Source organism: Apteryx mantelli, chromosome Z (genome assembly GCF_036417845.1).
Source record: "Apteryx mantelli isolate bAptMan1 chromosome Z, bAptMan1.hap1, whole genome shotgun sequence".
NCBI lineage: Eukaryota > Metazoa > Chordata > Aves > Apterygiformes > Apterygidae > Apteryx > Apteryx mantelli.
Window position 1 is genome coordinate 43,673,649 of NC_090020.1, and position 144,179 is coordinate 43,817,827.

General features: G+C 41.2%; 3 protein-coding genes across 5 annotated transcripts; all 3 read left to right on the forward strand.

The window, feature by feature from the left end:
* Nucleotides 1–19,068: 19,068 nt before the first annotated feature.
* On the forward strand, nt 19,069–28,700 carry CCDC112 (coiled-coil domain containing 112). Its single transcript, XM_067315199.1, has 10 exons — nt 19,069–19,141; nt 20,310–20,425; nt 21,283–21,404; nt 23,178–23,267; nt 24,658–24,733; nt 25,282–25,672; nt 26,508–26,924; nt 27,670–27,765; nt 28,256–28,374; nt 28,463–28,700. The coding sequence occupies exons 1-10, from the start codon at nt 19,085–19,087 to the stop codon at nt 28,491–28,493; spliced, it is 1,515 nt and encodes a 504-aa protein (XP_067171300.1). The 5' UTR covers nt 19,069–19,084; the 3' UTR covers nt 28,494–28,700.
* A 374-nt stretch (nt 28,701–29,074) lies between these two features.
* On the forward strand, nt 29,075–67,547 carry PGGT1B (protein geranylgeranyltransferase type I subunit beta). Its single transcript, XM_067315200.1, is given in 10 exon segments — nt 29,075–29,227; nt 34,995–35,113; nt 42,107–42,174; nt 49,067–49,218; nt 52,002–52,134; nt 58,971–59,016; nt 61,345–61,529; nt 61,804–61,912; nt 66,848–66,979; nt 66,982–67,547. Coding segments are annotated over 10 exon segments (1,125 nt in total). The 5' UTR covers nt 29,075–29,093; the 3' UTR covers nt 67,029–67,547.
* Nucleotides 67,548–82,516: 14,969 nt separating this feature from the next.
* TRIM36 (tripartite motif containing 36) lies at nt 82,517–115,067 on the forward strand. Of its 3 annotated transcripts, none has more exons than XM_067315844.1 (10): nt 82,517–82,544; nt 92,561–92,795; nt 100,852–101,177; nt 105,438–105,584; nt 106,683–106,778; nt 107,744–107,997; nt 108,600–108,724; nt 109,293–109,586; nt 109,888–110,185; nt 111,205–115,067. In XM_067315844.1, the coding sequence occupies exons 1-10, from the start codon at nt 82,521–82,523 to the stop codon at nt 111,557–111,559; spliced, it is 2,154 nt and encodes a 717-aa protein (XP_067171945.1). In that variant the 5' UTR covers nt 82,517–82,520; the 3' UTR covers nt 111,560–115,067. The 3 variants fall into 3 exon arrangements, with proteins under 3 accessions (XP_067171945.1, XP_067171944.1, XP_067171946.1); XM_067315843.1 differs by lacking the exon at nt 82,517–82,544 and adding an exon at nt 91,227–91,287; XM_067315845.1 differs by lacking the exons at nt 82,517–82,544; nt 106,683–106,778 and adding an exon at nt 91,227–91,287.
* The last annotated feature ends 29,112 nt before the right edge of the window (nt 115,068–144,179 follow it).

The following is a 144,179-nucleotide window of genomic DNA, read 5'->3' on the forward strand; positions in this document are numbered from 1 at the left end:
AAAACTTATTTATTTTTATGTTGTCTTCTCTCATCCTAAGAAATGGGATATCTGCCGACCTCTTGTGAAGAAGAAAGTGAAATCCTGTCATGTGAACAGTAAAATGCAAAATCAGGAAAGAAATTACCATAACAATATGCACTTGCATTTGCAAATATCTTTCATTTCTAAATGGCTTTACAAATCCTAGCTTTGCTCAGGCTTAGTCTTTGCATGAGCGTACCTAAAGCTCATGCACATAATTCCAATATGGACAATGGAATAGTCACATGAACTTATCTACACAAACCACACAGGACATGCAAAATCGCAGGTATCTTCACTCACCACTGAAATCACATCAGTATAAGGGGAAGCTTGCTGTGAAAAGGAAGGGATTATTATTATTTGTCAAAATAGTGTTTCTCAAACACTTTCCAGCTACTGCTTGTGTTTAAAGACCCATTCTGCTTGCAGTGAAGCCATGAAATGACCATTGCTGAGTCCAGAGGGTGTTGGATCAGGCCCTCCTGATATGTTCTCCTGCGCCACAACATTTGAGGCAGCAACTGAATAGCCTTTGCCTTTTTTTTTTTGGTCTCACTGATACTGTGTCTGTCCATATGAACTTCGGCCTGCTTTGTGGCTGCTGTCTAGCCATTCCCCAGCTAACATTAAACTAGCTCTAAACTAACCAGAGGGAAATCAGTAGTGTAGCACCTCAGGCTGCAGCAGCAGAGTCCTTACGGGGGATTTCTGCCAGCCTTGTGCTTGACCGAGCACCATCCCGCTGCAGCTGCACCATGGAGGGTACCCTTGGGCTTAGTGCTAGGGCACGTAGGGGTGCACAGCCCTTCCTCACTCTTTTAATTGTGTGGTTGCTAGCTGGGGATGTCTGGACCAACTGTGTGTAAGCCACTAAGAGCACACTAGCCAAGGAAAGGTGTTGATAAAATTAGAATTAGCCCACTGTGCGCAGGAAATTTACTCTGGGAGTCTAGAGAAATGGAATACGTACCCAAAAGTTAAAACTGAGATATCAGCTCTTCGGTCAACCTAGAGGAAGATACTCGACACGTTTACAGCTTCCTATGTCAGCTGCGAAATTGAGCTGAAGTAAATCACAATACAACTGCCACAAACTGTGCTCAATTCTGAGTAAATGGAAATAATCCATATTAAGCAAGTGCCCTCTTTTATTTGCCCTAAATAATTTTTATTTTACTTAAGAAAGTTAGGTTTTGCCTTAAGCTGTCTTGCTCTGCTGGCACTAGGGCTCTGAGCTTGGAGAGACAGCTCAAGCTGTTCCCTGTATCAGTGGGCAGACTCTGTGTGTAGAAGTTCCCCTTGATACAGAAATCCACATTGTCCTGTCATTTCTTTTCAGAAACACAATTGTTTTCTTGATTGAACTTCTTTTCTTGTTCTTCCAGAAAAACGAAGCAGGAAACCTGCCCTGTCTTTTCCTTTTCTTCCAGCTGTTTGAAAAAACATAGAAGTTGTTATAGCTTCAGGCTTTCATAGTTCCTTTGGAAATGCTGAAAATTGTGTAGGAACAAGAGAAACAAGACTTCTTCTTGCTTCCATTCCAGTTGTTTGAAATGCAGCAGGTCTTTTGTTCCTGTGGCAGTGCAACAAGACATTTGTTAGCAAGTTAGTTAAGTCCTCAAAGCAGCAAGAGTGAAAAATCCTGTGCCATTTGGAATGGAATCAAAGAGAAATTTTTTTTTTACAATCTTTTCCCACAGAAGCACTGGTGAAAGAAACATTCTTCAAAGTGCAAAGGGTTTCTTCTAGGAAGAGTTGCTCTCTAAATGTCAGAGCTCCAGTTTCCCTTGGGAAAATTGTCATTTTTGCAGATTAATTGATCCTTTGGTAAAGGACTTGCATTCTTTATCTAAAGATAAAGCGACAAGAAGAACATGGAGCTGAAACTCCTGACATTAGTCTTTCTCCTCATTTGTCCAGCCCAAGAGATCTGAGGACACCTAAGAAGCAAAAGTCTGAACAATTAAGGGTGATTTGAATAGGGTCCATTTTAAAGCATTCCTATTGTAACTATACATTTGACTATTTTTATTATTTTGTGCCTACAAAGTGAAGTATTGGAAGTATGCTGAGGCCGCTGACAAGTTTAAGCATATGGAGAAAAATACTTTCTAGAAGAACAGAACTTACAGGGCTCCAGATGGTAAAACAAAAGCTAAATCTTTTTCTGTTAAAGAGATCAATGAGTTAGACTAATAGATGTCATTCATAACACAAGCTACACGACAGAGAGGACAACAACGGAGTCCTTTTCTATGAACATCTGTTAGATATATAGGCCTCTAAGGAGATTTCTCTCAAGCTTGTGTGCTGAGCATGTTTGCAGTGTATTCATCAGTTTTGACAACGATTTCGGGCCCTGTATCGGTGGGAGCCAAGTGTCTCCAGGCCGTCACTGCCCCAGACATGACGCCTTAGCCCTGAGCAGCCGCCAGGGAGAATTTCTGATTTTGTGCCTGTGCAAGCTTCCGGGCAAGAGCAGATGCTCCTGTGCATGCTGGTCATTTCCCTGTGAGCTTTGACAGTGTTTTATCGATAGCATTTTCCCTTTTTTATTTCCCTCTCTGCCAGCCCTTCGGAAGCACATTCGTGCCCTCTAAAGGATTTGCCCCTTGTCTCCTCCTCACGTGACTTATCTTGTCTCCATACCTCACGTGACTCCAACATTATTGTCCTGCTGGGACAATAACTTCTGTCATTGACTAGTGTCATGTATTTAATGTTTTAATGCATATTTAGATTTATTTTAGTGTATTTTTAAACTGCAACAGTAAAAACAAACAAAAACAATACAGCAGGCAGAGGTTAGTGCATTTATTTAGATAATTTGAGATGCTGTTCAAACATTGTAGTGTTTGATGTATTTTAGAGCAGATAATATAGCATCACATCAATAGTGTTTAGATACCAGACGAGAGCAATTAAGTGTGCTAATATTTTTCTTCACCGAAAGTTTCTGGAAGATATTTAATATATTGACTTAAGAAAATGACAGTGCTGTGAAGACTAATGAAACAGCCACTTTGGACGGCGGAATTTAATCTTCCTCTTCCTGATTCACATCAATACTAATCCAAGCATAATATACTTATTTGTATACAGCCAGATTTTAAAAAGTATTTAGGAGCCAACCTCTTGCTGATTTCAGTGAGATTTAGGGATCTGTTCATTTTTGCAATGTGTATAATATTTTCATAAGGTGAGAATGCAAGCCAGGTATCCAATTAACATTAAATCATTTGATCAACTTATGTATCAATATGAGATAATTTCTTACTTTTATTTACCGAAAGAGAGCTCAGATTTTTTCACAGCTTTAATCTTTTATATTAGTCTTTATGTTGGCTTGTATTTTATTCAAAGCATAAATACTATTATGCTGTAGTCTGTTAACAGTCTAGGCAATTATGAAAACAACAGCAGTTAAGCCCCCTAATTCCACATGCACCCAACGTGTTTACTGTCTGGTTTATTTAGAATAGCAGGGATATGGCTATGTCATTAATATTTTGGGAGTGCACAGTGTTCTCGAGCAGTTCTGCAAGCAATCCATAAAATCTGTAATACTGTAAATGATCCATCCCTGGCTTTTAGACAGCTAGCTTCTGCTCAGACATTTCAAATGAAAATTGTTTGGACCAGCTGCTTTAGACCAACTTTTCAACTATATCCACTACTAGTGTGGGTGTAAGTGCAGGGAAATATATTGGTAACGCTATTACTAGTCTTGATAATCAGGAGAAAATCTATTTTAGCACAAATGGGGAACATTTGGTTTCGGAACAGAAGAGTCTGAGTTGGTTGTACCCTCCAGGGTGCAGGGTTGGGCAGTAATGACAGATATGATTCAGCACCAGATTAACATAGCTTTTCAGGAGCTTTGGGCATGATAATATCCCCAAACCTGTTAAAAAAACTATATTGCTGAACCTTATAAGGATCTAAATTATTATTTTAAGAAAAAGAAAGAAGCAGGATCCCCACACTCTCTTAGCATGACATACCTGAGACTCAGTGGGTGATGTCTCTATTTTGCAAGTAAACAGTGAATGCTTCTCTTTAAAGGAAAGTCCAAAATTTTATTTCCCCGTAGCTCTTAATCACGATAATAAAAAGTATTTGAATTTAATTATTTGTCTTACTTTCAGTACCAGGCCAGTTCTATAAAATAATCTGTCTTTATCTTTTCAGCACCATTCCTTTTTCTTGTGTTCTCCTTGTGCTCCTGTGACCCACGGAAATGCATTGGGTATAAAGCACATAGATTTGTAAAGAAAGATGTTACTTCCACTCCACAGGTGCATGCATAGATACTGTGGGGAACAGCACACTCAAAAACTCCAGAAAAATAGTGAGAGTTTGGTGCAAACGCTATCCAAAAAAGGGCAGTTTAACAGTATGTCCGGCGCTCCAGGGTTCGCTACGAGTGTGGCGAGCTCAGGGCAGGTGGGTGCCCTGACTCTGGCATGAGGGTGGGCCTGGGTCTCGCTCGCCCAGGAGCACCCCGTGCTGCGAATCCCTGTCAGCAGGGGAAATACGTGCAGACAGTTGGAATGAAAATATCCTCAGGACTGGAGCATGAGAGAAAAAAGCATTTGCTGACAGAAAACGGGTAGGTTCGATGTGTTTTTGTGAGCTCTGATAGGAGCTGCTGTCTCAGGCGCTTCCTGCAGAAAGCTTTCACCGCACGAGGGCGAAGGCTTAGGCCACCTCGTGCTGTGAGCGTCATGTAAAGCAGCTACAACATAGGTCTCGGGTCAGGCCACTCCGTACAATTTTATATCACGTTTATTTGGAGACACTATCTTTTATGCAACCCATTTCTTGTCAGTTGAAGGCTAACTCAGAAGAAATGTTTATTGAGAAATATGGTCTGATTCACTAACAAACGCACTATGACCAAAGCTTGCATAATGTTTGCAATATGAATGAAAAGCATTTGGAAGAGCTTGACGTTTGTGTTTTGGATTAATAATAGCTCCTGTGTAGTATGTCTCAGGAGTTGCATGGGGAGACCTGCAAGCATCTGTACTGCTGTTCTTTCCTCTATTTGCCCATCATGACCCAAGCAGATGGCTTTGTTTTTCTCCCATTGCTCCTATGGGATCTCTATAGAGAAGATTTCAATCTTTCCTTCCTGGGGAAAGTAAAACTCAACCTGAAGGAAGACAAACTCCATATTTGAACTTCTAATTCATATTCCTGATCTAGAAAAATATAAATGTTTAAAAAAAGACTTACAAATAAAAGTGGGCTTGCAAAGTTCAGTAGCAGACTAGATGCATAAGAAAAAAGGAAGGGCAGACCGTGGGTTACTCGCATTTACTCCACCATATTAGAGACAGCAATATAAGGAAAATACCTGGATGCTGTACAATGAAGTGAGATAAGATAGAGCTGATAGATAAGGAGTGATAGCTAAGCTTATTTTCAAGACTGTTAAAAACCAGAACATACAGATGTATCTAGTAGGATCCCACAAGAATATGCCCTGAGGCTAGAAATCAGTCTTGGGATGGGGATTGTGTAACACGTTCCTCAGTCCCTTGGAATCAGAGCTGGCAAATATTCACTTCATGAGGAAACTACTCAGCCGTGTCAGGTTGTCTGTGCATGTTCATGGCTATGGGAGTTGGCTCTCGGACTGGGATTTAATTCTGAGAGAGCCTGCATGTGACACGATATGGCAGGCAGGATAGCATCAGTCTGAACAGAGGTCTCCACGGCCATTAAGCAGCTCTTATTTCACACAGGTGGCCCCACAGTAGCAGTAGGCCATTGGCAGCGTCCACTGCCTCACTCACCCAAGTAAATACTCATCTGATAAAAGCAAAGCTGTGTGAAAACTGTATGAAATGAAAAGGTTAAAATACGTTTTGGTGGTCACCTCTCACTTGGCTATTCCTGAGACTCATTTGTGAGAAGAGACTTAGGTTTGAAAAGCCCAGCCTTCCTTTTTGGCTTCACAGCTGTGGACACTGCACTGTGCCTGCCCCATTACTCTTCCAGAAATATGTACTCATGCAAACGTGATAGGAGCAACGTGATAGGATGTGAGCAATAACCAGGCAGTTAGACACTCACATCACATTTGTTGACCACCAAAAGAGACTGAGGCCAGGACGGAAAGGAGAACCCTAGATGCAGAGCTACAGGTAAAGCTTGCTCCCCATGGGGGCTACTCATCAAGCGAGATCCCTAAGAAACTCAGCTGTTTTCAGGTTTGTGGGTCTCTTAGACTTTCAGACAAGCTTCTCTCCCAGCCTGGTGCCCTGAGCTGGCAGCTGGAGAATGCAGAGACCTGATGTCAGCTCTCTGCCCCCTGGGGCATCTGGGCACAGAGAGTATCCTTCCTTACCCTTTTAGCTGGCTTTGGGGGAAGGCACCAAGTGACCTTAATGCATAGCAAGATCTAATGCCACAGCCACAAATGCAAAGTGTTAGAAGACCTATTTTTATATTGAAGGAGGTACTGAAATGCTAGTGCATATGTGCAGATGTTTAAATAGGTTTGTGCTTCCAGCACAGATCTGCTGTAAGGATAAAATGATGGGACTTTCTGCCCCTCTCTGTGCCTTTTGAACCACTTGGGCCATGCAAAAATCATGGAAAAAAACATGCATCTCTCTGCAGTAGATTTCTACAAGTGGGCCAACTTTTTAAATCATCTTACACCGGTGTTGTCAGAGATTCAGCGTGCCTAATCACATGTTCATTTGTCACTTTAGTAATCCTTGGGTCCTAGGAAACGACACGCTCATCTGAGTGCTTGATGTATCACTGTCACAGAAAAACAACAGCAAACAAACAAACAGAAAAAGAGTTAATAGAAAAACTGGCAGAAAAAGAGGACAATTCCTTTTATGCATAGCAGTGATCAGACAACTCCTAGTACCTGTCATAAATATTAATTATCCTCAGCACTGCAGGATACAACCAAGATACAACAGGTTCTGAGCAGAGTGGCATCCCCTAATAAATGGTTGCATGATTCTGGCTTGCAGAAATGTTCAGGATACAGACTTGCTCTTCCTAGGAAAACCATAGTTAGTGGGACTAGTTCTTAACAGATGTCAGAAAGGAAATGATGGAGAAGAGGGAACATGTCAGTCCTACCAGAGTGCTCCAACAAAACAAAAAAATCATACTGAAAAAAAGATGAACTTAGCTTGGATATGGAGAAATTGCCTGAGAAGCTCTGTCAAAGCATATAACAGCTTGTTTAATGGTGTGGTTGCACAGCACAACAGTTTCCAAGGAGAGCGTTGAGCTGGAGGGATGTTTTTCAGCCAATGTAGAATACGTTACCAAATGGACTATTGTGTACTCACTCAGTGCTTTCATACCACTCTCAGCATAGACTCAGCCAAATACCTGTAAAGGGTGCCAATCCATATTCTGTTTTGTTTGAGTAATAATCATCTTTTATTTATTTACAGGGCACTGACAGTGTGTTGTCAGTGCTTTACCAGCATGTGCCTTTTGGCAAGCGAAAAGCCTTGGAGTCCCCAGCCCGCTATGGATGGCCTCTCCTGTGGGTACTGAAGTCATCGGAGAGCCAGGAGGAGAGGGGCAGGGGCAAAGGTGGCTTTTAGGTAATCTTTTATGCTCCCTCATCTCTGGGAATTACCGATCTGGATGGAGTTTGGAAGTGTCCTGTAAGTATGTATGTGCAAAGTGGAGGCTGCCTGTGATTACAACCTATGGGAAATACACAAAGAAAGCAGAAGCCTGTGGGTGTTATTAGGGGTGGTGCTACAGAACAGCCTGCAGTGTCACCCCTCAGTTTGGCAGCTGGCTTTGTGAGCATATTGCTCTCACCAGCATTTAAACCATTTGTAATCTGGTCTTGACCTTTAACTTTTGGTTCATACCTCTACATGGCTAAAAATATCTAATTATCCTGTGCTGTCTGCTGATGCATTATCCTTGCAATTCAGCTACTAGCAGTTCCACCTGCTTGCATTATTCTGAAACTATACAGTATATTGCTCTATGCATTTTTCCCTCAACCTGCAAGAGAGCTCTGTAACATATGGTCAAGCCTCCCATCTTTCTCACCTCCCTTATTTTCCGTAAGCATGTATGGCAGACTACTTCCTCTCACAGGTGTAATCAACAGCATTACCCTGCCTTACTCACTTCACATGTTATGGCTTCCTGCATTTCCTTATCAATGGGCAGAAAGTATGGCTCAGCCTGGTACAAGAGCTTTTTTGTGAGGGGAACGTAACAATACCTCACTTTCTCTGTTGTGCCCCACAATGTTGCTTTCAGCCAAACTTGTTTCTGCAAGTTATCTAACTGGTGGCTGCTGTGGTCTACAGGCTTGCGGTCCATGTTAGCTACCAAGGATAGGATATGATGCACAGAATGTACATATGTTTGCACCACGGTCTTTGCTAAACCATGCATTTTATAGGTGTGGTTAATAGTAACACAAATGCAGATGTGACTGTATTTATTTGATCTTCTGTGCTGCAAAGTGAATGGTTAACCGAATGTTGATATGAAATCATCAATATTGTCATTCCTACAGTGCTTAGTGATGACACAGCACTATCCACCCGGCCTCTCCAAGCGCCGCATGCAGAAGTGCCTGTTCCCTATGCAGGGAAGGGCAGCATGTTTGTGGCTTCCCTCAGGCCCCCCAGCAAACCAGTGACTGTGCTGGAGGCAGGAGCGATGTGCCCCAAATCCCCGTCACTGTTCCAAGTCTACTGCATCGGCGTGTCTCCACAGCGAGCTGTTCCGCTCCAGCTGCCTCCAGTGCCTCACGTATCCGATATCACATTATGCATGTCGAAAAATATGCACTTATATGCAAGTGACTGTTTCATACGTCTTGATATGCCATTCATTTCCACTGAAAATAACAGCTTGATATTTTGCTGTTCTGCCAGCATGCAGGGACTAATCAAAAGTGCTCTGTTGGCCTGCATTCATTTTCCACTTTGAAAGGGACACATCTCTGATATCCCAAGAAAAACAAAAACAGAAACAGAAAATAACAAAAAAGTATAAGAACATAATCTAATTACCGATCTCAGTTTGCACCTGGAATACTGATTACAGCCTTTTCAACCCCTGTTAGCACAACTTTTGCCTGGCATTGAAGTTTTCCAATACAAGAGTACTGCTAATGTTTCTTGGATTTATTTTCACTTCTGCCTCACTCCAAACCTTTTCTACATTCTTTCTACTGCAGATAGAAATCGATACTGACCCTGCTGGTCCTCCTAAGGTAGGTAGTTATTCAGTAGTAACAATCCAAGAAAAAATCCTTATCACTTTATGCCCTTTTTTGCCAAATATAGAAGCAAAATTAGTGATTCAACCAGGTCGGCAAACCATGTGTGCACAAAATTTTTCAGGTTCCCATCAGAGCCTTTGTTTCATGGACCTGTCCTGGGAACCACAAGACCGGTGTCCTGGAGGGCCAAAATGTATTGCTACAGGCATGGTTTTGTAGGAATGCTATGCAGGCTACCAAATGAGTCCCTGCCTACGTAACTGGGAAGTCTGACCTGGTCTTGCTGTCTCATCTGTTTCTGCTTGCAAAGTTTTCTCAATGGGGCTCTTCTGGCTCTAAGTGTTGTTTTAAAATCCAGGAAAATGAAAAATCAAGACAGCACTGTAAATGAAGAGCTTTACAGCCTCCTGAGCTCTGTTTCCTCTCTCACTGCTTGTGAAGGCGGCTTTGGTAGTACTTGCAATTGAGGCCTGACCACAAAAAGTCCTAAAGTCTGGAGGCAGTGTTACAAGCTTGAAAAACCTGTCCAAAACCTAAGCAAAAGGCATGAAGTTATACGGAAATTATATGTGTCAACTTGTTCACACAGCAACATTTCTACTGACTTAGTAGGGTAAAAGTTCAGTCAGTACAGAAACCAGGAGAGCTTATCCCAGCGTCCTTTAACCTTGTGACTGTGTATCCATGCTCCACATGAGAGATACCATGAAAGATCAAGGGAAACATGATTATGTGTTGATGGTCTCAACAATATCCTTTCCTCTAAAACTGCATCAGGATCCTATCTTGCACCCACAAAAATCTACCGCATCTTTTGGCTAAACACTTATTTAACCTAATATTGGTACAGACAGGTATATTCTTGCATAGATACTGTGTGTTTTACAGTAAACTGTTCCTGAGGCCAGGTGTAAGATTAGAGGTAATGTTTAATATGCCCTGGAAGGTGTTTCTCTTTGATAAATGAGTGCTGATCAAAGAATACTTACTGAATGTGAATAAAACCTGCTAGCCAACTGCTTGTTTTCATTGGGATAGTAGCCATGAAACCTCCAGTGTTTAAGCTGGTGTTACTGAAATCTGGAATAATCTGTGAAACTGGAGTAGTTTTATACTGGCCCTGAAAATAGTAAATGCTGTAATTGCATTTCAAGTTTATTTTTTGAATCTAAATTTGGACAATGTGGCTCCTTCTTTATTTTTTGCTGTAAATGGACTTTTTGTTTATACTTCATCTTTTTAAGTTGCAAAGACTGGTTTCCATTTTAACTGGCAGTGAGCGTGTCTTGCCTTTCAGTTGCATATCCAGAACCATGGAGGCAAAAATGGCGACTGATTGGCGTATGTGTGCTGCTGTACTGGTTTGTGCAGTTACTGTCCCAGGTCACACACATGCTCGGTTAGCTGCCTAAGCATGAGGATTCACTTTAACTGCCAATAAAAATTGTCAACATAGAGCATTTGAAAATGCAGCTTTTTAATTCTGGTCTCTAATAATTTGATCACTTAACTGTTATAGCGACCACAGCAAGCTGTAGGGAATACAGCTGAGAAAAACAAAAGACATTATAAAAATTCAGAGCTTTATTCTGCCCATTATGAAATCAGTACAGAAATCAGTTCAGATCAAATCTTGAACACTTTCAGTTGTGGCAATGTCAGGCCATATGTTTCTGACAGACCAAGTGAATCTCTTTATTTGCAGAGGGTGATTTTGCTTTTCTGCACAAATATCCTTGCACTCTCTCCTGGTATAGGTCAGCTTTTGCCAGCCAGACATTTTTCTTCTGACCCTCTCTCTGCAGGGCATACTTCCCTAGAAAACCTTCATTAGGTTTCTAATGCATTCTCATTTATCTGCCTCTAACTTATTTGGGGTTTTTTGGAGTGCTGCTGACAACGGCTTGAGCTGGTAGTGTCTTGCCCTTTATGTGACAGAAGGAGGAAAAACCCAAGCAGCCAGCTTTTCACCGAAGCTACAGAAAAGACTATCAAAAGGGAAGCGATGCATAAGAAAACACATCGCATTTGACTGCATTAATAACTAGTTACAGATGAGTAGCATAGGAGCTGATAAATTAAGAAGTCATGATAAAAACAAAGTGGCAGAGACAGCTGCTGAGTAAGGTCCTGAAGGCCCAGCATGACTGACGCTGTCAGTAGTGTGACCTATGCAGTGTGCCAGTTTCAAATACAAGCAGCTGCTAAGGTTGTTGATTGAATATACAAATGTGTACCAGGGAGAGCATCCAATTTATTGCTGTGTTGAAGTTTGGCCAAGCTTAAAACTGCCTGTAATTTTGCCTAAGCACATTTCTGCCCTCTGCTTGCCAGATCTAAGATGGAAGATTTCTATAATGTAACATTTTTGTGCACAGGATTTGGAACTATCGCCTTCATCACTCTCAGAAGGATTTTCAGAAAACCTTTGAGGCTTAAGTAACACCTTAGGAAATGTCTGTGTTTTATTGGCATGCCTGCTATCCCTTTCTGTTTATTTCAAGTGCAGTTGCTAGCAAACGTTTTCTTCTTCCTTTTATAACAGGAAAGGGAGAGGAACAAGGGGAGAATTACAGAAGAGCCGGGAATTGGGAGATGATGTTAAAATACATGAGGAAATTCTAGAGAATGGGAAAAGGAAGGAAAGAATCAGAGTGAAAAAGGAGGGAACAGGATGAAATATTAAGGGGTGAGATTCTGTTGTCATTTACATGGTTATAAATCAGGAGAGAGTGAAAGACACTAAAATGAAAAGTTCTTATTCATTTGGGACCCCTGGATCTGTCAAGCGCATTTGTTCAGTTTTTCATTTCCCTTTTGACCTTCCCCTTCACTTTTAGTGTGAAATCTAGATTACAGACTGAATCCATATAAAGGTTTATTTTCTTGAAAGATATAGTCTGTTCTTCACGGAAGGGAAAAGAAATGGTAGTTTAGATATTTCTGAGGACAACAGGAAGACAGATTTATTTCCAGTACCATCTACATTTTCCTAGAAACACTTACTCAAACTAACCTGCTATCTTCAGCCCTCTTTCTATATTCTGTGGTTTTAGTTTCTTTGGAGAGGCCTTCTACACAGAATGAAACATGAAAAGCCAAGCTACTGTTGCTTGCCATCACATGAACCACCGAGCAAAGTCCCTTCTACCTAAAGCATAGCTAGTGACAGTCTGGAGCTCATTGGCTTCTGGGACAAGTTAGGTACTGGACAAGATACTGAGGGACAGTAAAATTAAGCTGAAGCTACAGAGCAACAAACCTTGGTGTGTCTTGGCTGCCAGGCTGCTGGTGCTCTGAGACAGGTCTGGCAGGGAGAAGTGGTGAGTGTTCCTGCCCCCATCGGATGAAGAGGAGCTGACAGTGCCGGGATGGGGCCAGGTCACATCTTCCTGCAAAGAGTGATACGGAGAGCTGAAGGGCTGAGTACAGGCTGCTCTGCGGTGGATATTGGAGTGAGATAGTATCCTTATTCAGCTCTTTGAGGGAGAGACTAACAGCTTTAATTTGTGCAAAATGTCCTTTGGGATAGGATCTGTCATATGGAACTGGTACATTTAAATTCCATGTAAGAAACATGCTCCCTGAGCTTCAGAAATCCTAAGTAACAAATACCTCTTTTTGTTCTCAGACTCATGGGCCTTATTAAAGTCTCCTGCTGAGTACTCAGGGGCCACCAGGGTCAGCAAGACAAGCAAACTGAAAGAGTAAGGCAAAATCCACTTCGCCTTTCTCTTTCAACTGCTGACCACAGTCCTTCCTCATTTTCAGTTTGCTAGACATATTACGTCATTATTCTAGAAGCCCTTTGGGTTTTTTTTCTCAGTATCATACAGTGGGAAAGTCTGCAGTTTTCTATACAAAAAGCAGCATGCAAATGGTTCTTCTGCCAAAAGCACACTGCAGTTATTGCTCCAATGTTTATGCGACCCTGGCAATGTGATGAGGAGCCTCCAGAACTGGTTAAAAGCTTTGGGGGTGTCATGCAGCGGTTAAGACTGGTACTGCATACCAAGGCAGCAGTTGCTTTGTAAATACATTCAGCTGACTAATAAATGTCTGAATGTGAGTGTGCATGTTTTGACAGTGGTGGTGAGAGGAAGGGAGCTACAGGCAGGGCATAGCAGCTATGTGCATTTTATACCAGAAAATCTTTACATTGCCTCCTGCCAAATTTCCTTACAGTCAGAATTTTTCAATCATCTCCTCTATCAGTGTCTTTAATTATGTTACATGTACACAGTAAAAGCTTGTTGCTGGTTTCTAGAAAGAAAAAATATAAGGAAAGGCCATGCTGTTAGTAGCTATCAGGTGCTTCTCAGATGACATCTGGTGGACGAAAGCTAGAGAGATGAAATGCAAGACTTCTTCCCTCCACTCAACCTGATAGCAGCTTCCTCTTTCAACACAGAACTGAGCCATCCCCAGCCACAGCTGCATTACCGCACCTACTACTGTTGTACTCATCAGGCGCCCACGCTACTCTGCTTATCCTCTCCTGGAGTGCATTATCAGAGCACCTCCAGGTAAGCACATATCATCTATGTAATAGCTTTTTTGCACCTGTTTACATTTTTTTCATAGTCTGGCTGATGCCTTGAGTAGGTTTATTCTGACCTGTGGGTCAGAGGCTGTGCTACTACACTATACTGGAATGAAGACCTTGTTTTTGGAAAGAAAAATACAACAAAAGCTCATCTTAGCAGCAACCAGGATGCCTAGACAATTTTATGAATACTTTCACTTGTGGATAGTTGTTCCCATAGAGCTAAAGACTTTGATTCCTCCTGGTCACTATTGTTCTCTCTTTTAAATTACTTCCAGTTTGCTTCTCTAATACTGGCTCTCTTTTCTGCTTGCTGCTTTACAACTGCCCTAAGGGATTCTTGTCTAGGACCCAGAGATGATGCACCAACAAAAAAATGCACTCTGAGTTTACCTGGAGAGAAACATCTGCTCAGGGAAGTCCACATCCAGTGAGAGGATGCTGATGCTGCCTGATAAAATAGGTGGTTTCCTTAGGGCTCTCATGGATAGGAATATAATGTTACTGTGCAATCCTTTTTATTTTGCTTGCAGGATTTCAGGAAAATGGGTGGTATTGCTGAACAAATACTGTAAGAGATGAGGCTTCTTCCATAAAGAAAGGTGGCCGTGATCAATGCTTTGATTGCTAACACTGCATCTTCCAGGTTAACAATTTTTGTTTGGTTGCTTGAGATTTTTTGTTGTATGTATACCCAATTTTTTTCAGTTTTAACAGCATTGTTTTTTTCTTGGCGTACTTCCGTGTCATTCCTCACCACCGTGGTACTCAAGCAGCCATTCTTGTGCTGCAACAAGCAAAGCTAAAAGTCATCTCATATACTCATAGGCCTCAGGACACTGTTAGCTAAACAGCCTGATATAATTGGTGATACCAAAACTGTCACCAGGAGAAGAGGTAACTGAAGGTGAAATGGTGCCTGTGTGTGATAGAATGGATTCCAGCCTTTCTCAGATCAAATCCAGACCAAGATACCTCTGTCTTTTAAAGTGGTTATTCTTTCAACCCTCTCCTGGCAAAGTAGCCAGGGCTATGATTGCCTTTTTCCTCAGAACTAAATCGTCTGCTCAAGCTCACACAGGAAAAGTGCGTCAAAGCAAGGAACTGAACCCAGTTTCCTGAAATCCTAAGCTAATGCCAAATGTCTTCCCCTTACAATTGCAGGACTGACAGTGTGCTCATTCTCATTGCAGACATTTTTGTATGCAGGCGTAGATGTGTCATTGCCATCCACAGCAGTCAGAGCAATGTAAACACTTTCTGTAAACAGGATGTTGTATGGCCAAATTCTGAACTACTTACCATGTTTCAATAGGATTTTGCCCCAAGAGGAACTGTGCAAAAAATTGCAGGATGTGGTCTTTTCTGCTGAGATGGGCAGTACTGTAAGACTGCTTATACTAAGGGAAGGGAGCTCTTTTTCCATTCCTGTGTATACAGAAGATCCAAATATCAGCAATAAAACACTGGCAGCTGTGGAAGCCCTGTTTACACTTGTGCTTCAATCTCTACTGCAATTGCATCTGCGACACAAACTCTAGACTGGACAGACTAACCAAACAGGCTCGTAATGTCATGAGTCTTGTTCTAGGCCAAACATAATACATTACCTGCTGATAGAAAGCTATGGTTTTCAATACTGTTTAACACTGCTGTGTGTTTATTAGAAAGATTGTCCACCTTTGAAGTAATTTTATATTCTACTCCTTTTTGACTAGATTTTTACCTCATTTTACCTGTTCCACCTGACCAGTTCCTGGTTTTTCTTAACACCCCTTGACCAGATCTTGCTATCCAGTTGAACCGGGCACTGCCAAGATTTGGAGGAGACAGAGAGGCACAGCTTGTTTTGGACTCCTTGAACCCTGAAGTTGCCATGGCCAGAGCTGATCCCTCTAGCATGTTTAAGGCCAGCCGAAAGTTCTTTTTAAGTGCTGAGCACATGCAGCTTTTCCAAATTTAAGCAGGAGAAGCAAATACTTAACCACTCTTGAAATAGCAGGCAAGACAGGCAAGATATCTCATGCTAGGAGCAACAAAATGGAAGCACCCGACATCTGAACATTTTGGCCTAAATATCTTCCACCAGGCAAATCCTCTTCTCCATCTCAGGTCCAGCAATCCACTCAGAGTTAAGAAAGATAGTGAAATTGTAGCATTCCTTCCATGTATTATTGCTGCTAAATGAAATGAAGGGCAGTAAATGAAACTAGTTTTTGCCTTCTCAGAAAATACAGCTTTATATTTATGCCACTGAAGGCAAAATCTTGAAATGTTTGCTCAGGCAAAACTATCACAGAACTCAGGGACTTGCGAGAGCACTTTCATCCCCAAACTGAGCTGAGAAATAAGGAATGAGGAAGAGGCTCATGTAATTAGCTAGCTGGTTTCCTCTGGATCTAGATTATCAGTTTACAAACAGCACACAGAGGCCACCAAGCGCTGTGAGATATTCTGGCTTAGATGAGTCCTGCCTCGCTGAGGAATGAAGTGATATCCCAGCTCAGTTGAAAGCCAGGGTTCACCTTTATGCCAGCTTTACAGCTTGATGCCTGGCCCCTCCAGTGCTCAGAGCCTGGGCTAGCCAAGCTCAGACACCTGAAATCCCTCTGAACATGATTTCTAGGGCATCTCCAACAAAGTCCTCGGGATTCTGAGGAACTCATGAGTAATATGCGTGGCAAACAATAATGTAAGAATTCACCAGCCAGAAACTGGTGAATTACTGAACAAACAGTATCTGAATTAGGTTATGAGTGGAGCCATCTTGACAAAACCGCTCGCTGAAAACTAACGCTTAATGTAGCACAGTCTCTGAGCAATTACGAGTTTGCTTATCATAGTAACAGAAACCTTGCAAGGGTTGATAGTCACCAAAGAAAAGCAAATACAAAAAAGTTCTAGAGGATACACTTCTTCTCTTACATCTGAGTACTGCGGGACAAAGATAAAGAAGATTAGGAAACACTGCTGCGGAAAGAATACTTTTTCAAGCCATTGCAGGTAGCAATCTGTGAGAACAATCCTCCTTAATTTATGCTGATGACTATTTTCAGGTTTTGAAATGTTCTCCTTTACTTGTTAATTTCTATTCAGCAAATACAAAAAAATCAAATGTAAGCACAGTCATAAAAAATAAAAAGGAAAAATATAGCAGGAAAGTGCTCTTAAAAACATCAATTAGGCAATAAAATGTCTTCAGCATAGGCCATTTGGTTAGCATCTGTGAATGTTTTTGTGTTTTGCAGCTGGGAAAACACCAGTTCATGAAATCTCTTTAGCTAGCAAAGCCACTAAATGAATAGATTATTTCTATTCTGCAGAAATGTTAATTGGCAACTCATTAAAAGTTTGATTGGTATATATGAGTGAAAAACAAGATCTTGAGAGTTCCAAAAATGTACTGAAAAATGTGAAACTTTATTCTTCTGTCAGGATAATAAGGACATGCTCTGGTCTTTCTGAAGGAAGTAATCAGTACAAAACCTCAAATCCAGACATAAACAGAACCTTAACCAATAGCAAACATGCCCCATGAGTTGAGAGAGAGAGGAAAAAAAAAGTTTAGTCATATACCCATGATGGCCAATCACTCATAGTCAAATTACAACAGTATGTGGTTCCTCCCAGTTAAAACCAGCCCCTTAGGGAGAAGTGGGATATAGCACTACCCTACAACAAGCATCACTTGCTGTTATACATTTTATGGTTCTTCATATACAAAATTTCTAAATAACCTATAGCTCAAACCAGCTGTATCCACTGGATGTTCATCAAGTTCCTATGATGGGACACCAGCATGTGGCTTGTGACGCTCTGTCTATGGCTTTGGGTATTTACGCAAACTCAGGGAGACTTAAATAGCACCTCTCAGAGAAGAGCTTTGGGGCTGCCTAGGCTGCTCTCTTCTTCTGAAGTTCATCACCCTGAGTAAACGTCTCCAAGACTTTCAACATTATGGGCACCCTGAAATACACCTTTTCTATCCAGGAACACAGGGTGGTTAAATGACTAATATAGCCACCATCTGCTTTAGACAACACAGTGAGGATCCTGTGCACATAAACCCCCTTTCTTTCTTTTGAAATTCCAGAATTACAGGACCCTGTTCCAGGACTCTTTTCTCAGCTTAGATTCCTCTTCAAATCATGAAAGGCTTTGAGCTAAGAAGGTGTCCTACCACTCAAGATCTCTTGAAATGTTTCAGCGGAGTGCCGTTCCCTAACAAGCTAGCAGAGTTGTTGCTGAACCAGTTAATCCACCATAATGTCACATTTCTTTCCACAAAGCGTGAGAAACATTGGCCATACTCGCACTGAGAAGACGACTGGTTCTGGAGCTGTACAGAACAGATGGCTTCTGAACCAAATTTTGTTCGAGTTAAGTGGGGTCTTTTCATTGATGTCATTGGGCATTGGATCCAGCCTATAAATTAATGACTCTCATGGAGCTGCAGACAGGCATGTAATGGTTCGTTGTTTCTGACTGTAAATGAGACCTCCAAGAGGAAGCTTAAAACACCTGTGTGTCACCCAGTGGAGGCACCAAAAGGAGACTGCCTAGAGCTGCTCCTGGTGCCCTCACAAGCATAAGTGAACACAAAACACCTCTTTCTCGCGTGCCCCGGGGACGATTCGTGACAGCAGCGCGGGAGGCCTCGAGCAGCTGAACCGGGCGCAAACAGAGCAAGGGAAGATGTTACCAACAGCATTTGGATTAGAGGTGGGAAGGATGGAGCTCCGCAAGGGGGGTATGGCTCGCCTCCCGTGCTGCGAGCACTCAGGGAAAGCCAGCAGTTATTCCAGGGAAGCATTTCCTTGGGACAAGCCACCGCCGAGGCCAGGCTGCGGGGCGGTGAAAGGACCCGCTTCCGCCGCAGCCCCCCGCGCCGCCCGGCAGAGCCTGGGACCCCGCACCGGGCATCTGCACGAATAAGCCTCTTTCTGCAGAAGCGGGTGGGTGTGAAGGGCAGCTCCGCTGCGAGGCGCCGGCGTGGTGGCTGTTCGCCTGAGGACGGATCTCTTGCGCTCCTTAGGGGCAACATTCCCGGATATATTAGTGCAGACAGAACTGAGCTCTGATATAAATAATAATGTAGGGCACCCCCAGGGCCACAAGACCGATCCAGAAAAACTTAGTATCACCAAAGGAAAGAAAAGAAGAAAGCAAGCAATCCCGCAGTGAGGCGCTGACCGCCGCGGGCGGGCCGGCAGCGCGGCGCTGCCGCGGCGGGGCGGGGACCGTTGGCGGCGGCCAACATGGCCGCCCTGGCAACCGCCGTTGCTGCGGCGGCGGCGGCCGCCGGGCAGCAACAGGTAAAGGCTCGGCCGCGGCCTACCGTGGCGGGTGGCTTCGGGGGCGTGATGTCTCCGGGGGGCCCCTCTCTGTGGGCCCGGCCCGGCCCGGCGAGGTGGCGGCGGGCCCGGCGCCGGCCCGCAGCGAGGCGGCGCGGCGGGCGGCGGCGCGGGCTGCTCGGCGGCGGCGGGCTCTGAGCAGCCTCGTGCGGGAAGACGCTTCTTCCTCCCAGAGCTGCCGGCCCGAGTAACGCACAGACCGCTGGCGGGAGGGGGCACTTGCGGGTGAAGGCGAGCGAGGATCGTAATGAATCCTCGCCGCCTGTGCGTGTGCTCAGGGCTTCCGAGCCCGTGTGGATTATCCCCCCTGCCTCATTGGGGTTGTCCCCCTTTCCCTCTCGGCGTTACTCGCTGCAATAACGTTGGTGTTGGAGCGGTGACCGAGTACCAACTCGGGCCGGTCTGGGAGGTGCTGGGCGAGCGCGGGCTAATACAGCGTCGCTTACTGCCAAGTTTCAGCCTTGTGCAAAATAAAGGGATAAACGTGCAAAGGAATCTGTAGGAAGAGTGAAGCAGTACTGATTTACCAATGTGGTCTCACGATACTGGCTTTATAATTCAACATGCGCTTCTCCTGTCCTTACTCATTAGTAATCCTAGGATTAATTACGTTATGAATGTCCAGAGTTGCTATGCATAACAATAGCAAATAACATGGAAGGGATTTTAAGCTTCAGGTTTCAGGATTTTGGGAGATAAGCAGGTCCTTTCCTTGAACAAGATGAAATAGGGGGTAATCTGCCTAGTGTAGATTACATCCTTATAGTCAGGAACTTGGTTTCCTTTTAATCTTTAGGTACTAATTACCATAAGAGGCAAGACATTTGGGCTTGATTTAGTATTCTACTGTGATGAGCAACCTCTGTTAAAGCAACCTGATGCGGCATTTTTCCATTTCTTTGTTGAAAAATATGTTTTATATACAGTCATCAGGTCACCGTCTCATCAGTCAAGTTTTATACCTATGTGACTTAAAAATATTTGAATTATGCCACTATACACCTGAAGTAATGCTGTTACTAGTTATCTCTGCACTGTATTGTTGACTACTTAAAAATAACCAATGAATATTTAAAAAGACAAGACTGATTTTTTTTTTTTGAATGATATTTTACTTTGTTATGTACAGAATGACAGCTGTTTCAGTACTGCAGGTGCTGGTCGACAATTTCAGAATTGGAAGGTGAAAGCTGAACAAGCTAAGAAGGTTGAATTTATAAGAACAGCAGAAAAGCTAAAAACCCAGTAAGTTGGAACACTTCCTTTATAAGTATATTTTTCATGCTGTTCTAGAGATAACTCAAGGTTAAAGGTAAGAATTCATAGTAATAAAACTTTTAGACTATGTTAAGATTTCATTTTCTGGAGTCCAGATGGATTATTGTGGTCCTGGTACTAGTTCAGAATAGGTTTACGAGTTCTAAAATGACCTGTTGTTCAAACTACCAACATCTGGAGTTGGTCAGTCTTGTTATATACTATGCTATTGCTCAAGTAGATGCACAAAAGTGAAGGTGCTTGTGGCATAATTGAGTTTTCAGTTTTCCTGCTCATCTGTGCTTATACTTCTAAGGACCTTAAACCCTTAAGATTTAGAACAACAAAAGAGAAATTGCAGTAGTATTACAACAACTTTCCCGGAGAAGACTTACTTAGAGCATTTCACCTAGAACATCTAGGCTGTTGCCTTGGTTGATGTGGGTTCAAGTCAGCTCAGGCACAGAAATGATTTGAATGTGTTTCCCCACATCTTGAACAAGTACTATAATAACTAAGCTATTGTAAGAAATTCTTATAAGGTTCTCTGATGGTAAGCATACAGGTAAGATTTCAGGCTGTTTTAGTGTGTGAACCACTGCCTGTCAGGAAGATAATTTACCTGTTAATGCCTTTTCCTTGTTCAAGGTGCTTGGGATACGTTGGTGTTTGGTCTTCTAACTGCACACAGGTTTTCATTGGAAACAACTATAGGAACAAACCAATGACTTGTATAGAATCTAAGAGAGTCCTGTTGACACAGCATCAACTGAATGTTAACCTGGAGAAATTTGGGGGCTTTGCTAAGTGTTTGTGCTTTCTCAGTGTTGCAACTTTTTTTCCAGGCTTGCAACTATAGAAAAAGACAAAAATGGTCATCTTTACAACAGGAGGAGTGATTTCAGGGTAGAATACAGCATACTAGAAGAACTGGAACATAAAATGAGTGTCAACAGGAAAACTGAAAGTAAGTGTTTTTTATTCTTTTTGTGTTTTTTTTTTCCCCCTCTACAGTTGTTTGCTTAACTGCTTTATAAATGTGTAGTATAGAGAGGGATTAGTACAGCTGGGAGGTAAATTCTGATAAAAATTTGGAATTTCAAAGTAGATACTGCTTATAAAGGAAATTTCCACAATTCACTTGCAAAATTAAGACACACAAATATCTTGGGTCTTCTGTGTTATTAACTGTTTTCTTTTAATCTTGAATGTAGCAGATACTACCCTTATAAAAACTTTAGTGGAAAGTTACTATTTTGGAAACTTAGAAGCAATTTCATATGTGTGTAGCAAAATCTAATGTAGTCTAGCCAAGGTACAATAAATATATCCTTCTCACAGAATAAGTTTTTCCTTCACTAATTGCTGAATGTAGATAGGCTTTTAAACGCTGAAGTTTTGTAGTTACGTTTTCCCAGCTTCTTGGATAATGGACATTCATAGTCTAAATGGTACTTTGTGCTGGTATGCATAATTTCCTATAGTATCTGTTCCACTTCAGGGCTAATTAAATCCTTCAGGGAAAAAAAGTGACTCCCTAGTCATAGTCCCTTAATTCTTTCAAGAGCATTCAAATAAATCATGCCATGCCTTCTGATACAGAAGATAAAACAAAATAAATTGAAGAAGGGAAAGACCTGGAGAAACAACTAAAAATACACTTACCTTTACAAATTTGTATGTGTTTTAATGTGTGCGTTTTGTTTTTTTTTTTAATTGAGGATACCTGTCATATCCTCTACATCTTACAAGCCTTATGATGTGTAAATATTTCCAAGGGATGACTGAGCTAAGAAGTTCAGAAAACTTTCCAGGCATAAGGAGGGAGCATGGAGATAGGGATGGAGACGCTGTTACGAAGTGACAGAGAGGACAAAGATGAGAGGTATAAGTCACTAGATGTAAGATATGAAAGAGTGTTAGAGTAGGATCTTTGAGGGTGTGTACTAGAACCTCCAAGCTTGTTATTTACTGTGCTGCTATGTTCAGGTCTCTGAGCGTGATTTATGTACTCTTAATGTTTCTGTGGTCTCAGCAGGAACAAGTAGGGTCAGGTCTTAGCTGCACTCTGTTACATTTAGCTCTAGGCTCTCCATTATCCACTGCTTGAAAACAATCCTTTTAGGAAAGGAGATGCAGTCCCCAGACTCCTCAGTAGCTTAGGTGTATCCAGGACTTCATCACTTTTGTATTTATAGACTCTTGAGAAGGCAAGTGGTGACAAAGCAAACAAGTGCATGCAGTTCTTTGGAGCTCCAGAAGACATGGATGATTCTGCTTTAATGAACACAACAAATATGTAAATATAGTTGAAACAGTAAATTCACATGTGCTTACCAAGTTTTTCCTCTCCACTGTTGAGTGTTTTGAAGCCTAAGTCAGAGTCCCCTCAAAATTCTGGAGAAGCTGACTGCTGCGTAGGCAATACTGTTCTCCAAACTCCAGTTACCTGGTAAAAAGTTTTGAGAAAACTAAATTAACCAAGATATGACTCTCCTGTTGACCTCTTTAGAAATATGATCAATTACAGTTTAAAACTCTGACCCTGTGCTGGGAGATACATGTCGCATTAAAGTATTTAGTATTGCAGCAGCTTTATAAGATCAAACAGAACTTGTAATCCTGTTTAGATGAAATCCTCAATTTATTTTGGACACTTGATTGCTCTTGTTCTTTTATTGAATTTAATGCACAAAGAAATGTTTAGAACTATCAGCTAGCATCTTATTTTCTTTAACAGAAACTAAAATCCTACAGAAGCTGTCAAAAATACATAATAATGTGAAGAGACTTCAGCGACAATTAAAAGATGTGAAGCCTACACCAGAATGTAAGTCTTGTTGGCAGATTTAAGAACATTTTCCTTTAAAGACAATTTTCTTGGATAACTGCTTCTGCTTCTCCTGCACACTCAGGATTCTCCTTCTCCAGTCTGCCTGCTTTTCTAGGAATCTGGGAAGGGGGATGTAAGAAGGGAGGAGTGAAAGAAAGGATGAAGGCTCTTGCACTTCTCTGTGGAAGCAGAGCAGCTTATTCTGTCTTGGAGCCAGTGTGGGTTTGTCTCTTCAGGCTGTTGAGAGTCAAGTATTTTTCTAAATGCCAATTTTTCTCCTATGTAAAATAAAACTAGTATTTTAATGCAGTGTAGATGTAGCTCCCTTGTCATCTGATAAGAGGTCACAGAGCAGGGTCTACAGGGAATTAATTTCTAGCCATTAGATGACTTGAAGTGCAAGTTGAAATATTCTGTGGAAAATGCTTAAACAGCTTGTTCAGTTAGATGTCTTGAAACTCTTGGGAAATGAGCATTGAAAGAACCATTCTGCTGCAGTGCTCCACTGCTGTGTATGGAGCTCACACTGAAGTTCTACTAGCTGAGGGCTTTACCATGTTGCATACAACACATCTAATTTCATTTATTCAGTTCCTATATTACAAAAAAACCACACTGTCTTCTTTCTTAAAATGTCAGCAAGATACCAAGAACTAACAAGATATGAAAACAGAACTAAGAGTTTTAGATGATATGGTGGTATCAATTTAGCTTTTTTGGTTTGTTTGCTTTTTGTTTTAAAGCTAAGTTAGTTAAACTTACGTGTTCAATTTGTGTCCATGGGGAAGTTGTGCTGGTTTAAACCATTCAGATTCTAAACCAGTTTTGTACAGTTGCAAAATAGGCCTTCTCTAGGTAGCTGTTTTACTGGACTTTCCCAAATTGGAACTGAAGCATGCTGACAGGACTGTATACAGAATCTAACTTTGATGTTTTGTTGCAGGCCCAGCTTCACTGAAAGTAGGGAGCCGTAGGTTAAATTGGTTTGGTACAACCTGGTGTAAACCAAAGATTTGAATGGGCTTCTTAAGTCACTGTAATTGCATTGTTGCAAAAAACAAAGGTGGTAACCCTTTACTTTAGGGTAAGGCTCCCTTAGTCTGTGAATCAGTTGAAACTTACCCAGAATGAGTCACTTGTTTAATTGAAGTAAACATTTATGGGGGGGAGGGGGGAATTTGCATCCCTCTTAGCTAAATCACTGTGAAATTGCACCTTCTGAGTAGCAGAGAGTTTTCCTTTGAGGAATCCATTTGAGATGGAAATGCAGGCTTTTTTGTACGCTCTTCCCAGAATTCTCTGTAAGTGTCTGTTTCTGGATAGTGCTGAATTACTGGTAAAGGCTTTAAACTTATTAAGTATTATGCTCTTTTTTCTTCTTTTTTAGTTGTTGGCAAGCTCAGGGAAATGATGGAAGAAATTGAAAATGCAATCAATGCTTTTAAAGAGGAGCAGAGACAAATGTATGTTTATACATGCTTCAGCTGAAAAAGTGCTTTAATATGACTTAAAGTAGTTACACAATGAAAACTTTGTATTAATGTTGTATCATGTAAACTCTTCTCTTGTTTTTCTCTTTTGCTAGTGGTTCCTGTGGTATGTAAATGAAAATTTAAACTATCAAGATTCTAATCTTGATAAACAGCCTTTGTGAGAGGTTGTTTGCATAGCTGCTACAGTGATCCAATCTAACAATAATTTGCCTATGAAAAGGCTGTTCAGAGAATGATCCTTTTGGGAAGGGGTGGATTTTTTCCCCTTCCTCCTCCTGCTGTCGGGAGGGGATTGAATTAGTAAATGTGTGTTTCCATTAAAAGGGTAACTTAATTCTGATTGTGTAGTGCTTTATTATGGGATCACTACAACTACTCTGTCATCTGTTACACCATTTCTGTTCATAATCTTTTAAGAATAGCTTTTGTGTGGAATTGAACAATTCCAAAATTTATTTTCAGTGAACAATGAATGCTGGATTTCTTTTGTTACATTCCAGTGTTTGTTCTCTTTTTAGGTATGAACAGCTTTTGAAGGAGGAAAAAACTACCATTAATGAACTCAGTATCTTTGAGAAAAAGGTGGAACTGTGGACGTTGGGTAACTCAACAACAGAAAAGGGTTTGAGATTACCATCAGCTAGGGTCTCAGTTGATAAAGCACTGCAAAATCATCTGCCTGAAGAAGTAGTAGAGTTTGAAAGATTTCTTCAGCGAACAGGAGGGCGGCAAGGAGGCTGGGATGATTATGATCATCAATATTTTCTGAAAGCATGGACAAAACACAAAGGAAGGGCATCCTACATGGATGAAGCCCTTCAGTATCTCTCTGGAAGAACAAAGGAAGATGTTGAACAGCATGATAAATGGTATAGAGAATTTCTACTTTTACAAGAAAGAAAAAAAGAGGTAAGATAACCTTCTAGGGCTTTTGTAACTTTAAGAAAATACTTATTTTAAAAATACATGGACTTCTTATTTTTGTATTTGCCTCTCTGGTGGTAGTCCTAGGTAGACTTCTCTAGTAGTTGATGATACAGCTGAAGTCTTTAGCATCTTTACCTTTTCAGTAAATATTTATCTTAAAGGGAGATCAATAAACGTGGATCTAACAACATGCTGAAGTGGCCTGTGTATTGCTGGAGTGTATTATACATGCTTTTGATAGCAGTTTTCCAACAAGTTAGGTGCCAACCTTAAAGCAGTAAGCGGTCCCACCTCATGTTGCAGTTCTTGTTACGTCCTCTTTCTCCAACTATGGGTGTCCTGCTATACTTGTAAGCAATATACCTGTCCCAAACTGGCTTAGAGAATTGATTTCTTGAAGAACTATGAACTCATGAGAGAGCTTTGAGCTCTTGCGTAACAAAAGATATGCTGACATAAACACTGAATTATTAAGAAAATAATATATGAAATTGTTAATTTGAAGGAAAAAAACAACCTGAAATATGTTTGCATTGAGAAAATCATTTCACACCAACATTCACAACTGTTCTAAGGTAATATGAATGCTATAACTTAAATGATTTTAGATAGTAAGCCTTAAACCTGCCTTACAAGAAAGCAGACATAGGTGCTATTTTGCCTTAAGTTGTCTAACTAGACCTTGAATTCCTATCTTCAGCTTGTATTCTTGGAGCATATGTTTTCATCTACTATCTGCTACTTGTGACAGACTGAATCAACATGAATGTGTAGGATTTTTATGAAGACTTTATTTTTTTTTGGTGTTTTCATGCAGTCAATTAAGAAGTGGAAAAAAAAACAGCATGAAGAAAAAGAAGGAATCTTGAAGGAAAAAGAGAAATCAGAAAAAATATTTAGGAAAGAGTGTTTTCAGCGTGAAGAAGCTCAGAAGCAAAAAGCAGAAGAAGAAAGGAAAAAACAACAAGCAGCAATTGAAGCATGGAAAAAACAGAAAGCAATAGCTTTTGCAATGGAACAAACATCGCAACTAAAGCTAGAAGAAGAGAAGGAGAAAAAGCAACAAAAAGAACGCCAGCGTCAATGCCATGTTAAGTTACTGTTGGAAAGGTATACCTTGTTGAAGAAAGAAAAGGAAGAACTTGAAAAGCTTGAGAAGGAGAAAAGGGAGGAAGCTGAAAGGGAGGAAAGGAAGAAAATTGCTGCAGAAGAAATTACGAAGTTTCAAGAGCGGGTCAGTAATTGCCTTTCCATTATGTATTTGTGCTTAAATTTACCTGCTTCCTCCTATAATATAATCTGATAACAGTTTTAAAATCCTTAATACCCTAGTTTTACTCATTTAAATCTATTCTAGATTCACTATGAATAATTTTGTCTATGTCCAAGAAAAAGTGTGAAATTTTATTCTACTTAAGGATGTTACTTTCCCTCAAGGTTTAAGTTCTAAAGGTTTATTCCAACCCATGTTTCATTCTAAATGTAGAGATGGTTTTGTCTGCTTGAGTGTGACCACGGTTTGGGAAAAACACCTTAGGATGTGCCATTCAAAGAGTACAAATTACTCTCCCTGCTAAAGAAAACATTAACAGACCTGATTGCTGTATGCAGATGTGTAAGTAATAAAAAGAATAGATTGAAGGTATTGCAGGTTCTTGTATTTGGAAGTTCAGGTTAGATCCCAGCTCACTGTAAATTTCATTACAGGAGAACCAGTATTATTGTCAGCATTCCTGGTAACTTTCATTTTTACAAAGGGTGGTTAAACTACTGGAATCTGTTTTTTGTCTTTACTATGTAATTGAGGGGAACAAAATATAGCAAGTAGCCATCTAGTGTAACTTAATTCTGCACTATCACAAAATAATTACAAAACAGAGTAGATTCTAATTCTGTGAAAAAGCTGTGTACCTATTTTGATACAATTTGTTTTATTTTTCCAAAATAAGTTTGCATTTCATTTTAATATATTTTTTCAGGATCTACGTAAACTTGAACTAAAGATTCATGAAAAGCAAGCTAAAGAAGAGGAAAAACGAGAAAAAGAAAAGAGATTGGCAAAGTTAAGAGAGAAGGTAGCATTGTAATAACATTATTTTAGAACTTCTTTCTGTTACTGACTATCTAGATAAGTAAAAATAATTAGTTTTTAGAGCAAAGCAAGAAGAAGAATTGTTTAAACTATTGAGCTGCATACACCTCAGACTTAGAGAATTTCCCTGTCTCTGAGCAATAATTATTACAGGTAAGCTGCAACTTGTTTTTTAAAAATGGTTTGCTAACATTAGTGGACTAAGTAGGCTAGTGTCCAGAAATGTTTTAGGGACATTGTCTGGGTTCTCAGAGTTTAACTTTTTAATTTACTAAAATAACTTAATATTTCATAGAATAAATGCTTCTAACTTGTTTCCTGTGGCAGCGTGGGCAAAAGTCTCCTTCTCATTAGATGGGTTTATCTTATGTTTTCTTTGCATCTAGCTACATGATAAAGACATAATTAGTTTATATAATTCATTCTGTGATTGATGAAGAAGACCAGATATTTTTTCTTTGTTTCACTGTAAGGTTGAAATTCATGCAGCCAGAAACCCATCCAGGTTGTACAGGCCTACCAAGGGCTGGGAGGAACACACAAAAGAGATCGGACCAACAGGTTCAGAACTGCTTTTGCATATTCCTCATAGGTAAGGAGAACAACAGTGAATGCATATCACTTTTTTTTTTTGGGGGGGGGGGGGGGGGTTGAGCTGTTTATTTGTTTGTTTATTTCAGAGCTGTCCCAACCTGGAGACAAGGGTTATAGATGAGCACCTGCGTATCATCTTTACAGGATGATGGTTTCCTTGTATATGAAGTGGCCAACTGTCTTCAGGATTTTTCCACAAAAGTTGCTCGATGCAACGAAATACTACGTTTGTATTTTGTGAGTGTTGAACTTGAGCTGGTTTTAGCCCGTAGTGTTTTCATCATGGCCTGTATTTCACTTTGCATTAAAAGCGCTTCATTGTGATCAGCTGTTTTCATATTCCTTCTCCAGTTTCGGAACGGTGCGCGAGCGCACGAGAAACGGAGACTAGCACCCTGCTTTCACTTGCCCCCGTTGATCTCGGTTACAGGCGTGCCTGAAGTCCCGCGTGTGTTGCGCTGCCCAGGGAGGAGTTTTCAGGGAGCGGGGCGCTAGGCCGGGTCGGCGGCTTCGCCCGCGCCGCGGCGCTCGGACCGGTACCGCGGGCAGGTGGAGCAGGCACCGGGCGATGCCGGGCGCCGGCGGTTCCCGCCCCGCCGCGGGAGCGGGCCGCGCCTGCAGCTGGGCGGGGCCGCCGCTCCCCTCCCCGCGCAGCCGCGCTACGTCACCGCCCGGCAGTGACGCGCTTCGTGCGCGCCGGGCGCGGGCGCCGGCAAGATGGCGGCGGAGCCGTCGGCGCTGGGCTCTGCGGAGGCGGAGCGGCTGGACTTCCTGCGGGAGCGGCATGTGCGCTTCTTCCAGCGCTGCCTCCAGATCCTGCCCGAGCGCTACTCCTCCCTGGAAACCAGCAGGTAGCGGGCTGGGTTCCCGCGGCGCGCCCCGGCGGGAGGGGGCTGCTGGGCGGGCGGGCGGGCCGCGGCGCCCCTGGGCCCCCGGCCGCACGGCGGGGCCGGGCCCGGCCCCCTTCGCTTTCGCCCGCCGCCGGCCTCGGAGAGCCTGCTGGGTCTCTCCTGCCCGCGGGGATCCCCCTGCCGGGAAATTCCTCTGGAGAGCGGCCAGCCCGGCCGGCTTCCCCGGGGGCGAAACTAGTGAAGCCGCCGCGGGCAGCGGCTCGCCGCGCCGGCAGCCTGGACAGCCAGCGCTGCGGTGGTCGCGGTGCGCGCTCCCTCCAGAGGCGTTTCTGCCCGCAGGCAGCTCTCAACAAATGCAAATTCATGTAAGGGTTTCATCTGTGTTCAGTTAAACTCCCCGATATCTGTGAGAGAACACTTGTTGATCCTTCTATTCTATTTTCAGTCCCATACTTCACCCTTTTAATCCATCTGGAAAGCCGATTTTAAAATAAGTGACTTAAGCGTTCTGTATTTCAAAGCCAGCATGCAGAAGACTCGGTCATATAACCAAAATCACTTACATCTTCATTAGCTAGCATAAGCATTAAAACCTACTAATTACGATAGTGAAATATGTACCTTCCTTTAAAGTAGGGAGACATTTGTCCATATAATGGCTTCAGAATGCATTTATTTCAGATTCTTAATATCTTCCAGTAAGGTAATAAATTATTTCTAATGCACAAGATGATCAATACTTTGATTGTTTGCAAAGTTGCATTTGAGGAAAAACTTGAAGACATGTAAAGGATTCAGTATTTTATTCAAGTAAAAAAATCATCAACTTTTAAAAAAAACTTTTTGTAGTCTTTTGGCAGTCATGTTGTGGAAAAAGTGCAATGACTTTGATCAGTTTTTGGGGGTTTTTTTTAAGTGTACTTTCGTTATTTTTCAATATTTTGGGAAGTTTCGGTAAAATTTTTCCAATCCTGTTATTTCACTGCATTTATGCTTGTTTAGATGGTGAGTAACAGAGATCCTCTCTGATCTCCAGACCAAAATACTAGGCCTGATTACAAGTAAAAATTAATTTGGTTGTCCAAGCTTAATATTTACAGGACTTACATCAATGAAGACAAAACATGTCCTGGGCTGCATCAGCAAAACTATAGTCAGCAGATCAAGGGATGTGATTATCCCACTCTATTTAAGCATTTGTTATGCCACACCTGGAATACTGTGTTCAGTTTTGGTCCTCCTGTTCAACAGAGACACTGAAAAATTGGAGGGTCCAGTGAAGAAGAGCCACCAGCATGATAAAAAGGGTTGGAAAAATGAATATCTGAAGAAAGACTAAAGAGAACAGAAGGCTCAGAGAGGATCTAATCAGTCTTCCAGTACCTTAAAAAATGGTTAGAGAAAAAGGTGGAGGAGCTCCCTTCACAAAGGAGCATGGTGATGGTGCAAGAGGCAACAGGCCTGAGTTGCTTAAGGGGAGATTCAGTCGGGATATAAGAACAATGTTCTTCACTGTAAGAGCAGTTAAACACTGGAATAAGTTGCCCAGAGAAGTGATGGAGCATCCTTCTCTTGAAAAAGAATTAGAGACTGCTTAACAGGGCCCTGGCTAATCATATCTATGGCCCTGCTTTCAACAAAAGGTGGGACCAGGCGATCTCCAAAGGCCCCTGCCAGCCTAGACATTTCTGTTCTGTGGCTTATGTTGTCAAGCTGTCCCAGTTTGCCACTGAGCTAAAAAAGAGGCTGTAGTTTACATGGCATCATCTCCAATCTTATCATTGTTACACTTACTTAATAATGTAATGCTAATTGTTTTCAGATCTCTTCTAGAAACTAATGGCCTGATGAGCCTTGAATTTGATGTGCAGTCAAAGTAGCCATGATATATTAAATAGCCAGTGCCTGGTATGTGTTTGTAGAAGGGTTGTGCAATGCTGAAAAACCTCTAAGTTTTCTGAAAATTGGAACTGTCTGAAACTATTTCAGGACTCTAACTTCTGGCTAATCAGCACATTCAAGTTTAAACCTTCAACTAGAATAAAAATCATGGTCATCTAAATTCAACATGTATTTTTTTTGTAAGTCATGAAATTTTTACTAATATAGGTATTCTTCAATTTAAATGAACTGATTTATTTTAAAACAGTGTTCTGCAGGCATATATACCCCTCTGTCAACAAATTCTCAGCAGGTGATTGCATTACAAAAGTGTTTGACTGTGAGTGTACTAAGCAGCCCTTTTGACAAGTTCAAGGTCACCATGTTCAGCAAACTTCCAGAGTCGGCATTACTGCAGAAAGAAATGCTGTCACCCTTTTATTCTTACCTCCCTTGTTCCTGTGTTTGTGTGGTGAACCGGAGTAGGGAACTCAACTAAATTAAAGAGCAATTTATTTAGAGAGGAAAAACAAAAGTCAGTAAGGTTGATTTTGGTTCACCACACTGTAGCAGGAACAACTGCATTTGTTTTCATGGGACAAGGTGGTAGAGGATAGAATTTTCTTTTGGTACAGTGCTGATCTGCTCTAACTTAGACTGTGATTTGTCAAACACTAAGGGATTGGTAGAAGACTGAAAATTTTTGATTTCATGTTCTTTACTGAAATTATTGATCCAAGGACCTCATAGTTATTTTAATTTGTAACTACTGTATGCAACATCAGTAGTTTTTCAGTGATATGGTCACACTTAGTACCATGAGGTTTGGTGGGAGAATGCACCTCTCCTGGTCTCTGAAGTCTTTCAGATTGAGGAATTTCATGATGCTCTTTGTATCATGCTTGTTCAGATCCTCAAATCAGTCACTTCAAAAGGTTTTGGAATTCTCCTGAGAAACTGCAGTCTGTGTCCTTGCCTGAAGACCAAGGGCTAAGAATCTGTCATCAGAAATGTCTTTATTTACTTATCTTTGCGAGGAACTTAAAACACACATCAGTTTTCAGTAGGTTAAGTAACAACTTAAAACAAATTTCATCTTCAATCTTTGATGTGCAACTTCTTAAATTAATACACATATAGTAACTAAAGTGGTGGTAGAGGGCATGAAGAAAAAATACAGCAATAGTGATGCTAGACTTGGGGACTGTGTCAAAAGGGGTGCTCTGGAGGTAAATTGTTCTATATAAAGCTTTTTAATTTCATGCAGTGTGTCAGCTAAGATACTGATAACAGTTGTCTTTATTCTGTTAATGCTCTGTGAGACAGGATAGCATGTGAAGTAAAATATAGTATGTAGGTGGCTGTATCAGGAGAACACTGTGTTCAGTGATGCAGGGTATTCTTGCCCATCATACGTGAATTCCAGCAGTCTATGTACAGTCAGTTCCTAAACGCTCCTATTAACACAGTGAATCAGTTCTGATTAGGTAAACTGAAGCCTAGCTATGCATAAAAACACTTTTTGCATTCATTTATTTGATATACGTGAGTATTTTTGAGTGTGGGTCAGGTATGTTGTTTTGTCTTTTATGTGTACAGTCTTGTGTTTTGGGGCCTGGTGCGCAGCAGTTCCTAGTGCTGAGATTGGCATAGCATTTGTGCCTCTTTGGAAGTAGCTTAACTGGGTCACATAGTGTGAAAATGCCTTCAAATATTTGTAGTCACAGATTATCAAACTTTATGTTTTTGAAAATTGGAAATATGTGCAGCCTTTCAAAAAAAAAATTCTGTAATTGAACTATCTTTTAACCTTTGTTTCTTATGAAGTTTAAAAATAGTGGTTTTGCTCGAAGTAGTGAGTTATTATCCACAGTCTGATTTTGGGTTACATAAATCTGATCAGTGGCAAAAGTTGATATAACCCTTGAAGTACTAAGCTTGCACTTAAAGATGATTTTGCAGCAGATGGTTTGCTTAAATGATATTTTTGTTCTATGTAGAAATAACTTTTGTGTGCAATGTACTTTTTCTGACTCTCTGTAATAAAAAATTTTATTTGTAATCGTAGTAGAGAGGCATATCTTAGAATTCAGTGATTACAAAATAAGTTTACCCTTTTTTTGGCCAGGAATACTTGCACTAATGGAGACGTATGCTATTCTGTGTTTGATATTTTTGGCAAGGACCTTAGAGTTGCATACAGTGTTTTGTTTTTGTTTTTTTTTTTTTAAGAGGGATTGATAGTGCTCAATATCCAAGAAGATTATAAGCTAAAATCTTTAGTTTGTGAGAACAGTCAAAAAGAAAAATGCAGAACCCCAGGATCTAGGTAAAAGATAGCATAAAATCAAATAATTTAGTTTAACAAGTTATCATTCTTCAAATGAAAGGTGGTCACTGCTTGTGGTATGTAGTTCTACGTGATATCAGTTGTGAAGCAGAAGTTGTTGGCTTAAAAAATGGCTTGTGAATGTCAGGCCAAATGATTACTGTAGCAACAGGTCAGCACACTTATAGGAATGTCATGCTTTGTGGGGTGTGACATTGTATTTGAGAGGAGTGTTTGCTGCACCATCATTTGCTGCTGAATACTTTAAAGGCATGTTGTGGGCTGACTTAAATCACCATTTTCTATGGCCCTGGTGTTTGCAGCTCTGACACAGAACCACAGGCAGAAATTAGATGGTCTCAGAGTTTCTGTCCTGATCTTCTTCAGAGTTTCCTACTCCTGATGCTTAGGGTGGCTCAGCAGCCTGTGAGGTAACTGCAGATTATAATTTAGTCTCATAGGAAAGCTGGCATTGACTTTTGGGTTTCCTTAGCATGCTAAGCTGTAGTTTCTGTCTATTCAGCAGCTGCTTCACGATCAGCTTATCAGTTAGTGAAACAAGAGCAAGAATTTTCAAAAGGGCAGGCAGATACAACTGTGGGTGCCAAAACGTACATCCAGCTAATTTTAATCTGACTCGGACCTTCCAATTTACCACTGCACAAACATTTTCCCTAATAGCACTCTATCTCAAGTTCCTGTCCTAGTGCTGTGGCTTTGGTGCTTTCTCAGTGCAACTGTTGCAACTATTTGAGGGGCTGTACTATAAACCAGATCATTGAAATAATTTGAGTTAAAAACAAAACCTCCCAACTAAGAGGGCTGGTTTGCTGTGTAGCTTTATAACAGTTACAGTAGCACAAGTTTAGGGAGGGAGAGGAGCTTTGGGCAGGAAGGAGCTTCAGCATGCTAGCTACTCCTGACTTCACTTCCTGTGTTGGATACTTGGATTCGACTTGCTTAATTTTAGATGTTTAATTAAGGTAGTCACCCAGGCTCCTTTGTACTCAAGGACAAGAAACAAGTATCTCTGTGCAGTAATTCATCCTGTGTGTTTATTTCTCCATTCATTGGTTATAAAGGAAGCCTTGCTATTTGACACCTAACTTTTAAGCATCTGAAATTGCGTTTAGAACGCATTGAGAAGCAGCTACTTCAGTTCAGTGTTACCTTGCACTTACTGCATGGTTATAAGATTGTTCATGTAAGAATTCATCACAGAGAACTGGTTTATAAGTTAGTAAGTTAATAACATAGTTTACCTTGTAGTGTCTTTTTCAGATAAACAGACCCTTAGGCTAATGTCTGAATTGGCATCTCATTACCATATAAAAAAAGACATGGCTTATATGAAGAGTCTTGTTGAGACAGAGAAATGTTTAAAATATAAAGAACATAATTTTGTCCAGTAGATAAATTTAATGTTTTTTGAGCTAAACTTAATGTATTGCTCCGCTCTACAGGCTGAGAATTCAGATATTTCTGTTTCTGCAACCGTTTGTTAATCTCCCCATGATATTTATGGTGGGAAGTGTAAGTCTTATCTTTTTCTTTTAGGTTGACAATTGCATTTTTCGCACTCTCTGGTCTGGATATGTTGGATTCCTTAGATGTGGTGAACAAAGATGATATAATAGAATGGATTTATTCCCTGCAGGTCCTTCCCACAGAAGACAGTGAGTGAGTTTTTAGTTTTTTTTTAATTGATATTAACATCTTTACTTTTGCTTTTCACCTGGGGAATAGTGTATGGCTCTTGGTTTTTGCAAAATACAAGCTTGACCTTCCTGAGGTGCTGTCGTGATAATTTCAGATGGCAGTATGTCTAACAATTCCTAGAAATAGATCCCTCTAAAGAAATAAAGCTAGAAGAAGGGATTAGTTTTGCTTTTTTATGTATTCAAGTTGAAGTTATGAAATGACTTTGAAGATAAGACAATATAAAATACTACTGAAGTTCCACCTTCAAAAACCTTCTCAGATAAGTTTTTTGCCTGTTTCTAAAAGAAACGCATATGCCACATAAGCATTACAAGTCTATTAATAATTATATTGACTCCCACCAATTATAGCCATGCCAGGAGGTATGAGCACAGGTGTGGCTATACGGAACAGCTTTTGAAAAAAAGGAGGGGTAAGATGAAGAAGCAAAAGAGATAAACACAGTTCCCACTTTATAATGAAAAATCTATTCTTTGGATCTGTGATGGTTAAATTTGCCTAATGTTTTTAGAAGGGAGTAATACTGTTGCTCTATCCCAACTGTCTTCAGATTGGAACATGCATAATAAATCCAGGTTAGGGAGGGAGCTCAAAAGAAGTGGCCCTCTCCAGGCAGCTTAACAGAAGCCAAGGGAAGTGCCATTTCTGTGGGCTTGTTGGTACTGGCGTTCTTCTGGGGTGGCTCAGGTGAGTGGCTAACAGCAGTAGGGGGAGTGGGAGGGAGGGGGCTGCAGGTAAGGCAGCTCTGTGCCGTGAGGTACTGGCACGTTAAGTGCTGGTGTGGGATAGCTCCAGGCTGGTCTTCAGAGAAGAGGTAATTGTAGGTGTCTGTCTATAAAATCATGAAAGTGCAAAGTGCTTTTGATGTTGGATGGTTGTAGAAATAAAATCATGTATTTCCTTATAATGTCTAATCATATACCACAAATTAGGTCTCTTCCCTAAAAGCAGTTTTAGGAAATAAAAGCATTTTTATGAAGTGAACATGTGGAAGTCAAGATTGCTGATGCTTGATTTTTACAGTTATAAAAAGAACCCATTTCTTAGTCTGGCAACTTGCAAACCTTCAGATCCACACCAGGCATTAGCTCTATCTAATAGATTTTTTTGCTTGGGTTGTATTTCAGGACTGATTATAGAAAATTAATGGGTTTAGATCATATAATTGCTCCTACAGCTCTTTTAATTATGAGAAGGTTCCTGTCCCTTAACATTAAGAAAACTTTCCATGTGTACATTCTTTGTTTTTAGGAGTTGCATACTTCTTGATCTCTATCCCTGTCTTCGGGAATGTGTTCTGATAGAACAGTCAGCTTCACGAGAAGAGGGATTTGAATAGGCATTTTTGTTTGTCTTTGATAGTATGCTGAAATTCTCTGTAAGTTCTCCCCCAGCCTAGCCAATATTGGAGATAGTCCCATTGTTAAGGCTCTTCTAGGGAGGACAGTACCAATCTCAGCTTGCAGATGTGGAGGCTAAAGATTCGGGGCACAGCTAGGACGAGCTCTTCCCATCATACAGTTACTGGAGAATACTTTTGTAGGGGGTGCCTCCCTGTGGCAGTGCATTCTGTGCTTATAAATAATGTATTTCTTTTCACCAGCAGACCAACCTTCCCTCCAATCCTGTATTTTTATATCATCTCATAAGAACTCTTTTTTTTTGGTTAAGTTCTATTCCTTCCGGTAATAATGCCACTCTTCATCTTGGCACTTGACCTCTAAAATTTTAGGGTTTTTTTTTCCATTTTTACTTCATCTGGTGGACAATAGATGATTAAAATGTAAATGATACTAAGAGCAACAAATTGGATGCTCCATGACTAAATATTCAGAAAGGAGTGCACAACCTCCTGTTACGTCTGATTTCAATAAAATGTCCTGACTGTCTGTTTTTTAATCTTGTGATGTTTGTTGACAGCCTGCCACTAGCAGAGCTCTGACTCCATCTTTTGGCATGCCCGAAGACGTAGATAAACTATGGTAGACAGCAACACCGAGGCCTTTGGTTTCAAGATGGTTGTACATATCTAGTTAAAGGGAATACTTGCTAGCTTGATGCATCAGAATCTTTCTTAGAAAAAAAATCTGATTTTACTTCACTTTAATCATCTGTTGCAGCTTCTTTGACATGCATGCTGATATCTTTCTCTTTCTGGGAAAAACTGATCTTTAAGCATTTAAATTATAACACTGTTGTATTGTGTAGTTTTTGGAATGATGAAATTCCAATAATCTTGCTTTAAGTAACAACATTGCATTTGATATAAGTCTTCATTACTTTTGGCTCTAGCATTGAAAACTAATGGACTTATATTTTGGATTGAAATATATTTTTAGAGCATCTTGGTTCTTTTTTTTGATTGAGTCATTGAATGAATTCTTAAAAGGAAAGAAAAAAGAATTCCTGGAATTCTTGGGGGATGGGGGGGGGGGGAAGAATCCTCTGCTGTTCATGTTTCTGTCTCCAAAGCTTCTATATCAGTAGTACTTCACTTGGTTTTACTTAAGGCACTTTTTTAAGGTGGCAAGTTCAGATTATTTTGAGAACTACTGCTGTCTTACAGTAGGCTTCCAATGGATAGGAGACAGAACAATTGATACTCTACAAACTTAATTTCAGTTTACTTTTACCAATAACTATTATAGTAGGGTATTGTAGAAGTTGGTAGAAAATTCAGGATTTGATGCTTAGAATACATATACTCGCAAAATATACTGTGGTAGTAGTAAGTAGCATGTTTGTATGTATCAGAATGGGATGTGCTAATATAGCCTGCAATTAAAAGGTTTGCAGCCTTTGAAATTTTTATGTGAAACTGAAGTTCATGAAAGCAAAATGGTGAGATCTTGTTCTAGCTGACTAAGAAAGCAAAAATATAGTTTGTGATCCTACATGAAATACGCTAAAGGAAGCTAAAGATTGAGGTCCATCAGGATAGATTGAATTCTTCTGTGGTTTTATTGTAACTATGAAACATGAGAGATTCAAAAAAGTAATATCCTTTAGATAACGTAATTGATGTCAGCTCAAGTGTTTTAGAGACTGACTTAATACAGGTTGTCATTAGAGGGAGAGAACAGCCATGTCACACATGCCAGCTGATGCTCCTCTCAAACCTAACAGTCTTTGCTGGGTGCTTGGTCTCATTGGTGTCTTCTGCTTATTTGAAAGGACTCTGTCTTCTATAGCTCCTACAAAATAATTTGGCTTTAACTTCCATAGCATTTGACTGTTGCTGCTTTTCCTTCCTGTTTGGTAAATGCTCTGCTTAGTTGCACAGCTGATAGCATGTGATTGTTTTGTGTGTTCCTCGTAGTAACACCTCACTGTGTTTCCTTTTAGAAGGATGTTGAAATCTTGAAAAAACCTCTTTTTTCTTCCTTTTGCAGAGAAGGGGGCCACATTCTTTTACAAGTCTTACCAGAAATGATAGCTTTGAGCTGAAGACCAGTTCAGCACTTTTGAAAGATTATGAATTCAGAGCGCTGGACTGAAGTAATCTAGTTATAGACAGAAAATGGAGGCTGGTTCTTTGGTCATACTCGTCTGCTGTCCTCCCCTGTAGCAACACTGCCACTGTCTGACTCTTCTGCGTTTGACTTGTTTAACTGGCAGAAAAGCATGTATTTATTTATCTATCAGAACGGTTAGCTTTCTGTTGCCTTGGTGAACAGACTTGACTGGGGGTACAAGTGCCAGAGCCCACTGGGGGTACAAGTGCCAGAGCCCGCTGGGGGAGAGGGAGTGAGATCTCATACTTTGACAGCTGGATGTTTCACTGGCTTTGCTGTGCTAAGAAACTGCACCCCAAGTAAAGCTGAGACAGCTTTCGTTTTCTGGTTTGAACCCCCAGGGTCTGTGCACAGCTGCTTGAAAATCACTGTTCTGCGCCAGGGACCTAAAACTTCGTTCTGTCAAAGTTTGAGTTTAGATTGGTAACAATGCTTGTTGTGCACATCCCAGTGCTTTGGTTTATAAGAATAATTATTTTTTAGCCTTAGTTCAGTAAGAATTGCTCATCTTTATCTGTGTATGCTAACTGTGTCAACCTATGTTAAAGCTATGACTTTTCCTTGTATTTTAAGCTTTTAATGGCATATGTAAAATTGCTCCTGCACTTAGCAAAATAAGAAAAGCCTAGAAGCCAGAGGAGTACGTAGGTACCCTGAAGGGGAAGAAGTAGTGGTAAAAATTACCACTCTTCCCGTCAATCGTAAAAGTCACATAACAAAAATGTTCTTTCTGTAACAAAAACGATCCTCGGGTAAACCTCCTACGGCCATCACTTAGAGCTCTGTTATAAAGCTTAAGGGCTGTCTGGCCTACACGTGCATAATACGGCTTTCTTCAAGGTAAAGTCTCAGCTTTTGGTGTAAATGTGGAGTCTCTTGCTTTGGAAAACAGGTCAAATTTATTTAATTCTGTTGTCAAATATGACAGGTTTTTCTGGATGTTCCTTGTTCAGCTTGAAACAGTCATACAGTAATTGATAAAACTTTTATTGCTATTTTTTGAGCTCATTCAGAAAGTGGTTAAATATGCTTAACTGAAAGTGAACGCTAGGTGGTACCATTTCGTAACTGCATTTATACTTGATGCTCCAACTGACTATGCAGGTGCTGAAGTCATCACTTCAGCAATTTTTTACACGGGACATTAATTCTGATTATTATCCTTTTAATTAGGGTATGTTTCTGGAATTTGCTTAATTTTTAGTGATATATCTGATCCTCACTGGCTGTTTGCAGCTCAGCAAAGTGGGCAAGAGTTTGATTAGCCCTGCTAAGCTATTACATGAGATAAGCACAAGTACCTTCCATAAAACAGTAAAACCAACTTCACAGCAAGTGAGGTGATGTGCATAAACTGAAAGGGCTTTTTCATTAAATAAATATTTCCCCTTTAGAGTTGGACTTGTGCTTACAAGAAGCTAAAAAAAAAAAATTAAGACATGACATCAGTGTGCCAGGATCGTATGGCTAGAAATGAGCTGTTTTCACTTCCTGCTTAGCGCTTCCTTTACCAGCTCCACATTCTATTTTTAAAGTCAAGAACTGCAACTATCAATTTAGCAATTCACTTGTAATCCTGAAACTCTAGGAAACATCTCTTACCTGGGCATTAGTGACAAAGTTCTTTTATGTGGAGGGGAAGAAATTTTGCTTCTTTTTGGAGATTATGCACCGGTAGCTATCTACTGGTAGACTTATGACTGTTTTCTGGGTGAAGGATTTCCACATTTGTGCCTTTTTGAGGTGTATTTTGTAGCTTTTGTAAGCGTGTTTGATAAGCATTATTTTTTTCTGAAAACAGTGCTTTTTTCACAATGTCGGTTAGGAAAATTGGTATTTAAGAAATAGGACTTCTAATTTTTCTTTTTCTTTACTGGTTCATTCATGTTATATCATGTTTCATTTTATGAAGCTTTTTTGACAGAGTCCTTCAGGAACTGCTTAAGCCTAATCTTTATTGTGCTTTTCAGAATCTGTTGCAACACAAAAAATAGGGTCTTTGACTCCAGCAACTAACAGGCAAAATTTCTTTGCTGAAAAGATTTAGGTTACAATAAAATATCACAGTTATGTATTATTTTTTATCTACAAATCCAGATACTCTGTTTTCTCGTTGTTGCTATAGGATACCAACTTCTAGTGTATGCTGAACTGACCTTCATTACACCTGTAGAGTCATTACCTTTTTTTATTTTTTTTTATTTTTATTTTTTTTTTTTAGGATAAAAGGTGGGGAAGTGGGGATTGCACTTTTTTTTCTGTTAAATGATAATTCACTCCATGGAGATTAGATCCAAAGACTTGTCTGTTAGAAAAACTTGTGCGCTTTACCATCACTGAAATATTTAGACCGATGTGAGGGTCTAAATTAGATGTTGCCTATCTGCAGAATGTATTTTAAACTAGAAGTAACTATGTTGATTAATTACACCAGGATTGCTGTACCACATTGCACAGTGATCTTTTTTAGGGCTTTCAGTATTATAACTATTGTTGTTCAGTTAATCTGGTGCAAGTTTTCCTTATCTCCATGAGACTTTTTAGATTCAAGGCTGAAGATGAGCAAAAAAAAAAAGGGGGAGGTAAGAGGGAATGGGGAGAGAATGAGTGAATTAGAGCTCTTGTACCTTTGGAGGCTCTGGAGTGAAGCAGTTGAGCTTTTGCAGTGCAGAAGCAAACTTGAACCCTGGAAACTTATACTTAGTGCTAGACAGAATGTGGTACACCCTCCTCTAATACATGCTCAGATACTGTGGCACATTAAAAAAAGAATCACATCTGAATTACTGGAAGAAATGTCTGATTGGTAACATGTTCTTGTACATGTGTTTTGAGTGAGAGAGGGGAATGGCTTCATTAAAAATGTCATATTAACTGTTTCATTCTGACAGTATCACATTAAATCAGTACTGGCTTAAAACTGCAGACAGTTTGTTTGTCTTTTTACATGCTGCAAAATATCTTAAAACAATTCTGCTTAGGAACAGACGGCATTACTAGGCAGAAGTGTAGAGAAGAAAAAAATCTGTTAACTCTGGGCATTTTTCCAGGGAAATAATCAGTCAAATCAGTCAATCTCTCTCTCTTTCTTTCTTTTTCTCTCCCTCTTGCTCTCTCTCTCTCTTTCTTCCCCGTTTTTAAAAAAAAAAAAAAAAAGTTCAATACTGGTATGAGCATTGAACATATTTCCACCAAATAAAATAATCTCTTGCTTTGTCATTACACCAGGATCCAGTTTGTTTGTTTTTTCCCATTCAGAATGATAACAATCTGAGGTAGGGAACATGCTGAAAGGAACATACGTGCAAACTCTGGTTGTACTGTGAGTGATGCTGAACTAACAGGACTTGATCTTGGCTAGAGAATTGCAGTTTATAATGAATGTTTCAGCAAAGCAAATCAGCTGACTTTTTATCTTTCTTCCTTCTCTAGGATCAAACTTGAATCACTGTGGATTCAGAGGCTCTTCATATTTAGGGATGCCATTCAACCCATCCAAGGTTAGTTAAGTGTAATGAAGAAATTTCATTTAGGCAGTAAATGATCTTCTGTCTTTATTGTATTAACTGCAGAGTTGTGGAAAACATGGGAGACAGAGTTTTCTGTTCTATTGATATACTGAAACATTTGAAGAGCTTTTATAGTACAGTACTCTTAAAATGGTCCTGCTTGTGTGTACAGACGACAGTGAAGAAAGTGATGTACAAGTTGTGGCTTGTCTCAGTGCACTCTCCCCTGCTCTGATCTGTGCCTGGGGAGGGGAAACTTCTCCAGCTCAAGAACCGTCTGTGGACCTGGAAGAGAAGGACAGAATTGCTGTGTATGAGGTGGTGGAGGGCATGCTGTTCTTCAGTATTCCTCCTCATGTGATGAATGATTGGACTCATGGGATGTTTGATTGGACTTTGTATTCACTCAAACATAGGCAAGGTTCTGCTCATCCCAGTTTGTGGTGGAAAATGATAAGTGAGGATGCTTTTCAGGCATGCAACTGAGGTTCAGGAGAATTAAAGTCTACAGGAAAAGAGGATGCCATTAACGCTGGGAAGAAATGAGATGAGCAAAGGCTGCTAATGATACAGAAGGTCTGGTGTGGTTGGAAGAAATAGGGGCCAGTGTGCAGGAGGGATTGTGTAAAAGATACAGAATTTCTGTGCTGTGTTTGAGAATGAAAAGGTTGATCACCTCACTAATAAAGAGTAAATGAAACATCTCTCTGCAAGTATTTGATTTCTAGAGGAGAGACAGCAAGAGGATTTTAGATATTTATTAATATTGGATATAAAATTGAAAGTGAGGATGGACATCTGATATGGTTATGACTGTAGCTGAGTGTAAAAATGCTTGAACTAGCTTGTGTATGAGGATAGTACAGCAACCTGTTTTGACCTCGTTTTTATTTACTTTAACAGCACAGCCTTAGGTTTCTGAGTATCTTGTGGGAATGTTAATCTACACTAGAATAATAACCAATTATTGCCCCTTTTTGCATAGCAAGTCAACCAAGTATTCACAGCAGTAATATTCATAGTTTACACTTTATAACAGGGAAAAAGTAATTGTGAAGAGGATTTTGTACATCTCTACACCAGGTGCTACAGCAACATGTGACAGGCAAGGTAATCTGCCTCTTGGTTTGCTTTGGTATTTATCTCTTTTTACACTACAGATGGTGTCTGCAGTGAGCTCTGATTGTAGTACTAAGATGAATTCATCATCTCTTTTAATTGGAATTAACCTCAGTGGCAATCCTACCACCCACTGAGCTTGAAGGAAAGAAGGAAAATGTTCGCTGAAAACAAAACCTGAAAGTATTTGGGATCTCTACTGGTGACTTGTTGGAATGCTTTATTAAAAATAAAGCTTAAATGGAAAGTAGCAGACCATAATTTCAGTATGGTCGTAAAAAAAAATTAAAGATGGGTTTTACTTGGAAGAAAGCTAGTAGTCTTCTTTTTGATAACAGTCACCTAAAGAAGTAGAGGGTGTAATGCTATTATTGTGGTATAGCTGCATTATAAGATGAGTAAACACACAATCTTACCAAAGCGAGGTAACAAAAATATTACCATGTTAGCCATGTTTCCTCAAAGGTCTGGGTCAGTACTATGTAATGTAATACATTAAATCAATATATGCTTTTTGGAAACTTGTCCCCGTTGCATAAAGCTTGAAGAATGAGTTTTGCATATAGTTCTGAGATTTTGTAGAGCCCTTAGGTAATGAAAAGTCCAAAAGAACTGAAAAGTGTCATTATAGCTTGACAGCACTTCTGGTGTTTTAATTTAACACTCAGGTTCCAGTAGTACATGCTTCAGATATAAATACTCTCTTTTCAGGAAATGTGTTGCAGCCCATCAGTGTCTCATGACCTGTTAGCCAGTCTGTAGAGGGGACAAAGGGTAGAATCATGTAACCTGTGGAAATAACTTACAAAGTTGTTATATCTAGAAAACTATTTGCAGATGGATATACTTTTTATTCAAGCATCATAATACTTTTTTATTGCAACTACATTAAAAGGATCAGATCTACTTTGATTTATTGACACACAAAGTTTTAAATATTTCCAGAGTTGTTGCCTTAAAATATTCTGAAATGACTCAAAGAAGGAAGAATTTGGAAATCTGCTGTGATGACTTTGGGTTATATTTAAGATCTTGTTTTTCTTTGTTCGTCATTTAAAAGTGGTCAATTAAATCTGTGTCTTTAAAAAAAATAATAAAAAAAAAGCCTGTAAGCTTTTTGGGTTTGAGTTGGCAGTTACTTATTCCATGCCGCTACAGTGATTTCATTTTTGGACCATGAGAAAGTGCCATACTGGAGCTAGCCAAAGCTCTTCTGTCACTAGGGATGCTTGAAAATAATAGAAAAAAGGAAAGGGATATATTAGACTCTCCCAACTCTATTAAATGTTACCAGGATTTTTCATTTGTTCTGGTGTTTTTGTAACTGTTATCCTTTTAGTGTTTCATGGTAGTGACTATGCAGGTCTTTGGAGCGGTAGTAAAAATGTAGCAAAAACATATCACCTTGACCACTCACCACACAGCTTTGACAAGTCTTAACAGACTTGATGGTAAATGAAGGCTGAGAGTGCTACTTTTGTCAGTGCATTTAAACACGAGTCCTTTCAAATTAGAAAACTATTATCTTCTGAAATTACTCCAGCTTCTGTGGTCTCTCAGGTTTAGTGTTTAGTACTAGAGTTTAAACTGGCTTTTGAAATTAGGGGTTAACAGTGTCCTTACTGTTTCAAACAGGACTGGGTCTTTTAAATCTATTTAAACTGTTACAAATCAATTTTAGGGGCTAGATTGAAAGCCAGTGCCTAGCGCTTTTTTAGAAAGATTGCTGGAAGTAACTGGGATGTTTTTGCTGGGAAAAATAAAAATCTGTTTTGTATTCCCAGTACAACATTGTATTCTCTCAAGGCTGAAATCATCTATGTTTGTGACACCGATGCCAGGTGAGAAGACAGCTTTTTGAAACCCAGCTGTTGTAGGGCAGTCAGGCCGCGGAGCAGCCTGCGGCCAGCACCCGGTCTGGCGTGTGCTGAGCGGAGCCTGGCGCCACAGCACCCACTGCTCTCTTCTCGAGCCCCCGCCTGCTGCTCTGCATCGCTCCTTAACATAGGCATAACCCTAGCGGCTTACATTGCTTTCTTGGGGATGTTTAAGCTAAGGGTTTAACCATCCATCTGTAGTTTAACACCCTTCTCGCTGCTAATTTTTAAGAAGTAACTGCTGTCATTCTTAAAATAACTTCATTTTGGTTACCTCTGTGCCCTTGGCCTGTGAAGGACTATCACTGTTTGAGGTGATGGCAGCAAGGACTTTTTTTATGCCTGGCCTGACAGTTTGATTAGTTATTGCTGCTGTGCCTTTGGTCTGCAGTGTCTATGAAGCAGAAAGAGTGCAATTTAACTAAAAGTAGGCTTTATTCATAGTGTAGACCTTGAGAAGAAACTTCTTTTAACCAAGCCTGAAGGTGCCCATTAAAAATCAGTTGCTTTGACTATAGTGTCTTTGATAAATTCAGAGCAGACTTTTACACAGTGTTTGAATTACTTTGTCCTACATAGCAGAGGCAATTTAACAACAGGTTTTTTTTATTAAATAGATGTAATGTTTAAGCACCCTTGATATTCAACATAAGTAAAGAAACTTAAAAGTCAAGAGTCTTGTAGCTCAAGTGTTTGTCTTTCATTTAATCTCCATTTAGAAAAAAAAAGTGCACTTGTACTAGAAAACATCATTTTATGGGGGGAAAAATATTGCATTTCAGTACCTAATCTTATTTTTACCTTAAATACTCACCTCTGTAATATCAAAAGTACAAAAGTAGAAATTTTCAGTTTGAATGCAGCATGTTTCTAGACATCCTTGAAGGGGGCTTTTTGATTGGGATTTGGTTTTGTTTGCTTTTTTGTTTAGTTGTTTTTTTGTTGTTGTTGGGTTTTTTTGAAAGAACTCCAAGGCCTATGCCAGAGATAGCAGTTGGAGCTTGTGAGGAGGCTTCATATTTGTCTATGTAGATTTGAAATTTAATGGTTCATTTAAAAAAAAAAAAAGCAAAAATTAGTCCTTCAAGTGCATATGAGCATTTTTTCTGTATATTGATAAAGGAATGTTGTTAGACAATTTTGAAACATATTTTAAATACTAAAAGCATTATCTAGCTCAATACCAGAGTGTACATATATGTAATGGGGCCATAGGCTAAGGTTACTTATCATGAAAGGCTTCCTCCCATCCACACAAATTTTAGAAGTACTGGCAGTTAACAACAAGTCTCAAAGGTTTTGTAAGATATCTTTTCCTATTGAAAAAGCCATTTCAGTCTTGCTTTTTGGCATCAAATTGTCACAGGGCCAGTTTCTGCAATTTCTGAGTTCTCGTTTAATTTTTACCTCTTTATATGCAAGAAATGTAAAGGATTTTATCTGGAATGTCCAGTTCTTCTGATCGATGTCCCCTCAAAGAAACTCTGTTGTTCAGGCTCAGATGTTTTTGTTGAATTAGTGTGTGAAATGTATGTTGGGGTGTGTGTAGGCACATACATGAAGTGTGATAAGGAGTATTGTGATAACCTTGAAATAATTCCATGGAGCCTAGAGAAGACTAAGAGATAAGTGCATTCTAGCATATTTAATATTTGAACAATTCTGGTTAAGGGACAGAATGTATAATTCTTCTGCAATAATATATTTACTATATTTGTTTTATATAAAAAAAATTGTGTATGGTGAACAAAGATCTGTTAGGCCCTCAAAAACTCCCAAACCCTACCGTAAATTTACATTTGAAATTTCATCTTGGCCTTTGTGAGTACGCCTTGTAATAGTTTCTGTGATCTTGGTTCTGAATCTTCTGTGTTTAATTTTATTTGAATACTGGCCATATATGTTGGGGTTTGGGGCTCTAAAATGAATCTTCTCAAGACTTTGGATGCATACCATCATATTGTCCCTCTGTCACTTCCACAGGCTTTTTTAGTAATTACATATCAAAATATCTACCAATATACCAGTTTTCCATATAAAGAACTGAATTACTTGCCACATGATAATACCAGGATAAAGGAAAACTATTAGCAGTAAAGGTAGTTGTGTGAGCTACCAGCAGCTATTCTCAAATGCTGAGACCACCTCCCTGTTTCCCTGTATGATGACATGTTTGAGAATCGCTCTTTAGGTGTGCATCCTAATAGTCCTTTCTGCGTTACTTGTACCTAACTATTGGTGTGGTGTTCGAAGATGGAAGAGGAAGATTGCACAACTAATGTAGCTGTGAACTTCATGATAGTATGTACAGCCAACGCTCACTTCCATTTGTGTTGTATGCACCATAAAGGTGTAGTTTGTGCTCTTTGCTGAAACTACCCTACTTGCAAAGTTTTATACGCCTCTGGGGTTGCTGAAACCCTGTATTTGGAAAAACAGTATGTTACCTCTACATGCTGAAATGTTTGCATGGAAAAGATGAAATGTGTACCTTGTATAGCTATTGTAGTGATTGGTACTGTTTTTATCAGGGGAGAGGGGATTGTTTTGTGTCAGGAGCATGCATGCCCTGGGGCAGTGGGGCTGGGGCTGGGGTGCGCAGAGCAGGGAGGTGCGACTGACGGCAGCACTGGCGCAGGAGCCGACCGCTGCTGCTGAGATTTGTGCCCTGCTTCTCAATGGAGAGCCCGGAGCAGGACAGGGCCGCGGTGGGAATCAAGGGAGCGGAGGGCTGCAGTGCTCAGCACTGCCTGCTTCCCTTCTGCTGCGTAGCTGGAGCTTTGCCAGTACCATTGCAGCCACTCTCACGCTGCTGCTGCCTCCCTTCCCCATCTGTGTTTGATTCCCTAGTGGGAGAAGAGTTCCTTGCTCTTTAGTGGGTAATAGGTACTTCTCTCCTAGGTGCTTATTTGAAATAAAGCTCTCTGGCTTGGGAAACGAGCATGATTTGGCCTGAAAAATACAACATAATTTCATTTAACTTGTTTTTATACTGCTTGTTGCATGTGTGTTTTTTTAATGAGTTGCAAGTAAAAATGGCAGTTGACATAATCCTAGTAAAATGTGTTTCAGAAAGTCATTTGTCTCTGCTGCTCAGCACAGAAGTAGCTCTTTTATCAAAAAAAAAAATCTTTCAGTTCCGAACTGATCCATCCGAAGTATCTAAAGTCATCTTGTTACATGTGTTTTGTGTTGTGTTAATGTCCAGGATGTGCCTATAAAATACCGCAGGAAAAAAAATACATTCAGCACACATCAGTCATTTCCCCATTTCATGATTTGTATCATGTGACTAGTCATCATTTAGCTCTCATTTTAGCTTTCCTGTTGACTTTATTTTTTACATAAATACTCTGTGTAAGCCCTCGTTATTTTAAAATACAGATGAAGGTGGATGAGGGGTTAATTTGCTTTCCCTTCAACTGACAGAGAGTTTACTAATAATCTCTCTCATGCTTTTGTACTTGTAGATAATTAGGTTCTAATATCTTTGCAGAAGGACCCTCTAGAGGTATGGCTATTTAACAGAAAGCTCATCCTGCTGCCAGGAAACTAATGCCCAGTAGGGTGTCAGGATAAACTTATAGTTGAGCACATCTGATTTTTTTTTTTTGGGGGGGGGGGTTAAATCTTGCATAAATATCAGTCTTGGCACAGTCTTGTTCCAAAGCTTCCCACTGACCAGCTGATTACAAGGGTATCAGAGCTGTGCAGTAAGTTAGTTTCGTTTAGAGAAGTTCAGTGGGATGCCTTCAGTTTAACCATAATTCGTGAAGGGAAATGAACTTTGCTTAACTCTTAAAACTTTAAAAAAAAAAAGGGGGGGGAGTATTTGACTGTGATATAAGGTCTTATGATGTTTCAAAAAAACTTTTTCTTTTTTTTAGGGTCCTGGTATATCTCATCCCTATGATAGTGGGCATATTGCAATGACTTACACAGGTCTGTCATGTCTGGTTATTCTTGGAGATGATTTAAGTCGAGTAAATAAAGATGCCTTATTGGAAGGACTGAGAGCTCTCCAGCTGGAGGATGGAAGGTAAATCATATTTTATGTTTTACAACCCTCTGGAAGGTTAATGGAAAACCTAAGTGTGGAATGAAACATAGTGCACATGTTTTTATGAAAATAGTGGTGTAATATTTTCTTTCTATTAGAAGATGTTTTGGTGGAGATCAGCCATAGAACACATGCCACTTCGCAGGTACCGAACAGCACCTTGTATCTAGATTTGCTTTCATGTTGAACAATGATTGTTTGCTTACAGCTATAGATACATACTCTCGGAAAGTTAATGGTTTGGCTTGGGTCTTGGGGATAGTTCTTTTTGTTGTTGTTGTATCTTTCAAATAAGTGAGATTTTCTCTGTTCATATTGTCTGGTTTTGCAAGGCCCTGGAGCACTATTAAGATGACGTTTGCTCTGCTTTGTGGGAGCGTGAGCTTTAGTTTGGAGACACTCAGAACATTAATATAGCAGGATGAATTAGCCTATATACAACTTCTACTATAAGTATAGTAATATTAAACTTCTTTGTACAATTCATCCTTTTTGCATGCATTTTTTAAGATTACCACATTTCCCCCTTGATCTGCTTTTGTTTGATTTTTGTGTAGGCTGGAGCTGGTAGTTAATGAAACTTCTGATAGGTCACGTGATCTGCCTGTGTAGTTAGATTTTACTGAATATCATTTCTAAAAGTACTTTAAGAAATGCGTAATTATAGAAATGTTATTCCTGAAGGAATTCTATTTCACTTCATAATTAAATTGGTCTCTCTCCATTTAATAGCTGTGAAAGCTAAGTAAGCTGAAAGCTTTTGGTTGAAAGGCTTTGTATCACTTAGAAGTCTTCTATAATTAAAACCTTTTTTATGGAATATACCTTTCAAAATGCAATGTTACATTAAAAAACAAAACAAAACTCCAGAATATTCTAAATGGAAGTTAGGAATAGAATGACGTACAATTTCTTCTTATATATAGCCACAGAATGACCTTAATGGGCCAAGGTCTAATGTATGCATACAGATATGTATAAGTGTATTTGTTAGTCTGCCTGAGTTCAGAAACATCTTCAAGGACATAGGGGTGTCTGTGCTGCTGCTGGATGCGTTCCTGTTGCATGCTGAGCCGTTTCTGTTGTCACAGTATATCCAAGAGGAAGGAGTGGGCATGAGCTGTGCCAAACCCACTAGCATCTTGAAGTGATTGCTTGCCATCATGCCTGTTTGCAATAACAAACTACGTGCAGTTAACCTGTTCTGCACATTTGTATCATGTATGGTTTTAATGTACAGACTGATTAAAGTACAGGATTAAGTGTAAGTTGTCGAAGAGTGCCAGCTAGCCACCAGAGGGAAAGGAGGGTGCTTTGCACCTCTCTGGGGTAGAATTGTTACTTGGGTGGGAGTCAACTCCTAGTATGACAGACATTTTCATACCTATGAAAAGAGCTTTTACTGCATCCAAGGGAAGAATGTACAAAACCCAGAATTTGTCCTAACATCTTGTCTGGGTGGAAATAGTCAGTGAGCTGAATAAGGGAAAGAGAAACTTTCCTGGTGTAACCCTAGTATAAGTATACTATGCTTAGTTTTTATTTCTTCACCCTTGTCTTCTATTAACTAAAAAGAAAAAAAAAAGTAATTATATTGTCTCTTTAACTCAAGGTAAAGCAAAAATGTACATACATGCATTCATTCATAACTTTTAATGTGATCTGAAGTGTCTGGATAACATACAGGGCAATTGACACCTAAGGATGGTGTGAAGTTGTAAACCACATCACTGGCACATCTTAAGTAGTGTCCTGGTTCCCCTGAACATCCTTTGCCATATCCAAAGAGTAATGGAGTGGATTTCCATTTGAGCTGCACGAACCAGGACCTGGCAGCCATGGAGAACTAGTGGAGATGAAACTGTCTGCCAGTAGATATTGGAGACTCTTTGTATGCAAGAAGATATGGAGTGCATACTTGGATCCCATGGTCAAAGGGGGAATGTCACAGTGGTTCTTGAAAGACTCTCTTTCATGTCAGAAGTACTTTGTTGTTTTTTTTTTTTTTTTTTGGAGTAGAGATCCGACAGGAGGACTCCACCAAATATTCTGTTGTGCTAGCTTCTTGCAAATACTTAATTTTAAAAAAAACCTCTAACTAGCTCTTTGAGCTAAGTGGAGGCTTGCCAGTAAGCAAATCATAGTATCACTCCTCTTTTTAAGGGTCTCTTAAAGAAAACAGGATCATATCTAACCTAGATAAAACAATTTTAAAATGTTCTCAGAGTTTTTAAAGAATTTAACTATTAGAAACCAAAAACTGGATTGCAAGTAATTTTCCTTTTTTAAATTAGAAATGGTAATAATAACAGTTATATTTATACATATATGGGAATCTGATCCTGAAGTGAGTCAGAAAAGCAATGCGAGTTATGAAGATTTCTAGAGCAGCAAAGAATTCTGCTAAGAATAGTAGATGGTTATAATGGTAACTCATACAGCAGTGTATAAGATGATAGGTGAAAGAATATAGGCATCAACATCTTCGGATAAATAAAGACCAGGGTCATGACATTGCCAGAAATAAGGTTACCCAAACCCCTAAATACTAATAGTTCTATTAATTTTGCTTGACTTGGTTAGAATCACATGTTCTGAAAAGAAAATCTATTGCAGGTTTGGGTTACATTTGTAGTGTTGTTTCTCTGAATAACTAGAATAACTTATTTTGAAAGGAAAAATAATGCAATTCCTAAAATGTTCCTCATATTTTCTGATGTAACAGGCCATACAATGTGTAATGAGAGAAACCTTTCTTTCAGTTTCTGTGCTGTGCTGGAAGGAAGTGAGAATGATATGAGATTTGTCTACTGTGCTTCCTGCATCTGCTACATGCTTGATAACTGGTCAGGCATGGATATAAAGAAAGCAATAGACTACGTTAGAAGAAGTATGGTGAGTTATTCTCAAAGAGTTATTTCTTTAACACATTTGAAATGTAATTGCTTTATTTCTTCACTATGACTATACATCCATCCAAATTAAAATATTATAGTATTTTGGTTTTTTTCCTATTTTAGTGGGTTGAATATGAAAAAGTACATTGCTTTTTCCATTTATATTTTCACTGGAATGTGTGTACTAGCAACATATTTGTAGTTTTGTTGTGTGTATGCTCACTATAAGTTAAATTAAATCTGTTCTTTCTTCTTTAAAACTCAATTTAAAATTGAAAGCATTATTTTAAACATTGAGACCTGAACTTCTTACAATTTAAAAAAATGCATAAATAAAACATTGCATTAATAAATCCTCAAATTTCAATTAGCTCTAGTGCTGCTTTTTAAATGATATACAGAATCAAAGGAAAAATTAATTACTGAGATCAGTTCAAACTTAATAAGTGTTCCAGTTGTGCGCTTCATTAATTATTTATTAGATGTTTCCAATAAAACAAAATGTTAGTATATGTATTTTTTTCTGTGTGCATGCTGTCTTCATTTTTTGATGGAGCAAAAGGGTTTTTAGTTATTTTTCATTTCAGTTTGGGTAGTAGGCATAAAGAGAGCACATACTTAACCTGAACCAATTTATTCCTATAATGGGAGGCTGCAGATTCAGAGAAGGTGAAGAACTGGTATTAGACTACAAATAATGTCAGACATGATCTGTATTGATTCTAAAAAACTTAAAGGACACAAGATGAAATTTTCCAAGACATTTGGCAAGGAAGAATATATGCAAATGCTGAAATTCATTAATTCAGTATGTACAGTCAGTTCATCCAAGCTACTTTGTAAGTTAGTTTAAATATGAAAATGATGCAATACTTTTTAATAAGTATATCCAGCATGCTTCTGGTGTTTTAGTTAATGAATAAATGTGCTTTTAAAATACTGCTTTTGTTAATTAAATGAATTTCATTTTCAAAGATTAAATGATTAGTAGAGTAAGTTTGAAAACTATAATTCCTTAATGTGAGTAGATGTACATAGTAAACTCTTCTGGTCCACAGAAAAAAAGCCAAGTTTGAGACATACAGCTTCTTCTGTAAGTAAGTTGTTGTAGTCATTACCAATAGTTAAATTTTAAGTGAGAAATAAGTCTAAAAAAAGACTTATCTCCTACTTCAGTTATAATTTGGATCAACAAGCAAAAAACTGATTTAAATTAATCAGGCTTTGTCTGAATTGGTTTTTATTTTATGTTTAGTTTTTAGGGGGGTAGAGTTAGATCTTTAAGCATTTGTTAATGTACATCGCAAGAAGCTTTCTGGCAGACCACCCATAGACTTGTTAGGGATGTAATTTTCTTCAGATATTCTTTTTGATAAGATTTACAGTCACTCTGATTCAGGCACTGTCCATTGATGACATTAGCCTGCATATTGGAGCCAAGAGTATGAACAAAATTTTATACTGTCACACCTTGCTTTTAATGCCTAAGCTGTCTTGTTTAATCCTAGTTTATATGTTTCTGCTCTGCCCTTTGGTATAGACATGCTCTCAGTCTTAAGTTACTGTAGGATACGGTCTGTTTATATGTTGTGTAGTTTGAAACAGCATTCGGCGTTTAGAATGCCCTATGCATGCAGCATTGAGCTAAGTGGTGTTTGCATAGTCTAGGAATATAGCTAACCTTGGTGAACTAAGTTAAAATGTGGCTACGTTCTTTTTCCTGTCCTGCAAGACACAACACAGTTGAAAATATGTGGTAACCGAACAAGTTAATATGATTTCCCTTAATATAGTGGCATTTACAGTATAGACATTAAAGATGGGTGCACCCAAGTGAAGAATAGCCAAACGCTTGGATTTTAAGAGCAGTTTGACAGGATACCTCATCAGGAGTTTTAAAAGCAAAACCAAACCTGAACTACTGTAAGGTAAGAAGTTGTCCTTTTATGGACACAGCTATCCAGTTTACTGGAGAGGGCAGCTAGTGTAGTTTGCTAATAATTTTGAGTTATTTATGGCAGTAAAGTCAGTTGTCAGACACACATTATTAACCAGTAGTCTGTTCACACTCAACCAGCCCCTTTAACTCCTTTTCCCTCAATTTTCCCATGCTTGTTCTTTGCTAATCCACTTTGAATCCTCCATTTCCTACCTTTGGTGCTTTCCTTAACCATCCCGTAATAAGTTTTGCACACCCTTGCGTTCTGCTTAAAACACCCCATAGGAAGTTTTATACAATCCTGAAATTCTCTTCCTCTGCATCCCTTCAGGAGCCCTGTACCCCAGTAGGCAATAACCCCCGTTAGCTAGCATGGGTTTCCAGGGAGGGAGTTTCCCGGCTGACTCCTCTTGGTGGGTTTCACATGAGGGATGATGCTTTAACCCGTCTCCTTTGATGGTCTGAAGGAGCAGCCGCATCAGGGTGCTCCCTTTGCACTGATTAGGTCAGGAGAGTTCCTGCTCCAGCATTGCTCCTCTGATCCTCCCTGGGCCTTTGTTTACCAAGATTAGCCTTTAATCAGATGGCTTAACAGAGACACAAAAGGAAAATCAATTATTAAAGAAGAACAGAGAGCAAAACCAAAGAATAAAGCCCTCACTGTGGTGTTCTGTGCATCACACCAACGGTGAGTTTGAATTTTGTGCACCTGAGTGCAGTCTGGGTCCCAAAGGATACAATAATGCTAGGACACGTGCAAAGAAGGTTGAGTTGAATGGTCAGAGGTATGAAAGGGCTGTGTAAAAGGAGTGTTTAATATACCAGGACTCTTCATTTTGGAAATGAGATGATTAAGTGGAGTGTGACAGAGTTCTCTAAAGTAATAAGTGGCACCAAAAAGATTAAGTCAGCAGGGAACAACTGTTTCTTTCTGGGACAAAAACTGGAAAGCATCATATGAGGGCACTGACAGAGCAGGCAAGTAGACTTTTTTTGAAAGTTTGGAGCTTTGAAATTGCATGGGAGATCCACTGTCTACCGTGAACCTGAACTGAATTTATGGTTTGCTTGTGGAGCCTTAGAGCCTGCAATTTCCAGTTGCTGTGTTCCTGCTGGGAAAATTGACCCTGTCTTTTTTTAATAATAATAAATGATGCCTGAACAGAAAAGACCTCATGGGAAGGCCCATATCAATGCTCTAGTTAACTGATGAAGTCAAATTGTGGTCTGGGCGTGGTCTAAGTCCAGAAGACACCAGCTTATCATTAAGGCTAGGTCTGCTTCTGGCTAGCTGGGAGAGGAACCCAAAGAACTTTGTTCAGCAGTGAGCTACAGGCAGCAGGCCCCTTAGGATGAGCTGATGTGTAACAAGGGGTGTTATATTTCTGTCCAGGTTTACTGTAAATTAGGGGGTAGATCGACTATACACTGTGTTCAGTAGGACTCATGCTTTTTAAAAGTGTTGGTTTACTGTGAGTGCACTGCAGAGCTGGTATGCACATGTGCAGTGGTTTTATCTGGGCTTTCTGGCTGTGCAGCTGCTTGGCAAGAGCAGTACTTCCATGTGCTAACTGGGTTGCAAAGCATCTGGCATTTTTGGGCAAATACACGCAATCTTTGAATAACGCCTGGTCAAAATCACTGAGTCAAAGATGTGTACAGGGAAGTCTCAGCTGTATGGTAGCCCTGTGTGGAAAGCTGTTTCACTGTGGCTGTCATTCTTTCCTCTCATTTGTCTCTTTTCCCCCCAGTGACCTCCTTCAAATTGCATTCCAATTCAGTTTTCTATCATATGAGCCAAATACTGCAGTGTATTTCTTAAACAAATGTAATGCACATAATGGTTCTGTTTAATGAAGTGGGGGATCCACGAATGTTAGCCTGAGTCATTAAGATTTTGTAGACAGTGCTAAAAGTAGCCTAAAATACAAGTGTTTTATATTTCAGAATAAATTTTATTTGAGCTTATTTCATTTGTTTTTGCTTGTGTGATTATACAGTGAATATTGTTACAGATTTTCTTGCAAATGCTTTTTCCTGTTTTGCTACAATGTTGCCTTGTTCTGATACATCCATTAATTATAAAACAAAACAGATTGCATTGTTCAGTAGTAAGCTGCTCTCACATAAAGGTGTGGTTTTGTTTTACCATCTCATATCATCATTTGCAAATAGATGAAAGTCACTTTTATACCTCTGCACAAGTCAGTTCACAAACTTTTTTCAGCTATGCAAATCAATGTACATGTGAAGTGCAAATAATTTGAATGGAGAGTAACATGACTGGTTAGTCACTGTAATCTTTGTAGTAGGCTTCTGAATTGTTAGCTTATTCTTTATAATTTATTCTCTATAGTGATGCTGTATCAGAATTTTGACAGATTTAATTTTGCTAAAAATGAAATAGTGAAGACTCTTGTATAGTTAGGCACATAAAGAACAGTGGAAGATTGGAACATGAAATAGTTGTGTTGCCTTACTCTGGTATTAACTATATTAAAAAGAATTGTATCTTCATACAGAACAGAATGATGGCCTTCTATTACCCAGTGACTAAAAAATATTTAACAATACTATTTAGTTTTTTGTCAGTGGAATTGTCAAGTTCTGATCACACAATTTTTATGGGCATAAGCCATGGTCTGATTTGGTTTTCATATTCAGAAGTCAGATATATCACTAATTAAAAAATAACAGACACTAAAATGCTGAAATTTAGAATGACCTCAGCATACATAGACTCTAAAGGCTATTTTTTGCCAACATATCTTGGTTTACCTCAAATTTATTTTTAGGTAGAGATGTTGCAATAGTTTTTAATTAAGGCATCTGTTTTTTCTAGTATAGTACAGAGTCTTCTGCAAATATAAGTACGTGATTCTGATGATAATGAAGCTGGTTGTGAAACTTTGAGGGTTTGGAGTGTGAAGTGAAGATTGTGTTCAACTAAATTTACACGCTTTCTGAGGATAGTATTTAATTATGCAACTTTCGTGTTGCAATAACCTAGAGCTTCTTTTGCATGGAATTTCCTGGGCCTTTTTCAAAAAGGACAAAGCAGCAAACATATATCCCTGGTTCTTTAATGCACACGCGTCCCCAAAGAGCAGCTGCTGCCAGTGAATAAATAGGCACCAGTCAGCCAAAGGTCAACTATTGTCTATTAAAATTTCAAGCTAATTGTAAATCCCAACGTAGTAAACGGTCTGGGATGAACACTTAACAGCTTTTCTCCGTAACTAATTGCTTTACCATACAAAAAGCAAACCACCTCCTCTTACAATTACCATTTGTAGAGTTAATTAGCTTTGCCAGCATAGCTTTGCTAATCAGCTTGCCCTTGCTTAGCAGGTAATGGGTCTGAGGAGTGTGGCAGCACATTTGGATTGTGCTCTCAAAAGGCACCGCAAGGAGTTAAAAGGAACCTTACGCTGGGTGTTTTAACATTCAGGTGTTCATAGTGATTACTTCAAATTGACTGTTTTCAAACTTTAAAAGATCAAGCTGCTGCTTGAAGTTTGTGTATTGGATGTTCAGTCTTTTTAGATACTTTAACTTATAGCAGCACCTCAAGAACTGAGGGATACAATTTTAATGTGCTTAGCCACTGTCTGCTTCTCTTCCCTCTTTTTCCCCAATATCTATTTTTAAAAAAAATCTGCGAAATCATCCTCACGTCATTGCTTAGGACATGCTAGCTCCAGTAGTCATTCTTTAGTTAGGAGTATGGGAATTATCAGTGGTCTGTCAAGGTGTCCTGTATCTGTTAGCCACTATTAAATGCTTTGAAGAAAACACGAGATATTCATAGTCAATAGTTGGTGGAAACTAAAAATTGCTTTCTGACTGTCTAATCAGAGCATGAACCAGTCAGTAACTGACCTGTAATGTACAAGCAGTATGATCTGTGTAGTTTAACTTTGAAAGTTAAACGTAAAACACTGAATTATTTTTTTCCCTACTAAACAGTTTGGTATTTGTCCAGTGATAATGAATTCTATTGATTATTATGCATTCTGTGAGCTTCTAAATTAAACAGTTTCCATTTTATGAATAATTTACTCTGTTCTCTTGTTTCTTACCATGCAAAATGATTTAATGAATTTGTAGAGAAGAGAGATTGTTATTCCTACGTTTACAATATCACCTGCTCTTAGATTGCTTACAACAGACCTGCACTGTAATACTTTGGATGCTTTCTTTGTAAGAGTGAAGCTGCTCTTTTTTCTTTCACTTAACGAAGCAATTTTTTCAGTATTTTAAAAGTAACTTTTAACAGTAGTATTTTATAGGGCAGTTTAAGTTCATGTCAAATAGTATGCTTTAGTATATTGTTGCTTCTGGCTTTTTCCTCCCACCAGTCTTCGGTTTTTAAAAGCCTGATGTTCTTTCTCCATGCTAAAGCATTTCTTGTGCTTTGGCATTGTTCAGACAGTAATACCTTAAACTTTGCCTTCTTGTACATTAACTAGCTTTTGGATTAGAGACAGATTTCGTTTATATACTTAAATTTTGTTTTGAAATATATATCCATTTTCCCCTTTCAGAAAGGAAAATTTCCATTTTTGTTTTAATGGTTACCTGCATTGCATGCTTTCCCTTTGGCAAAGAAATGTTTACCTAGCTCCAGACTTTTAATGTACATTACAGCTAAAATGAACTCTGTGTTCTTTAATTAAAGAAAAAAAGTCTTTAAAAACTGCCTGTATTGTAACAATGCTGATTTGCTAACCGATCATTTTGTGCCATGAGTTTTTTGAGGCATAGGTTCAGAATTGAACTAAATTAACATGGTGGTATGGTCTGATGATAATTTTGCTAATAAACTGAGAAATTGTAATGTCTGTAGAAGTGATTTAGCTCTGAAGTAACTGATTTGTGTTTTTTTCTTTCAGTCTTATGATAATGGCCTGGCACAAGGAGCTGGACTGGAATCTCATGGTAAGAATGTTAAAATGTTCTACGCCCATTTTTAAGACTGCAGTTAAGTGAGAACTGCTGTAAGAAGTGCAGGGTATGTCACGTTTTTCCTTCTTTTCTGGCTTTAAGGAAGTGGGATGAAGAGGAGCAAATCCAAAACATGCCTCAGAATGTGGTCTGTCGTCTTCCCTTAGTTCCAGCTTAGTATCAGACCAGATGAGCTCTTCAGAATACGTCAACTCCATTATTCTTACCTCATGAATGTTTTGCTGAAAGGTGCTGGCTGTAGTACTCATCTCTTGCTGACAGAGCAACCTATTTGTGCATGTACCATTGCAGCTCTGCGGCTTTGTCTGCAAGAGGTCTCGTGCAATGCGCTTGATAATTTCTAGTTTCAGCATCTGTCAGTAAAACCTAGAAACATTTCCTCTGTTAGATTACAGCCTCTCTTTGGGGTTCAAATCTTGAAGCTGCAGTTAATTTTTGCAAACAGGTGGAAACCATGAAGATAGGAATTTCCAGGAGACTGATTTTTAAGCAAAGTATTTTTCTCTGCAATGAAGTAATTGGCCTTTTCCTGACTGAGAAACTATTGACTCTTATATGACTGATATTAAATCTATCGAATGGCTGCTAGCTTTATCGTTAATATTGAACTTCTATATTATTCCATATATGTTTTTCTTGCAGAGTGGGCAAAGTTGAAAAACTTAAATTATTCTCTTACCTATTTAAAAATGTAGTTAACTAAGTTACTCTAGAATGCTAGAGATAATAAATATCATTACTTCAGTATTCTTCCTGCCTTTTATCATGAGAATGAAAAGTAATCTTAGAGTACGCGGTGTCTTCTAGCGCCCGAATAGGCTAACAGTGGATCTTGGGCCCCAAGTCTTGAATCAACAGCTTGTTCTTTCCTGGACTGTAATTATGCAGTTACAGGCAATAGAATGAGCTTTGGTGGGTTTTAAAAAGTGATGGCACTGATACACAGACTGCATGAGTTTCTCTTCTAATTCCAAAATTCACCTTGTGGTTTCCTTGACAACAACAACAAAGAATCCTTAGAAGTGTAATTTATATGTTTGTTACAGCTATGGGAATCCCACATTTTATTTCATAGCATTGACCATGTCTTAATTTTTTCTGACTTGGTTTCTGCTCATCAGACACCTACTAAAACATCAAATAGCAGTTGTCTTTACAGAAAAGTCATTTCAGGAAAATGGTTAGCAGTTGTGTTCATTGTAATATTGCACATGAGAAGAAGGGGGAGTTAAACACCAAATTTATGTTGGAGGACTTCAGGTTAAGAAACTGTTAATGCACATGCTATTGTGGGGGTTAAAGAAGGATATGCAGCTGCCAACAAGTAATTATCGGACCAAGTCTTAAAGCGTCTTAGGTACACCTTTACTTTAGGAATCTGTAGTCCAGATCCAGTGTCTCCAGCTCTGAGTTTCTGTCAAAGGGAATTACTGGTATCTACTTCCTGTAAGCTGCTCCTAGCCTTTTTTTTTCCGCAATGGCTTTAATATATTGTAGGGGTCACTGAACCAATTGGAAGACAAAATATGCTTGTTAAAATAAAGATAGTTTAACTGCAGAAGTTGATCTGTCCTGTTACATAGCAATACTAATTGTCCTAAGAGAAGTATTGGAACATGATATGGGAGAAAAAATTGATTGGAATGAGAATGTCCCATCAACCAAAACCAGAGTAATTTTCAGGGTGCAGTTAGTAATGGGAAGAAAACTAAAATCTGTGTAGACTAGTGTAATAGTCTGTAGAAAGTGGGGGTAGGCAGGATTTTCATTATAAATTTCCTTCCTTTAACCTTATGACCCCTGGTGATGTGTATGGGGAAAGGTATATCATATTTTAACTAAAAGCTTTTCTGTATATTTTTCTTCTCTGGCAGGCTGTGTCTGAGACTGCCTTTGGCATCTCTGCTTCAGTCGGAGTGCTGGCTTCCCATTAGTTTTCTTGTGGGATTTGTATATGAAGGAATATCTTCGGTTGCACTACCATTTACTCATTCCTGAACTGCTGTGTAATGTAAATGGGGCAGCACTGAGAGGCCCTCCAGCTTTAAGAAAATGAATTCAGGCTTCTTTGTGCAAGAGGTGTTTTTTTTTTTTTTTTTTTTTTTCTCTTTTGATATAAGTGCTGAGCTAAAAAGCATTTCATTTGTTTGGATTTTAGACTTAAAATTAACACTTTTTTACTCCTTTGGAAATCCATTGATTTAATCATTATTACCCTAGTTAAATTCTGATTGGGATCATACAGGCTTCAGTGAAATCTGGCTATCTTAAAACACTGCATAAACAACTGTTTCCTCATAGGTGGCTCTACGTTTTGTGGTATTGCATCACTATGTTTGATGGGTAAATTGGAGGAAGTTTTTTCAGAAAAAGAACTGAACAGAATAAGAAGGTGGTGTATAATGAGACAACAGAATGGCTACCATGGGCGACCCAACAAACCTGTAGACACCTGCTATTCCTTTTGGGTGGGAGCAACTTTGAAGGTAATGTACAGAAAAGTCATAGGATAGTTATTGACTTGTTTTGGTGTCTTAACCATCTTGTCTGTTCTTTACTTGGCACAGTTATATATTTGGTGCAAATACATGAATATGCATAGATCACTATAAATGTCTCTCATCTGCCAAAAATGCAGGATAAGGAAGTTTACCAGATTACTGGAAGTTTACCAGTACACCACTTAGATATGCACTATATTTTATAAAATAAACATATTAAAGTTTAGCCTATTACTGTAACACTTTGCCTTCTTTTCAGCTCTTGAACATATTCCAATATACAAATTTTGAGAAAAACCGAAATTACATCCTGTCAACTCAAGATCGCCTTGTTGGTGGATTTGCCAAGTGGCCAGATAGCCATCCAGGTAAATTTTCTTCTCAAATTATGAGTGTGTTCTAAGCTAGAAATGTATTCCAGCAGCCAAACATCTGAGAGGTGTAAAAGAGTTTTTTTTCCCCAGTCACCTTCAAGTAAAGGGGGGGGGGGGAAGCCTTAAAATATATTTTGACCGAGATTGTCATGATTTAGAGGGAAAGAAGGGGATATAGCTTTTCCTTGTTCAGCATCAGAACAAGCAAGCCGCTGTTGTTTAGACTAAGAGTATCACGGTCTACTAAGAGCTGGATGAGCTTTTCCATATGTTTTCAACCATTTTAGTTAAAGAACGTACTGTGCAGTGGGTATCTTTGTAAAGGGTCTGAGTAAAATATTTCAGAACATCTATTTCCTTAAGAAAGGAATCCTTTGAGCATATTCAGAAGTCACTGATGTAGTTAAAAATAGCCAACTCAAAATTTAGATAGTTACATATTATCTTTTACAGATTGTAATTACACATAGAAATTATACATAGTATGTCTGAAAGTTGTATTAATTATTGGTTGCATTTTGGAAGTGGATACCGTTAATTTGTAAAGATGCTAGAGATCAAAGGAGATATTGTAAAAATGTGAAAACAAACCTCATGCCAATAGTATTGCTCGGTAGCATTTTATACAGAGAAGGTAAACAGTCTGTAAACTCACCAAACAAGATAAAAATGTAGTCATAATAACAGAGGAGACTGTTCAGATTCTGCACAGAGATATTTCAGCCTGGCATCATTTCATTTTGAAGAAAGTTGAGTTCAGAATTCCCTTCCAGAAAATAATACAGAATTTGTCAGAGTGGACCCACACTGATAATATGGTGCTTGTGATATGCTTTTCTCCCCACCCCTACTCCCTCCCAAAAACTTATTCTTAAAAATCAGCTTAGGATTTCTGAAGACTAGCTATACTTGCTGTATGTTATGTAGACCAATCAATATCACTGAGAGGAAATATTTGTGCTTATCTTGATGAAATGTTTACTTAGGTTGGGAAGAAAACCCTGGTCATTTGAAAAGTTCCTTAACCTGTCTTTTAACATAGCTCTGATTGTTTGAGATAAGATTTGAACAAGGCAAGACTACTATTTGCTTTGCTACAAAGCTATTTGCTTTGACTTGTATAGTGTTCCTGCCTAGACACTACTATTTCCTACAAAGCAAGCTTTTACTGTCTCTTAGGCTTTCTTTTGAGAGTAGCTTAAAGTAGCTTGTACTTTTGAACTTGAGTGTCCTGTCTGGCCACAGAAATGGAACAGGCAAATTGAACTAGAGCACTAAGGACTAGATTATTGTTCTGTGAATGTAGAGAAGTTTTGCTGGTATGCCAAATTCTTCCCAGCTCTGACAGTTTATAGAATACATGTCTTCACAGATCGCATATCTGCTGGAAAAAAATTAATTTGGTGTTTCTTTTGGTACTGCTGAATTTCAGTGTCGTAGGATTTTTACAAAAAAAATCAGTTTGTACTTTTGTGATAGGTGAGGGTTTTTGCAGCATGCTTTCATCAGGCAGATGGTGACATAAATCTGTGTTCACAGTTTCAAGAAAAACAGTAAAAAAGTGAATGCAGTTCAAATCTGAAGAAAGACAGTAAATGCAGCATCATTAAAATTGTTTTTATGGATTTGTTATTTCAATGTCATGTATGCACAGCTGAGCTGCCTACGAGATTGGTCTAGCATCTGAAAGCCAAGCTGTCGCCTTGAACATTATATGTCTCCCGCAATAGAGATTTCACACTTTACTAACATGAAGTGCCTGTGCAGCTCCATTGTTTTCAAAAGCCTACTGATGGTTAAATGTACATAGTCCTCTTGACTTCAGTGTATATGCAAAATGTGAAGATAACGAGACTGGTAGGGGTCATCTTGTAACTGAGTTAATAGTGCTGTTGAGGTTGAATAATGACAGAAATGATTCGTTCTCCTTGAAGCACTTAGTTTTTGTAAAGCTGAGGATAGTGGCCTCTTTTTGTTGCAAAACTCAGATGTGACGGAATATGCCAGGGAAAGTTTGCAAAGTGAGAGTATGCCATTTTTCATAGCTGCTTTCTAGAGTAGATTCAGAATTTGAACTTCTGTAGTTCCTATTTTATTCCAAGAAAAACTCTTTGCATTTGGAACTTCAAACTGTCTTTGCTGTGAAATACTGTTTTTAGGAGGAGAACTAGGAGAAATTGCAGAAACCACAAAACTACTTACAGTAATCTAAATGTTACATAGACTACCAAAGTTGCAAGTAACTTTTCAAAATTGATGGTCCAGGGAAATATTATTTTGTAGTCCTGATGTTCCCATGCTAACTGACATTAATACACTGTTGGTTCTGGAGGCCAACAGCATTATTTAAAACTGTTTCTTGATTTAAAATAATAAGTGTTTGGACCAGTGTGTTTGTTGAGCAGTGAGCTTAGAAAATTATTTCTTGCCTTTGAAAATCAATCTGAAAAGTCAAAGTCTCTTAAATGCTAATAATCCCCTGAAATCATGAGCATAATGAAGTGAATCATGAGAAGACTATTTTTTAGTTTCTAAAAGTCTCTGCCAGTATGCATCTACATAGGGTTGTCAAATGTAAGAAAGGCTGTCAGAAGTTTCCTAAGAAAGATCCAGTCACACTTCTGTTATCTTTTCACAGAATAGCTGGGGTTGGCAGGGACCTCTGGAGATTGTCTGGTCCAACCCCTGCTGAAGCAGGCTCAGCTGAACAGGTTGCCCAGAACCATGTCCAGCTGGGTTTTGAATATCTCCAAGGATGGAGACTCCATAACCTCTCTGGGCAACCTGTTCCAACGTTCAACAGCCCTCACAGTAGTATTTTCTTGTGTCTTCTTTTGGGCTTTTTATATCATGCGTTTTTTATCTGACAGATCTTCTCAACATCATTGTAGTAGTCTTGCTACTATTTTAAAAAGGGGGTATGGACACTGACTCATTAGGTAAATTCCTACTTCAAAACAGAGCAGAACACCTACTTAGTTTGTTTTGTTCTTCATTTACAGGTGACTGACACACTCATTTAACAATGTCAATATGAGGCAGATGGAAAACAACATTTTAAAATTCCGAATCTTTCATTTTAAGCTGTTAGATCTGCCATCTTATGTTAGTGATACTTATTACAAATATTAAAACCCCCAGTATTAAGATTCTACAGAGCTGGGGTTTTTGTTGGAACACATACCTAAATCATTCCTTTTTTTTTTTTTTTAATTTGAACATAAATCACAATACGATTTAAATAAACTTTTTTTAAACTACTAAACTGCTGTGTGCTCAGCAGATCATGACACAACTCGTATGCATCTCACCTGATACCTTTAAAATGATATGCAGTATAAGAGAATTGGAAATGTGCATGAATTACAAATGATGCAAAAGAAAGAATAAAAGATTTAACATAAGAGAGTGAGAGGATGAAAATGAGTGTGCACAATTACTAAAACACTCTGAAGTGAGATTTGCTCTAGTTGACGTATGCACCTTACATTTTTGTTTATGCTTTTAAGACAGCTACTCAGCAGTTGCAAGGTTCATGCTGTCTTCTGTATTTGTGTTGCTCATGAAACAAAACATTTGGGCACATGCTTTCCAGCCTTGGAAAGCCTTAGGTCTTTTATAGCTTGAAACAGAAGAGTACACAGGCTGCATAGGTGTGTTTGACTAGAACTTGGATGCATATTAAGTTGGTATGGATTTACACAACTGTAGAACTTCATGGTAATTAGGTTTGTATATGGATTTTAGTGAATATCAGTGCAGCTTTCCATAGGGGTTAATATACTGTATTTTCTGAAGTTGAGCTCTCTTTGCCTGACGTACTGTCTGCAAGTTCAGTAGGAACTGCATCTAGTGAGCATGCTTTTGTCTGCATGTTAATGCTGATAAGCAGAAGTCTTCTTTCAGGGAGGATATTTGGCTAGAGACTCTATCCAAATACCTTCTTGTAATACCATTTTAGTCAGATGTAAAATTAGTGATATTATCAAAAGGTTACCAAGCGTTGAGAATTTGTGAGGGACACAATAAGGTCACATCCTCTTTCCATTTTTAGGCTGTGATTTCATGGGCAGGTAGCCCAATCTAGTGGCTTGCTGTTGCGCAGAGAGGGCAGGCTCGCTCCTCGTCCTCCCAGCTTCCCCAAGTGCAGCTGCATGGTCCTTTGCCTTTTTGCACTTGCTTTAGTGTATAGATAGAACCCATCTGCAAACCAGTTTAATTCACTAAAACATTGGAAAACTCAAACTTTTCCCGCTTGGGTTAGTTTTCTTCCATGTTTTTTGAATTGCTTTAGGTTATGGAGTGTGTTCAGCAAGCTCTAGTGCTGGTATAAGGTAGACAGCAGGAGCAGTGTGGGATGGGGGAAGAAGAGCATCTCTTTTTGGTGGCAGTGGTCTGTTGCAGCTGATCAAGCCACCTCACAAATTCATATCCATAGGGTATTCTCTCTGGAAGAAGGGAACTTTGGGAAAGTAATGATTTCTTTCATACTTCTAACCTTTGCTGTTTGGCAGCTTCTGGTGCTAATGTCGGTGTTCCAGTAGTCAGCTATCCACCTGACCTTTCATCTGCAAAAAAAATTTCTTCATTTTGAAAGAAGAAAAAACAAGTTGCTTCTGTTGAAGGAAATGTATTTCCAGCTCCTCAAATTCTTTTGCTATTTGGCCTGAGCACTCAGATGAAATTATGTAGTGGGCAAGAATTTTTATATAATAAAAAAGGCTGTGTCTTAGAGATTGCAGACTGTCATTTCATGCTGGAGGGTTTGGGCAGAAATTGTTTTCTTGCCTCAAATCCTAAGTTTAAAATGTAGCATCTGTTTGTTTTCCTTGACTGTAATTATTTAGGGGTCTTGGAATTCAGGAACAGTTGGCTGTTACAGCCTGACAGAAACATAATTTTCTTTTTCCTTTTCTGTCCTGCTTTCAGATGCTTTACATGCCTACTTTGGGATCTGTGGCTTGTCGCTAATGGGAGAAACTGGTATTTGCAAAGTTCATCCTGCCCTGAATGTAAGCACAAGAACCTCAGAGCGCCTTCACCACCTCCATCAAATTTGGAAAACAAGGACTCTAAACAGTGTTCAGATGACACACGTGTCTCTACATGACTGATTTAGACTTGAATTTAGTTCTGGTAGCATAATTGTAGCCCAAGGTTAAAAGCCATGTATAACCAATGTGCTCTTTTAAGTGCTGGAGTCATACAATCAGATCTGTGTTGCTGGCATCACTTTGATAGGGAATTGCCTTCAGCCAGTTATTCTGCATTGGGGAAAAAGAAAATATTTTGGTTATGTAGAAGTTTGTCACCACAGACTGTAAATGGCTCTTCAAATGGCTTTACTTCTGAGAAATCCCTTGAGGCAATTAAACGTCATTTTTATTTTATTTTTTTAAATTTCTGCGTACAGTGTCAAAATATATAATGGGAAAGTATTTTCAAAATTTGTTTACATATCATACAGTATAGCACAGGACATTGGAGTTCTTTATGACCTTAATGTTTGACACATTTTTGGGTAGAGAATCTCCCATATTATGTCTCAGTTAAAAATTACCTTTTGTTGTCTACTTCCAGATTCCATAAACTTTGTTTAAAAAAAAATAAATAAAATTATTTTATTCAATATACTGTACTGTTAAAGTTGTGTGGCCTTACTAAATGGATTTCCTAATTCTACTTAGTAGCTTCTACACCAGTGTAGTGGATCATTAGCAAGACAGTGTTTTGATCAGAAATATTCTCTTCATGGGTTATTAATGAGAGTGCAGAGTATTGATGTATGGCATCGAGATATTCAGCACAATGTTTTGAAAGAGTAGCTATGTGCTAAAGTAGCATCAGAACCTGTTTCTGAAGCTAAGCCTTTGCAGTACATCAACATTGTACAACTGCACTTTGGTTTTTCAGATATTTTTCCCATTTAGTGTGAAATAATTTTAAGTTTCTTAATCATTCTGTGTAATGAATGGAACATTGGGCCTTTAAAATAAGTGGTAGTGGTTTCCTGTCAGAGAGATACAATGAACGTTCTCAGCTTATTTAGTAGGGCCCTACTCTGAATGCTTGAAATGCTGCTCAGAATCAAAGCAAATAATTTTGCAGCTGTTGTTTTTGTGGCAGATTAGATTGTGCATCTAAGGCATACAGTAGGTAGCAGGATATATTTCTACCTGCGCATCATTAAGGTATGTTCTTTTTTCTAATGGACTTCCAAATACCAGTCACCAAAGATCTCTCACGCCAGATCAAGCGCACCACTTGCCACTGCTGAGCCCGCAGGAGATACTACAGACCCTTTCAGTCAGCAAAAAGAGCTGAAGGAATGACTGTGGTTCTGATCTTGCAATACAGTGGAAGTAAAAAGGGTGAAGTTATTATCCCCATACCACACATGTCAGAGATTCAATGTGCAGCTTCAGGCTACCAGAACAGTCCCAGAAATTGTTTTTTCTAAAAGCAGAAGAATTTCTATAGCAGCATTGGAATGTCACCAAGCATGCAGAGAAGGAGCATGGGGCAGCACTTGGAAGAAAGACACTTGCTCTGAGCTAGAGATGTCCCAAATCCCAGACTCTTTCCCTGCAGGAAGAGAGGCTACGCAGGTGGAAGTACTGTAAGAGCAGGAAGTCTGGAGTGGTGAAAGCGAGAGGACTGTAAAGCTAGTACTGGGGAGAGGAAGTGAGGTGCTTGAGTAGGACTGGTGCAGAGTAAGAAAATAATATTAGGATTGGGAGTTATGGAGGGTGAAGACAAGAGAAAAATAGGGAAGGGAATACAGAGGAAGAATGGGACAAAGTACAGGAAAGGACTAGGGTATGTGCATAGCATAGAGGGGACAAGAGCAAGGGGGAGGTCCTGGCTCAAGAAGCATGAGAGAATGAAACCAAAAGGATCAAGTTTGGAAATTGCTTTTATTCCCCCCATCCTGAGGAAATGACCTGAAATCTAGCTGCAAATAAAAAGAAGTGGTAGAATTCCCTGAAAGAGAGGACCCGTCAGGCTGGGGGTTGCACCCTGAACATCTGGGCACTACAGCAGTTCTTTTGGGAGTCCACACCTGGAGGAGCTCAACAGGACATCTGTCAGTAACGGTGGAGGAAGCTTCCGTGAATATGAGACTCCCAGGCCATGGAAACGAGGTCTACCTAGTGGAGAATCAATCAAAAAAACAGTTTGGGGTAAAAATGGCTCAAAATAGCATAGTGTATGCTTGTCCTTGACATAGAACGGTGGGCACAAGTTGACCCATGGTAGAGTGGGGGGTAGTTTTGGAACATGGTGGAGTTACAGTGAAGATGAGATGCAAGTGGAGCTATCTTTCCCTACCCAAGGCCTCTCTACCCTGCTGGAGAACTGTCTTACCAGGCTTTTAGCATTTAGTATATCCCCAGCTAGAGGAAGTAGCCGTGAATTTCAGAAGAGGTACGTTCTGCTCAAAGCAAGCTGGTCAAAGTCACTGCTGGAAAACAGCCAAATAACATACTTTCTTACCTGCCTTTCTGAGGAATGATGTATTTGATTATCTTAAGGCAAATACCTGGTTCGTTGCATAATCCAAAACCATGGCTCCTGTGTTTCCCCATCTATGAGCAGGATCTCATCTGTAAGTGATACCAGGGTAAAGGAGCAGAAGCCATAGGACAGCAGTGAAAAATCACACTCTGCGAAAAATCAGTTACTCCCTTATGGCAAATGATTTAAGTGTTTTACTTAGAAAAGCAGCTAATATTTTTTGCTTTTTCTTTAACTGTAAACTGCCTTGGCTTGTTAAGCCAGATCTTCCATTTCACGTCCCTTGACCCCCATTTCTTCTCCAACTTTTTCTTTTCAGCTAATAACTTAACAGCATCTTTTCAGTTTGAATGTTGACAGCACACTTACCCTCTTCTAAAGGCTGCAGAAGGCATATTTGTTTCCAGTTAACTCCTATAGTTTGTTCTGAAGTCAGCAAACTGCTTATGCCTTCACCCCTCATTGAGAATCTAATTACTTTGATTGATTTGAGATCTTTAATCTTTTTTAAGTTGACCAAAATTTGTCTTTGTGCTAATAACCATCTCTGCACGCATGATGAGTATGACCATTAACTGTTCCTGTGCAGCAGCCATTTAGATTCTGACTTACTATGTGGTTAATGCTGGCCTGCATTGCCTCTCCCACTTTTGTGGTTATCATGTCTTCTGACTAGCAAAATGATAAATGATAAATTGATAGATAAACGTTTCACAGATAAAAGCAGAAGTGGAGTCTAGAAGCTAAAATACCTTTAAAAACTATGATGTTCAAATCCAGCTAAAACTTAAATGTAATCTGTAAAGTTTAAATGTAGCTACGAAAAGCAAACCATGAAATTACTGTCCACCTGTAATAATTTTGTGTTAACCACAGCTTTACATGACAGAGCTTGAGCCCTCAATAAGGAATTAACAGATGAAATAGCTTTATTGTGTACTTGAGGATGTAAAATGTCTTGGCTACAAGGGCTTGCACTGTGGAGAACAGCCACCATTGCAGCCTTTTGATATTTCAGCAGTAGTGTCATACAACAGCCCTGCTCCCTAATTCTTCCTCCTTGTTAAGATTGCATTTATAAAATTAATACCTTATTTAATCTTCAGCAGCACTTGAAACTTGCTGGTGTTGGCTCCAGCTGACAAATGTATGCTGGCTGGGTGCCCCCATCTTATCTGAAAGGCTTACAAACCATGGCTCTCGTTCTGCTTCCTGTTCCAGAAAAGCAGCTTTGAACTGGCTTCTTTAGACTAACGAAGTTAAATGCATCCTTTCAATAGGATGTGAGGATTGAGGTTTCAAACATCATCATTAAGGCTTTCACAGCAGCTTTAATCTCTGGATTTGTTCATAGCTACTGGCAGATGTGACAACACAATTTTGGAAGGCTGTTGCTAAATATGTTTGTATTTGGATATGGACTCTTCATCTTGAGAAATTTTGTTCTAGATGTGACAGTCATCAGCTGCAATAGACCAGACTAACAAGTAAATTGGATGTTGGAGAAACATCTAAATATTATGTATTTTGAAACACATAATAAAGGTCTGCCTTGCCTCATGAGCTAATTCCCCGTAACAAATTAAAAGACAACCTAAGAGGAGCAAAAGAAGCTATGTCAAATAAACTGTTCTCAGTGCCAGCCACTATCAAAAATGAAATATCCCTTAGAAACAGTAGTGTTCCCAGAAAAATACATTTTGTCTTTGCAACGAGTCCTTAGCTATTCTGTTTGGGATTACCTTGTGTGGAGGGGAAGAAGCAAGGATTTACGAAGTCAAAGTGCTTCTGTGGGGAGCTCGTCTCCTCGCATTTTGGAGGAACTGGTGTTGGTGCCTCTGCTGAGGTAGAAGACATGCTGTCAGGACATGAGAAGGAAGGAGACTCTCAGGCAAGCAGATGCTATTGCTGCAACTAAAATATGAAGCATCTCTGAAATTCATCACTTGAATGAAAATCTTGGTCTATTTAGGTTGGTGTTAGATCCTGTGGTTGTTAGAAAATTTCTTGCTTTGCTGTTGCAAGTAGGTGCCATCTGATCAGTTCTCCTGACTTTAGACAAGTGTTGGATGACTCAGAGGAGGGTATCATTATCTCTGTACTAAATAATTTTTAAATCACTCGATTGATTGGTTACGCTATGTCCTAGAATTATACTTTCAGCCCACCATGTTAAAGCTTTTGTCTTCCTGGTCTTTATTTGCTTGATTAGCTTCCCAATTTAATAAAAATCAAGGAGCTGTTGCTTTGGGAAGCAGACAAAACTCTTATTTTAAGCTGTAGCTCTTGCATTTTTGCAAGTCAGTCTCATGTTCTTGGTGAAGAACTGCCCACAGAGCATATTCTCAGGGCACAGAAAATGAAAACCTCCAAGCTGAACCCACTGAAGGCAGCAAAATCCCATACTACTGCTTTGCTTTTGAGACACCGGTAAAAAGCCTTGTTTGATAACTGCAGTGTAAGAACATCCTTTAAAATGTACCTCTGTAAGTACAGACTCTACTTGCAGACAGGGCTGGTCAAAAGTGGTGATTACCACTGGAGAATGAACAGGATCCTGAGGAATGAACAAGTTCTGTCTCAAATAAAAAGGGGAAGCTCATCAAGGAAAAGAAAATCTGCGTGGAGACAATGATTTGCAACTTCTCTTTTTGAGAATTTCAAAATGTGCATGGGAGAGAAAATGTCTGTGGTAAGGAGAGAGCTTTCAGCTTGCCAAATAGGGTTGTTTATGTTAAATTCACAAATAAAAGGAGGAAGATATGCATATGGAAGCCTGTGTTTTGACAGTTTTAGTTGTGTATGTGTGTGAAGGTGGCCTCCACGTTAACCTGTAACAGTGAGGATAAGCAGGCTCTTGCACAAGGACCTGAGGCTTCCCTGTGCATTGGTTAAAACCGCATTGCATTCTAGCAGTCTGGAGTTGAAATGCTCCTGTGAGATAGCCAGGAGGTCTTAAGGAAGCTATTTTTGCAGGAGCCATCACTAGGTTTTCATCCAGACCTCCCTCCCTGTGTCCTCTTTGCTACGTGCACTACAGAGGCTCTGCCTCACCCTGGGAGGGAAGGATCCCACCTTGCCATTTTATGGAGAATCCACTAAAAAACAATTTGACATGAAAATTTCAGAATAGAAGTCAATGCACAGCTTTTTATTTTTCTTCACCAGTCCTAAGTGCTTGTGGGGAGAAGAGTGGTGCTTATGCTGCCTAGAAAGCTAAATATGCTGGAATCCTATTGAAATTGCATGCTACTTTGGGGTAATTTAAAGGTTTTTCCAAGCTCAGTGCTATATTTATTTGGTGTTATACTATCCAAGGAGCCTTCATTTAGCAATTTTATTTAAATTATAACCACATCTTAAAAAATAGGCCCATTTTCTAAAATTACATTTTAAGCTTGGACCCAACCTTTGTATTGCTTATTATACCATTAAAATCCCCTTAAATTTCAAACTCACTGTGGAGAAGCATTGTGCTGAAAGGCACCTATATAAAACTGCTGCCCGGGGAGACTGTGGAGCTTTCAGCAGTGGTGTTCTTTCAGATCAGGTTAGGCTAGCAACTCGGGAATGACGTAGGGACAGCTTATCCTGCCTTGGGGTGGTTTGGTGGCTCACTGATCTCTTAAGGACCCTGCTGGCCTGTTTTCTACAGTTCTTTAATCCTACCTCAACATCAGTTTGGGCTTTTTGTTGTTGTTGTTGTTTTGCCTCAGCCTGTAAATTCTTTATATTGAGGACTGTTTTCACTGGTTGGACTGTTTAACATTGGCCTGAACTGCAAGGCATGTAGATGGGAACTGGGGGTTGCTTCTATAAATAGTGCAAAGACACTTAAGAACGAATCAGAAGTCTTAGAAGGACTGGGCACACTTGCACTCCTGTCTGTATTTTCATATTGTACAGATCAGTTGTCCCCAGGCTGTGCGGGCTGCCCAGCATCTTTCTGAAATAGCCTCTCAAATATGCCGCTCCCTGCTGAGGCCAAGGACAGGGTTCTGCTGGAGCTGTGTCTGGATGAGGCTTTCCAATGCAATCACAGGGCTTTTCTATATATATATGTATATAATTCTATATATAACTCTCTGTATATGGCCAGAAAGAATGCATGCCCTCACTTGCTTCCCAGTTGCTATAGATAAGTTCCTCAGCAGCCCATGGAAACTGCTACAACTACCAAAGTTTCCTGATGGCTCTGTGCCTTAACATTTGTTTTCAGTGTAAATAAATTCCAGCTTCAAACACCTTCCTTCTGCGGACTCGGGAGCTACTGGTAGCAGCAAATGCTGTGATGGTAGATATCTAAAGAAAAGGTGTAAACCTTACTAGTGAGGTGAGCTTCTCTGGCCATAGGCCATGTGGTGTTCCCCTCCCCTCTGCTGCCACAGGCTTCCCATGGTTATTATTAACCCCAATTATGAGGGAACCACAGCAGCCGATGTTGCACCCTGTTTGCCCGAGATGGACACCCTTCCCCAGCAAGGGGTATTCAGGGATCTCAGATGAGGGGAACAGCAGCTAGCAGTGGGAAAGCTGCCTCTACCCATCGCAGTAACCCCTGCTGGCACGCTCTGGGGCTCGGTGACCCAGGAGCTCAGCGTCCACGCAGGCACCAGAGCCTGCTCCGTGCTTGCAGAAGCCTGTGCATTGTGGGAGCTGGGCTCTTAGACATTTCTCCTCCTGTTTCTGGGTGACCCTAGTTCTGCATCTCTGATAACCTAGCTGTAAGCCGTCTGGACTATCGCAGGCTTTCTTTTACCTCTCATGACTTCAAGTCATGGTCAAAAAGCCCCAGCGCAGGGTAGTTTCAGGGTTCCCTATGCAAAGCAAAGGAAAGCAGTCTACTTTTGGCTGCAGCAGAAGCCTGAACAAGCACACAGACTGGTATCTGAGATGCATGAAGTGTATGGTCTCCAGGGAGGGCTGTTTTTTGCGCCAAAGACTCTGCAAGCTATGAAGGGCAACAGTTCCCACGAGCTCCCTTCTAAAAAAGGAAACTAAATTCTGCAGCAGCTGTTGATCTGATAGCCAGTCTGGACTGGGTGCCCCTCTCATCCCCTTCCAGTTAGCCAGCCTCCTCCAGCTACCCATGGACTAGCTTTGCCACCAGAACAAGCTGAGCTTTGTGCTCCTTTTTGAGGCTAGCCAGATTTGGAGCAAACAGGAAGGTAAACGAAGAGTGATTTTTCCTCCTTTCAAAAATAAATGTTCTGATGTCAGTGACTCTGGTGAAGGTTTGTACACTACAAGCGTTGGCAAAGGAAGATTCAGACACTTCAGAGGTGCTTTGTCTTGGTGCAAAGAGCCCACTAAGAGGCTGAGACAGCTCTAGGCTAGACACTTCTGCCAATTTACTCATGTCAGTCAGGAGCCGATTATTCTTGATGACATTTTAATCATGGTAAAACATAAATAAAATCAAATGAGACCAAAATGTCCTTTTTGCAAACATAATTTATTTCACTCACCCCAGCTCTACCTGAAAAGAGTAGGCAAAAGGTAGGAAGGTAGAAAAAAAAGGAAAAAGGTAATAAATAACACAGTATTTCTAGCTAGTGGAAGAAGGGTTTGTCTTGACTTTAACTACTGTGAAGTCCTTGGTTGGCAGGTGGTTTGGGGAGAACTCTGGAAGGAGCTACCCTTGGCAGAGCAACATGCATTTGACTTTCCTCTCCTTCACAGCTGGGCGAAGTGAGCGTGACTCCGTGAAGTTCCTGAGTTACAGCTGAATCAGAGGGAAATCCATTCCACTCAGTTAGGTTGGTGCATCAAGGAGGCCTTTGCAAGCACGCCAGGGAGAATTGCTGAAGTTGTCAAGAGGCATGTAGAAGTCAAAGGAATAAAGAGAAAGTTACATTGAAAACCAGGGAGATTTCTGATTAGCGAAGCCTGGAAACTACAGAATGGTGTTTAAGTGCTTGTCTGCCAGTGTTAGGGCCAAGAGCCATATCATCAGGGGCTGTGCTTCTGCCTTTTACCTGTTCGATAGCTATCCTTCTGCAGCAACCAGGTCCCTGCAGCAAGATGTGTCCGACCTTGCTCTGCACTGTAGCGCGTGCAGGGCAGGGACAACGTCCCAAAGGGTTGCTGAGCGTTCATGGGACTGCTTTCTTGCAGTACACCAACAGCTGGCTATGCACACTGTGGCACTTTGCTTGCGCTGCATTGTGACACACGGGGGGGAACCAGCCGGAACCACGCTTTGGGCGGTTTGGCCCCAGACAGACCTCTCTCCCCCCTCCCCTGGCCAGCCTCAGCATCCATCCCACACCTGGGCCTGGGGGAGTTGTCCCAGGCCCTCTGGGCTCCTCACAGTGCAAACAGCTAGCAGGTGGAGTGCTGTATTTTGCCCTTGGCTTTTTGTTAATCCTACTAGGAACAACGTGCTTTGTTGTGACTTTAGATAACATTCCATGAGTGACATTTTTGGCCTTTTTTGTTCAGTACTATATATCCCTTTATATACATATGCCAACTTTGTTTATCCCGGTGGATCTCTAAGGGGTCACCAGCACCTTTGTCAGTCCTCAGAGTGGGGACAGAGATGCAAGAGTCCCCCTGGGCTGGGGGTTGCCTGCCCAGAGCTGCTGTGCTGCTGCTCTGGCTGACCGCGTTACAGTGCTATGGATGCTCCTCCAGCAGGGTGACATTTGTGTAAGTGCTCATCCCAGCTGGATATTTGTATTAAAACTGGGTTGTAGGATCGGATCAGGGGAACCGCAGACCACTGGAAGATGCACAAGTAAACAGAAATGATAATTCTGGTGTGGTGCACAGCAGGGAAGGATGGTAGTTGTCTGACTAATGAAGGTACAATAGGGTCTACACAGACATTGTGTCGAGCAAATTCAATCCGCAGTGAACTTAATCCACTTTCAATGGGGATTAAAGACTGTATTAACTGCCTGGTAAATACATACAAAGAATTTAGTTGAAGGAACAGAGGGCATACCATTTTGAAAAAGGAAAGTTAACTCAAACCCAATCCTGGTGTAGTTAAGCTTAAAGACAAGTGTAGGAGCCCAGCTGCTGCATTTAAACCTTGAACACATAAATTAAGCAAACTTTGTAGAGAGATGTAATACTTTTTAAAGGCCAGCTGAGTCTGAAGAGCTTTCAGGCCTATCCATTCTTCTTCAGAGCCTTCACTGTTATAGACCTGTCTCTTCTGTAACTTGAACGCATAAATCACTAAAGTATATATCACTGCAGTTGCATGCATATCTCAGTTGTATTTGTCTTTCCCTCATCTTTCCCTAATTTCCATGTCTCTGATTTCTTTGTTGGACAAATTCTTTCAAGTAAATTAATAGAATCAGTCTGCAATGTTTCACTCAATTAATATTTTAAAAAACTCTAGATACATGAAATTCTCTTTATATTGTCAAATTTGATGAACTGTATTTGTAGCATTAAATGGCCACTACATTACATATTCATAGTATGCATCATTACATACTTTGACTGATTCTTTATAAATATATAATAACATACTCAATATATTAAATATTAATAGTAGTCTACATAATTAACCCATATTTCTTAAATGAACTTGTTCCCAGGGGCATGTGATACTGTACCAGTGTCATCTGGGACAGTCTAAGAGGAAATCATATGGAAAGATATGTTTCTATATAGCACAGATGCAGTTTTCACTCTATACTTTCTTTTGTGTGTTGGTGCCTTATAGGTAGTGCATGGAGATGTTTATGGTACTTGGAGGAGGTGTTTAAGTGGAGAAAGGCAAAAAGCCTGGAGGTAGCTAGCTCTGGTGTCAGAGAGGTCTGAACGCAAGTCACATCTGCCCTTTGTGAATGAAGCTGAACAAAATGTCAGTGGATTTGAAATTCGCCTTTTACTATGTTTGTCTTTAGACACTAAGGAAGACTATAGACACTGAGGATGTAAAATCAAATTCTCTGACACAAAGTGAGGGCGTGAACAGACAGCTGCATCACAGAGGGAGATCCGGGGATTCCAGAGAATCACTGACTAAGTCTGAACCCAGAGTGGGATTTGTTACGAGGAGTGGCAGAGAGAAGGGGCAGGAGATAGGTGGCCTGCCCTAGGTATCTGTGGTGGAACCTCAGCTGAGGATGGAATCTATGCAAAAGGAGGCAGCTCACTGTCTGCGTGTTGGTTGCTTACTAAGAGACTCCAGCTTGTCTTCCTTCTTCCTCCCCAGAACACCACAGATGGGAATGGAAAAAATATAACATCCCACTTTCATGCCTAAAAGAACAACTGCAGATGGGTTTTGTTGCAGGGAGAGGTTTAGGTCTGCCTGCAGGTACTGTGAGCTTTGAAATACAGTTTGGTCACATCACGTTTATGCTGCTTGTAAAGGCTTTCTAATCATCAGAAGGGCTCATCTGTTTCATGGTAATTTTTTTCAGCTGGTGACAGTTCCCATCAACATCACTCCCTACGGAAGGAAGCTGTTTACATAAAATTCATAAACTATTTACACCAACTCTCTTTAGTATTGCTTGAATTGGATCTAGTCCTTTGAATGCTGCTATGCGAATAAATGCGGGTCACAATTCTTATCAGAGACGTGTGCTTGGATATGCATACGGGTTTTTCTGTGATTTCAAATGTTTGTTCAAATGTACAATTTAGCACTGAGGTAGGTCATATTGAATACTGGCATAGTTTTCCACTACCTATAACATCATCTTTCTTGCCATCTCTATTGCTCTGGCATTGAAATTGTCATAACATTTGAGTCCTGTGAGATGGAATTACATTATACAGATCCCTTTCCCTATGAATACCGTAAAATGGAAGCCCTCCCCCTCTCCTCAGTACTGAATTAATTTTATTGGTCCTTTCTATATTGCCACTTGTAACTGTTTCAAAACATCTTTAAATAGATTTCCTCATGTAATGATGGGCAACAATTTAAAGCATGGTGTACACATGTATGGTGGGGGAAGCCCCCTGGGCAAGATACTAGGCTGGTATAAAGGGTGTGTGCTTGAGTGAATTCACTCTATAATGAAACAAGAAAATATCTTTGACTCCTAGGAGAGTAGAAAGAAAATAGCATCAGGCTTCACTACTCAGATTTATTTCAGAAGCAGAAACTGAGCTAGAGGAGATCAAGCAGCAAATCTAGAGCTGTCACTACTGTCGGTGAAGAATCAACATATTTCACAGGTCAGGAAATATAAATTTTCTTTACAATTGAATTTCCATATCAATGTGCCAAGACAGAGCACTGTGTCACACGACATTTCAGGATTACAATACTGGGCCAGATTTTCCACTGGAATACATTTGTACAAATCAGTTCAGATCATCAGATAATCTGGCCTAGGATAATTGCTTGTTTGGAGACCTGCTTCAAGACTAAGTGGCATAAAGCAAATTGAATCATTCTACTATTTAATTTAATTTTTAATTTAATTTTAGTTATTTAATTTTAATATAATATGATGTGTTTTGAGATTGATGGAACAGGTGAGGAGTTCTTGGCTATTTCTGATATACAGCCTACCTTGCAAAGGTTTTGTAAAACACAGTGAATGATTACCAAGAGGGGTGAAAGTTCCTCGGCCACCAGCTGCAAGGCGAAGTGTTTCCATCTGTCTGCAGCCTTCCAAAGGCACATTCTGCTGTCATTCTGCAGCTACTCGAGATAAAGCCTGGCACAGACTTTCTTCCAGCCAAGGGAAGGTAAACTGGATCCCGCAGAATGGCTACAGGAATCGATATCTCTTGCAGAGAGTAGTCTTGAATTCCTAACTATTCTGGATCTATGGAGACAGTCCGTTTTAATGTTACTAAAGTCTCCACGAGGCTCTGTCAAGTCTTGCAGTGCTCTGCAGAAATACCCTTTTCTGCAGGGCTGATGGTGGAGAGGGCTGTCATACAAGGCTCATGGTCAGAGCTGTCATACAGGTAAGCCATTGCTGAAGCTGTAAAATCAATGCCACAGGGGGCTGCGACATCCTCCTGTTTACCCGTCACTGACAGCCACCCATACCTGGAGGAACATCAGTGGTAGTAAAGCTTACTCTGAAATAAAGCTGCTCCAAGAAAAGAGCACAAAAGAACCCTCTCTTTCTCCTCCTCCTCCTCCAGTATCCTTCTTGCCCTGGTTGACTTTATCATATGAGCTGTATTTACATCTCTTTACATATATAGCATGTTGTAATGAGAACCACAGTGCTTCCTTGCGAGCTGTGATTGTGTTGTAGATCAATTTAATAAAAATGAGAGATAAGAAGGTGAAAGAAGGAGAAACCTTCCCTTTCAATCCCAAGCCCCGGAATTCCACCCCAGACTGGTCAGAAACCCCATGTATAGCAGAAAGAAGCAAAACAAAACGCACTGGTGGAGCAAAAAATCATGAGACAGCAGCCGGAAACTCAGAGCACTTAATTCAAAGTAACAGTGTGATTCACGGCCAAAGAGCACAAGGCAAAAGTGCAACCACTTCAGAATAGACATATGGTGTGCATGCCATGGGAGACCGTTGTCTCCTATGGTTTGGGAGATTGGTGTTGTGGGTTGCTTAACATGAACATAACAAATCTGCAACAAGATTCAGGTGTAGACGTGCCTCAAGCTGAAAGGTTTTTAGTGTGGTAAACTGCTGCATAAGGAGCTGTTGTCTTCTGTATCGCAGAGCAGAAAGGGCTGTAAATTCCTCAGCTTTTCAAATGGCCTGTCATTACTGAACGGTAAGGTCAAAGGTATGTTTGTTGCTTGGCTCTAGCTATCATTTAGAGATTCACACTGATATTGTGGTATAATCTTCTTCCTTGACATGGGAGTGCCTCAGTTGCTTAGCTCAGGACTAAAGTGGAGTCCTCAAAATGATTACATGAGCAGCTTGGGAGATGTGAGACACTATTTTAGACAGTCCACTGTCCCAAGCTGAGCGAGCTCTGCTTTCTGACTGCAGTCAATGCTTACCAAAGAAATTACAATGGTGAAAATGTCCCACACAAGTGCCATTTACTGAGCTGGAGTAAGATCAGAGAAGTAAAATATCTCACGGCACGTTAAATTATGTATCAAGGACTTCTTAACTGTGTGGGTGATGACAGTTGATTGTCCCCTGAGCCTCTCTCCCCATTGTTTATTCCTAAGCTCCTTGCACAAAAGCAATACGTGGAACACTGAAGCATGCTGAAAGTGTGTCTATATCCCAATAACAAGCTATTTGGTTAATGAGTCATCTGATATATATAATTCTACGGTATCTAGTAACAGAAAAGTCTGGTAGCTGTTCCTGTGTCCCATTTCCTGAGAAAGAAAGGGTATATTGTTTCAGTGAGTAACCTGTAGAAAGAATCTGGGATAACATTACTACAGTATCAGTAAGCTTAGGAAATACAGCCTCCAAAGAGATACATTATACTGGTAAAAACATACCAAAGGGTGTTTCATAGCACATGGAGTGATGTGCTCCATGGGCTACCTGGTATCTAAAGTGTAAGAGTGGCTTGCCCCTTTCCACATTTTAGTTTGGGCGTGAGCAAGGGGGAGAGGAGATGAGAGTAGGGGACTAGCTACTTGTTAGCCCTTTTCTCTGAGTCTTGGGGCAGTGGGGACCTAAGGGTTTGGGGTTGATTCTAGGACCAGAGGAGGAAGAAATGAGCCAAATGCTGGCTAAAGCGACCTTTTGTGCCTCTGCCAGAAGCAGGCTACTGCAGCTGCTGGGAGTGAGCCAGGCAGCACGCAGCAGGAGTTGGAGGCATCGTTCCCCAGCTGTCCTGTGGGCCTTCTTGCCCACAGCACTCGGGTGGTTTTGCAGTGTCTCTCCCTGCAGCTGGCCCTCTTGCCAGCTGTGAGTCCTGCAGTGGGCCCTGCAGCTTGCCTGCCCCAAGCAGCAACTCGCCCATCCCCGAGTACTTAAGTTGCCAGGATCCGTTTTGCTGCCTCAGTTATATACAGGCATGTTGCCTCTATCTCACCTTGAGTGGCAGTATCAAGTTCTGGGATACAGCAAAATAGATGATAGACGTTTTCCTCCTGTTTGAGTTACCCTACAAATATGCTGTTAGCCAAGAGCAAACACAACCACGCAGTTCATCCTCACAATTATGTACATTGCAGCAGTAGATGCTATTCTTTATAGATGTGCTTAAACACTCTTTCATCTAAATAAAAGCTTGTCATTTAAGAAAAAGATGGTGCCTTTGGACAAATGCATTGTGCATACATCCCATTTTGAACTGTGCTTTCAAGTCCCTCTTTCTGAAAAGAGGCATGTCTACCTTGGTACTGCCTACTACAGCAGATCCAGCTGCAGGATCAGCCCCAAAGGTTTTTCAAAAGCACTTCTTGTGTGAGCCTTTAAATGCAACTCATGGCCATGTCATAGGATCCAGCAAAGACTGGGGGTATATTTACATCGTGATACTTAGATTTGACCAGAGCATGAGTCTGCAGCCTGCTATCTTTAACCTAGCGCAGGCAGCTGTGGCACCCCAGGAGGCAGCACGGTATCTGTGGGTATCCTGAGGTGTACTCCCATAGCCAGCCCACCCCGAAGCCCGTACTGCTGCGAGGTGGGGGGTTTCCAGCCTGCGGGCTGCGTGCCTCCACGGTCCCAGGGGCAGCCTCTGCGCGGTGAGCAAAGGCCAGAAAACACCCCAGCAGGAGCCGTCTCCAACAGCCGCTGCAGAGGCAGCGCCTCCCCTGGAAACCATTAAGAGCTTACCCAAGCTGCCCCGCCTGTCCCGTCCCACGGGGACCGGCCAAAGCCACATACATACATGCATTTATGTATTTATTTATTTGTATGTATGTACGTACGCAGACAGTGATGGCAGGGAGCACGTTACGCTAGGAGGCGGATCGGTTTAGGGACAGGTCCGCTGGCCGCGCCGCTGCGAGCGGAGCCGGGGAGGGCAGCGGGGGGGCCCGGCGCGGCGGGCGGAGGGAGCCGCGCACGGCGGGGCCGCGCCTCCGAGCCCGCCGCCCCTCATGAAATTTTCAGAGCGCGGCCGCCCCGGGCGCCCCGCCGCCCGCCCCGCGGCCACACGGCCGGCGGCTCCGCGCGGCGCCGCCGCCGCTCCCGCCCGCCATGTCCGCGGCAGCCGACGGGAGCCGCTTCGGCTACATCATGGACCTGCTGGAGCGAGGCAAGGTGGGGCCGCCGCCGCCGCCGCCCCCCACGCGCCACGCCGCCCCCTGGCGGCCGGGCCGGGCCGGGCCGGGCCGGGGCCGGAGGGGTCCCAGGCCGGGGGGCCGGGCCGGGCTGTGCGGGGTCCCCGGGCCGGGCGGGCTCCTTCCCGGCGAGCGGCGGCGCGTGCCGCGGGCCTGAGCTGGGCGCCCCACGCCCGGCCGGTGCGCGGGCCAACGGCCGCAGGTGCGCGCGGCGCGCGGCGGGGCCGGGCGTCCGTTAGCGGCACGCGGCCATGGCGGCCCTCGGCCGTTGGGCTGGCCGCGCGGCGGCCGGGAGCGCCAGGGCTCTGGGTTGTCGCTGAAGACAGCTGAAAAGCGGCGCTCCGAGCCGCGAGGCTGGCGGCGGGGATACGGGTGCCGTCCCGGAGCGAGCAGGGGAGCGGGGGGAGTCCGGGGTTTGTCGCCCGTGCGCCCCTTCGGCGGGAGTGGCGCCAAGGCCAGCGGCGTCTTGCGAGGGGCACGGGGCTGCCCGGGATGTGTCTGGAAGAAAGGGTCGCTCGTTACAGCAGGGAACGGCGCCTCCCGCCCGCTATTTTTAACTGTTTCAAATTCCCTCTGTCTTTTTTTTTTGGCCAATTTAACTCATCTTTAAGATTGATGTGCTTGGAGGCTTGTGTAATGTTTGCGGCACGCTTCCGAGGCCGTCAGATGAAAAAGTAAAAAAAACCAAAACAACAAATGTGGAGTGTTACTCAGTCAGTCTGAAATGGTTAGACATCTGGCATTTTTGCAGCTTTCTATTCTGTAAATGACAGTTTGTCCTTCTGCTAGTTTGTGGATATGGTGTGCTAATGTAGGCAGTAGCCATGCCAATGTGTTACTTGGTGCTTTTTCTATTATCAGTAGTTGGTGTGGCTGCGGACAGTGCTGGAGTGAAAAGTGTCACCCACAGGAAATGATTCAGAGTTTGCAAGTATTTGGGGGGAAATAGTAGTGTGTGCATTTGTTAAAACAGGAAAAAAAATCCAACTGCTCATATATTGAGAGCTGCTGATACATGTCAGAAATGTGGAGCTTTTTCTCCCCCCACCGAAGACTTTGCTGTGATGGATTTTAAAAAAACTGAAATACATGGCATTTTTGAATTTAAAAATAAGTGCAGTGTATAAAGGGCTTATTTGGAAGACACTGTTTCTGTTCTGAAGGTAGAGTCATTTTAGGTCGTATCCAGAGACTGCGTTCAAATTGCAGTTCCAGTTCACCCACCATTGCTTCCCACTCCCTCTCCTAAATGGTCTGAATGAACATGTGGAGCAGGGAGAGAGACGTCTTTCCTGGGTGAGATTCTGCTTCTCCTTGCTGGGGAAGAGTCATGCCTGCAATTCGGATGGCCAAGTCTTGTTTCTGTCACAACCACTTTACACAATACACAGTCATAAAGGCTTCAGGCAAAGATCCCCTTTTGCCTGTGATTTCCCCTTAAACGGGGATGATACTTCTGTGCTGTCTCTCACAGTTAAACAGTTTGTGCTGGTAACTCGAATTAGACTTCCCTTCGCAAGAGCATATGCTTCAGCAGATAACTGAGTTAGCACTTTCGAGTGAAATATGCATATTTATTACAAACAGTGCTGTTCTTTATACACAGAGTATCACAGTTGCCAAGTCCCATCTCAAGAGACACTTGATGAACCTGAAGAAAATAGGAGCAGTAGCTGTGCTGTTCTTTTAGCAGACTGTTTTGTAGAGGTTGTCACTCTTATTTGAAACTCTTCAAGGGCCAGCTCTTGAGACCTCTCACTCTCCACTTTTCCTTTTGCATTTCTTTCCCTTCAGAGTGGGGTTTTAGGTTGCAGCCCCTTTGTAATTTATTGATGTTATCCACGAGCTTTGAGTTTAATTCACCACCTGCGGTTCTGCTTTCCCAGAGACAGGAGTAGACCTAGTCTACCCAGCCAAGACTACCCAACCATACCAGCAATGCCCACTGCAGGAGGAGCAGCTTGGACCAGCAGAAGAGTAATTCTGCTGGGATAATTAAGCTTCTTTCTCAGGTGACATAAACCATGCCAGCAAAAGGACTGTCCTGCTTGGTAAACTGTATTTGCTTAGGGGCAGGGTATTACTGCTTAGAGGTCTCATTAGCCTCATTTTCCCTTTCCCGTACTCTTTAATCAGTAAAGCTGTTTCAACAAAGCCTGAGAGCATTAATGTACTGAATCCATAGACTGGTAAACGTCTAGCTGTCACAGAACAATGAACTCCTACTAGAGAGACAGAATGTAATAACAATACCTTATACTCACATACTCACCTATCTGCTATATAGGATCCTAACAGGTATGATATACTGATTTATCAGCTTTTAGACTCTGAGTAGGTGACCTCTTTTATAGAAGGGGGTCATGCTGTTTTCCTATGTAGCTTACCTTCTGTGTCAAGCCTCTCAAACCAGAGCAAATCTTTATCCCCCCCACTTTCCCCGGGGGATGTGGCTCCACAGAGATGTTATCTTTATTAGTGATTTAATTAATATTCCTGTGTGATATTATTCCCCTGTGATTCTGTTTCACACTCACAACTTACACATTATACCTGGAACACAAAGATACATATAATGCTTAGAGCCCAATATGATAGTCCTTGTGTAATCCATATGTCCACAACATCTGTTATGGCTCAATATAATAGTCTTTGAGATATTCTAGGCTTCCAAGGCATCTGTCACAATCATCACAGTAGCATCTGAGCACTTCAAAATATCCTTGTGAGATAGATTAACTGTTAGCTACATTTTATAGTAGAGGCACTGAGGCATAAAGAGATCGTATGACCTTCTTTCAGGACTCTAAAGTCTCAATTCAACTCTTAGCAAAGAAGGGCATTCAACTGCCTCAAAACCATATAATGTTCTACAAATGGTTTGGGGCTTCCCCCCCCCCCCTTCTTCACTGTCCATAAATTTCCTTTTGCAATAGTCAACACACAAATACATACCCCCACAATTATTCTCCCTCACTCTATTCAAAATTATGTTCTATTTTTTATAGACTTATGTTTTCTTCTTTGAAATGCTTTATATTCCTTTATTCCTTTATAATAACTTTAATGAATTTTTAGATTCTGTAAATAAATACTTGTTTTTGATGGTGTAATTGATACCAATATGTCTCCATGTAGTAGAAACATTCTGGGGTATTTTTCTGTAAAAGGAATAAAATTCATAAACCAATATAAAACAGTATGAATTTCAGAGAGAGGCTAGCATCACTGACACTGTGTGCACTAGCTGTTGATTTTGTTGAAATGAGGGTCTTGGCATACTCCATTTTTTGATAAAAATCCCTAGTCTCTTCTGTTATTTCCTCACTCATTTATTTTATCATCTATTCCTGCTCAGCATGGTTTGCAGAAGCTGAGAGCGTGTGATTCATAAAGACCAGCTTTGAAAACAGTGCTCCAGGAAACACATTTTGAGAAATGGATACTTTTAAAAACAAGCCCAAAACCCCATATGAGAACATGTCAACTTTTCAAAATAATTGTTAAGAGCATATGAAATTCTGCAAGCTCTCCACCCAGACCCTGCAGATAACTAAACACCAATTTTCTGTCCCTGTCTTCTGTCTGTTTTTATACAGTGACTGATGTACAATTCTTTTATAATAGCATTTTTTCATTTCATTTCTTGAGAGGAGGATAAGGATAGAGCTACATAGTGGTGTAAAAACCAAGTCACAGAAGGAACTGAAAAGAGGAAATAAAAGTAAAAGTTTACGAGAGGCTGCAGAAGTCAGTGGGTTGTTCTGAGCTGCCTGACTCACTCGAAGTTCTGCTCCTTGACTTCCAGAAGATAAAGCTTTAGATATTTCTTGTTTATGTGTGGGAAAACACTTGTTCGGGTGTTTGGTTCCTTTGAGGAGACTAAGCCTTTCTTTTAAGAGCCGTCTTTAGTACTGTTTACAGAGTATCCACAAGTGTGTTGATTATGTCTGTATTGTGAGGGGTATTTGTGCAAAAAGGTGACTTAGGTTAAAAGGCTTGGGTTAAAAGAGCATGTAAAGGTAACTTGGTGTTTGATTTGGGTTAACAGCTTAAGTTCGATGTTACAGAGGAGTCTGACTTTGAAATCTTGCAGCTAAGAAGAATTAAAATCCAACTTGCCTATCTTTGCCACTTTTAATTTGAGTTACTTAGCTGAGTTAGTCAGCGTGTGTGACAAAGGTGTGTTTCTACAGCATAGACATGCCCTCAACATTTCAGTGATGGATTTTCTGAGGAGTCTACAACAGCAAGGGATGTGATAAAGCAAGAGTGAGCTACCAGCTTTGTCCTTAGGGACAGGGATAGCCACAATTAGAAGTAGAGAAGGCAGTGGGAACAGAACAGCAATATGCAAAATAATTAAGCATTACAGTCTCACACAGTTACTGAGAGTCCTCAGCAGATAAAATGTAGCACCAGTGGGATGGAGAAAAGTTGCAACAGTGGCTGTACATGAAAAATAAAGCAAGCACTCTTTAAAATAATGATTTTTTTCCCCACTGCAACCTAACGGAAGTTTGAATGCAGATAAAGTAAAGTCCTCAGATTAGGGTTTGATATTTTTTATTTTATGACCACAAAACCTCAAGTCATCATCATTTTCTCTGTATTTTGAAACACCCAAGGGCTGTAGGCCCTTGCTGGCTGTTCAGAGTGACACAGCTGAAGGGTAACTGTCAAGAAGACAAAGATAAGCCCTTACTCCTAAGCCAAAAGAAGCACATTTCTCACAGGCACCATAAGTTCCAGCCTGACTGCTGGGCTAAACGTATATCTAAGCCTGTGAGATGGAGAAAAGCCTGGGGAAAATAATGACCCTCAAGGTTCAACACTTAAACTCCAAGTAGAAAAGCAAATTGCACCGCTGACGATTTAGAGAGCTGGCTGTAGGCTGCAACCCCACTGCATCCATCCTGGCTGAAAATACTTATTGCTCAGGGACAAAAATTTCCATCTAGTAGTCCCCAAGACTGTGCCTGTACTGCCACATTAGCTGAGGACAAATTTCACTTCAATCCGAATGTCATGTGTATTTATGCTGTGTACTTATTGGCTCTGCTCTGATGCAAGCCTAGTGTGAGCCAGTGAGCACTTCAGAGAAATGCAAACTAGGAGGGAACTGGCGCACACTCACGCTTTGGCTAGAAAAGCAGTGTAAATAAAACTCTCTTGAATGACTCAGTTCTGGATTTGAATGTGGCCTCGAGCGCAACTGCTGGAGGCAGGAGAGGTGTTGCCAAAATGCCCTGAGCTCTTCAAGGCAGGGACAGGGCTGTGTTGCTTCATATGGTAGGATCCCAATTGCAGTACAAATAACACAGAACAGTACAGGCTTTCTATTGCTTACCAAAAACCAATGCCTCATCCTTCTTCAAATTGTACTGATAGTTAATGCAAATCAGTGCTTGGGAGACTGCTGTGTACTCCTGATTAAATTAACAAGCACATTTAACCCCAGGTAGGAGGGAAAATAAGGATAACAAAACCATCCTTCAGTTTCTCTCCTGTGCTGCTGATCTTGGGAATGCAAAGCACTCCTCCAGCTCCCTCAGAAAGCCCCACCTGCTGAGGGGACAAGAGCAAATTATGCAGGATGAGTTGAATTCTCTTGATACTTTCGAGGTATTTCTTGATGTAAAAAAGGGATCCCTAGTTATTCCCTGTAGAACAGCTTTCTAACTGATGCACGTACGTAGCTGAGAGCAAAGCAGGTGGGTAGGTCTGACCTCGGTGGCCACGCTGTGCTTACTAACCCTTTCTGCAGAGGCTACCAACAGGAGTCTCTTCTGATAGTGGGTTGCACTCTTAGTCATTGAATGTATCAGTGATTCCTACCTGTTCTTTTCTTCCTCTCAACAGTTTAAAGCTAATGCAGAGTGTGGCACTGCAAATGCAGTAGGCCTAGGCTGGGACTGGATCAAAAGGGTAGTAAAAAGGTGTGAGTGCAGAAGGGGGAGTTTTGCCCTTTGGAGGCCTTCAAAGACTTTTTCATCCATGTCACGTCTTAATGTGGTGTAGGAGATGGTAATTAAAATCCTGCTCTAAAGTACCTGAAGCCGGAGCAAACAGACATGCAAATAAGTTAATACCTTAATGATCTATTAGGGGATTGAACAAGCAGTCACTCGCAAGTCCTCACTTGAGAGAGTGGCTGGCACTATGATGCAACTGCAGGCTGCAGGAGGACGGGAAGGACACGTGTGCTCCAGGTTTGGCCCCACTGACAACGCTGGCCTTGGCTGGCAACTACACCTCCAGCGTGAAGCGAAGCATGGTTTCCCTTACTGTGCTGCCTAAGACAAAGCTCGTCATACTGTATGAAAGGCAGTAGCAGAGCCAAACAGGCTTTGTTCTTGTCTGCAGGGGATAGTTTATGTGGCCCCAAATCAGTCACATCCAGGATCAGCGATGGGTAGTGTGCTAATGTAGTCAAGGCTGGGTCATGCTTGTTAAGAACTAAATCCTTTAAAATGCGCCCTAAAAATCAGGAAACTTAGGGATAGTAAAGGAGGTTGATTAATAATATAGTTATTCACAAACGTCCAAATCATTACTCAATGTGTAGCTGGAAGGCTGACAACTAAACATGTCCTTATCAACCTGTTCTTCCTCCCTTGCATGCTTTTATTGCTGGAGGACAGTGTATGGACTTGGTCAAGTGACAGGATTCATTTTGAATATACATGCATTAGTGGCATTATCAGAATAATTTCAAGCCTACTACTGGGTATTTTTGAGAGGATGGTTTCTAAAATAAAAATGCACCCTTAAATGTAATCTTAAAAGTTCTTCTAATCTATTTTTCTTTGCAATGCTGGACATGCAAAAACATCACCTCTGTCTTCGTAATTTCCAAGTGTAATTTTCCATTCAAATTTCATGGCCAGGTCACAGAAGCCCAAATGTAAATAATGACCAAAAACAAATTAGACTTTTCATATATGTTTTCTTTATTGACTCATATGAAATGTAATTTTCAGGGGGGGAGGAGCTTATTATCCCAATGTTATTCTTTTAAATAGACTATGCAAAAATAGGTCAAATTTAGGGTTTGTCAAACTCACAGCACTTAAACATTCACATAGTCCCTACTCCATCTGTTTTAATTAACTAAACCTCCATCCATTGTGTAATATAAGGACACTGTATGTCTTAACCTTGAGTTTCCTAACTAAAGTGATTTTTCTCCCTTAGCCTAATACTACATAACTGCAGACAGCATTGCTTCTGCACCTTCCCCAACATCTGAAGAAGCTAGAGATTTAATGTATTTTCTGTTTGCTCTGGCTGTTGGCAAAAAGGATACTTGCCTCACCTTTTCAAATGCAAACCTTGTATAGAGAAGACAGGAAATGCAGACATAAACACTCATAATAATCTTTAGTTTTCAGCCTGTCTAGTTGCCACAAAAGCCACCATGGCTCACCTGGTGCATTTCTGCCCCTAAAATAGCCACTGCCCAGCTTGCTTTCCCATGTCCTGGATATCATGACATTATTCTCTTTACGGATAGGTACACGTGTGTGATGTTGTTGTTAAAGGCGGTAATGAAGGGATTTTGAATGGGAGAGCAGAAACTATTTCCACAGCAAAGAGTAAGGAACAGGAACTTAAGCCGAAGTCCTAGGAAACGGAGTGTTTTGGGTTATTCCTCCAGCATTGGGAGGGTTCTGTGTAATCCTGAGGGCCATGTGGACACAGTCCCATGAGGAAGCCCTGGCAGGAAAGGCGCAGCAGGCAGGGAAGCAGTGAGGCTGCGGGTGTCTTGGGCCGGCGGCCCGGAGGACCAGCACACGCTGCGGCCCAGGGCAGCAGGCGGCAGTGGGGTGAAGTAGGGCATTTTGCTTTGGAGAGCGGTTGTGTTTTGACCCAGCTGCCGTATGTGCCAATGAATGCCTGTCACTGGGTGAACTGGCAATAAAAATTCTGAACACCCCATTTCTTCATACTGTGAGGGTTTCTGAGTGGAAAGGACAGCTTCGGGTGCTGCGCTCCACTTCCTCGCATGTGCAGTGCATTACCTACTAAACACTCCGTGCTGAGGGCCCTCAGCTTAGCTCAGCGACGGTTCTGATGGGTGTCGCCTCACTTGGAAAAAAATACTCATTTCTCCCTTCAAGCATACAGCTCCTGAGAACTGCTGGCCCGCACCCGCCGCCGGTTCCTGCTCCCCGTGAGCGCTCCGGCCCCCGCGCTGGGAAACGCGCTGAAAAGCACACACGCCGCGGAGGCGCCTTCGCGGGCTGCCGCCGCGGGCCGTTGGGCCGCGCCGGCAGTTGGGAGGCGGCTGGGGGCGGGTCCGTTGGCCGAGGGGGGCGGGGCGCCCCGCCCGGCCCGGTCCGGCCCGGCCCCGCTGGACAGCTCCGGCGGCGCGGAGCGGAGCGGAGCGGCGCGGCGCGGCTGGGCGGGGAGGCGGCGCGGCGCTGCCCCCTGCCGGCACCGCGCCCCGCTGCCCGCCGCGCCGCGCCCGGCGGGTGTGGCCGCCCCCCGCGGCCCGGCGAGGCTGCTAGGTGCCGCGGCCGCCCGCCATTGTGCGCTGGGCGCCGCGGCGGCCCCACCCGGCGCGGGCGGCACCAGGCGAGCAGACGCCCCGGGGCAGCGCCGGCAGCTCGCCGCCCTCCGCCCCGCCCCGGCCTGACCTGACGGCGCCCCGCCGGCCGCTGCAGCAGAGCCTGCGGGCAGGCGGCGCGAGGATGGAGGGCGACCGGCTAGAGCCCTCTGTGAGTGGGGGGGGCGGCGGGGGGAGCTCGCCCGGGCCGGGGGGAGCCCGGGGCCAGGGGGAGCCCGGGGCCGGGGCGGCGGTGCGCCGGGGCTACGCGCGTGAGCGCCCCCGTTTTGTGGCAGCGCAGAGCGGGTGGCGGCGGCCGGGGGCGACCGTGGCCGGTCCGCGCGGTCAGCCACGCCGGGGGGGGGGGGGGGTCAGGTCGGGCTTCCCAGATCCGCCTGCGGTGCCGGGGTGCGGGCGGCGCTCGGCGCAGAGGGGCAGCGCAGCCGGGCCGGGCCGAGCGGGGCGGGGGCCCGGCGGCGGCGGCGGCGGCGCTGCGCCTTTGTTCCGGCCGCCCCGCCCGGCCCGGCCCGGCCCGCGGCGCCGGAGCGAGGGGATTTTTTCCCCCCTTTACTTCTGAGGGGATTTTTTTTTCTTTGCTTCCAAGAGCTTGGAGGCCGTCAGCCCATATATCTTAAAAAGGGGCTCCCTGAACACACGAGAAATGCTGCTGCTCCTGCGAACAGATAGATAAAGTCAGCTGGTCTGATTTCATGGCAAACAACGTTCATGGGCAAGACGAGCGGTCACCAAGTGCCCAGCGTGTGTGCCTGCAACTTCATGCTCTCTAAGGTTTTACTTGCCATTGGCTTTCTCAGCAGGTTTTCCAGCATCCGAGCTCAATGCCAGATGGCCGCAAGCACATTAAATTATCAAAGTACTGTATAGATCCAAGGGCTGCGCTTTGTGCGCAAAAAGAAAAAAGAAAAAAGAGGTTCTTAATTAGAACTAGTAGCCTAATGAAGTCAAGGCAGTTTCGGTGCTTAATTGGGATTTACACTGCAGCCCGATGTTTTACCAGTCTGACTCTTGGGTTTTTTTTTTCGTTTGTTTGTTTGCTTGTTTTAAAAACAAGCAAGCAAACTGAGTTAAACCTATAGATTCCTACTTTTAATAACTACGGTTGCTCTCACTTCACTAAGATTTTTACCCTGAGTTAAGACTACTCCCCTCCTTTTTCCTCCCCTGCAATGCAGACATGACCTGAAGATGAACTGGGTTTGCATAGTTTCAGTTGAAATGAATGTTGCCAGCGCTTTCAGAAATGGTGATTTAGATTTGTGTGCAGTGTTAATCAGAGCTGTGCCTCAAAACAGCTAATACTGTGTACAACAATTGTTCTACAGAGCTGGGGTTTCAATGGCATATATACATACAGCAATGCAGTAAGTCCTACTGGCTTGTATTTTCTGCACTTACACTTGCTTTCCCCCCCTTCTGTCATGAAGGTTACCATAAAGAATATCGAAAGAGAGCTTATCTGCCCAGCATGCAAGGAATTATTTACCCATCCACTGATCCTTCCTTGTCAGCACAGTATTTGTCACAAATGTGTAAAAGAAATTCTCTTCACACTTGAAGATTCTTTCACCGATGGAGGCTCTGAATCCTCTAATCAGAGTAGCCCTCGAATTCGAATCCATTCTCCTAGCATGGATAGAATTGACAGGATTAGTAGATCAGGTATGTATCAGAGTTTTGCATGTTTTTCTAATTTCTTGTATGTTGGACTGATTTGAACTGAATGGTATCTGCATTGGTAAAGTGTCTTCTTGGTACTCCTGACATCAGTAGTTAAATGGATAACTTTGGGAATAGTGCAAGTCTTGTTCATTCTGCACTAAGAACAATGGGAATACTTTTATTTTAAGGACAATGCACTCTATTTCATGTAGAAATAAATTAGTCTTTGTGGCATCATGTAAATGTTTGTAGCCATTGTTTTTATTTATTCCTGTGTTTCAGTGACTGCTGAGCATCAAGATGGCGATTTCAACAATTTTGTCTGTCATAGTACTGTTAAGTTGTTCTCTCAGATTTTTGCCAGCCTAAATTCTGTAGTTATGACTTCCTTCTGAGTCTTTGCAGACTTTCCAAGTAATAGTTTTGTCCTATCCATGTCCTTATGTTTACATTAAATTGTTTCCGTAGAGGATGATCATTGCATGGTTGAAGAACTCTGATGGATGACTGTAACAAACAGTCTCTTTCATCATGGTCTGCTTGAAGCTTTAAAGACTACTTAGCTTTATGGCCCTTATTGCTCTTTGTGATACCACACCGTAAAGATTCTTAGTTTGATTCTACTCGGTTATTTGTCTAATCCACAGATAAGTTGATCAACTTTTATGCAGATATATGGAAAGTATTTCACGCATGCTATACTTAAAAGAAACCTCACATCCTGTCTTTTAGGATTCATTCTGGAATAATTATCCATTTTAAATCCACTCGCTGCAGTGTTCTGGAAGAGCATTCATGTGCAAGACAAATCCTAAATCTTGTGTTTCGTGTGTTCCTAATGTTCATCCTCCCCTTCCCAGTTTTTCAAGTTCAAATGTTTTATTTCACCATCTTCTCTTAAACATCTCTTAACTTTAGTACTGATATTTTTTCAAATAAGTTTGATAAGTAAATGTTATCTTTGCCTTAATTTGGCTGATTGATGCTTGCGTGGTATGAGGGAGTCCTCAGTTGAGTGGCCAGTTATTTTCATTACAGCCCTATTCAGATATGGGATGGACAGCCCCACAGTCGCTCTTTAGCTCTACATACAGTTCACTTATTGTCTAAGCCCTTTGCTAACTCCAGTTTCATGCAAGCTTAGAATGAAGAGAGCCCCATGGTAACTGAATTCTCCGAAATAGAAGTCCGTTTACCTTTTCTACCTGGTAAGCATAATGTGCCGATATTCCTTCATGTGCATTGATGAAAGCTCTCACTGATTTCAGTTGCAGCTGTCCGCTTTATATTTTTACAAAGTGGACATCAGACCTCCAGGTTGAGTGCCTGGGAACTGTGGGTGACCTCCCTGTGAGAGCTGTGGCTTATGAAATGTGGGAGTATCAGACAGGCTATGCATGGGGAACAACCTCCCCATGCTGTGTTCAGCAGCTTAAGCAAGCAGATAATCCTTTCTCTCCTGTCAAAACCCGTCTTCCTGCTTGCTTTCCATCAGCCACTACAAATAAAGATCTAACATTGCATGGTCTCTGCTTGCTGCCATAGCACCCAGGTACTGAATGAGGCAGAGGCTTTGTTGAGAGACTGGCATTTAATTACTATGAGAAACCAAACACTGTAATGTCTCCTGTGTCAATGTATGGAGGAGAAGCAGGTAGTGTGGGAGACTTGAGAATTAAGATTTGAAGAGCTTAACTTGCAGCTCCACCAGACTTGTTGGATGCCCTTTCCACGAGGTTTAGTGTTACTGCTTTGTTATGTCAGTAAGGACAAGACAACAAAGATTCATTCTTGGCACTCCTCCTGCTTGTGATTTATGCACACAAGTTATTGCAGGGGTTGTAATTTTTAAATCCATAGTAGTCCTCCACCATCCCAGCAAACTGATAGGAAGTAATGTGTGTTATCTCCTCATCTGACCTATTAGTAGAGGGAAATGAAGGCTTTGTTAAATAGAGGTCTTCGTACCTGTTTGATGGGCAGCAACAGAATGTAGAGACATGGAAATATTGGGCTTTCCCCCCTTCCCCCTAAAAAGCATTGGGCAGATGCACATTGTTGGAAAAATTATCATCTCAAATGGCTCAAATTTGCAAAATGAAAAGCATATGGAAATGGGAGCTTTAAAGAACGAAGTTAGATGTACAGGTTGTGCTGTCTTTGCTTGCAATGTTAAAGGCATTGTAGCTCCATTGCTAGGTGGGGTGGGAGATTTGCTCTCAAAACTTTGGGTACCATCAGTGTTCAACTAAATTGCAGCTGACATTTGTACAGTTCTTGTCTGGCATCCCAAGTAACTATGTTGTGCATACCCTTGCTCACTTCCTTTTGCGAATAGACCTTATACAATTTATAAATTTATTATATATCCTGAGTGGGATTTGTAATAAAATATTAAAGAAGAACATCTGAAGTCGTGCATCACGTGAAACAGTAGAATTTCTGGCAGGTCTGTATAGGGCATGTTGCTGTAGGACATTATTTTCATACTTGAAAATATATATGACACCTTCCTCATTTATTTATTTATTTTTCTTTCTTAAGGAATCCTTACTATCTATTGAGGATACCAGCTATTTTACATGATTTTGGCCTTTAAATTCTTGAGAAACCAGAAAGAGCTGGTCCACATTTTGTAATTATTGTGCAGACACAGCTTGCATTTTCAAATACAGTTTATCGTAGTGTAGAAAAGCTGAAACTGATAGAACAGTTTATTTTTCAGTTGAAATGGAGTGCATGTTCTTCTTAAATCTAAGGTTTTGGTCAAAAAAAAATCCAGTTTTGTATGTAAAATGACATGATTTTTTTGATTAAAAAAATCAAATTATGTTGTATATAAAATAAAAATAAAGGGTATTTCTTATTGCTAATCGATCTTCTGTAATGTTAGTGTACTTAGAAAAAAGCATGTGATGTGGTTATGTTGACACTTGTGCAGCATTGATGGATGATGAGAAATGGAGTAAGTTTGAAAAAAAAATCTATCTATCTATCTATATTTTTTTCCTCCATCTCTTCTTTCTTCCTTCTTCTTCCTACTTTAATACAATTGTCGTGTGTTAGGAAATTAAACAACCTTTCCTTTCAGCCTTACAATAGTTTAACAGCCACAGGAAAGAAAATAATTGATGCTCTTCGTCCGAGCCATTGTAAACCAATGGTATATCTCATTTTTCAATTTCTAAAAACAGCTTTCTGTTCATTGTTCGCAGCCTCGCAGAGGAGGTCTTTTGGGTGGAGAGGTAGAAATGCTTCACTTCTTGTATGGCTCTAGATAGTATAGTGTTTAGATCTCGAGTTCAATATCGTTGGTTAGCATATAGTTTTTTGTCAGTGGTCAAGTCCACAAAATGGCTTTTGCAGTGAGCAAAGGTGTAGAAGACTTCTATTAGGAAAGCTTTTCATTCTGTTCTATGATTGACTTAAAGGTCAACTGGACTGGAATTAAGTGAAGGGATGGCTTTTTTTCATGTGTGTGTGCATGACTAAATATACTTTAAAAGGTGCAAATACATCAACTATCTCTTCCCTTTAAAACAAGCAAACAAAACCCAATAACCCTCTGGCTTTTTAATTTTCAAGAGTTGTGTAATCAAGTTTCAGTACAACTGCTCTTACTACCAGTGAAATGTAATTATTATATTGATCTTTATAACACTTAGAGGTCGTAGTCAGCAATATCACTTTTAAATGGAAGGTAATATCAGTTCTTCATTGGATCTGAACCCCTTTAATTGTATCTGAGTAAAAAGGAAAGGATTGAAATTCACACCTTGCTGATCTGACCAGGTCGTTCTGGATCTGGCAATTTAGTATGGCACATACAGGTATGAGGGAAAACTAAATACTTAAAACTGTCACTTTTTTTCTCATAATTAGCATGCTGACTGACACAGTCAAGTTGAAGGATAGCCAATGTCTCTTTGTTTTAAATAGATTTAATTCCTGAAACACTGGCAGAGATGCTAGTCTGAGCATCTCTGCCACTGTTTTGGGCTTGTTCTGAGGTGTTATCATAAATGTTTCTTTTTAGGTGTGGTCCTCTGTCAAAAATGGGAAAACCAAACCTTCTTGTTGGCATAATATTGGCAGGCACATGAACAGTCCATAAAAATACTGTATCCTTCAAGAAAGGAATGAACTGAACTAACCACAAATTGAAATTTCACACTCCACACGAAGAACAAAGCAGCTAATAGGAAGTGGAAGTCAGATTGCCTCAGCTGGAGAATAGAAGTGTTGTAAACAAACGAAGATAGTATAGGACACTTAAAGTTCTCATAAAGCTGAATTTATCTGCTCTGGTCACAGAAAGCACCCCTGACTTGGGGAAGATTTTTGAAGCATCTGAAAATTATTTTTTAAACTATGAATTTGTCTCCATTTTTTTTATTTCTTCCTAAAGATCTGTTCACAAGCATTAACTGAGTTTGGGGATGGCAGTATACACTTTTTTTTTTTAATGCATCAGAATCCAGTTGACTTTTAAAACCTTTTTTGTTTAAACTTTCACAGAATTAACATTCATGTCTTCCATTATCACAGAATGCTGGTGATACTGTTTACTTGGAAAACACAATTTTATCTTTTAAGATGTCTTATCTCTTTGCAAACCCACAGCTGTAGGTTGGGTGACTTTTCCACATTTTAAGTGTTAGTATCTCCCTGGGGGAAGAGGATGTTTAAATGGTGTATTTATAAGATGTGCCCAGCTTCAGGGTACTCTTTGACTAGGGTCTTTACAACCTGTATGTATTCTAATATTTGTGAGTTTGGAGTCTGAGTAGGAAAACATGTTGTGTTATCTTTTTAAAATTTTTTTAACAAACTTGGAAATCTATTTTTACTGAGTCAATAATAATCAGTAGTATGTTCTCCCGTTACCGATCGAGGTATTCACTGAAAGGGGAGTGTTCTGTTTACAACCCACAATGGAAATTTTTTTGTGATAACTCCTGGTGTTTCACAAAATAAATACTTGTTGTTGGAAACTGCATTGGCAAGGTGTAAAAGAGAATCTGGGGAGGATCAAAGTTTCTCTGAACTGCGCATTAATATGTCTGCAGAATCCAAATTTTTTGCTACTTGAAATGCTTTTTAGGGTTTTTTTTGTTTTGTGTTCTTGTATATGTAAAAATTTCAATTTTAGCAGGCTGAAAGCCAGACAAAGATAGAAAAGACAGTGCTCAAAGTAATGTCTCATATCAACAGATATGTTTGCTTTGCAAAATATGAGCTTATAAATCCTATAAACAATAAGCAGACTAATTCTTACTGCATGTTAATATTTAATGTTCTCACTAGGCAAAAAGAGAATGTTTCCAAGCTTTAAGTATTGAAGTGGCAGAGTATGCTGAGAAGCTTAGCAAGTATGCTTGCAGGTTTTAAAACAGAAAAACTAAGCTCTTAGAGTACTGTTTAGTGAAAAGGGATGAGACATCTTAAAATATGCGGGACTTTCTGGGTGTTGGATTGCTTTCTGTAAGCAAAGTGTCACCAGTATGTGTAGAGCATGGCTCATCACTACAGTCTTGTTTTGTTCCATGACTGGCAGAATGAAAGGTCTCAATTGGATTGCAGCTAAACTCATCTTTGAGTTAAACAGACACCAATTCCACATTTGAGCCGCTTGGGCCATACTTCAAAAGCATGCTATTGGATAAGAATTTCAGACTGTATTTTTAAACTTGACCACTGCACCATATTTTTCCATGTTATCTTGCTTTGTCATTGCTTGCTTTCTGCTATAGTGAACTGCTTGTAGGCAGTCTCGTACATACAACACTGTATCATTATTTTCCTAGTCTTAGCAAATGTAAGTATTCCCGGTCCCCCTCTCATAGCTGTTGACTGCATGATACTGCATGCAAAATCATCCTTCTGCTCAGGCCGTTGTAGAAGCCCGTGCAGCAGGTCTCTTTCCATTCTGTGCAGAGTGCTAGCTTGGAGCATACATTTTAAATAAGGTTTGTGTTTCACTGCTGTTTCTGTGCATTGCATGTGTGTGTTGCTGTATTTGCCAAGTTACAGGTATTTCAGGATGTGTAGTTTGGGTTATTTATTCACTTCAAGTAAGTATCAAAAAAAACATCTCTGCTTCCCGTAGGCAGAGAGTTATATACTGTTGACTTGGATTACTAGTACTGTGTTCTGTAAATGTGACCTAATTGTGCTGCTCAGAACCTGCAGAAAGGTGTAAGACCAGCTGACTCTGAGACTGTCAGCTTGTGTATGCTTATTCTTGCTCTGGTTCTGGCTTTTTAGCTGATGATCATGCACAACTATCATGGGGCACATTTCAAAGATTTGTAAAGGAATTAGTTCCTTATGGGAGTGTGTTTGAAGAGGCTGAGAAGTGCATGATAGGAAGGGAGGCTTTAAACTGTTGGTTGTAGCAGTCATAGAAGAACGGCATAAAGCAAGTGTCTTTTTGGCTAGCATCAAAGGACACTTCAGAAGTGTTGATGCTTCATTTCATTTTGGAGAGGAGCTGACTGAATACAGATAAGAACCAATTTCCCATTCTAATAAAGAACTGATTTCAGCACAATTTGGCTGTATGCACGCTAAGTCATACCTCCACTTACAGATTGGTTAGTTGTAGCGGCATGCACTCTGCTCAAGGGATTTTAAAACTGTGCTCCATTGGGAGGATGGTTTTTAGATTTTTTGTATGGGGAACTGAGAGGATGCATATTAGGTGTAAATGCTGGCTTAGCCTGCTTCAGAATTACTTGTATGGCCCCTCTTTGTTGTTCCTCTTGAGTTCATGAATGAGGTGGGGGATGCACTCCCTGTTCGATAGCTCCGAGAGTGTTGAGCTGTGACGAGCTTTTGGGTCTACAAGAGCCATTTCAGAACAAGTTCCAAGGGCTTTTTAAGCTTGTAGCTTTACTTGAGCCTTGGGTGACTTTATTCTGGAGAGGAGGAGAAAGTTTCACATAGCTATTTGGTGGGAATGTAACCTCTCTGCAATCCCCCTCTAAAACAAAAAGCGATAGGCTTACACTGTTTAATCGTGCGAATCTGTGGTTCCCTAACTCGGGGTAAGGAAATCTCTCAGACTTAACTCATCTCAGTGTTAGGTTTCCCTCTGATTTCTGTGCAGGTTTAGTTGGCAATCCTTCTTTATCAAGGCCATTCAGCTGGGGAAAGGCCAAGTCAGCCGCAGCATGTTTTGACTAACTGATTTAGTTTGGTTTGGTTCTCTTGCTGGCTGTTTTTATGACTCTTATTGGGAAAAGCAAGATAAGTTTGTCTCAGCCAAAGCAAACTTTTAGGAGCCCAAAACTGGCTATATTCATCTGGGAATAACTATTTATTCTCACTCTGAGAATAAACATCCTTCGCTTGAACATGTTACAAAGCCATGACTCTGTATCTGGGCAGCCTAATACTAATTGGTTTCCGGAAAGTACATATTTAGTGTTTAAAAATGGCTGCAACTTGAATGCATGCAAAATTAGACCAGGATCTCCAGAATATTCTCTTAGGGGAGTGCCTTTTGAAGCTTTACATGCTGTGTAACTGCCATAGGAGTGTTTTAGGCTTATGAAAGAAAACAGTGTTCCTGTGTAAACCCTCAGACTAGTTAAAGTAACTGGCCCCAAGTGACTTGCCATGAGTTTAGGCAGTCCTCTTCCACACCTTGTGCAGAGATGGTGAGATGTTCTGAACAGAAGAGAAATTATATTTACAAATGTCTGGCTATGCAGGGCCTTATTTGAAGAAAAAGGGTAGTGGTGTTGACATAGTGGTGTTGCAAGAAACAAAATTGCAGGAAGCAGATGATAGAATTGGAACAGTTAAATTCATTTTAACATCAAATTATGTTTTAGAGTAGTTTGTAATGTGTCCGTACTCAAACATTACAGTGCTGTGTAATGGCAAATCTGTTCTCTTTGGCTTGGCAGAATGCATATGGATTAGTATTGTATTGGTTTGGATGATGTGCTAAAATAGTTTGGGATTGGTTCATAAATTCCTGTGTCCTAAAAAATCTAAAACTCTCCTGTTTGTGCTCCTACTAAACCAGGATTTGCTGTCTATACAGGCAGAAAACGCAATTCACTGACTCCTAGAGCAACTATGTTTCCCTGTCCTGGCTGTCGGCATGATATTGATCTTGGAGAACGTGGCATCAGTGGCTTATTTCGAAACCTTACTTTGGAAACCATTGTGGAAAGATACAGGCAGGCAGCCAGGGCAGCCACAGCTATTATGTGCGATTTCTGCAAGCCTCCAGCTCAAGAATCCACAAAGAGCTGCATGGACTGCAGTGCAAGCTATTGCAATGAATGTTTCAAAGTATACCATCCTTGGGGAACAGTAAAAGCCCAGCATGAGTATGTAGGACCAACCACCAACTTCAGACCCAAGGTAAGTGTATATCTTAATATAGTTCAGCATTTGGATATAGCTTGCAGACACATCTGTGCAGCAGTAGTTGCTTTTTAGGATCATTGTTGCTTTATTGACTTCTGCTGTTATTTATTGAGTGAATTGTAAGCTTTTGTTCTTATTGATGCTGAGGTAGTTTGAGCTGAAAAGTGCATAGAAAACGTATTTGAAGGGGATCCTAGAATAAAGGATTTTTTACTTTGAGGAATGGATTGTGTTATTTGTGGTTTGTTGTCCTTTTGTAAGACTTGATGATCTTGATCAACCAGAATTGCAGTGCTTTCCTCTAAAGGTCAGTTCAAGCAGGACATATGTGTTTGTGGTAAACTTAAAAAAAAAAAAAAAAAAAAAAACGCTTTCCCCTCCCCAACTTTATACAGGTTCCCTTTGATGTTTTTTTCCTGAACTTGATCTAAAGTAGAGCGTCTTTTTTTTTTTCTTTTTTTTTTTCTTTTCCTCTCCTTTCTCCTCCCTCCATGCATCTGCCAGTAGCAGGAGGTGGAGTTCAAGTCTCCACTGTCACTCCACCCCATTATTTCTTAGCTGTAGCAGAAGAGGAAAACATAATGGCTAGTTTTCTACTTTTCATGCTGCTGCTGCATTCAGGCAAAACAGAGTGACCGCAAACTAGTTACCTTTGTTTCTGCTGCTAAGCTGATGCAGAACATGGCTGTGCCCTATTGAGTTGAAGTTACATGAGAGGGGCAATTGTCACAGCTGCCATCTCTAACAAAAGACTGCAACAGGTCTTAATGTCCCTGCATTTGCAGCATGCCCTGTGGCCTGTGACAGGGAGAGAGCCTTGGGCTGATTTTCCTGAACTTGTTTGTGACAGCAAGGCTTGGGGCTACAGCTCTCTGGAGGGCACTGGCCATACTTACTGTAATACTAGCTCTTGGTCCCCCATGCAAGTTGTGGTTCTGGTGCAGGGGGACACAGCAAGCTCAATTCAAAGTACCTCCAGTAATGAGGCAATCTTCTGAAGCTTTTTCTAGCACAGTGCTTAGGTGTGTTATTATAGAAGGGATATAGTGTGAGGGGTGTAGCACGAGGGAAGGTTTTAAGCGTGAAGCCAGAGTCTGTTTGCTGCAAGCAAGCATGTCAGCTGTACCCAGGCTTCCTCTCGAGGAGAACTCTTGTCTGGCTCCAGAGCAGATTAGCATTAGATTAGGGAGAGCAGGGTCTGAGAGCAAAGCACGCACTGGCCCAGCAACCCCCGTGTCATTGAAGGTCCTACAAATACCAGAAGTGTCGGTGTTCAGAGAGTTTTGGTTCGTGTTGCCTCTTCTTATGGTTAATACTTTACAGTACTCGGCTCTTCTTCAGCTTCTCTATGAACCAACTTTGTTGTAGGCCAAAACAGACATTTAAGCTGATACAAATGTGGACCCTTTTGTGCAGCAGACTAAACCTCAGCTCTTCTAGAACTAGAAATAATTCAGGCATTTTATAGGTGTGGATTTGACTTTACAGGAAACTTCGTGTGGATCATTCTCCCCCAGTAGCCTAGAATATAGATGTAAAGATTTACCTGGGCTCTGAGGTTAAAATCTACTCATGCCATTCATGAATAACATCACATCTCCTAAAAGTAAGGACTACTGAAGTCTTCAATCAATGCTAAAATTTCTGCAGAGCCAGCTTGAAATGAGCTCAGTTCTGGAGAAGGCTCCCACTTGGGCCTTCTCTTGGTTTGAATCCTAGAATGTCTCCCCTCAAGTAAGCAGGCTCAACTCTGGCACAACTGCTAATTCAGGCTTGGAAAGTTAGGTTCTTGTTTGTATCTCTAACAAAGTCTTCAAGCTAAGATACTAAAATTAATACTGTAAAATAGGCTACTTGCCATGGTTTACCAATATTTTTCATAGATTTAAAATCTATAAAAAACAGACCTTTGATTAAAGTTATGCTACGTATGAGAAGCACTTGTCTGATGTTCTCTTGTAGATGAGGTTGGAAAAACTTGAGACTCGAGAGTTAGTGAGCTGGTAGATAATAAACATCCAGTAATTCACTTAGTGAGGTTCTTTCTGGGTTTAACATATTCATTGCAGTTAATAACAAGCATATGCTTGAAGTGCTTTAAAATGTACTAGCACACAGCTGTCTGTGTAAAATGCCACTTTATTGGATAAACAAATATGTTAAAAGTGTGTATGTTCTCTTATACCCACAGCTATTGATCTAAAATGCTCTACAGCTCCCTACAAGCTTTTTTTCTATAGCACCTAAACCCTCCTGCTACAATATTGCTACTTAAAAAATACCAAAGACTTCTTGATCTTTGTGTACTCTTAAACCCAAACTTAATCTGCATGTGGTTTAACAACATGTGGTACATACAAAAGTCAATAATTGAATTCTGTTGAAGCAGAGCCAAATAGGGAAAAGCAGTTTTCATCATCCTGACCTTGATATACCAAGTGCTAATGGGAACTCTGGCTTTTTAAAATTATATGCAAAGACAGAGGTATTTGTTTAAAAAACAACAGCAACAACAAAGCCATAGTATAGATACATCAGCTATAGATATATTACTTCTAATAAAAGCTTCCTAACAACAACAAACTGAGCTTTACTATCCTCTTATAGAGATCTTTTTGAGGACTGTTTCAGCTTAACATGAGGAAAAAAAAATGCTTATTTCATTACACTGCCCTGTTAAGACCTGAACTGAATGCTTGGAGTATTTGTTAGTCTCCTACACAATGTTCCCAGTCACCACTTTGATTAATTGAAAACCAGACTGGAGAGCACTTTGTAACATGTGTGGTGGGGACGGGAGAGGCACATACTGGAGCGATTGTTCCTGCGTTTGAGAGGCCTGGACAAGATAAACTGCTGACCTCTTCTGTCTCCTGCCTGCAGTTTGTAATTCATGCTCACAGGAGGAGGCGAATAAAAATATAGAGTTTCTATTGGCTTGGCTAGACAGTGCTGTAGAAGAATGACTTCCCTGGACTAACAGCATGACTGCAGGCTTTTGGAGATATTGGCTTGCACAGCTGACTTTCAGGAAAGCTTCCTTTCTATAGTCCAGTAGGCAATGACAGCAGAATAGCTTATTGTGTTCTGCCTAATGATAGCCATATGTACCAAGGTGCTTGTGAGACTGATCTCTTTACCCTGTTCATTGAAGCCTAAGGGAACATTTGGGGGCTGAGAGCTGGTTTCAGGGAAGGCCTGCATTTTTAGCTTAGCGTGTCCACATTTATACTGACTGATAGCAAATGTCTATTTTTGTGCCCTTCCCTGTCTTTTTTTTTTTTTCTTTTTAATGGCTTGACTGTTTTGACCTGTGTGGTACTGCTGCTTGTTCTTCTCCTTGGCTTGCAGCTGAGAACCTTTTTCAAGAGCTCTTCTGTGGTGGTGTAGACTAGATGGTCCAAACGCTGCCTTTCAGTATTCTGCAATGGGGCAATGGATTCCCCCCTCCCCCCTTTAGATGTGTTTATCTGTTGTCTGAGCTTGGAGTTGAACTGCATTTTTCTCTTTGAGCAATTATTCCAGCTTGTTCAATTCTGAAAGGTGATTTTTAGTGAACAGCATATTTTTCAAAAAAACCATTTAATCTGATATTGGAAATGGCCCTCACTGTGAACAACTTGTAATTGGAGTCAGACAAAAGAAAAGAAACAATTAGGCTCATTCTCTTTAAGCTACCTATAACTGGTGTTGGAGGCTGTATTTTAACCCATTGCTCTTGGAGCAACAAATAAGTGGCTGATTTGAGTCTAGTTTAGATTTAGATTATTACTGGATTATGCCAACTCTGGCTTTAGGAAATTGTTCATAGCCCTTATGGGAGAGAACTGAGAAGCTGGTTTGGCAGAGGTTAAGTCTGACAGGGTGGGGTGTGTTGCTGTATTGCATTTACATATTGCATTTAATGCTGTATTGCATTTACAGCTCTGACCAGGAGTGCCAGGGAGCTGGTTAACTGGAATAGTGTGGGGCATGCAAACAAACTCAGGGATTAGCAAGGTTAATTGCAGTGTGCAGGCTGTGTGGTGTGTACGTGGACGTTGCTACAGATTTACTCAATGTAAACCTCACTGACACTGTGTTCATCCCTTGGATATCGCTTGCATGGACATATATAAAATGATGGCAGATAAAGTGACTATAAAAATGCAGTGAGGGAATTGTATACCGCTGTGGGATTGTTTGTTTGTTTTAATGGCTTGTTGAGCACCTCAGTTTTTGGAAATACACCTGCATTCTCTGCTGTCTTTTCAGATTTTGATGTGCCCAGAACATGAAATGGAGAGGGTAAACATGTACTGTGAAATTTGCAGAAGGCCTGTTTGTCATCTTTGTAAACTGGGTGGATCTCATGCAAACCATAGAGTAACAACTATGAGCACTGCCTACAAAGCCCTTAAGGTAAAAGTAAATATTGTTTGACCTGGCCTTAAGAAGGGGAAGAGTACTGAGCTTCTGGTGTAAGGGCAAACTCTCTCTGGCAGAAAGCCAGGAGGTGTATTTAGAGGACACTGAACCTGTCATGAGGTGTGCTCTTGTGCAACATCTGTTACTGTGTGTATTAGTGTGACTTAGCGTATGTTTGAGAAACCAAACTATGTATTCCGTGATATTTGAACCATAACACCTTAAGAGAGCTTCCACTTTATTTTAGCCAACTGTACTGCAGTATTGACCAAGGCAAAAGGTTTAAGCAGTTAATACTTTGCAGTCTAGTTTTTACCACTGAAGGTTCAGACAGGTGTCCTTGTGGCTTGGATGAACTGATGCCTTAAGACCACTCCAGATGAATTTGGATCTGAAATAACTTTGAGGACCTTGTATGTTATGTATCTGTTAATTTCCTAAGCGTAGTAGAATAGGGAAGACTTGCAAGCATTGCTTTGTTATTAGAGAATGATTGCTGCTACTTCCTCCTCTTCCTTTTTTCCCCTCTCTTCTTCTTCCTCACCAAAAAACAACAAAAAACAAAAACAAACATAAAACCCAACCCTGCTTGCCTTGTGCTCCTTGGCCTCCTTACCTGTTGTTTGCAAGGCTGTTCCTGTACGGTTGCCGACCCTTTTGCAAATAGGGAATCGCAGAGACACTCAGAAAGTTAGTGTTCCAAACCACTCATTTTTCTACTAAATCTTATTGCAAATGAGTTAATAATAACTGAGGAGGCTTTTTGCTAAGTTTCAGTAATGCCCGCAAGCCTCATGTTGCTCAGTCTAAGAGAGGATGGTTCCTGTGGCTGGGGAGGGGTGGGCCAATTTAGGCTGTTGCATGGTGGTGTTAGAAGCCTCTGCTCCTAGCCCTGCTCAGAACAGTGGCCTGATTGCTGGGCATGCTTGTTGTCAATTACTGCACAACAGGTCTCCACAGCGTTGGCTTTCGTAACTGGTAGCTCGTTTTCAGCCTCATAACTAGACAAACTGAGTGCTAGCCAGACGACTTACCTGTACTGGTTTGAGTAGGATATCCGTGTTCTGCCAGCTTGCTATTGTATTTTAACAGGAGAAGCTTTCAAAAGATATAGAATACCTCATCAGTAAGGAGAGCCAGGTAAAAGGTCAAATCTCTCAGCTGGGTCTCCTGATGAAGGAAACAGAGGTAAGCATGACTTGCTAATTGCTTGGGGATGGTCCTTGAAGGCACACAACAGGGACTTGCACTGTTCTCAGTAAAGCCTGTCAAATCCTTTTTTTGTTTGTTTGTTTTTTCAGTTAGCCAATAAAGCAATTTCTGTAGTTTGTGTTAGTATTGAATCACACTTGTCTATTGTAAGGCATAATCCTGATGGTGAGAGAAATTTGGGCAACATAAGCAGTCTGTCCAGAACAGAAGTTTTGGGTGCTACTGTAAATGTAATTGGTTAAGGTATCAGATAAGCCTTATTTCAAAGAGAAGTGGATTAAAGTTAAAGCTCTGGGTGTTAATGGCACTGCACAATTTACACCCTCTGTTTAATTTGAGAGGCTATTGCAATAAAGTCAGAGTTAAGCACAAAAACTCCCTGTAGAACACCCAGAACGGGAGAGCATGCTCACACACAAGCTGAAAAACAGTGTGCAGAAATGGCAGGAGCTCCTAGCCCTGTCCATATCTCAGTACAGACTGTACCTGTGCTTTGTAGCTCCTTATGCAGCATAGTCAGAGATGGGCCTGCTGTTCTGAGGGCATATGTAGGAAAATGGATTTGATTCCTGATTCAGGATGATTAGGGAAGCTGGAAGAGCACCTGGCTCTTGGGCATGAAGACTTCAGAGGCTGACTTGCTTTTATCGTGCTTTTACATGAGCTGTTTAGACAGAGAAATGTCCTGCATAATTCAAGAAGTAATCAGAGGAATGTTTTCTTAATCTTCATTTGCTGTGTTCAGATAGTAAATGCTTACTAGCTTGGGTGCAGTGTTGTTCATATGAGCTTTATTGTGCTGTTAAATACTGAAAATATTAGTCTTGTCTGCCAAACAGATGACTAGAGTGCTATGATGTTTTGAAAAACCTTAAATATGCTGCTGTACTCATGCCACAGTGCTGTGGAATCTCTCTCAAATGTATTTTGTTCCCTCCTAGTGCAATGGTGAAAGAGCTAAAGAAGAAGCAGCTCAGAATTTTGACAAACTATTTGATGTTCTGCAAGAGAAGAGATCAGTAGCTCTCAGGGCAATTGAAACATCTAAGAATTTAAGGCTGGAGAAACTACAAACCCAAATAGAGGAATATCAAGGTCTTCTGGAAAATAATGGCCTTGTAGGATATGCTCAAGAAGTGCTCAAAGAAACTGATCAGTCTTGTTTTGTCCAAACAGCAAAACAACTTCATGTCAGGTATTTTAAATATCTTCCGTTTTAGGTACAGGATGTCTGTTCAAGTGTACTCTTCTGATATCTGATAGCAAAGTTCTCAATGCAGTATCTTGTATTTGCAGAGATTCATAGGTGGTCCATTACTATGTGCATGCTAAGAAATGGCACACAGAAGAGATTCTCTCCTACACCATCTAGCCTTGTTTAGCAGAACTGCAGTATAAGGGTAGTCCATTCAGCTCACTGATGCATGTCTTTGCTGAGAGATTGTATCAGGAATTTGCAAGTTAATCTAATAGTTCTGTTCTGGCTTTGAACTCTTTGATCTTAATAGTTGTTCTCCATTAGCACTTCACATCTGTTTTGTTCTTTGAACATAATGCCCCAAATAGTTCAGATGTTCTGCCATCTGAACTGTTATCTGTTCATTATCTCTACATTGATGTACAAAAGGTGTTTAAATTTTGCAGTTAAGTTCTGTCTGGTGAGACAAATTCTTGGGAGACTTCAGTAATTACATGAAAATAAGACTTTTCTTTTAAAGTAAAAACTAACATTTTTACTTTAAGAAATGCATACATATGAATTCCCTCTTCTCTCTTCCCTCAACCTTGTGCTTTCAGAATCCAGAAGGCTACTGAATCTCTGAAGAGCTTCAGGCCAGCAGCTGAAACTTCTTTTCAAGATTTTGTGGTGGACGTAGCCAAGCAAGAAGAGGTTCTTGGTGACTTGTCCTTCTATTCCAATGGTAAGTTGCAAGAGCAGCGGGCCTTTCTTGATCCATGGCCTTTAAGGCTCTGTCTAGAGAGAGGCAAGCTTTATGCAGGGCTGCAGTTAGATAACTCTGTCATGCACCTTTTGACTTCCATTGTTCCCTCTTTCTCCATGATACACAAGGCATTACCTATCAGCAATGCTAGCCTCAGCTTTGATAAACAAGCTAAGATGCCATCATCTTCAGTACCAGTTTATGTTGCCTTCCAAAATATTGTAGTTAAGTAAGACCTACCTCGTCTTGCTAGAAGCTTGTCTTTGCATGACAGAAAAGGATTGGGTTTTGTATGATTTTTGGCTTGCCCACAAAAATAAATAATACTGACAATAATCAAAGTAAATGCAGAAAATAAGGGATTTATTTCGGTGCATGAACAAAACTGTCTTCACCTGCACTCATTCACTGTGTGAGTCAGGTTTTCTTTTTTTTTTTTTTGCATTGCTGCACTATAACCACTGTACAAAGAGCTTATATGGTTAATTCTAAGACAACATAAATATAAACTTTAGGGTTTTTTTCTCCTTAATCTCTGGCATTCCAGGTCTAGATGTACCAGAAATCAATGAAGAAAAGAGTAAAATATACAACAAGGCTGTGATCGGTTGGGAATATCCTGGGAAAGCAGATTCAGCTGATATCTATGTCCTTGAGTATCGTAAACTTAATAAAGATGAGGACAGTGCAACGTGGGAGGAGATCGAAGTTTGCAGCAAGAGCAAAGTAATATCTGATCTTGATAACAACAGTAGCTATGCCTTTAGAGTCCGAGGATACAAAGGGTCCATCTGCAGCCCTTGGAGCAGAGAAGTTATCTTGCATACACCTCCAGCTCCAGGTACTATTTTATTTATGTCCAGAAGGTGCTGAATTTGTATCTGTAGATGTTATGAGAAGCTGTAGGCAACTTCTAGAAGCTCTCAGACTTCTATTTTACTGTTATCCAGTTGCATAAATGTATAGAAGCATTGTTAACAAACATGTTAATTAGTATACTGAGACTGTGTTAGCTTGTGTGACATTCCTGGTAGCTTTTAAAAGTGAGAATTTCAAATGCCAGTGTGTGTTAAAATGTAGTTTATAAGCACAGAAGGCCAGGTTGTTAACTAATGGTCAATTTTGGGGATACTATTTTTCAGTTTTTAGTTTTCTTTTTGATGACAAATGCGGGTACAACAGCGAACATCTCCTGCTGAACCCAAGAAGAAGCTCTGTGGAAAGCAGGGCTGGATTTCCTCTGCTGCTAGGAGCTGAACGCATACAGGTTGGATGTTACACAACCCTGGATTACATCATTGGTGACACTGGGATTGCCAAAGGGAAGCATTTCTGGGCTTTTCATGTGGAAGCCCATTCATACCTGGTGAAAGTGGGAGTTGCTTCTAGCGCCAAGATACAGGAATGGCTTCATAATCCCCGTGATGTGACCAGCCCAAGGTAAATTGTGGATTCTTGCATAATACATGTTCTACGTAAGTAGATGGCTTTTTAAAAAACAAATTAAGAGGAAGTCTGGTCTAAATCAGTAAACAACATGAACCCTAATCAGTGGAAAGTAGTTTGAAGGATCTGGTGTATGCAGAGTTGTTTTGTTTTGTGGGTTTTTTTTTTTCCCCCAAACTTTAGTAGAAAGGTTCTCTTTTAATTATCCAGAGTCTTATTTTCTTTCTTTTGGGGGAAAGAAGTCATGTTCCTATATATGTCAAGATGTGTAAATTAAAGCAAGAAGGAAAAAAATCCATAGTTGCAAGACTGAAGCAATGTTTGATCATCAATAGGTAGACTCTGCCTTAATTCCCTGAGCATGCTAGGTTTGCCTGCCATTCAGAGGAACAGTGTTCACTGTATATCTTCTTGGTAGCTTTCTTCACAGTGGATTCCAAGTTGCTGGCTTATCCCAGGCTATCCTCTTGTGTACTGTACTGGGGTGATACTAGGCACAAGCCAAAGTACAATGGGCAAACCAGCAAAAAGATTTTCAGCTCTCAATTACAATTATAGCAATCTTGGATGTATATATATAATGTTAAATGTATTTACTTGTGTTGTTTAACATTATGTAAATATGTTCAAGTTAAACATATCCTGCCTGTAGTGATTAGTCATATTTGCTAAGCTACTACTCATGTTAACTTATTTCCTATAATTTTAAGTTCATTATGGATTACCTTTCACAAGTATGTTTAGATAAATCTGCAACTTCAGCTCCTTAGTAAAACTTTCTCTGGTTGCATCCTCATTAGTGTTCACCTGCATTAACTGTGTTTGAAGTGACCCAAGTGAGCATTCCCCAAATACTAAATGCATCTTTCCTTCTGGCTTAGGTATATTCTTACTGCACAAGGTTTTGTGAGTGCTTGTGTAGTGTTACCTGTCTTACAAAAATATTTTCTCTTGTTAAAATTGCTGATAATGCTTGAGTTTGATAAAAGCAAACGGTTGTTTTTCTATTCTAGATATGAACAAGACAGTGGTCATGACAGTGGGAGTGAAGATACCTGCTTTGAATCATCACAGCCTTTTACACTGGTCACTTTAGGCATGAGAAGTTTCTTTATCCCCAAGGCACCTGCCGCCCCCAAAGGTTCAGCGAGCAGAATTCTTCCCATGCCATCGTGTATAGGGGTCTGCCTTGACTATGACAAAGGCAAGGTTGGATTCTATGATGCAGATCATATGAAATGCCTTTATGAGCGCCAGGTGGACTGCTCTGGTATAATGTATCCGGCATTTGCTTTAATGGGTGGCTCAGGAATTCATCTTGAGGAAGCCATCACAGCAAACTACTTAGAATACCAAGATGACATATAATACAGTGATCTCTTCCCATTGCTGTTTTGAGATGGAAAATGAGAGCAGAGGTGTTCTGCCTTAGTGTTCAGTCCTAATTAATTACATCATATTTAAGTGCTGCACACAAGCTTTTGGGTCATGTTTTTTTAAACAAACGGCCCAGTTGCTTCTACAAGTGGGAAACATTCTTCTAGCAACTCTCCTGCCTTTCTTGTGATCTGTGCGATGCTGTTCTCTGCAGACTTTCTTCCTAGGGGGAGGCGGTTGGGAAGAAGTTGGACTAGCAACCAAAATTACTCCTTGGGGTGGAAATCTGCCTTTTAAATAATTTAAATCCTTACATAGTTGGTTTTGCATTAATGGAGTCAAAGCTGCCAGTGTGTGATTGCCATTATCCTTTAAGAAATCTGCTTGAATGCATTTGAGTGGTCAAATGCTTTCTGACTAACCCATGAGCACCACTAGGGTGGGTCTTTTAGTGCTAAATAACACTTGCACAAATACAAAGCAGTGAGAAATCAAAACTGCAGCTGAACGTTTAGGTTGTATTTGGAAGGAGAAGGGTAAACTAAAAACTGATCCTATTTCATGTATCTTTAATGTGACTATAAGCTAAAACTCTAATTCTGACACCTGGTGTATAGTTGGTGGCATAATGGTAAGTTTCTTTGCTCTTCCAGGTTTTTAGTATAGGCTACATAAAAAAGAAAGTGCAATTTGACCTTAAACATCAGACTTCCGAGTGTGAAATCTGAATTCCTTGCATGTATGAGTAATAGTACCTGGTATGTGGGCAAAAGCAAATGAGTTATTGACACAAGTAATGAAATGCGAACTTCTAAATTCAGGTATTTCTGTTAATACATGTTTTATAAGTTAACTTTATATCTAATAAAGGCTTGTTTTTAGTAAGAATGTTAAAAATGCACTGATTAAGTTTTGAGACCCAAATTTTGCCTTAAAGGGTGTCTCTGTTCAAATTTCTTTTCCTCTCATGTTAAAAACTATACTGGGTAGTAGTGTTTGCATCTGTCTGGAAGGAATCTGTGTAAAAATCCATTTGAGTACTTGCACTGTTAGCTTGCATTGTGAAAAATATGGATCTAAAGTGAAGGATGTTTCTAACGCATACTCGGTACTTTCTGATTTTGGGGTATGGTAGCCCATCTTGATGAATGTGTGTGAAGTACACTTACTAAGTACATGTATACAGTTGTAGAAATGGAATCTGAAAATCAGTGTACACTTAAATGAATGTAGGTCGTAATGCAAAACCTGAGCTATGCTTTGCTGTGTGGACTGTCATGCTGATCAGATCTAGAGTCCGCCTCTCCCAGTGTCCTCTCTCCTAAGCCTCCATCCAGTGGCCACTGTTGGAATATAAGAACAGGGCAATGTGGAAGTGTTGTTCTCCTGCCGCACACTCCCAGCCTCTGGTAGTTGGCAGAAGCGTCACCTGCACTAAGGTGAGTATGATAGCCCTGGAGGGGCTAGGTAGGCTCAGCAAAGGCAACCTCTTGTGTGTGTCTTACCATTAATGCTCTTGCCTTACTAACACTGTGGGGCAGTAAGTTCTACAGCTTAATTGTTGCTTGTGAAAGAAATACTTTGATAGACTTAGGCAGCGGTTTGAAAACAGTGGGTATTTCTTGGGACTTCTCGTGCAGGAGAAAGGCAAATCGTTCATCACTAGTCATCCTTTAGGTTATTTCTTTGTATAGTAGATCTTTATCATAGTCTTTCCTTCCCATTACACCCTCCCCATCTTTATTTTTCCATACCCACATTTCCTATCTACCTAATTGCTCATGACATGGAAGCTGTTCTGTGCTTCTGAGCATCCTGTTGCCCCTCTCTTTGTCTTCTCTCACCTTTCAAAGCTGAGTAGAGCAGCACTCCATACAGACACACTCTGCTGCTGTGAAGGCTCACAAGGTTCTGGGTTTTGTTTTTTACCATGGTCCTAAAACTGTATTTGCCTTTTTGGTTGATAGTGAGTATCAAGCTGGTGTTTTCTGAGATTCTTTTGCAATGTTTTCTGCATGATCCTAATGATGAGTTCTAAACAAGCTGTGCACATGTAGGGTTTCCCCAGTCTGTGTGTTATTTTGTATCTATTAATGTTGAATTTCATCTGCCAGTTTGTCTAGTGTCTAGTCCTGAAGGCTTCCTGCAGCTCTTCACAATCATTTCTAGACTGGATTGTTCCTGAGTAATTTTGTAGGTAACACAGATATCCTTTTTGGTTTGCTTCCTTTCCTAGATCACTGAGGAGTATCTTGAATAACTTAAATTGTAGTGAGACCCAGCAAATCTCCTTCCATTGTTAAAATTTATTGTTCCTTCCATTTTGTTTCTCTGTTATTTATTAATCTATGAGTAGTTCAATGAACTACTGAAAACTTTTAAATTCTAATACACTGTATTGACTAGATCACTCATTCTTTTGTGCGTGAGTTCAGTAAAGTCAAATAGATCCAGGAGACAGAATTCTCTTTTCAGTAGCTGTGTCTTCTCCCATCACCATTTGTCCATTTAGCTACCAAATCTAGTACAAGCTTAAAGCTATAGATTTTAGAGGGTTGGACTTTCTGGTCTGTTGTTCCCAAATCAAATCTTTTTCTACAGATGAGTATCACATATGTCACTTTGATTCCTCTGTTTCAGTAACTGGTCTAAATGGCACATTTTATGTCATGGTTAGCATTCCACGATTCTGCACTGGGATTCTTTGGAAATATCGGGATCAATATCCCTAGGATGTAGCAGTTCATTACTGTTTATTTTAAAGAAATCTTTATAAACTGAACACTTTGTCTTAAATACCAAGAGTCCCTCAGACTCATTCCTCATTTGAAAAAAAATTAAATTGTCCTGGTTTGAGAATAGAGGTAAGGGATGAAGAATTCATTTTTTTTCCTACTCAGGCCTTATCTTACATTCATTTAAGATGCGCTCAGCTATGCAATTACTTACTCTACTGGACAGAGACTGACGCTACTTTAAAAACTCTTCCTGTGACAAGAACATTTATCTACATTTTGGTATGTCTGTTTGTATTTATCTCACTGAGTTTAAAATTTGATTTGGCATTTGGTGTTACTTGAATACTTTGGACACATTCATTACAGTACTATATGGTGCTTACTCCCATTTATTAAATAGAAGACATACTGATAGAGGCAAAGGATTTTTTTCACTACAGTGGAAAAGTGTCATCTCTTCAAAATACAGTTCAGTGGTACTTGCCTATCCAGATACTTTTTTTTTTTTTCCAAAACAAGTTTCTTCCTACAAAACAGCACTTTACAATGTAGACTAAGCTAAGAATGGTGTGGTATTGTGTGGATCCTTGTGCAATATAGCTGTTTGGTGACTACTGTGTGATCTGCCAAGCTCCATGCAGGTGTGAATCATGTAGACCCTTTTTCTTAAATATCTAAAGCTTTAACAAGAAGGCCTTGTTTAAAAATAATCTGAAATGTAAATGTGATGTCACTTTTTTTAAATAAAAGCTGAAAATCCAGTAGCTTGCTCATTCACATTATTACAACTCAGCTCTAAAGAACCCTTGTTGAAATCATATTTCTTACAGTATATGAGTACAGGTGAACTGCAGGGAGAAAGCACTGTTCATCCTTGCAAAAGGCTTGGCTCTCAAGTCAGCCTATGCACCCACTGAGGGGTGCTCTAGGTAAGTACCTCTAGTTTTTCACTGAATAAGGGGTCTAGTTTGGGCTAGTTGCCACAACAGGCATTTACTTAAGATGCCAGCGTTAGGAACCTGGCTGCCCGAGGCTCCCTCTCCAGTCAGGGGAGGGAAATGTATATCTAGAAGGAACTTTGCTCTTGGGCATTTTCAGAGGAGCCTACCCGTTCCTTATGAAGGAAACGGGTAGCACTTAGCTCAGCCCAGTGCCCTAAGTTAGGTTGGATGGACTCAGACCCTTGCCTGACTTGAACTGTAATTGTGAAGGCTGGTGCCAGAGCTTGTATCTTCATCTCTGAGAAGTCAGGGTTGACATTTTGGGCAGTTACTGCTCCTAAGTTCCAGCCCCTGGTGGATTCCTCCTTTCAGGCCTGTTGCATAGGTACCTGGGAGCACTGGAGACTGTATTCACAAGGGTCCTGTGAACAGTGCTAATGTGATGAAGACAGCCTCAAAGCCCTACTTCAGTCAAAAAATAAATAAATATATATACACATAGCCTCTTTATGAGAGAATGGCTGACACCTCTTGGAGGTAGGACTATCAAAACTAAATACAGTGTTTGCTAAACTTCCTCAACTTTTTGATTTAAGCTCAAGCCTCAAGTGTGTTGTTCAAACCTATAAGTGAAAGGTTTGTTTATTGCTTGAGTAAAAACAGCTCTATAAAGACAGAAGAGTGTCTGTGGAAGCACTTGAAAAAAACTCAGGGTGAAGAATATTCTTTGAGCCACATCAGTAAATGAATGCAGTTTTCTGGCACTTCCTGAAATGCATGCCATGAGGGCTAGATTCAGATGGTGCATGGTCTTTGGCTCACCTCCTATTCAGTAACAATTTGCTGAAGGCTTATTTTAAGGTTCAAAAAAACCATCATTCCATAACTGCACATCTGTATGAAAGAGAACTTCAGTTTGCGCTGGAGTCTCAAATTAGAAAGAAGTGGCTTTGACTTGGCCTGAAGGATATTTCTAGCTCCTTTGGCAAAATAATAAGGCTTTTTGTGTACTTATTGCCCAACTATAAGCATTGCGCTGGGCAAATCCAACTTAGCATGAAAGGATCCATTTGTTTTAGCTATCCTGCCTGGTTTGACAGGCTTAGTCCTTGTTCTTAACCCTTTTATTTCTCCTGCCTCTTATTTCCCATAAGACATGTGCAAGGGAAAAGTAGAGGGCTCAAAGTTTTTTGTTCGTTTGTTTTCTCCAAAATCTTTTTCCTGTTGCTTTAATTCTGATTCTCTCCTTCCCCTGCTCCATTACACCCACATCAGCTCTGCTTTGCTGTAACTATTGAATTTTCTGCTCTTTTCTCTCAGACCTGGAAACAACTGCAGCAGCAATATCCTCTGCACCTCCATACAACATAACTGATAGGGGGAGTGGCCGGGGGGGGGGGGGGAAGCTATCCTTAACTCTTAAGGGGAAAGAGAGAAACTGCCCTGAGTAGATAGAAAACTTTCATGCTGTAAAAATAAGTTTCTGAGGAGAGAAAAAAATGGCTGTTTTTTTCTTCAGGGACCCTGCCTGATTGTTCTTCTGCATGAGGTGGTCCAGCTGGGTGGGAGCAGTCAGAGGAGGTTCCCACCAGAGCTGCTAAAAATGTTCAACCTGCAACGCAACTTGGCGTGTTGTTCAGAAATGGCTGTTTCTGCAGTTGGTAACCCACTGTGACGTGGTAGGTTAATGCAGGGGATTTGGTGCAGTCCTCCTGGAGGAGGAACATGCAGATGCCTTTGTTTCTGCCCAGGCTTTGGCAAAAAGATTGTATTTGGCCTCTGTCTGTGTCCCTTTGATTTAAAAGATGGCCATTTCCTAGAAAAACTGTTGTCTGAATTGTTATACAGATATCTACCCATCCTTTTTTGGGGAGGGGAGCGGGAAGGGGGGGATGGATGTACAGTGTAACTTTAAGAGTGGAATTCGTATTAATGCAATTTGAATGGATTATCATACTTGTTCTTTGTTACATTATGCCGTAAGTACAACATAATTAAACTACTGGAATGAAAATATTTTCTTCAACAAATTGTCTCATAAATACTCCTTCAAAGCCAAGCAATATATTAAACAATAAATGCATATTAAAAGTTAGGAATTCATTTAAGAAGTTGTTTCATAAGAAAACTGCAAAAGGTTGGAACTAACCACTTGACTCTGGAAAACCAAGAGCACTATTCATCACTGAACCTATCCGTATACAAATGTATCTACATGTGGGTGTATGTGCGTATGCCTTTTTTTTCCTGCAGTGCTATTTGACTGCTTATAGAGAAATCGTTAGGAAGATCAGAAAGCTGTGACTCATTCAATTAATATCAGTAGTTGTTCTTAGGGCCTCCTTATTCATGGTTTTGCATATTGCTGGACCAAGTGTATTTACTGCATCTAGTTATTTAGAATATAAGAAGTGATAGAGAGGCCTTTTCATATGCACCTGGGTGTGCTTTCAGTGAAGGGGCTGTTTGTAGAAGATGCACAAGGACCTGGAGCTGAGATGGGACAGGGCACCTTGGCAGAGCCGAGAGGATGATTTTACTGTTTCTCTGGACTTGAATGAAGACGGTAGAGCCAGGAATGCTGACTGCTGCAACCCATCCTGCAGGACACCCGACGCAGGCAGAGGCTCTTGACTACCTCCTGCAAATGCTGAAGTTATGCTCCCCCCCCCCCCCAGCAGTTTTAAACCCCTTGTCTTTTAGCTCCCCTGAGTCAGCATGGCACTCGCAGCCTTTTTGCTCTTCTGAAAAGCCTCATACTTCTTGCAGCTCCTTTTGTAGCGGAGATGCTTAGTGGCCACAGGCAGGAGATCCCCGCGTAGAGCTTTGTGTCTGGCAGCAGGCTCCCTACGTGGAGGAAGGCTTCTTACCTTCCTAACAGGAGGACACTCCTGCCTATGGACTGGGCTCTAACTAGAAAAGGCAGCCTGTTTTGTACAGCCTATCTGGACTTTAGCTGGATTTGTCTCTTCTTTCCTTCTGTAGAAAGAAAGGTTCCATGTATCAGGCACCCTCTGATATTTCAGAGTATTCAAGCAGGTGTGAATTCATTTGTGCTCCAGGCTTTATTAAATCTTTTTCCTTGTACAGACTTCCTGCCTTCCAGGGGAGAAGACAAGAGTCCATTTCAGAAAACTATTAAGACAGAACAATAAGGATGAGGCAAGATAAGACCAGGACTTGTTATGGCAAAAAATGTTTATAGTACCATGTACTCTTTTAATTTCATTTCTGAGTACTTTATTTCCTCCAGACATGTAAGATTACTAGAACGACCTTTTCAAGGCACTACTGAGTAAAGGATGTACCAGTAAGAATCTCCCTCTACAAACCCTTTTTCTCTTCTGAATACCCTGACTCACTTGCTAGCTCACAGATTTTTTATTTTGTACAGTTTATATTTTGTGGTGGTTGTTGATTTTTAGGAAAAAGAAGGCCTCTGTTTTCAAAGCCCGTCCTCCTGTGGATGGAAAAGCAAGCCTGCTTTGGCTTCTGCTTTCCCCTGTTGGTTCATGTGCAGGTGTAAAGGCAGGTGTCCCCAAAAGGGGGCACATATCCTGAAGAGCAGCAAGTCAAAGGCACAGGGACTTCACAGGATGAAGTGCATCGCAGTGCATTACATGAATAAAGTTAACCCCCTTTCATTGTGCAACGCCATTACAGCCAGGGAGACGTTGCTGGTGGTGCCAGGCTCAGGCGCCGCAGGCCGGGAGCTCCCCAGGCGCTGCTGCCTTTTCCCAGACTCCGTGCTGCATGGCTGCCGGCACCCACAGCCCCATCCAGTTCCCTGCGCACCAGCCAGCGCCTGGTGGTCACAGTGCTTAGCCTGGTTAATTAATACTGTAATCAAAGGGCAATAATATAAATCATGCAGATTTGCAGTGTAAATATATTCAAGAGTCTTTAAACATGAATTTATCTTCCAGCACTTTTTTTTTTTAACGGTTCTGTGTGCACGTGCTGCAGGAGCAGCCAGTACGACAGGCCACCCGGCCTCGAGGGGCTCTCCTCAGGGCCGTGGGAGCATTTCTGCCTGGTCCCAGGCAAGCAGCTCTGGAGCTCAGTAGTCAGATCTGACGACGTGCTCATGCTGCTGGGCCCGTGGGGAGAGAGGCCAAAGAGGGGCTGCTCCTTCACATCACCCCCTTGCAATTAGGCATCTTCCAGACTGGTGAGTAACAGGGTTGACAGGTTCATTTTTATTGACTTTCCAGTGTCTCCTCCTTTATTTTTTTTCCTTCTTTTCAAGTTTTCCTACCTAGCCAGTACCTGGATTTCTAATGTTAATGCAAACAGGTTTTTTCAGAGAAGCAGTACACAGAACATGCCATTGTAGAGCATTCCAAAAACGATTACGTATGGTAAGGAAAAAAATACTAAATAGTTACTTGTTTAAAATGTTGACATATTTCCTCTTTTAATATTTTATTATTTATAGCTATAAAAAAAAAAAAAAAAGCCCAGAGAAGACTTTACCTTGGCCCACGGGACCAGCTTGGCCAGTCCTGCTGTGGCTGGGCATCCCCTCCCAGACAGACCTGACCCTCCCAGCGCTCGCCCCGCTCTCCCACCGATGGGGCCAGTTGCACGTGCTTGCAGGATTGGCCCACGGAGCAGGGCAGTGAGGAGGAAATGGTGAAATGTTTGGAAGAATGCACGAGTGACGCCTATCACCTGAGAAGTAGCTGCTGAAATAGTTTGGAAAGATGGGCGATGGGGTTTCACAGCAGCGTTAGCAGCTTTTCCTGGGAGACAGGCCAAGCCTGCTTTGTGTAGCTCATGGATAGTCAGCGCACTTTGCTTCATACACTCCACAGTTTCACAAATGCCTATTTACTTCTCAAGGGAAGGGCACAAGATTTAAGATTGCATAAGGTGCTCTTCGACACAGGACCAGCCCAGGCTTTAATGTATTTTCTGATGCCGCTGGTAGCATTGCAATCCTCTGCAGAACATATATGAATGCAAAGGCACATGGGCTGACTGCTTTGAAGTAAATCTGGGAAATGGTTCCTCTCCTTTGAAATGCAAACCTGATGGCAGAGCCACTGCTCCTGTGGCTGCCGCTCCCTTTCACATGGCACATACAATGCAAGCTAGAGAGTGACAATCAAAGGCTTCGAGAAGTAAGGGGCCAGAAAACACATATTCTTCTTGTCAGCTTGTTTTATGCGAAGCAATACTTAGCCTGCTGAAATAGAGTTCAACAAGTAGGTCTGCAGGGACCTTCTTGTTGGAAATTAAATTGAAAACTTGCACTCCAGTGAGACTCAGAGCGGATGATTATACTGTGTTTCAATGTTGAGGTCGGCACTGCTCGCATTTACAGTGTGTCTGCAATGGAAAATTTAGGTTGCGCTTTGCCAACTTCTATCCAGATTGTTGAGAAATCTACTTGAAGTTTTTCAGTTTTTATAAGACAAACTGATTTAGTAAGAATGTTCTTCATCAATATGAACAATATTTCTTAGTCACTTGCTGAAATTTGTTACTGTTGTGATACTAGGGATAGTGAGGATGATGAAAAAACATAATAAGGAGTAATAAATTTATTGCTCTTTAAAAATAAAAACAATGCATCAGTATTGTGAAATACTGCTGCAGAAAGGATTACAGATGCTTTGGCATGAAGATCTTTCCTGTAGCTATTGAAAACTTCTAAATGAATCAAGAAATTGAGGGGCTTATTTTTTAAAATCTAAGAAGTGTACAGGGAAGGGCATGGAAGTACTAAAAGGAGTACAGCAACCTCCTGGTCTATGTGGAGTGAAATGAAATCTCCCTGAGCCTCCCTCTGCAGTGTGACAAGTTTTGTAGATTTAGCAAAGTGCTGAATTTCTTATATTTGGTTATTTCTTGTGAAAATGACTTAAAGCTTATTTTCCCTGTGGTTCCATTATATCATGGTGCCACTACAAGGAAAAGCAAGTTCTTTTGCAAAAGAAGTCCTTTTCTATTTTCAAAACAATATTAAAATTTGTTTAAAAAAAGACTAAGAAGTGACCACAATCCCCCACATCACATCTGCCTGAACTGATATATTGATAAGAAAATAGGTGTCTGACTAGGCAGAATTATTTCTCATTTTCAATGCAGATGGGATTTTAACCGTTTTCTTTAACCCACCATAGTTATTGATATGGTCTGGATTTATCCAGTTGACAAAGCAGGCTTAGGTTTCATTCACACATGTTTATATTATGTGTGAATAAGCCAAATCATGTCCAACCCAGATTGGTTGAAGTTACAAGGTGGGTTTTTTTTCCAAGGCTTGCTGAAGCAGATAAAAAGTCAGATGAGAGCAGCTCTAAGTCAACAAATTGGAAAAGAAAAAAGTCAGGTTTCCAGAAAATTTAGTGAGTGTTATAATGTCATATGGGAGCCTGCCATTTTTTATTTTCCTCTTCCACACTTCAGTTACTGGCCAGAACATTTATACCTCTCTGCTCTTCTCACCCTTATAGAAGGTTTGGTCTCAATGCCTGTAAAATATTGCAGAATATATTATCACAAATATTGGCAGAAGTATTTACAGATAATTAATGCTAGATTGTTTTATTTAATATCTGGGCTTTCTCTTTGTCAAAGTGATAAGGCAAGAATACTGCAAGATATCAAACTATTTATGGAAGAGGAAAGAAAGCACTACTCTACGTCTTCATTAACAAGCTCTCATCTGATTCTTGTATAGCTATCATCTGACAAAATTATCATTAACAAACTTCAGTTTCTCTTATACCCATTATGTAATTGGTGTGTTTCTGTATTGAAGCATGATGTGATGCAGAAAGCAGTAGTGAACTAGCCCAGATACAAAGTGCCCCCATAGAAGCAAATGCATGCAGGCTCCAAATGCGGTCATATATAACAATCTCCCCTGCCCATCAGTCCAATCTTCCTTTTCTAGGATGGGAGGCATTAACACCATCAGCTTGCTAAATCACATTGTCCCCAAGGCAGCCAAGTGTTGGGCACTTAATTATTAAACCTCATTGCTGGACTCAAAAGAAGAGAAACAGTGTCTTGAGCCTGAGTTTGAAAATTTCAAATCATCTTCCTCATTTTGAAACACAGTTAATCCCTTCCAGGAAAGCTCAGTTTTCCTATATTTAAGGAAGTGTACTCTACTGACAAAACATTCACTGATTACTTGCTCTTGCAAAACATCTTCCATGCAACAAGGTTTTAAAGACAGACCCAAGCAAATGGAACCAAACCAAGACTGAGAAAGTAATTAAAACTCATACTGTTTGCATTAGCATCAAGTCCTCATCATGGAGTTTCAGTAACTTCATAAATTCAGGAACAGACCCTTGAAAGAAGCCAAGAACAGTATATTCCCCTCAACTCCAGGTGACCTTCCCACTGGATGGAGTCAGGTTTCTGCCCACATGGATGTCATGGAATGGAAAAGATCTTTGCTTAGCAACAGCCACAATCCATAGCATATTAAAATAAAAACCAGCAAGATTCTTGCAAAGAAATAGTCTTGGACTCCTTCATGTTCCAAAAACACCTGATGTTTCCCTTCTCACACACCTGCATGTTTTACTTCTCATCACATAACCATTTTACACACAGTGACTTCAGGTGGGTTTCTAGCTTGTAGCTAGATTGTTATCCTCTGAGATCACTGCTTTGGGCAATTAGCATAATAACCTCTGTTTTTACCTAAACATTCAGAATCAGTTTGAAATAAGTATTTCCTTAGCTGAAAAGCCAGGTTTCTGTGGCATTGTGCTGACTGCAGACCTCCAGTCAGAGGCCCTAATTTGAAAATTGGCAGGCAGTGGTTCACAGCTGGGATAGCAGGAAGAAGCAGCTATGTTTTTTTCCAGGTTTGACAATTAATGTAATTAAGTCATGAGCTTAGTTCCATTAAGTTGCTGTCATTAAACCATGCATCTGGCAATCACAACACCTCTTGTGAACTGCTGTCGGTACAGAATAGTTAGATCCTCGAAATGGAGGCTGAGAGATTATAATTAGAAAACCCTTCTTAAACAGATTTTCTAGTGAGGAAAACATTCATTCCCTTATTCCTCAAAGCCATTATATTTTCAAGGCACATAATTTAATCACTCAGTAAATACTGGAAAGCTGTAAGCAGAAGCTCTAAGTTACTGTCTTTGCATTCATTTATTTTTAAGAGAAGTAAGCAACAAAGTCTGCTACAGGAGACCTGCTGGAAGCATGAAACACCTAAAAGTAAAATCCCAGAGCCTGGTTTCCAGGCTGTTGGTGGTGTTGCTGCTCATTGCATGCATAACGCAGACATTGCAGCCCTTTGCTTGGGCTGGGTTTTGTGACCAGTCTGAAGGCTGGCAGAGGCGGTGAGTGGGGGTACCAGGAGCAAGTGTTTGGGGATGGATGCCTGCTGCACGTGGTGGAAGGGGGTAGACCTGGTGCCCTTCCAGTGCATCTATGGCAGTGGCATGGGGTGAATTATTGGGGAAGGATTCGGTTAGGCCACGTGGCGATCCCTTGTGTGGAGGGCTGGAAAAGACAGTGGCACCTTGGGGAGCCACCCTGCCATCTGGCATGTCCAGCCCAGAGCAGTGTCCCCGGGGTCTGCTCCCCCTCTACCCTCTGAAAATCCCCTGCGGAAAAAACAGGGGAAGTCTGTCTATTTATACCAGCAAACAACCTAAGTTTAGATTTGTCTCCTTTTTTGTTATAGTTGGTTATGGAGCGTAACACCACAAAAAAAGTCTGGCCAGATCGTGTAAAAGGATAAGGGTTACGCGTTCCTACCTGGGGTGCCGCGATAGGCAAGGGGGCTGGGATCAGCAAAGGCCGAAAGCACGATGCCTGCTTAAATTTAAAGCATGTAGCTGTAATCGAGGTGCTGCGCCATTCAAAGTCGCTTACTGAATCACTGCAGGTGGCAGAGGGGTATTAACGTGTGATGCACAGCTAGAGGAAGCGCTCTGTAACAGTGTGCTTCAATGCAAGCAAATATTAATTAGCTGCTGTACAGGCAGAGCATTTCTGGATGTCAGTGGCAGAAAAGGAGTAACCACCATACGTAGCGGATTAATGGCTGCAAGTACCTGAACAGCTAGTTCTGAGGGGCACTGGGCCTCAAGCGCCTGCAGTGCGAGTCATTAAAGCCCCTCTTCCCCTGGAGGACAAGGTATTCTGCGGCGTCGGCGTGGCCGGTTATTCCCCGGGGACGCAGGGGGCTTTCGGGAGCGCCACGGCGGGAGGCGGCACGCGAACGCGGAGCTGGGCAACCCCCGAGCCCACACCGGCCGGGCCCGGGGGGGCGGCCCCGAGCGCTCCGTGAGCGCTTCCCTCCCGTTCCCCTTAAAAACGGCCTCGGTTCCCTGCGGCCCAGCCGCGCGAGCGGGCAGAGGAGCCCCTCGGGGCCGCGCCGCCCGCCCGCCGCTCTGCCCGCCCGGCCGCGGCCAGGAGATGGCGGCGCCGCGCCTCGGCCCGGCCCTGCCCGCCCGCCCGCCCGCCCGCCCGCGGCCCTGCGGCGGGGGGAGCCCGGCGGTCCTGGCCCGGCCCGCCCGCGGCGGGGAGCGGCGCTCGGAAACGGCTGCTGCGGTAAAAGCGCTCCTCCGCTCTAGCTCGCGTAAGTAAGAGGGATTTTAAAGGCTACCTGGCAGGCAAACGCACAGCGCCTACGTAGCGCGGACAGGTGTGACGGAGGGAAACGGCCTGCGCCCGCTCAGCAGTGCTGGGGCAGGCCTGTTGAGAGCAAAACGGCGTTTTGCCTGAATTTGGTTAATGCACCTACCAAGCACGCTGCCCACCCAGAGTCCATTTAGGTCTTTCTGCCACCAACAGCAGGTGCCGCCTAAGCAGGGCACTGTGCCACGCAGTGGGGCTGCCTTCTCCACGGCCGGGCCCGCAGGTGCTCCGTGGCTGCCGGTGCAGCCCTTGGGCCCACCGGGTCCTCAGCAGCGCTCCTGAAATCCTCGGCTTTTCCACTTAAAAGTAGAGGAGGCTGAATTGGGACCAGCTTCCTCCCCTCCTGCCTCCCTCCCACGCCTGCGGCCGCACGCAGCCCTGGTCCCCGCCACGCTTGCCGCGCGTGGAGGGAACGACGTGGTCCGTGGGCAGCCGCCGCACCAGGTGAGCTGAAGCAGAGCCTTTCCCTGGGCGAGCAGGCGGGCGCCGCGCACCGGGTGTCTCGGCTGGAGGCCGCTCTTGGCACATGCTCGCTGTGTTTCCCAAAGAACACGCACCTCCTTCTGACACCCAGTGCTCCCAACTTGTATCTACTGTGTGGCTGAGATAATAAGGAATTGTAAAGCCAAAGAGCTTGGAGAAGGCTACGCTCCAGTTTTTTAACTTGCTAGTGGAAAGAAAGGTAGAAAGGGGACATAACACCCATTTATGATGCAGGCTCTTCAGTTGAGAGGACAGCTTCTAAATTTGTTGCCTGGGTGGGTCTGTACCTATCTGAAGCAATTCCTTGGAAATCTGAATCTCCCACTAAATAATACGGCTGTTTGTTTTTGGAAAGCAGGGCCACAGAGTGCTGCCAGCAGACAAGTGTACCAGGAAGAATATCTGTGAATTTTCTACTTTCTTTTTAATGACACATTTAAGATGAAAAATGTTCCATGATCAGCTCACTAAATAATTGCTTCAGGATAAAGGGTCAAGTTTCGGAATATTTGGCCTTGAAGTTACTGATGTTTCTGTGCCCACACTCTTGATGAGCTCCTGTCTGTAAATTTCAGGAGATACTTTTTTCTTAAGCAGTAAAGAAAGTGAAGTATTTCAGAAAGAAACTGCTTCTCTAGGAGCAGACCAGAAGCCTTCTAGTCAGATGCATGAAAGTCATTAAACTAGCCTTCTTCAAGAAGTTGACCAGATGACTGTTTCCCCTAAGATTAGCCAGCCTGCTTCTCAGCATTTAGGACTTGACACCCTGGTCTTATAAACTACTCACTTGAAGAGAGCTGCAGGAGAAGCAGGGACTTGACAGGTTTACCTATTGCAATGTCTTTGGGTCCTGCATGGCTCGTATTGCTGACTCTGTGTTTCCCCACGTGCTTTACCTGCTTTTACTGTCTTCATGCTTTTTTTGTGGATTGCTTCCTTAGCCCCACTTAGGAGCATCACAAGTCTACCCTGCAATTAGTGCAGTAATCATTGCAATAACCATCTCTTCCTGTTTGACACATGCCCGCTCGTTTCTCTGGAGCATCTGTGTTTTATTTAAGGACCATGCTGTCAGCACTGTGACATGATTAAGTGAAGAAGGGATCTGTTTTGGGTCAAGACTGCTAAATCACATTTGCCGTGAAGAGTAACGATGTAATTGCATATTACATTTTCTCAGCAGCGGAGTTGGTTTAAAAAGTTTCTGAATGAGCTGCTGCCAGCTCCAGCTTATTTTTTAATAGGATGATAACTGATAGGACAGGGGTGAGAATGAGCAATGGGGGAAGGGGGAACCTCTTTGGCAATGAAGCCACATTAAGAAAATGTAATGTGCAAGTATGTGCTAGATACTCCATACTCATCCAAATACCACAGTGACCTCTTCTTTCCCTTTCTTTTTTTTTTTTCTTTTCTTACATCATTTGTTTCAACCCCAATGCCTGCTGACTGGCATTGATTAAAGGCAATGTTGCCAGGTTTGTGCGATTCTATTATTATGTTGTTGTTTAATGAGAAAAGCAATTTTCAGATAGCCATGATAAATAGCCTGTTGGGAACCTGTGCACTAGTGATCAACACTGACCTCCAGATTGGTCTCCTGCAGCAGGCTGGTTGCCCAGCATCTTATGTGATACATAAATACCTATTTTTAATAAGAGAATAGGAATTGATTTTCCTCCCCAAGTCATTTCTGTAGGTGTGTTTTAAAAGTCTCTTCTGGCAGTGATTTTTAGCACTGTGTTGCCTGCTCTTTTGATCTGCTGATGCTAACTTGTCAAATAGTGGGGAGTTGTGTTACAGTCTGTGGCTGCTTCTGAACGAGAGTGCAGCAGATGATTTGTTCCACAGATGGCTGAATATTTATTTGATGTCCACGAACAATCCTGACTGAGGTGGTGAGAGAGTGATCGAGCCACCATAGGTTCAGTCTCAAGCAGTCCTGCCTGCCCGTGTACATCAGGGTAACCTGGAGGCAGCCGGCTCAAGGGAGTAGCAATCTCACGCTGCGGTTGCAGGTGGCCGTGCAGGTGCTGGCTGGCTGTAGGAGGATGACCACATCTAGTGGCACCTCCAGAGCACACGGGAGTGAGAACCATGGAAAAGAGCTTGGGGGGGCCTTGCAGTCACAGTAGTATAAAGTACTTCATAAGAAGGGAAGGTTTGTGCATGTATGTGGGATAAACAACAAAAATCGCTGAATGCTTTGCACTATCTTAATAAGCTTGACCTGTGGCATCTCAGTTCAGGGCTTTGCATAGAAATGTGGGGTTTATTTGTCTGGACAGCACTGAGAACCACACTCCCATATGCATGAATCATAAGTGGGACCTTAGAGCCAGATGATGGCAGGAAACAACCAAATATTTGCCAGGTTCCAACTTTGTCTACACAATTGCAGAGATTATACATAGCTACAGATGTTTGACTGGGTATATGCTTATCTGTAAGAGTAGTGGGTATCACTTAAATAGTGTTCTGGGAGCTTTATTTCTTCCTGTTTATAAAGATATGCTTGCAATGGTGCTTAGTTTATAAATTGCTTCTTTTAACAATTGGGGTTATGTCACGCTGTCATGCTATGAAGGTTCGATAGCAACGACTGAGACAGTAATATAATAATAATAAAAAAGATGTTTATTTCCTCACACAAGTTCTTGGATTAGTAACATCCATTAAAATAATGCGATTACTAATTTAGAAAGGATAACACAAAACCATCAGTTACTAATTTAGAAAGGATAACCTGAAACCATCGATTACTGCGTTATTAATTGGAAGGACTGCTTATCCCTACTTGAAAGCTTTCTTGTTCACTCTCCTAGTGAGAGGGCTCTCAACCTCGAGGAGTTACCTTAACCCAGCGTCCCAGGAAAAGGGGAGGGGAGGGATACTCACGGTCCAGCCGGAGAGGATGGTCAGGTCACGTTCCCGTCCCTGCTCCAACTCTCCTAGCTCCCAAGTCTCTTTTTATACGGCTGGGGCTCTGGGCAAACACTGCTTTTGCTGACTTTTGCGAGTTTCACAATCACAGGACTGCTTGTTTGTCTGCTTGGGGGGACCCTGCTAGCGAGGCAAGACCACAACACCTCCGTATTGCTTCTTCCCTCCCCGGGGGTCCGTGCAGATTCCAGGTGGCAGACTTCACTTCTGCAGTCTTGTTAATCATTCCGCAGCCTTGCGCATATCAGTCCTTGCGCATATCGGTTGGTAGACGACTTTAGTCCTGTTAAGTCCTCTGTTCAGCAGCTTTGTGCACGTCGGCTCTTGTGCTATCAGTTCTTCTGCATATCAATTGACAAACTTCAGTCCTGTTAACTCTTCACTCGCCCGTCAGGTTATTTCCTATCATTCAATTAGTGCTGGAAAATCCTAACTCCAGACAGACAGGCAAAGGAGCCTTTATAAACGTTACATTCTCTCTCTGCTTTGGAAAGTTATCACAGCTACTGCTTTGTGGAGGTAGCTGGTAAGAGGAATAAAAATGATTGAAGTTTTTTTTTTTTTAATTCTTGTGTTGTGACACTTTGCTCTCTGTTTTGAATTGCAGTAAAGTGTCCTAAACTCAGTTTCTCTGCCACTGTTGTACTGCTTCCACAGAGGAAGGTTTTATGAAGAAGTTCTTTTTCTTGAAGGTCAAATACACTACAGGTTGTTATCAATCAGTCTCTTAATGACTATATTCAGAGCTCCAAAAGACTGTATTTGAGACTACACAAATACTTGACTGTAGTCCCCTGATCAGATGCCTGTGCATGCCAAGCACTTGTCAACTTGTGCTCAGATGTGGGTTGCTGCAGTGCTCCTCAATCACTGCTTCTCAGCCAGTAAGTGCTTTGCTGAAGAACTCTGCAAGGTCATGGTTGTAAAGGACTACTCTGGAGGCTAAAATGCTTTCTCACTGTACTGTAGATTCGGCTTGGATAATGAGTGTGTAAATTTCCCTGTTAGCCATCCTGACCGTAACTAATGCCTTGTATGTGAGGGCTGAGAGAATATGTTGTACTTTCAAGTTCACACTTGTGCCTCTGTTTCCTCACCTTGAATGGTCCCATGGTATCGTTCCATGATAGGATCCCATGGCAGTGAAGTTGACAAACTCTCCCTTCCTTGTTGCTAGTATCTATCCTCATACTATAGTGCTCTGCATACTTGGGTCTCATGCACAGCGAAGCTACAGGGTCCCTCAGCCTTAAGGTTGATCTGGCTTTCTACGAAATTCAGAATATGTTTGTTGAGCCTAAGATTTGATACCTGCAGATGTAATGGCCAACACAAATCCAGCTGGTGATGGAGTGGCCAATTTACTTTTTTTTTTTTTTTTTACTGCCTTTTTTTTTGCAAGTGTGAGGGAAATACTCGTATAGAAGGAGAGAGTGCTGTAGTGAGGGTGGGGAGCGCACTCAGTTGCTGTCAGCAGAGTCAACAGATCCCACCAAACTCAGGGCTTACCTGCTCCAGCGCTAGCCCACCCACCTAGAGAGGGTTAGCCAGGGGGGTGATGCCAAGGCATACAGGTCAGCTCTCCAGTGAAGCTGAGAATACCACTTCACTTTGCTGATTAAATGCAATTTAATTCCCTGAGATCCGAAGAGCTGTGTCCACTTACATCAATAGTGAACGTAGCCCTGTTTTGCTAATGACTGTGTGCCTCTGCGTGACAGATCTACAGTTTGGATGCTGATGTTCTTTCTAAATTTGGCAGTACTTTGAGGCTCCTTTTTAAGTACAGAAAGAAATGAGATTCTATTCTTAGTCCCAGGTCTACCTAAAGCAAAATTCTATGCTTATATCTCCTATTTCCTAATTCAGGCACTATCTCAATCTGTTGTCAGCAAAGGTCATTTCCCTCAAATAATCTTGGCACAGTACAACTGACCAAGACAACTTACAATAAGGGTGTGTGTCTGAATACCTAACCTGATCAAATTTAATAGTTTTGCCCCTTAGTTTGCTTCCTGGCACAGCTTGGATATGTGAAGTTCATTCTCCTGGTAGTCCTCACAGTAACAGAATAAAATATGCATTCTCTTACTGATTAAAAACATAGGAATGATTATTAAGAAAGCAAAGAGAAGACCTCCCACAGTAGGGTCACAGCAATCAAACAAGCAGACAGAACCAGTCACTACTGTCTTATCTTTCAGCTTTCCCTGTGTTGTTAGGATAACCCTTATAGCTGGATGGAAGGGAATTATAAATCTTTTCCAAGGCGGAAAAACATTTTCTTCCGTGCACTTCCAATACCCAGCCCTAATGCACCACACACCTGGTCACTCTCTTTCTCTGCCTTTGCTTTTGACTCTCCAGCTTGGACGCAGGGCATAGTATCTGAGTAAATAAACTAAGAAGAAAAAGGTAAAAGCACATTGCAGGTCACCTTAAACAAGAGCCTTCCCAGTCTGAAAGGCTGTCTGTGTCACGATCTTTAAGTAAATGTTTAGTGCAGAAGAAATTGTTAATAGTGTTCATGTCTTTAAATAAAAACTGATAACGAAATAATAAGAAATCTCTTAAACCAGCCATCTCCAGCAAGGGCTGCCATTGGCCATGACACTGATGCGTGGAGGAGAAGGTGCTGAGCAGACAACAAGCCCTGTCGTGTGATCAGTGACTTTACCATGAAAAGTGCATTTTATTTGCTGTTATCATACAGCTACTAGCAAGATGAATGTGAAGTCTGGTCATTACAGGCCTCACAGAGGACTCCACCTCTGACTTAAATGCGGCCAAGATGCTCCTCACTGCTCTCCCTCTTAAAGTCTTACAGGGTGCAATGGGCCTTATCACACGAGGGCCTTGCAGTCTCTGTGCCTGGATTCATTTATTGCTTGGCATGTTTTCATAGGAAATACTACATGACTTTGTGTATTTTCACTTTCATGTTAAATAACAAGGCAAGGCTGACTTGTGAAAACTCCCTCTGTAAATGTCACTAACACACTCTATTTGCTGGATTATTATTATTTGCTAGAGAGTTAGAAGTAAGGCTGTCACACGAGGAATCATTGCATAAGGAACTGCACTGTCTATGCTCTGCTTGAGGGTATTTATGCCAGTTACTTTTGGTCATTTTCATGTAATGATTAGGATTTTCAAATCTTGTACCAGTTAGTCATGCATTTTTTTTATAAGGACTAGTTTATTTTATAGATACTAATTACTATTCCAGTCTGTTTCCCCCTCCCCATGCTCTTTTATTATAAATGAGGAAAGTTATATTATAATTATTTTCCCTGGAGAAAGGGGGATTTTGAGGGACCTGATCGTTGTAGTATTCATAATGAAGAGGGCCCTTTTGAAAGCAATGAGATGCTGTTCAGAATAAAGAGAAGGCAAAACCCAGGGACCTGAAAGGAAATTTAAGTAATAAGAAATCAGAAATTCACTTAGGACTTGCTTCAGTCAGAAGGAGGATGTATGGAGAGGGGTAAATGCAAGAATAAATGGCCTGGTGATGTTATAAAATGGTAAGATTCAGGTATTGATTCAGCAGAGAAGTATAATGTAAGCAATGTATAATCAAGAGTTGGGACAAATTATATCTGAGAGGAGCTTGCTTATTTTACTTAATGGTCTTGCATTCCCCCTTATCTGCAGTACATTTCAAGGGGCAAATTCTCTTTCTCTCCTCTGTAGATTAATGCTGTTTTTCCAACATCTTGGGCCTTCTTCAGAGGGACAAGTGACAAGATTGAGGAATCTTGCAGAAGTGCCTGTTGCAAACTTTTCAGGATAGGGCCTACCCTGATATGCGCCGACATTTTGAGGACTCAGTGGCCAAAAGGAGGGGGCATGTGAGCAGGAGGAGGGGGATTAGCTAGAGACCATCTGCAGTGGTGCAGCTAGAGCAGCCCAAAGCCCCGCGTGTGGGGGGACAGGGATGGCAGCTGCTGTGGGAAGGCATGTGGTTCTGAAGTTGCATCAGCGCTCTGGTATCCCACCTCCTTCCAAGGGCCTCTGCGGCTCTTTGGTGCACCTCTTTGTCTTGAGCACAGGGACGAAGACTTCAATTTTGGCAGGAGACCACACAGAAAATTTGTTTGCTCTTTCAATTCATAGTTAAGAGACATCCCAATGCATTAAGGTAAGGAAATGCATAGGTTGGAGGCACAGGTTCCTCCAACTTCTTCCATCCTGTTCATTCCAATAAGGGTACTAAGATGACTGAAAAATGCTCGTGTTTGAAGTAGGCGTCTCCAGGCCATGTCTACAATTTCTTGTAAATTTACAGCTGGGTACATTCTAGGAGACTAGGACAGGGTGAAAGTCATGCTATTTTTTTTAAAAAGGGAAGTGAAATGATTTTAGGTTGGTCTTTCATTGATTTGTGGCCAAAAGATAGAATGATTGAAAGATGGAAATATAATTAATGTCAGTCAGTATGGCTTAAGGAAAATAGGTCTTGTCAAATGTACTTAATTTAATTGCCTGAGATCACAAGTTTGGTTGATAAAAGTATTGTGGTTTTCTGGCCTCCGCTTTTTGGACAGGTGCCAGTCCACAGTATTGGTCCAAGAGCCACGGCCATCCTCTGCTTTAGGCTTTTGAGGAGATTTCAGGCGCTGTGTCTGGTTTTGTGGCTTTTACTTGTGGCTGCCCGTCCCTCGGGCTTGCAGCTGACTGGGCAGCCTTGCCCGTAAGTTGCTATGTACTTACAGGACCCCAGCTAGTCAGGCATGCTCCTGGAGTACAGCAATCACCACTCTGTCTGCAGCATGACCATACTCTTTTGCTCAGAAACCATGTTCTTCTGTCAACTTGTGTGGATACAGTTCCTCACATAAGTTGTTCTGGTAGCTTAGGGTAAACTAAGTTTACAGGCCTGTGCATTGAAATGGACAGTGAAAACATACGGGGTTAGGAAAGCTCTTTGAGAATGTTTGGAAGTTTGACCAATGGCTCTACAAAGGGACGTTTAGGAATTTGGTCTCTGATTTGCTTTTAGGATATAAAAGTACTCATCTGGAGTAATGTATCTGATTCTCCTTAGCCCTATTAAACAAAATCATAATGAGTCCTATTAAACAAAATAAGAGAAAGCCTAAAAATCAAAATGAGAAAAAATATGCCTTGAACAGTCTTATCAAGGACTAAGATAAATGGCCTGTCATTTGGGAGGCTTGCAGTTATGGCTCATGTATTTCTCAGATATACATATAGATAGATAGATAGATTGGCCCCAATTCTTGGGTGTCTGGCAGGATGTACTAAGTGTCATTCTATACCTTCTGCTTTTTTGGCTTCACTGTACTTATGGACCAATAACACCTCCAGCAGGAAACACCGATCACTAATTGCAGAAGTACTTGTTTTCTCTGATTCTCAACCAAAATATCTGGGCTCACATTAAGATGCATGCTAGGCTAGATCCCTCATTGTTACTGATTTATTTAGCTCCGTTGACTTTTCTGGGGTTGCACTCATTAACACCAATTTAATTTTGGTTATGAGAATGCCAAAAAAAAGAAAGGCAAACCTTTGAAAATTGCTTATCTGTGGTATCTGTGTTAGGCATCAAATGGAAAACTTTTATCAAAGCAGACATGTCATCTCCTGGGACAAAACAGAATTCTTGACTTGCCTCTGACTTCAGTAAACTTTGTACTTACTGTTTCATAACATGGCTGACTAGATTTATTTGTTTCAGTATCCCTGTAATACGAGTTCAAATCCAGCTGTGACAACAGGGAAATAAATAATGTAACTTTTTGCATGCCCTAAACCTCAAGGCCTTTTTTTAACCACTAGTTTGACTATACCTACTGCTTTGGTATAGAATAAAAACAAAGATACATGAACACAGTCAGCTATTCTGTCAGCTGTACAAGGCTAGTGTTTGACACAGCCAGAGGAGTACAAACATACACAAAATTCGTCCAGATGAAAAGATAATCCCTTTGGAAGTGCAACTTGCAACATCTGTTTAGGGTATGAAAAGCGCTGTATTCCAGTGAGATTCCTGCAGAGGTATTGATTTGAAATGAAGCTTCACTAGGGTTTTGAAGGCAGTGAGATTTAAGGACAAAGTTTTGCTGATTGCAAATGTACTTTAAAAATTACGTGAGTAGAAATAGACAGTGGACTTGGGGCCTATAAGAATTTCACTGATATTACATCCACAGCAAAATTAGTTTCTGTGAATCCCCCCCACACGCACCCGGCCTAGGATCTCTAATCTGTTGGGTATCTCTAAATCTTTACTTCTCTTTATCTATCTCCTGTAATCTGATATTGCAGCAACAACACAATAGACAGCCAAGTGTCTAATAAATTGTAGTCTAGCTTTCTTATATATATTGAGCAGGTGTGCAAGCTGTCTAGTAATGTCTTTAAATACAAAGAAACTCAGATTTGGAAAATTCTGCCTAATTACACCATCATAAACTTTACTGATAGTTTACTATAAAGAAGATGAAATGATGTACTTTTAAGATCATCACGTTATTTTTTACTACTTAATGTTGCAAGGTGTGTCTGCATTCACTGTATTCAGGATAGTGTCCAATTTCACCATGATAATTTTATAACTTAAACCCTATTTAGTGTCTGAGCATTATGTGTGAATAGCTGTAATGTCTACTGATTCAGTCCAGTGGTTATGTTAGCAGAGGGAAAGGACCACCTGAGATATCAAATACTGATCATCCTCCACCTTAAAGAGTGATAGCAAATGGCTTCCCTGTTCTCTTGCTTTGTACATGCACTTGCCCATTTGTCACAGCTGGCTGTTCTGGTCTCCTGGACCTCTTCATTCAGAGGAATACTTGCTTTCTCCAAAGGTGTTAGAAGAACCTGCAGCAGTCACTGATCTACATTTGTATCTCAAACAGGTTCTTGACTGGCAGTCTAGAGAAAGCAAGCTGCTGGGAAGAGCTCTGCTGAACTCGGAAGGCTTTGGAGCAAGTCCTCAGTGAGAGGAAAGCAAGTAAAAAGAAATTATGTTTTAATCCTAACTCTGGGTGAAGAAAATGGGTTATTAGGCTGAGCCAGTCAGCCACCTGATGGGAATTGCTCTTTCATGCTTTCTAACGTTCCATCCTGATAACCATATAGCTTTGCAGCTAGGGAACATACACAATTTATGAGCAACTGAAAGAAATAATAACAAAATGTAACAAACAGAATGGAGAAGATGTCAAAATATAAGAGGCTATAACAAGGTCGTTAATGAAAAATAATGAAATACTATGTAATAGCAGAGGCAGCCATTCCCTGCTATTAATCATGACTGTAGTTTTAAATAATAATAAACACAGCCACATCTGTTAATTCAGACTCCATTTTATAGAAAAGGATTTCTGTCATCAAAGACAGCAATCAGTTTTTGCCTGTAACTCCTTGCTTGGTCTGGAGGGCTCTCTCAGTCTAGGCTTAAGTCTTCCCTCGGTTTTATTAGCTTGGTCATTTGTTACTGATGGCTCCTGTCTGAGACTGTAGGGTAGAACTGGGCAGATGATCAATGAACCCCACTTTGGGGTTTCTGAATTTCTACCTGGTGGTTGTGAAACACGCATCAGTTTGCACAGCAGGCAGAGAGTGCTGTGAAAACCTGAGTTTTCAGAAAACCACTCCTCATGGCAGTGCGAGAGGTGGGCACGGTGGGTTTTTGAGAGCCACCCTTGTAGATTGCTGCAGAGATCAGAGTCCTGAAGATGCAATGGCCTAACAAATTGCCAAACTTTACAAACGGCCAAATAGTTCCTGAGTTGGTGTGTCTGTGATGGCTCAGTGTCTCTGGGGAGCAGGCTCAGGTAAGCAAGAGTCTTTCTTGGGCTGTATCTGAAACATACTTATAATAAATGATACCAGAACCCAGGGAAAGAAAACAGCAATGCTTTACAAACAGCCCAGTTCTGCACACGTAGCAGGCTCTGAATTTTGGTAGATGCAAAAACAAAAACACACACACACACACACACACACACACACACAAAGCACAAAAAAAACCCCAACCCACCTTCCATGCTTGCTACAGTCGGACAAGATCTGTCTTTGACCAGAGTGCCATCTCAATTATAATTTGATGGGCATCGAATAGGTTCCTTGGGGCAGAACTCTACCTTTTGTTTCAAAGAAAGAGCCTTTATTGCTATAAAGAAAATAAAAACCTGAAGAAAAGCCATAAACTGGAAGTAAACTTTCTGACCCTCCAGAGAACTGAAGCAACTGCAGTGAGAGGGTGACGTGCTACATTCATCTCAGTAGGTCAGAACTCTGACCTCAAAATGAACATTTAAATCTCCCTATTTCTAAGTCAACCATGTTGCTGGGAAAATCCCGTTTGTCTTGAAGGCAAAAGTTGCCCAGATACTAAAACCCCCATTTCCTTCCCCACACAACTGCTCCAATTCAGCTGCTGTAACCTGTCAAAACAGAAATCTGCAGGGAGCTGCCTAGCAAAAATGTGAGGACTGCGATGCAGGAGTAGGTGAACGGGGAGGCTGTGCTGGGAGCAAGAGCAGCCTGGGTGAAAGCACAGCCTGATGTCTCCGCCAGCCAAGGGCAGTTGGCGGGTGCTGTGTGAGAGCCCACTCCTTTTGCAGTCCTCTGAATTTACTGCATAGGCTTCGTACACAGTTTTCAATTTTTCTCTTCTCACCAAGCTGGCTGTGTGAGAAATATCCCCAGTCAAAGATCCATGAAGGTCTGAATGTTTACTTTATGCGAACTCTGACTCATTTTTCCAAAGTAAATTTGGTGTTTAAGTATTTTCCTCTCTCATAAATAAACAATAAATGTGGTGTTATCATTCATATTATTTGCTCCATAAAATGGACAGTCAGAGCAGGAACTAAAAATCAACATTAGCATATAACATGCTACAATATCATCCTGAGAAAACATAGTCAGCCATGGAAACGTTTCAGGACCTGATCTGTCAGTCTTGGTTCACAAGAGCAATCCTTACTCACATGAGTAATCCCATTCAGCTGACAGACAAGGATTCAGACTAAATATTTGCTACCTCTTAAAGATTTTTTTTGACATAAAGTCATGTTTTATTGCTATTTTCAAAGATGCTACTTCAGAAAGTGGGCCAAAGCAAAATTTTTGAGTTTTGGTCTGTTTTATACATGTTTATTCTTATAATTCTGTTCTGCTAATGCTTTCTTGACTTGTACTGGAACTTGGATATAAATGTAGCCGTGCTTAGGCAGTATAGTACAGGACAAGTGATTAACAAAGCCTAGAACTATTTTAGCATATTTTTTAGCACTGTGAAATGCGATAGTGGCACAGAAGCTACTGTGGTCCTGAAAATATTTTCTGAATGTCTCTGTGCTCTTTCATATTTTATTAGCTGATATAGTGAATATTTTCCTAAGCCTCCCTTAGATTTAGATAAACACAAGAGGGCACTTTAGTCCATTTATTTATTCAAGCTGATGTGTAGGATAATCCTTTGCATTGCACTGACCCATTAAAGAGTCAAGCCAGTGAAAAGGCTTTTTTAGCAGTTTTTTTTCTTGCTTAATAGAATCAAACCACAGAGTGTTTGTAAAACCACCAGAGATGGTGAAGTAGGCAAAGGGATGACAGAAAGAGGACTAAGAAGAAAAGGCATGTTGCATCTTGGTGATGGAAATTGCCTCTTGTTAAACAATGGTTTGGTGGTCACACCTCTTTGAGCTGTGGTCTGAAATACTGTCATTACGCAAGGCTGGGTGTAGGTAACATCTAGAAAATATTTTAGAAAAGGTTTTAGAAAATGGTGATTAGATAGCTTGCTTCACTTTTGGTCAAAATCAGGTTGGGAGTACTAAACTTCTGGAAATGCAAGCACATAGATGACATAGCAAATCAAGGCCTTTTTTTTTAAAGCTGTTTTTGAAGCTTTATTTAGGCGTACAGTTGAAGCTGGAAGGCCAGTAGCTGTGATTCTGCAGTAGGAGTTCTCCTTACCTTTTGAGTTGGACAATGATTATGAAAACTGGGTTATTCAGCTAGTGCTGGTGAATGTGGCTATATTCAGCTGCAGAACAACTGCTATATTTTCAGCTGATGTGTAAAGATTAAAAAAAAAGGAGGGGAGAGGGTGCAAGGGTAATGGCAATAAACTATTGCCTCAGGCTCCAAGATTTTCATTTTACTGCCTGTAATTGGATACTGTCAGCAGCACTGCACAACCAGGACATTCCTTTAAACTCCGAGCAAGCTTTATGATATCTGTTCTTCAGTGCCACGGATTTCACATTTCTCGCTTTTTTTTTTCTTTCTCATCTCCACTTTCTCTCTTTATTGTTTTGCAACAAAGGGGACCCCTTTATGTTCCATTGTTCTTCATCTTATTTCTATAGCACCAGGAGTGTTTTGCTGAGAGAGAGATTCCCAGGGCCCCATTCTTTCCCTATCTCGCTATAAAATAAAAACATGTTCTTGAAGTTAGTAGCTAGGCGCACTTGTCTTATGTATCTAGTTGTGTAGCTACTTGACACAGTGTGTTGCATGCCTTTTTAGGCAGGGCTAATGAGGAGTTACATATCTCATCTGCCATACCTGTGCTCCAACCTCGCATGGTTTGGGTGCGCTTCTGTCTGCATAATAGCACTCATTCTTTGTAGATATATATCTGTTTCTGAATTTGTGTACATCTATTGCAGAGTTTTTACAGAAGATTTTCACCATTTTCTGGCTGCTTCTTGAGACCTGTCACGTTGCCAGAGGGTTCTTTTGAGAACCAGAAAGGAAGATGATTTGACAGAAGGTCAAAGGAACTGGAGGCTAAACTAGATAGGGTGCAGAGTGGATTATCTTGAATCAGTTCTCATTAGTATTTGTAATTGCATGGCAATGCTCCCTGTAAAAAGTGAACAAATTTGAAAGTAATATAACATAAGCTCTTACTCACTAGTTTAGATTCCCTATAAACTCACTTACCTAATTTATTGGACAGAGTATGTGACGTGTCTTGAATATGACTCGATCCTTTGACAAGGTTGTTTCTTTAGTTCAAGCTGTAGAGACATACGAAGAGACTGTTTGAATGATGAAGGTTGCCAGTTCAGTTCCTAGTGTCAGCTAAGTTTAAAATTCATCATATATCACAGTAGCAATATGACATGTATCGTATACGATTGAAGAATTCCTTGAATATTAAGCAGTGCACAGCAAAGTCAAAGGGAACTGTAGACCAAAGTAAAAAGACCTATTTAAAGACCTCATTGCACAACAAATCTAAATATAGCTATACATGCTATGAGGAAGCCAAGAAATATATTTCTTACAGATGAAAGATTCAGATCTGAACTATTATTAATTGTTTGGAATATTAGACTCTTATATGTAATAATCCATCTATACATACATATTTATAACCATCTGTAAAAAAGATGTTATATGACAGAGTGCTAAATATCTTAGACACAATATTGATCTGAGACAGTCTCTTTATCCTGTCAAATTCAGTCTAGTTTTATTTATATTGTTTAGGAAGTGGCCCAGAAGTTTATAATGAACTACTGCTAAGATGATAAATTCTCACCTGGAGGGGAATAACTTTTAAACCTATATTGCTGAAATTGATTAAACCATTTTTGTAGCTAACCTGGAGAGTGGCCATGGTATATAGGGTGTTTTTTGAAGTGTGCTGCACTTGGCTGCCTACCTTCCATTAGTTCTAGTAAGTTAATTGGAGCTGAGTAGCCAAAGGCCAGACTGCTGAAACAGGGACATGACCCTTAGCTTTGAAATTACAAGCAGGGTGGTGTATGTTACTAAGATATTTTTTTTTAGTGTTCAGTTAGGATAGAAAGGAGCGAGCCTACCAAAAATACTGTTGAGCTGTTTATACCTACAGTAATATACACTGTATGTATATTATTTATATAGAAAAAGAAAGAGAAAAAAAGTATGCTTATGTGTATATGTGCTATATATGACAGTGTTATAGCTAAAGTGTCATTGGGTTATTTTGGAGTCAGACAAAAAAATAACATTTTGCAGAGAGATCCTCTGGGTGCTAATGGTCTTTGTAATAGAACACATTTTTTGGTTTACAGATCACTTCAGTCTTCTCTGCACCGCTATATGTAAATACAGGGAGATGTGAGTCTAGGAAGCTACTGTCATAGCAGAGTGTATTGCATGTATTGCATTAACAGTGCATGTATGACTGAATGTATTCACATTCTCGTGCTGGTATAAGAATGCATGGTAGTTATTAGCTATTAGAATTGGGTAATTTATGTTGCAAAATAAAGTATAAAGCATCAATTAAAATGTAAAAAATCTAATCTTGGTTCACTATAAAAGTGCATGTATGAGAAATTTATGGGCAGAACTCTGACCTACATCAATGGTAAAACTTTGGAATTTAGGTAAAGCCTGTTTTCTCTATTCCTTTCACAAGTGCATGGGATTGTTTTTTATCCATCCTATGCAAGGAGATGGGGCTCTTGTCCTTTCAACCCATGAATGCTTTGAGATCTAGCTGAATCATGAGGGATTTGCCGGAGATGAGGCAGTGTGTGCTGATGCCTGTGTTTCTTGTCCGTACACAGTGACTTCTGCTTTGCTGCGCCTCTGCTGGACTCTCACCTGAACTCAGTCTCACCTTTCCCCTTCCTTTCAGCCTTCTTAGGCTTCAGAGGAGCTGCGAAAGTGCACAGGGCAAGAGTACTTTGGTCCTTTGCGTTGCTGTGGTTGCACAGTTTTGGTGGGCAGGGGTCATGTGCTGCAGGTACCCCTCTCTTTTGCCTTGCACTTACTTCTAGCTTGCTCTTCCCTGCCCTTTCTGGTAATCATGAACCTGCAGGTTCACCATGAAGAGACTTACTGAAATTTGAGAGAAAGCAGGAGAATACCAAAAAGGGCAGGAGGAAGCAGGGCTGACAACTGAGAAGATGTGATTTATTTCCCTGACTCTGTCACTGACTTGCTGTGTAACCTTGAGCAGGTTGTTTTTTTGTCACCTAGTGTTTCAGAAAAAAGGAAAGAAGACTGCAGAGTCACTGACTGAAGAGCTGAGATAGCGCGAGCCCTTTCACGGGAGTAATGTAATTGCGATAAGTGAATTCGCTGGGCAGCACAGATCCCCCTGTTGACTGCTGGCATCAGGGGGGTCTGATGGGTGGAGAGCGCGGCTCGTTCTGGTTATTAACAGTTTGCAGCAATGCAGCACACTGTGACGGTGGGCACTGCAGCTCGGTGACCTGTCACTGCTTTCCCCTGGTGCCAGCGGGTGCCTTCCCTCCCTGGGAGATGAAAGGGAGCAGCGGACTCGCTGGGGGAAGAGATACTGCACTCAGTTACGTGAAGGGTGATTGCTAAAAAGTACAAGGATTAAAAAGCAGATGTGTATTGATATTCAAACAGCTATGTTACCCAAGATCTGAGCGTTACCTTACTTGACAGAAGTGTCAAAGGTAACAGCTGAGTTTTTTTGTAGACATTTTCTTCCTTTGCCTCATTAGCATATGGACCTTTTAAAGCTGCAGCAGTACACTGTTTTGCTGCTACGTAGCACTTTCACTCTGAAGTCCTTGAACGCTGATGAACGTTTTCTCCTTTGCTTCCTCTGAGGGAGGTGCGCAGAGTTACACCACTTGTTTAGCATAGCAAAACAGGCAAGTCCCTGGCCCCCAGCAGGGCACAGTTGCTCTTTCCCTGCTGTTTTCCTGGATGGGAGGCCCCGAGCTCATTAGCGCCCAGTGCCGTAGCACCCACCAGGAAGGCCCATCCGTCCTGCCTCGCCGGCCGGGGCTCACAGGACCTGGCCGGGACCACGCTGCCTGCGCAGGTCGACACAGCTACGAGGACAGTTGTGCTTTCCCCAGTGGAAAGCAACACGCTTGGCAATCTTGCACGTTCATTTAGGGTCCCCTGGAAGACTGAATTCGGTTTGAAAGATAAGCTGACACTACCATTAGCTTTCAGCTGACAAAATCAAAGTATGCATAAATTACCTTTCTGTAGCGAGGCTTTATGAATGAATTCATTTGTCGGTATGTTTGATCTGTACATTTTTTAGAGCCAGAGGAGGAATGGAAAACAAGAAAAGGTCTTTGTCTGTGCTCCTCAGAAACCATCGAGCGTCCGGCCCCTGGCTGCGCAGGAGGGTGCCCCTGGGCTCAGCCATTCTCCGGGTGCTGCCCTCGGGCTGAAGGTGCCATCAGGGCTGCGGGGAAGACGAATGGGAGTTTTTAAGGCTTTTACTTGCTTCAGGTTTTGGCCTGTGGGGGGTGTTTCTTGGATCCCTTGAAAAAAAGAAAGAAGAAAAAAAAGGTGTAATCCTTCAGTTAGCAAACATCTGTCTCCTCCAGGAAATAAAAAAGCCTTGAGGGAAATCGTGCAGTGAGAATGAAGCACACAAGCTGTCTTGCAGTCATTGAAGCACATAAGGAAGTACTATTAAAGCTGCAAACACCAGATAATCAAATGATCAGGGCATCAAAATCAAAAGTCAAATGTGAAATTTTATCATGTTTCTAGAGAGAATTAATTTTCCAGGGGCATGTGTGTGATGGTGACCTTTAGTTCCTAGCCATGTAGGAGAAGTTCATGTCTTACTCTTCACACAGGCACTCCGAAATTTAGAATAATATATTTTCCTTCTTTGCTAGCAGTTTCTCCCACATAATCTCCCTGATTGTTCTCTTTTTCTTTTTTTCTTTTTTTCTTTCTTTTTTTTTTTTTTAATGTCCCTAGTGGTAGGTGGGTTGCATGTAGAACAGCATTTTATGATACTTAAGTAATCATTTCTTCAAAGCACTACTGAGAAGGAATTTAATACAAAGCAGGCACAACAGTTTCTCTTGAAATGGCTAGAGACCTTTGCTGGTTATTAGCTGTACATGTGCTCTGTGTTGTTATCAGCAGGCTTCTGCAGTGGTTACTCGGAGAATACTATCTTACTAGGTCAGCTAAGAGCCTGGAGAGCTTTGACTGAATTTTGTTAGAGCTGAATGGAATAGCTGGTGGGGAACCACTGTATTTTATTGCTACTCTAATGGTTACTTTTTTAAGAGAACAGTGTTTGGAAATTAAAATTCGTAAATGGATGTGGAATTTTGTCAGGACAGCTATTACCTTCCACATTAGGCAAGTTCTAACTGGTTCTGAATAATATGCTTATTGAGGTTTACCTGCTGCTTGACAGGGCTGGGGATGTGCAGGTTTTTGACAGGGTAATAGCTGGGCAGTTGTGAATAAAGCTGAGGTTTTCTGCATTCTGGTGTGACGTCTTGCTTCGAAAGGGTGTTTCTCACTAACGCACCATTAAGAAATGTAGACAGCAGTACTCTGGCATTAAAATAATAAAGTCTTATTTGAATAATCAGTATCCTGTTCAACCTGTACAGCAGGGACAGTGAAGGTGTAGCTGCAATAATGTAATCTAGCCTGCAAACATGAAGTGGCCAATGGCTGAAATAGGAACGGAGGAGATATGTAAGCATCCCTTTCATGCAGAAGCCCTGCTGCATTGCTCAACTTGGCGTAGACAACTTGAATGTAGTCCCCAGAGGAAACCATATGGTGAGGGGTGGGTGGGTGGGTGCAGTATTGTTGCTTCCCTCAAGGACTGCTGTAGGTGCAGATTCCTACTCAGAAATGCTAAGCTGATTTTTCTAGATGTGATTAACCTCTAGAACTAGCTAAGTAATTTTCTTGGTTGAATGTTATGGTAGCGTTGTTCTTTATTGGTAAATGTCCTTTGTATGTAAGCTAGATAAATACTCCAGGTCTTTTGGTTGTAAGGGACTATGGAGTTCCTGGTCCTGGTAGTCTCTTGGTCTTCTTGAACTTTGGTTCATTGAGGCTCTCTGTTACTTTCTGTGATTCCTGTATGTCACCGCTGATCCTGGAGCT

What these genes read in the sequence shown, in the direction of transcription:
- TRIM36 (XM_067315843.1), top strand. Translation starts at nt 91,261, where the DNA reads ATGGAGGGCGACCGGCTAGAGCCCTCT. An exon ending in TCCTGATGAAGGAAACAGAG is followed by an intron (nt 106,779 to 107,743) that starts GTAAGCATGACT and finishes GTTCCCTCCTAG; the next exon opens with TGCAATGGTGAAAGAGCTAA. An exon ending in CTTGTCCTTCTATTCCAATG is followed by an intron (nt 108,725 to 109,292) that starts GTAAGTTGCAAG and finishes CTGGCATTCCAG; the next exon opens with GTCTAGATGTACCAGAAATC.
- CCDC112 (XM_067315199.1), top strand. Translation starts at nt 19,085, where the DNA reads ATGGCCGCCCTGGCAACCGCCGTTGCTGCGGCGGCGGCGGCCGCCGGG. An exon ending in GCAGAAAAGCTAAAAACCCA is followed by an intron (nt 20,426 to 21,282) that starts GTAAGTTGGAAC and finishes CTTTTTTTCCAG; the next exon opens with GCTTGCAACTATAGAAAAAG. An exon ending in TGTGAAGCCTACACCAGAAT is followed by an intron (nt 23,268 to 24,657) that starts GTAAGTCTTGTT and finishes CTTCTTTTTTAG; the next exon opens with TTGTTGGCAAGCTCAGGGAA.